Genomic DNA, 144,179 nt, shown 5'->3' with positions numbered 1-144,179 from the left:
AGAGCAATGCAAAACTTTTCAAACAGGCTCTTGAACAAGAGTTATATTAGAAAGGATATGCTCACAGCAGCAGCTGCTTGTCCCTATTTACCATGCTCTAATTCACAGTGTAGAGCAATCTGATTGCATGAAGCAGCCTCCTGAATGAAGCTGAATCAGAAGGTACAGTCTGGTTGCTATTGGACACTGGTAGGAGAGTAGAGCTAATCTGAAGAGAGCACCACCAGAAATGTGTCTAGTTCAAGTGTTGAGTCCTCAGCACCATCTGTTTGGCTTGCAGATCTGCTCCGACTGAGCCAGGCTACCTGCTAATGTTGGCACGGTCCAATTTGGTCACTGATAAATCTGTGTTATCTTCTTCTGTTTGTAGAAATCGTAGGCACCACTACAGAAATATTCTTTCTTTTTCAAAACTGGGGTGAGGAAAACGTTTGTAATGTGGTGAGATTGCTTACTGATGTAGTAGTTTATTTGCTGAAGCCTCTCCTCTCTTTATTTTTAAGTGACAATGCTGTTACCAGTGCTTTCTGACTGTTCTGGTAACTCCTGAATCCCTGTGATGGGAGAGGCACTAACCATGAAAGGCAGAAACTACAGAAAATGGGAGTTTCTTCGAACTGCCAAAGCACGGTAACTAGTGTCAAGAACAGCGAAGTGGAGGGTGTTATTAAGCTGAACTCTGGTAGCAGTAGGTCAGTTAACAGTGCTTCCTGGTGCGCTGATCCTCTCCTCATGGGAGTGGTAGAAATGTGTAATTAAACTTGATAGCACATGGAGTGCTGGGGCTCGGTTTCAGGATTGAATGCTTAACATGTGCCAACGTCGTCTTCTATGTTTAAAGCAGGGTGGGGTGGAGGGGGTGGGCATTGGGGAAGGGAAGAAGTACTAAACCAGTAGCAACATTTAGGAAGACCGATGGCATCTCCTAGAGAGCTGGAGAAGTTATTAGCTTTGATTAAGTGTACAGACTTACAGGAAGCATATGAAAACAGAATACAAATGCAGAGTTCATCCGCAGTGCTGAAAAATGGCTAAACATGTCAAGAATTAAAGGGTGAATGTACTTGATTTTTGCATTGCAGATAAGATTCTCTGATTATATGCAAGTAGGTCTTCCCAAATTGGGTGTGCATAGAACTGTCCTGATTTTTCTCTTTGACAGGTTTTTTCTGAGAGGTGGGGGTTTTCTGCAAACACAGCTTCTGGGTGTGTTGAGGGGGGTAGTATTGGTTTTACATAGATGCAGTCTTACCATAAAAACAGTTATTTAGCTACAGGAATATTTTGATAATACTAAAGCTAACCTGACATAGTACAGCTTCAACTGTTACGTACCACTAATAGGTTCTGTGTTTATAAATAATGCTTCTAAACAGTACAAGAAGTAGTAGTCTTGTCCTGTTGGCTTTGCTCTCTTCCTAGTTTTTCTTCAGTTATCAGCTCACTTAAAAGTAAAAATTGTACAGAAAACATAGAAACTTACTGCCCTTCCTTCCACATTTAGAGTAGTTTGTCAATTGGCTTTTTTTGAACGTGTATCAAAAATACTCCAGCCTCTGGATTTTAATATAGTTAAAAGAATGAATTTAGTTATCTCAGAGGAATGGGAAACACCTGGGCAGAATTCAGACCCAGCCTTGCCAGTGGCTAAATGCTACCTTTGTCAGGTATATTTATTAATCAAATGTATTGGCCAAACTTTTCTACCTGGAACTGAAAACTTAACCAGTTGTTGCGATAGGATATGAACTTCCCTAGAGTTAAAGTTCTGTCATTGCTTCTGCTGTTTCCCCTTCCTCTCCCACTCTTGCAAAATGTGGCTGGTGTTTTCACTCTTACCCTGACACTTCAGGTTTTATGAGCTGGAGAGCTTCCTAGTCAGCCTGATCTTGTCTCAAAGATCACTCAAATTTTGGCTTCTGAACAGGGACTCTTATTCCTTCTCCCCCCTCCTCAGCCCACACCCCCTTAATTTAAATAGAAAAAAACCCTCATTTTCTCCTAGTCATCTGTTTGACAGCTGCTCAGTAGCAACTTGTGAATATAAATCTTTTTTTTGCAGTGACGGGGGAGTATGCAAATCTTAATTCAGAAAAGAATTAGCTGCAAGTACACAGGGAAAAGCTCAGTTTGAGTTGCATGTTGATCTATGCTCACAGTATAATACTAGGCTTGTTCACCCTGACACATAAAACTCTCAGGGTTTATAAAGTTCATTGGGTCAAAGGAGGTAGCTGAGGTTTAGGGACTGGAGATTGGGATCTTTGATGGCAGGAGCTGTTGTAGACATACTTTCTCAATCTCTCAGGAAAATGGGAGAGATGTCTCTAGAGAGCAATTTCTTATAACAGTGTCTAGGTTCATTCTTCTGCTGTTCTTTATTGTATAGCATGCTCTTGTATTAAGTAAGGCGTGTGCCTGGAGAAGGCTGGCTGGTCAGTATCTACAGCTCTGGAGAGGTTTGTGTGTGCGTTATGCTCTCCAGCACTGCAAGGCCAGCATTAGGAGAACTGATCATGCGTAGAGTTTAAAAATCCTTGTTCTACTGAGAAGCATGTTAGCGAGTGGTCAGCAGTTCTGGGTGAAGCTCTCCACCTCTGGAGTCCTAGGTCTGTTGCAGAAACTCGACTTAAAGGAATCATAGAATGGTTTGGGTTGGAAGGGACCTTAAAGATCATGGAGTTCCAAACCCCCTGCCATGAGCAGGGACACCTTCCACTAGACTAGGTTGCTCAAAGCCCCATCCAGCCTGGCCTTGAACACTTCCAGGAATGGGGTGTCCCAACTTCTCTGGGCAACCTGTTCCAGTGTCTCACCACCCTCAATGTAAAGAATTTCTTGCTAATATCTAATCTGAATCTCCCCTCTTTCAGTTTGAAGCCATTACCCCTCATCACTCCACTCCCTGATGAAGAGTCCCTCCCCATCTCTCCTGTAGCCCCCCTTCAGGTACTGGAAGGCTGCTACAAAGTCTCCCCGGAGCCTTCTCTTCTCCAGGCTGAACAACCCCAACTCTCTTAGCCTGTCCTCATAGGAGAGGGGTTCCATCCCTCTGATCATTTTTGTGGCCCTCCTCTGGACCCATTCCAGCAGGTCCATGTCCTTCCTGTGCTGAGGGCTCCAGAGCTGGATGCAGTACTCTGGTGGTGTCTCACGAGAGCAGAGTAGGGGAATAAAATCACCTCCCTTGACCTGCTGGCCTCAGGATGCTGTTGACTTTCTGGGCTGCCAGTGCACGTTGCTGGCTCATGTGGAGCTTCTCATCCACCAGTACCCCCAAGTCCTTCTCCTCAGGACTGCTCTCTAGCCATTCTATGCCCAGCCTGTATTTGTGCGTGGGATTGCTGTGACCCAGGTGCAGGACCTTGCACTTGACCTGGTTGAACTTCATGTGATTTGCACGGGCCCACCTCTCAAGCCTGTCCAGGTCCCTCTGGATGGCATCCCTTCCCTCCAGTGTGTTAACCGCATCGCACAGCTTGGTGTGGCCAGCAAACTTGCTAAGGGTGCATTCTGTCCACTGGCCATGTCACTGACAAAGATGTTAATCCAGCCTGGCCTTGAACACTTCCAGGAATGGGGTGTCCCAACTTCTCTGGGCAACCTGTTCCAGTGTCTCACCACCCTCAATGTAAAGAATTTCTTGCTAATATCTAATCTGAATCTCCCCTCTTTCAGTTTGAAGCCATTACCCCTCATCACTCCACTCCCTGATGAAGAGTCCCTCCCCATCTCTCCTGTAGCCCCCCTTCAGGTACTGGAAGGCTGCTACAAAGTCTCCCCGGAGCCTTCTCTTCTCCAGGCTGAACAACCCCAACTCTCTTAGCCTGTCCTCATAGGAGAGGGGTTCCATCCCTCTGATCATTTTTGTGGCCCTCCTCTGGACCCATTCCAGCAGGTCCATGTCCTTCCTGTGCTGAGGGCTCCAGAGCTGGATGCAGTACTCTGGTGGTGTCTCACGAGAGCAGAGTAGGGGAATAAAATCACCTCCCTTGACCTGCTGGCCTCAGGATGCTGTTGACTTTCTGGGCTGCCAGTGCACGTTGCTGGCTCATGTGGAGCTTCTCATCCACCAGTACCCCCAAGTCCTTCTCCTCAGGACTGCTCTCTAGCCATTCTATGCCCAGCCTGTATTTGTGCGTGGGATTGCTGTGACCCAGGTGCAGGACCTTGCACTTGACCTGGTTGAACTTCATGTGATTTGCACGGGCCCACCTCTCAAGCCTGTCCAGGTCCCTCTGGATGGCATCCCTTCCCTCCAGTGTGTTAACCGCATCGCACAGCTTGGTGTGGCCAGCAAACTTGCTAAGGGTGCATTCTGTCCACTGGCCATGTCACTGACAAAGATGTTAAACAGCACTGGTCCCAGTACTGACCCCTGAGGAACGCCACTCATGTTTGCTTTATGTTACAGGGTTTGCTTTATGTTACAAGGTTTGCTTCATGCTTTTGTCACAGTAGCTGTTGGTACACTTGAGCAGTTCTTTTCCTGAAAGGTGGAATACTTACCTTGAAGGGATTTACAGTGTGTCATGTGGTCAGGGATGCTGAGACCCAAGATGTGTTAGTGTTATACTGCTAAAGTGTCTCATCCTCTGTGGTATTTGGGTACACAACAGTGTTTTCCTGACTACCTGTACTGCTGGATGTTTCTCCAGATCTCTGGAGAAACCTGTGTTCTATGTAACAAACTTGTCCACAAGTAAAAATTCTTCTCCTTATCTTTCTTGTTATATACAGTACCCACCAAACTAATGCTTTGGTATGTTATATCATAATTTGGCACAGAACTAGACTGACAAATTTGGGGAAACTTGTGAGAAGATTCTCTGGAGTGCCAGTCCACTTTTTTTAACATATCCTCAGCACCAGCTGGCAGTTCTTTTCATTCCCTAGCAACTGGCTTAATTTCAGTACTGTCTTGACAAAGATAGGGATGGATGTTTTTAATGAAAGCAAAGATCTCCTTTATGCTTCTAGATCTCACTCTCTCTAGAGAGGATGGAGACATTGTGGCACAGCCCATCCATTCATTGGGATTTTGTCCTGTTCTTGACCCTACTGTGATCTGGATGTCATAGAAAGTTCCATTATAGCTGTCTCCTTCAGCAAAGCAACATATAATTGACATGTTCTGGAGAAGCTACTGGCATCATTTTTAAAGAGAAAACAAGAAAGCTACCTGGCAATGGACAGCTGTGACTGAGATATTCTTTTGGATGGACTACTATTTCAGCGGGTTTTTTATTACTAGTTTTGAATTGGAATCAGTGTGTGAGAGAATGACTAATCTTGCAATTATTTCTATGGATATTTGAAGCCAAGAGCAGTAGCATATGCTGAAAGAAGTGCATAGCAGGAATGGTGTCTACTACAGTTTGGGTTGGCTTTTTTCAGAAGCAGAGAGGCTTGCATTAAGTTGTCTACCATCCAGTGTTGTACCTGCTTTCTGCTAAAGGGTTTCCCATATGGGATAGAAATTGGTGCATCTTTACTTGTTTTGAGCTATTCCCTTGCTTTTTGGAACTTGCAATTGGATAATCCTTTGACAATCTTGTCAGGTTTGAAAGAAAAACATGAAATAAAACTACAACCTTTCACCAGGAAACTTCCCCTTTCTGATTTGGAGAAAGAGTGTCTTTTCTCCCGAGCTGGTCAAAGCAGGTTCCGAGCCTGACCAAAACACTGGCTGGGAAATAAGGTGGTGCTGTTGGTTATGGTTTTAGATAAGATGTGGATCGTACTATTAACCTACCTTCCAGAGTACAAAGTTTATCTTATTGACTGGTGAGCTTATCCTTTAGACTTTGCTGGGACTTACGTGGCTAATGTAATTCACTGCATACAGTACCTCCTCCTGTTCTTTGATACTTGTTCAGTAAGTTGGGAAGTGGAGGTTGCTGAAGAGTACCGACTGTCTAAGAATTTACACCGAACTGAAATCTTATATAGAAGGGGGCGTCAATACTTGAATGTTGAGGTAACTGTTACTTATTTTGGTAAGATACTGGCATCTGTGTGACACTGGCACTTGTCCTAAGCAAGTTGCAGTCGCTTCAGTTCAATAAAAATGCCAGATTTTAGCTCTGATGGAGGATATTTATGGTACTGTGTTCTTGCTTGCTGTGCAATCTCTTTATGTCTAGCGGAGCTGCAGCGGTCTGTGGCAGTACTAGTTACTTACCAAATGGATGCTGTCATCAGGACACCGCAGCCGACTTAGGTTTCAGTTTTATACAAAGAGGGAAGATCTGTTGGTGACTGAAGTCTAGCTCAGGCGGTAGATTCATTAACATGCACTCGCTCTTTTGCAGATTCAGAATCTGAAAAATCATTAAGTGGGTTTGAAACAACAACAGCCTACTCGTTGGAGGACAGCATGGATTCAAAAGATACAATAACTTCAAGTGTGTCTGAAGAAAAGGTTTGTGGCAGTGGAGAGTTGCTGTCTAACGGAATCAAAAAACACAGGTAGGATGTTGCCTGTTCTTACAGTATTACAACATGTATTCATGGTGAGTAAGAGACTGCAGGAATCTCTGAAAAGCTAACTGAAAACTTTTTAAAACTTTGTTTTGGCTTGTCGATTGACACGTAGTTGATTGTGCTTATGGTTTTATAAAGAGTATTTTTCCAAGGCTAGTTTGTTCCTTTTCATCTTGCTTTTTGATGAGTGAATCTGAATAAGTAAAAGAAAGAAATAATATAATGTGCTGTGTAAAAATGGACACACTTGTTTTTTAATAGATCTTATTGAAATCTATGTGGATTTTAATTTCTTCATCTATATTTAATGACCTGTGCCTCCTCTTGCCTCTTTAATTTCCAGTCATTTGATCCTTCTATTGGTATCAGGAATGAATGAAAAATATTGCTAGCCTGGCATCAGAAACTCAAATGTGAACAAAGGGAGTCTTATTCTAAAAGTCTCATCCATGTTTTATGTGCTTATTTTGTGTTGTCAAATGATCCATTTTTGTTTGTTTCCTTGCTGATAAAGGAGGACAATAGGTCTGGAGTTAATGAGATGTAATAGACACCACTATTATCGAGTTTCAGTGAAGGGGCAATATAATGTTTGTGCTACAGATCAAGCCAGACTTCAGCGTGTTTCAAAAAGACTATTTTGGAAGTGTTTTTGCTGTGCAGAGTGATAATGATGATGGGGGGACACCAGATTTCTGTAAAAATAGGAAAATAATATTTAATTTTAGAGAAGTAAGCAAGACATGCTTTAATTACTTGGTATCTTAAATAGTTAAATGATAGTGATGTGGTAATGTCAGAGACCTGATGTTTCAAGGTTCAACCTCTGCATGTATCTCCAAAGACGAGAGCAAATGAGGGCTTGGGTGGAGTAACAGGGTGGTTTGGGAAGGTAACGTAAAACAGCTGACTAAGCATGTTGCTGTGCACTTGTGTGTTGTTAGCAAGGGTGGTATTTATGGCCTTGGCTAAGTGCCTTCCCTAATTAGAGCAGGAAGTTCAAGGGTAGGGGGGAAAGCACTAGGTGAAGGTGGACATCTGAACTGCACTCACTGCCTTGGAAACAATGAGGAGAAAGGAGGCAGTTTGTGATCAACATGAAAATTGGTGCATGTTGACATGCATTGTCTTGAAGAGCTTTAAAAGGAATTGATCTTCTGTTTACCATGAAAAAAGAAATAACTTGGCAAGTTTCCATAATGCTGCACCATGTTGTCAGAACCCTAGGGAGCAGGTGACTGGAAGAGCATTTAAGCCCTGCTGGTTTTATAAGGGGGAATGAAAAGTAATAAACAAGTACCTCTGCACCAGTTGTTTCTCCGAGTTGCATGTCAGAGAGTGTAGGATATTGGAGTAAAGCAAGCACCTAAATTGGCTGGCTAATAATTTACTGCCAAAGAAAAGCAGAAGCATCTGTTTTGCATATAGATAAGAATGTACGATCATATTCTATGTGACTAAATGGCTACAAGAGCACATTGTAGTTGGAGCTGTAATGTCAAGCTTTTTTACCTGGCACCTTGGTGACACACTGGGATTTATCTACAAATACATCGGTGCAACCTGTTTCTCCCCAGAGCTCAGCCAATTTAAATGTTACCTCCAGGAGAACCTTCTCAGGGGATGGGAGTTGTGTGGTGTTTCTAGGCTCTTGGTAGCAGTGATATTTGGCCTGGTCTGTTTGATGTCACTTCAGAACACTTACAGACCTGGAGCTGCTGGCTCCAGTTTGTGCCTCTTTTGGTTTCAGAGCGAGTTAGAGGGCGTGTGGTCAAATATACCTTGTCTGTGATGCCATCTGTGTCCTTTTTGGAGCAGAAACTTTAACTTCCTGATGCTGTGCGAAGTGAGGTGGTCAGGATGTTGTGACAGCACTTAATTCTATCCTTACATTTTTTGATTTGCCAAAGCTTTCTAGTTTAACTTCAGTTTGCGTTAGCCACGTGGAAGCAAGTCAGAACAGACCAGATTAATTTCTTTTGCGTAAAATCTTGGTATACCTTCCTGTGGTTCCTGAGGTGAAGAGAGGATCTGCAGCTGTGTTTGGTTGCATGTGAGAGTACCTAGCACTGTTTAGCAGTCAGTATAAAAGAAGACATTTTTTCATACTTTCATCTAGAAAGCCTGAGTTCTACTCCGCCTCTCTTATTTGAGTGGCAAGGGTTTTGCACAGGGAAGTGGAGGTCAAGGGTTTGGGGGGTGTTCTTGTTGTGGTGGTTTTGTTGTTGTTGGGTTGTTTTTTTTGGGGGGGAGGTGTTTTGGTTTCAGAGTTATAGGAATAAATCTGTTAGTTTCAAGGAATTAACAGTGTTGGGATGTACATGTATAGATAGGTGAAGCCAGTGTCACTTATAATGTTGTCTTGTTCTTGGTTGTTTTAACGTAGTTTGCATCCTACTGGGTGTTCATAGAGTCTTTGAAAGAATGTGGGTGATACGACTTCTTGTAGTTTAGGTTGATTTGTGGATGAACTTAATTTTTGAAAACTTCTTTGGAGAAAACTTGGGAGAGAGGAGAATAGTACATTAAATAATCTGGAAGCATTCAAACCACACTTTTCTTTTTAGAGGGACATTTTTAATCTAAGCCAAACTTAAAAAAAGAAAAAATGCACACAAAAACCCCAAACAAAACAAAAAAAAGCCCAACCAGAAACCAAAAAAAACCCCACAAACCCTTGCACAAAAATGTTTTGCGATACCTGCCAACTTTTAACATCCATTTGTCATTGCTGTTTTCCTCTTATTGCTGAGGTTTTTGCAGTCAGCTTTCCCTTTGTCCTCCCCCCCACCTTTGCCTTTCAGAATGCGAATGTCTTTGTGTCAGCTTTCTGGGAGCCAGGAGGTTATTTAGTCAGGTTTACATGACGAGGAACCTAAACATGGCTTTTTCACACCGTATGTCTCCTACAGGAGATCCCTACAAGATTCCTGTTGTAGCTGATCTACTATAGATGGTGCTTTGGACAAGCGTTTTGTTTAAGTGGATGATCTTAAATGCATCTTATCTGTTCTGCTGCACAGAAATTCCTGCAGATGTTTTTGTCACTTAGGGCTAAAATTAACTTCCTGAGTTGTTTCTAAAATTGACATCTGGAAAGAAGTTTTTGCATTCACAAGCGTTTCCCTTAATCACAGGGAGTGTGTCAAGGTTAGTAGGCCTCAAGTCTTGGCTGCCTGTCATTTTTCCACACGTCCTTACTTGTCCCTGGGATCTTTCTTGGAGGCTTAAAACTGCTTTGTTTCTTCAGCATATGGAGAAGAGAACTGACTCCCATATTAGGTTTGGCTGATACATATAAGAAATACAGATGAAAGGCTGAAACTGAACACCAGCTTTCAAGTAATTAAACAAATTGAATGGAAGGATAGGTTAAATTTAATGAAAATTTAAGTTTTAATGCGTAAGGAATGCGATCTCTCTATATACTTCAGTAAACAAGACATGTGAGCATGTTTTACGTGCAGAAGGGCTTACTTAAAAGAAAATGTACCCACTTGGCTAACTGCCTTCATTAAAGAGTACACAGAAAAAATAAATAAATACTACAAATGAATATAAGACTGAATACTTGGTGGACACTGTCCTCTCCTGGACATTTGTATCAAAGCAGCCACAGAAGTGTTTTTATACTTACTATTATCCAGGATCATCTGCTTCATGAAATATTTTTTTGTATCAGTGGAAAATCAGAATAGGGACTGAGTGATATCATGTTGGTCAAATAAAATAAATCCTCCTACCCACCCATCTGCTGCACGGGAGCTGAGCAAGCAAGTCAGTGTTAGGCTCTTAGCTACTTGCTAACAAAACATAGTTTGGTACCTTGAAGAGTTTGGGCATATGATTAGGTTTTTGGTTGGATGGGATTTGCTGGATTTTAAGGAGAATTTTTTGGTTTTGTTCTTTCTGAAAACTGAAGCATCAGCCCTGGTAAAAGTGTTTTAGTAGCAGATGAGTATCGGAGGTAACAGAGAGAGTAGGCTTACTGAAACTGACAACTTAGCCTGAATAGATTTGTTTTTTTTTAAATCTTATTTTTTCTCTTGGCAATGTTTCTGTTTATCAGAAAAGTGGGATGGAGGAGGCAGCTGTTCGCACTCTCTAAAAAAGATACTGCTTTTAGCTACTTCGAGGGCAGACAAGACCTTCTTGGTTAGGAGTGCAACATGATCATTTAGAGTTAACCAGACTTTGAAACTCAGTTCTTGCAGTTTGAGTGAGCTGTAGGTAATTCTTGTCTATTGAGAATTTTCCTCGTTGGCAGTAGTTTCATGACCCAAACACAAATTTTAGTGTTGTTGTGGACAAAGGGATCTATATTTATGCCTTTCTATAGGTGAATTGGATTAATAGTTGTCCTGATCAGTAGCAGTAAGAAAACTGAACAAAATCTGTGCCTGCTTTCTTATAAAGCTGAGGAAGTACAAGCTGCGTTTCAGAGCCTAAGTGTTGGTCTTGAAAGTAAGTTTTGCTTCAGGGTATGTCAGGCCCCTGTAGAACAGACTGCTGTGTTTTCTGTTCTTTAATAATGATGCTTTTTCTGTTGTTCCTAGGGGCTGATTTTAATACAGGCAATAAATGTCATGGCCCTTCATTGTCAGTATACAGGTGACTAGCAAAAAAACTCCACTGTTTGACCCTAAAATCTGTTCAGACATCATGAATGTACCTACTCTGAAAGAACTTTTTCTTTGAAAGGCACAAATAAATGTCTTTAACGGTGCCACTGTAAAAAGCACTGTTCTGATAACTGATGTAGAAATTCTCTTCCATTATTATACAAAGTGAAGTGAATGGTTCTGATTTTAGAGAAATTCAGGTTTCTGTGCAGGTAGAACAGTTTAAGTGCTTGAGAGTAGCATTGTTCCAGGTTGGTTTTGAGTTTAAAAATGGGAAAACTGTCACTTTCAAAAAAGAGTATTTGGGTTTCTTAGTCATGGTTAGTAATGGAAAACTTTTCTTACTTCTGCTTTTTCTTCTGTTCCTTTCTGCAGAACAAGCTTGCCATCTCCAATGTTTTCCAGAAATGACTTCAGTATCTGGAGTATCCTAAGAAAATGCATTGGAATGGTGGGTAATCAGAAAGCTACGATAAAAGATGTGAACTGATTGTTTCATTTGAGGCCCAAATGCAAACTTGTTGGGGAGAGGGATTTTTTTTTTTTTTTATTTGCTGCTTATGCTTTATTTGCTTTCACAATTAGAGAAGGTAAGACTTGGTCAGAGCAATATTCCTTCAGTAAAAGCATTTTCTCTTGATTATAACCCTTGAAGTACTTTGTGATAGCAAAGTCAAAAATGTGACTGAAAAAACAAAACCAAAAAACAAACTACTTTAATTTTGCTTTTCTCCCTTCCCCTTGGTATCTCAGTCTTCTCCCCCTGCCATGGTGTTACTGTCCAGGCGGTGGCCAGAGCAGAAGTTAGCTGGTTGGCACGTAATTTGCTTCCAGCTAAAGGCAAATTGGGAGGAGTTCTCTCCATTAGATCCTACAGTAGGCTGAAAGTACTTACAGCTGGTAAACCTCTGTCAGCCTGTTACAGTAGCCTACAGAAGGAGATGTGTGTGTTCCCTCCTCCTCCCCTCACTGTAGTTAGAAACAGCACCAGGCAATGAGATGTGGAAACGCTGGGGAATCCCCCGATCAGCAGCTCCAAGTCTGTGAGTTGTTGTGAAGCATCTGAGACTTCTCACAGTGGCTTTAGCGAAAAGGTATTATAACCTTAAAATACAGAGGGCAGATTGAAAGCCTGCCTTGCATAAGGTGTGTGCAGGAAAAAAAAATCCATAAAGGTGTTAATTCTACTTTGCTGAAATTGCTGCATGGAAGTTGTGGTTTGCAGGGGGCAGGGAGAGACTTGGAGTGGATCGTACTGAGGTGTCTGCCAAAGCTGTTAGAGCCAGATGCTTCTATTATAGTTAAGAACAGTGCTGTTTGCCACACACATTGACAGTGGTCATACTATATGCTTTTAATTTGCTACTGCAAGCATTTTAAGGCATTGCTATGTTATGCATTCAGAAGGCATGCTTTTTAAAAACCAGAAAGAGAATAAACAGCATCAAAACTGTAGGACTTCTCTTAAATTTTTATTCCCGTTATAAAAATTCCTTTTTCCTTCACAATACAGAATCCCTGTTTTTACTCCTGTGCTGCCATGTTTCCGTGACCTTTCTCATCCTCCTCCCTCTGCCTGCCCACCTGCCTCTGAAAAAGATAATATGTTTAAGTAATTAGGTGGCCTATATCTATTTTAAGAGTAATAAATAACTTAGTCTTTTAAAAGGGTCCTTAGTACTTCATTCCATTGTTTCATTTCAACTTCTTAATGCATTTGTTGATAGGAAGTTTGTTTGTTTGATGTTTGGTTTTCTTTTTATTTTAAAAGTAGCCTTAATGTCAACACAGATAGGCTTATCAAGCTCATAAGGGATCTGTAGGATTTTTTCCTTTCAGCATTAGCAGAGCCAGGTCAAGCACATTGCATTAGCCCTTAAGAGCATCATTTATTTTTGTAATAAGCCAATTACACTTGGGTTACTGCAGGTCGGTGTATCTAGTCATTTGGTTTCTAACACAAGTTTCATTTGTGCATCAGGAGTTGTCGAAGATCACAATGCCAGTTATATTCAACGAGCCACTGAGCTTCCTCCAGCGACTGACGGAGTACATGGAACACACATACCTCATCCACAAAGCCAGCTCGCTTTCCAGCACAACTGAGAGAATGCAGGTACTTGGGCGTGGTCATTTGTGGTAGCTCTTGATGAATGCATTGGGATTTCTTTCTTCATAGTCTCATTACAGGAGCAACTCCTGAAACTTGCTGTATGTTGGATTCTCTTATTCATGAACCAGTTTTGCTTATCCAGGAAAACGTTTTGCTTTTCCTAAGGCTTGCTTTCTTAGCCTTTTGATGAAAAGTGTTCATTCCCCTGCCTTGCAAACAGAACTTTGCTGAGCTATTTCAGAAGAACCATCCTGTAATACCATGATACTTGGTATTGATACTGTTGATACTCGATAAAGACTACAATTCAGGAGATTAACTGTGTGCTCTTACTCCTTTGAATAGTGTGTTGCTGCCTTTGCTGTGTCTGCTGTAGCCTCGCAGTGGGAACGTACAGGGAAGCCGTTCAACCCGTTACTCGGAGAGACATATGAATTGATCAGGTAATGAACAGAAGATGCACTGAAGAGTTCTGTGAAACATAGGTTTCTTTAGACTTGTCGGGTGGCTTGCAGACTGCTCTTTGGCTTGTAAGATTCCATCCTTTCAACTAGCAGCTGCTGGAGGTGCTTGCAATGTGTGTTGGGGTTCAGCAATGCACCTTCCAGTGAAGGGAAACCACTGAACTTTTCAACTCAGAGCAGGCAAATTAAATTTTCCGGGTTTAAAAGCAAGTTTCATTTACAAAAATGACTTTTTTTTCAAAGCCTTCTGAATGAAAAGATGCATGGTACATAAGGGAGATGCTAGAATTGTAATATACATTATATGAGTGTCCAGAATACAAATAGGCAATGGTAGTCACATAGTGTGCAGCTACACTGAAGGCAGATTTTTCTCTCAGGTGAGGTTTTGGGCTATGTTTATGTGAAAGTTTAAGAAAGGGGTCACGATTGAAAGGAAACATACTGGCTGATCAGATTTGGTAGTTCTTACCTTTTTACATCATATCCTCAGTTCTGTGTATCAATTGATCTGTCTTTTGTGTTATGCTAGGGTTTTAACTCTTTCACTGAGCACAACTATCTGTTTCAACCTGGGGAAAAGAACTGCAACTTCATTACACTTGATATGTAGATACATACTTTTTGGTTATCTTTATTTTGCAGAGATGATCTTGGATTTAGACTTCTCTCAGAGCAAGTTAGCCATCATCCACCAATCAGTGCTTTCTATGCTGAAGGCTTAAATAATGATTTTGTGTTTCATGGATCAATTTATCCTAAACTCAAATTCTGGGGCAAGAGCGTGGAAGCGGAACCAAAAGGCACAATGACTTTGGAGCTTCTTGAGTAAGTTGATAAGTGATAATTGCGTAGGCGCGGTGGCCACATCCACGATGATTAGTGTGCATCAGCATCTCATGGCTTAGCCATGGCCATGTCTAAGACCCACTTCCTAGTGTCTGATGGCAGATCACTTTGTGGGAGGAGGATATGAAGAGACAAAAGGAACTGCCATTATTTCTTCAAGTATACTGCATACTAATACTAGCAGTAGCTGCAGCTTGTGTCTGTATGTTCTGCAGATGCCTGGACATCAGTCTTACTACAGCTGGCACACCTGAGTCCTGTCAGCTTTCCTCATGTCATTCAGTGCTAACAGTGACTGAACTGTTGTGGCTGTTTTAAGGAATTGATATAATCAGTAGCAATAGGTTAATAAACTTCTTGGGTCTCCTGACTTATTGCCACATTCATTTCAAGACTTGGTGCCACTTGTATGTGGTGGCTTGTTGCAGGAGTGACATCCAGTACAAAGATTCTGTATTTTAATTTTTGTTCTCCTCCCTTAGACACAATGAAGCCTACACGTGGACAAATCCTACATGCTGTGTGCATAACATTATCGTGGGCAAACTTTGGATTGAGCAGTATGGAAATGTGGAAATAACTAATCATAAGTAAGTTAAGAGTGTGAATGCTTTCACTTGCTGCAGTTTTGAAGAGGAAAAGCACTTGGAAGTAATAATGCCCTCTTTTTGCACCTTTAGAACTGGTGAGAAATGTGTACTAAGCTTCAAGCCCTGCGGCCTCTTTGGGAAGGAGTTGCACAAAGTTGAAGGCTACATTCAGGACAAAAGGTAACAGCTTCATTCCTAATAGGAAACAAACCACTGTCCTCTGTTTGTGATGGGAGCTGTAGAACTGAATGCCTTTAACGTGGTCTGTCAAGGGCATGAACCTGCAAACAGCAAGGTTATGAACTGTGCAACATCAGTAACGGAGCTTTTAGACTTGCTCTTAAAAATTCTTCTTTCAAATATTCTTGTCTGAAATGATGAAATAAATCTCTTTAAGCTCCTTTGAAACTCAGTCCTTTTTTTTGACAGCAAAAAGAAGCTTTGTGCACTCTATGGGAAATGGACTGAGTGTTTGTACAGTGTTGACCCGGCTACATTTGAAGCTTACAAAAAAAATGACAAGAAAAATGCAGAAGAGAAGAAAAGCGGTAAACAGGTATTAGTCACATAAAGAGGTGGCATTGCAAAAGCATGATAAGACAACTAAATATTTTAGCAGCATTTAAGAGCATTAAGATTTCTTTTCACTTATTCTCTCTTCCCTAGTAGGATGCAAAACAGATTGGGTGAGTACCAGCATTAAGGGATAAAATGTTTGCTCTCACAAAGATTTGTATTCAGACTTCCCAAAACTTGGAGTGATCTAAATATTGGCTGATTCATTTCCTGCCTCTTCCTCCCAAGTCACATGGAGGAAATAGCGTGTCCTTTAGTTGGACCATGGTTCTGATCACGTCTGATAACATTTATATTCTAATAGGAGGCTTTGGACACGTAGAGCCAGGATAGACTAGTTTCTCTTCTTAATAGAAGATGGTATTTTCCTACTTTTACAAGGAGTTTTTGTATTGCTTTCTGTTGAATTTTCACAACCACAGAACTGCTTGCTTTTTTTTCCTCTATAATTGTTTGGGGGTTTTTTTGGGGGGATAAAAAATAATTCTTAATTCTTCCAGATTTGTGGCTAGCAGAATGTTTTTGTTTAAGGTGAATGGTGATGATGACAACATACAGCTTGATTAAGAACAACCACACACATGGTAGCTTAAAACAGGGGTTGTTCTCCATTAGTGACTGAAGACAGATATTTTTATTGGTTTGGTTTCTTAAGTTTTTTTTATACTTAAGAAAAAAGAAGCGGATAACTCTGAAAACTGCTGTTCCTGTGCAGGTTCAGATTGTTGCTGTATCTGAGATTGCTCCAGTGCTTGTCATCAGGAGAGTGCTAAAGCACTGGGGATTACTGCTGCTCGTTGAGTCTGACCCTGTGAGCTCTAGGGAGAAGGAGCAAAGAAAAACACACCCTGTGCCTTTGTTCAGCTGCTGCTTTGCCTATTCCAACAATGCTTAAGATGACCCTTGCTTTTCTCCTCAAAAATGAAGTTTGCTATTGCACAAAGCGCAAGCTGCAATGTTGCTCTGACTCTAGAAAAAGCAGGGGTTTTCTAGTCATTTAGCAGAACTGTTTCTGTGTAGAAAACTGCAAGCTTTAATGTGCACTGTGAATCGGGTAGTCTTGGTTGAGTGTGTATTCCCACTGCCCCCTTGTGTTTGAGGAGCTGACACGGCTTATGGTTTTTGAGCATCGAGATGAGCCAAGTCTCATGCATAATGTCTGGAGGTGGTTTGCCCCCTTCATGATAGTGAAGGATTCACTCAAGCATGAAAGTACATAGCCTGTCAAACTTCTCCTAATGAGAATTTTCAGATTTATTTAGTTACTTTACAGCTGTTCTTCATTCTGCATTGCTACTAATAAAGAATCACTTCTTCCCCCACCTTGAGGGGGGACCTGCTCGGATGAGAGTCATTCTGCAAATTGCCCCAGATTTTCGCCCTAATCCCTTTGATTTTTATAGAGATAAAACGGAAGGAAAAATAATTTTGCAGGGAGCTAGACAAACCTTCATATATGCAAAGGTCGTGTTTTACCAACATCAGAAGAGTTACAGCAGACCTGGGGTTAGGTCGGGATGATTCTGCTCTGAGTGAACTAGAGTCTTTTTCAATCAAGGTGAAGCATTTTGTGCAGAATTTTTCCGTGCAAATATATGGAAGAGCATAATACAGGGCACTTGCAACTGCTTGGTTTACAGACACCAGAGGTCTTGCTTTAGCAAAGTCTGTCACTGCCCTCCTAGCAATATACTGAGAGGCTGAGTAGCATGGAACATAAAATGCAAATCTTTGTGGCAAGAGCACACAAAAATCCACTTTTTACCTACTTCTTTCTCATGACACTTTTAAGATTATGTATCTAAGAAGGCACAAATTGCAGTGTGTGTTGTAGCCTTCCTACAAAACTTGGTTTGGAGTTTGACAGTTTGGTATTGAGATGTCTTTGTTTGGATGTAAGGATATCTTTCTGATCTCTTCTGCTTCAACTTCCCAATTTTCATGGAAAGTATGATGTTCTATCAAAATGAAAGATTGATCAGTGTCCTTTAAAGGAAAGAATGGAAGGTTGCCAGCACAGTTCAGATGTAGTCAGCTGAAAGCCCTGTTTATCTTCTTAGCAGCCGAGGGACTGAACCTGGTCTGCGTGTTTTTCTGGTGACTTTGCAACCTGTTTGTTATTAAAAGCACTGGACCCACAGTGAAAGAGAATCCTTAACACTTGCTAATTTTCTTGGAGGCCTAACACATGAGTCGTGTCAGAGGACAGCTGAGTCCAGTTTGGGTGCTGAGTTTTCTTGCAGTAAAACATCAGTCCGTATGATCTGACGCAACAATCGGAGAGCAAAGCTTATTAGCGGCAGGATTAGAGCTGTTGGTGTGTGGCCAAAGTATTTAAAGCGTTAGTTGGCTTTAAGTTCAGCTTTACTCTCCGGTGGTCTCTGAAATGTGCGGCTGTTTTTAGCTGTGACAGTGACACCGAGTTCTCTTGGGAAAGCTGTATTTGCTGTGTAGCTGGCGTTAGGGTCAGTATTGTAGGAGAGGTTTGTGTGGCAGGATTAATGTCGGCAGCATCGGACCCCGGCGGCTTTAAAGCAGTGCAAAAAAGAAAAAAAAAAGGGTGATGATTTAGAAATAGCTTAGGTCACATCTATACTGTGACCATCAGTTATTCTGTACTGCTCTAGTAACCCTGAGTGGAGTTTTTCCCTCTCTGGGAAAACCATTTCACAGAGTTGGGGCTGCAGCTGCCTCAGGCTGTGTGTGTTGGTTTTCATAGGATACCCTTCCCAGAAGGAGGAGCTTATCTAGGACATTCATTTAATGTTTGCACTATACCATTGCAGTAGTATGTAGTAGTCAATGGTCAGGGAGGTTTCTCTGAGCAAAGAGCAGTAGTGTAAGTCTTTCTGTCATGCACAAACTGAAGGCAGCATTTGCATTATGTGCTGGTGTTTCTTTGGTGTGGAAGGATGAGGAATGTGTGACTTCTATTACAGAATAGTTTCATAGAATGGTTTGGGTTGGAAGGGACCTTAAAGATCATCTCGTTCCAACCCCCAGCTATTCTTCAACTTTAATGAAGCAGTAACGGAGTTAAATATCAGAACATAGAAAATGGCTTGTGTTTGAGGAAATGAGACATCTCGGTGGTGGAAAAATTGGCATTTCTTAATGCTTGAACATCCAGATTATATCTATGAAGATGTCGATGCAAGAAACTGTTGGCAGTCTTCTCGTGGGAGGGGTTGGGAATATGTATTCCATGTAAATGCTGTTATCTTTCTTGACAAGCATCTAGAAAAGTTTCTTTGTCACTGAAATCATTTACTTTTGGCCAAGGAAATAATTTTATGTGAGTTCCAGTGTTGGACTGAATGAGTGTAAATGGTTTATGACTCCAAAGAACTCTTTTCTTTGTGTGCTGCCTTTAGGTGGGCAATACCGAGGAACCAGATGAGATGCCGTTGCCAGACTCTGAGAGCGTGTATGTTATTCCTGGAAGTGTTTTGCTATGGAAGATAACCCCACGACCTCCAAATTCAGCGCAGGTCAGCTGTGATTTTGCTTATTGCAAGTGTGTGCTATCTGTGCGTTCTGTGCGTTCAACACAAAGCAAATCCATTTGTTGTCTTTTTCATTAACTTCCCTGGAAGTGTTCAGGAACAGGTTGGATGGGGCTCTGAGCAACCTGCTCTAGTGGGAGGTGTCCCTGCCCATGGCAGGGGGGTTGGAACTGGATGATCTTTAAGGTCCCTTCCAACCCAAACCATTCTATGATTAGCAAGTCCGCATTTGCCTGTTTCTTGCAACAAACTTTCCTGCTACAATTGTAGCTCGATAATGTGGAGTTGGAGGAATAACTGCCCCAGGCATGACTCCAGAGTTAGTGGAATTTCTCTGGAAAATGGGATGTAGCTAGGAGTATGGGAGATTTCCCTGCCTCTTTTCTCCACCCTGCTCCCTACCCTGAGGCACCTACCTTGTGAGAAACCTCTTCTGAGGAGCTTTATTAGAGGACAGGCACTTCCTAGGAGACAAAGCCTCTGTAGCATGAGTTGGTGTGTGCAGGGCTGTGGAGCTGGAGAGCCAATGGGCAGAGGACAAGGGTGCAACTGGAAAGACAAAGAATTGGAACAAAGAAAAGGTGTCCTCAGTGGGTTAATCAAGGGGGGAATCTCTCTACGGAGATAGGGAAAATACCAGTAGGACTGGAAAAAGAAGATAAGACAGAAATAGCGCACTGGGTAATTGGATGCTGGCCTGGTTACACAGGAGCACCAAGGATCACCTACACTCTGCCTAACAGTGAGGTTTTGCTGGTATCTTGAGTATTCCTATCTTGAGAGGTTAAATAATGAAAAGGCACTCAGATGTTTGGTTTTAGACAGCAGTGTATCTTGTGTATTAAGACTGGCAGCCTGAGACATCGTAAAGTCACCTTTTGTCTTTGTCTCTGAATTTCAGATGTATAATTTTACTAGCTTTGCTATGGCTTTGAATGAGCTGGACAAAGAAATGGAGAGTGTCATTCCCAAAACTGACTGCCGGCTACGACCAGATATCAGAGCCATGGAAAACGGAGAAATAGGTAACTGCAGTTTTTGGCAAAGGTGTTTTTATTTATTGTTAAAACTGAGGCACTGGGAAAAATTAAATTTCACATTCAAGTTGTTAGATGAACTGTTAGAGTAAGTAGGTACCCATAAAGATATATTCCTTTATGCTGCAAAGCTGTATCTCTTTAATGCAGCCTTCTGCAGGTTGTGGTATGCTTCTGGTGAAAGGTATCTCACCCACCTGTACTAGGGCTGATTGGGGTGGAGTTAATTTTCTTCACAGCAGCCCATATATACGGTGCTGTGTTTTAGGTTGGTGACCAAAGCAGTACTGATAACACATCAGTGTGTTCAGCAATAGCTAAAAAAATTTGCACAGTGTTAAGGCCTTTTCTGTTTCTGGAGTGGACAAGAGGCTGGAAGGGGACGCAGGCAGGAGACCTGACCCAGACTGACCAAAGAGATGTTCCATACCATGTAACATCATGCTCAGTAATAAGTCGTGTGTGTCAAGGGGAAGTAGCTGTTGCTTGGAGACTGACTGGATACAGGTCTACTGGTGGAAGGTAGAAAGTAATTGCCTTTGCATCACTTTTTCCTCCTTTTTTCTTTCCCTTCGCTTATTAAACTGTCTTTACCTTAACCCATGATGATTTTTTTGCGTTTGCTCTTTGATTCCCTCCCCTAATCCACTGGGGTGGATGGGAGCGAACAAGTGGCTTGTGAGTGCTTAGATCCTGGCCAGGAACCCACCACACCACCTACTTGCTTATGTTCTTCCATATAAGCAAGAATCTGAAACTTCATGATGTGATGCTTTTTATTTAGCTTTAGGCCCTCTGCTGTGCTCCATAGTCAAGCCCTGTACTTAGAAACTAGTCTAAGGAACAAGCTCTGAGGACTAAAATGAAGTATTTGCAAACTTTTCTGTTTCCTTCAGCCGGTGCAAAAGGAATATTTTCTGAGTTCTGAGAAATGCAGTTAGAACTATTTAAGTCAAACTGCAATGCCAAAAAATGCACTTGATGCAAAATCATTCTTCACTGGGAGCTGAATGCTGCTGTTGTCCTAAAATAGTGAATTAGAAATACATTATGAGACTTTCAGTGAGTAGAAAATAGTGTGCTTTTTGGAAACCTCATAGAGATTGTTACAGTAGATGCCATAGAGTGAAAAGTGTCTTTTTGTCTGCTGACATGTGACTTGGTGTTGAATACTTTGATACGGTGTGGAACAGCTTTTCCCTGGCCTTCTTTTACTCCTTTTCTTTCCTTTGGCATTTTGTGAACTGAAGTAGGATGGCCAGGTTTGTAGACTAAAAGCATGGGGGCTCTTGCTTTCTCTGGATTGCGAGGTGATTGGGGTAAGTTGTGTAACTTCTGATTCAGTTTGACCTGCGTAACAATGCAGTGACTGTGACTAGTTCTGATAAATAGTCCGAGATCTAGGTATGAAAAACAGGCATAACACAGTGCAGTTGTGCACTTTATTTCTCAGAAGCTGATACCCACTTCTTTGAGGCTTTTAAAAAAGCAGATCAGTGAGTTCCCACAGCCAGACTTCCCTGCCTGTACCATTCTTCTGTGGCCAGCAGGATGGACACGCTTGGTTCATAGTATTTTCGGTAATTTGTCTGTCTAAACATGAAGTGCAAATAACTACGCTGTCAGCAACAGACTATATGCCTTAACTGTACTAGTTTGTCTAGCAGATAGACTGGGAATATGCAGCATGTTAGTAGCTGGCAGGGTAACTGGACAGTCTTCCAAAAATGATTTTCTCAAATTTTTCTAAGATGTTATGGAATGCTTTTAGAGGATTCAAATATGAAAGAGATCACCTTTCACCTAATCTGCTTCTTAGCCTGACTAATTCCTCAGACCTTCAGACCATCCTTTCTGCCAAACACAAGCAACTGTTCTGCTTGTTTAGGACCATGACCCGTGCTACCTTAGTGAATTAACAAAACAGTGAAGGGTTGCTGCAGAGAGACAATTCTTCGTGGTTTAGAAATGATAATTCCAAACCCTTTTTGATCAGGAGCTAAGCACTTGTAACAACTTAACCCAAACCTTAACAAGAAGCAGGTGGCCAGACTTTTGAAATAAATCCAGCATACCTTAGTTAGTTTACTTACTGAAATAAATTCTAGGTATGCCACTTCCTCTGGCTCTTATTTGCTGTCACATAAGCACATTTTTCAGGGTCCTCAGGCCATGGATAAACATGCAGTTAGCAGTCCTCAAGACTGGAATTCCATTGGCTGATCTTATGCCACAGTTGGCTTGACTTTGTGCTTAGAATAATCCCAGAAGTTCTTATGTGGAAAGCTTTTTAAGTGGACAACTTTTACTACTTTCCTTATTTATTTGCTGGTCAGATGGAGTAACGTCCCTGTCTTTTATATTACACTTTGAAGTCTTCTGTATTTTTATTTGTGTATTTTTATTCCTTCAAGATCTAGCTAGTGAAGAAAAGAAGAGGCTAGAAGAAAAACAAAGGACTGCCCGCAAAAATCGTTCAAAGTCAGAGGAAGACTGGAAGACGAGGTCAGTGTGCTTACCTCTGCGGGGGGATTTATGAAAAGGTTTTGAACATTCAGGTTAACTGCCAGTCCGTGCTGGTGATGTGCACTGTCATGTCAGCATGAAGAGCTGACATCATCATCATCATCAGGTCTGGTGGTGCCACTGTTGTATTTGCAGACCGGGTCCCTGCAGGTTGTAGCTCTTCCAGAAAGCAGCATCAGGCTTGGTCTCGGTTCCTTCCCTCTCGCTGCTCGCACATCCGTATTCAAGTACAAACCCTGTTGTCTTTTCTGAGCAGCTCTTGGTTCTGACATGAAAAAGATGTTGCCACCGATAGCTGCCTGTAGGGACTGTTGTCACTGATTAATTTATAATTGCCTCACATTTGCATGCTTGGCCAAAGGGAGGAGGAAACGCTTCCTCCAGTGAACTTGATAGCTTATTGCCCGTGCCTTCTCAGATCAGTTGCTGGGAACACTGTATTGCCACTGCATACGGCTACTCTCAAAGGTGGTGAAATGACTTAATCACCCAGATACCCAAGTCATTGTGTCCTTTCTGAGAGGCTTACTAACTACACAAGTTAGAAGAGCTAAGGAAGAAGTTAGTTCACAAGGGATCTGCCAGAATGTTTGGGGTTTTTTTGGGTGGGTTGGTTTTTTTCGGGTTTTTTTGTACTATAAGATGAGAGGGATCAGTTGGGAGCTCTTGTACCCAAGCTGAGTAGAAACTGTGAAAACATGACCAGATGAGTCTAGTTTGATCATACACAGTCTACTTGAAAGACAGTAATAAATTGGTGGTCTGTTCACAGGAAAAAAAAAAAAGGTAGGGCTAAACTCTAAAAGTAAGCAAGCTTCATCTCTTCCCTATTAAGTAGCTATTAATACACCCAGACTCTGTGGATTATGTAGCTTTCAAATGTCTGTTTGTAACTATAAATCACTTTTTTCTTTTTTTCAAATGAAGTCACCCATCATCCCAGAGTCCCAGGTTTGGACATGTCTGCCTTTGTCTTTTTCCTGTGCCTGCTCTCCTGAAGTGTTTGGGTTGGTTTGCCCTAAGACTGGTGGAAAATAACATCTTTGTGATGCTTCCAAGTAACCATGTTAAGTGCTGGACAGCCTTGCGCCTTCCTCTTCCTTTCCTGAATTCGGAGTGGTTCTAGCTCTCAAAGCAAGGGATAGTTATATTGTGTCCTTCCAGGTGTCTGAAGTAGCTTAAGTTATAGCTCCAGGCACCTCAGGTTGGTACTGGGAACTGGGGAATTCCCAGGGGGCAGCTCAGAGCAGTGGTTTTTGGGGTGCGTGGTTAGTGCAGAACCAGTCACAAGGTTCTTCAGCTGCCGTTGTGCAGGTGCTGTAGACCTTTAAGAACTCTTTGTTCTCCAGGATGTTTCTAAAGCTTTGGCAGAAAATTCCTAGTGTCTGATCTCTCTAGCAGGAATGCCAAGTGTGACATGACTGCCTCCAAATGATGAATGTAAAGTGTGTAGGAAGAGTTGTGCTTTGAGGGGAAAAAGATGCGTACTGTGCAGGGAAACTCTCTGATCTGTCCCCAGAAGGTCAACTCTAGGTCTTAATCTGCAGTGTAATATAAACTCTGATGTAAACTGCTGCAATTTCCTTGCCACAGAAAAGCAGGCTTCTTACTTTGTCTAGTAGAGTTCCTCCCGGGTAAGACAATTCTCCAAAGTGCCTAGTGATTTATTTTTTTTTTAATTATTTTGAATCCACTTTAGAAGTGGGGTCTTGGTGTTCCTGAAGAAGTGATTCATGTTGAACGCTTAATGTTTCAGAGACTGACCAGTAGGCTTGAGTAATCCTGGTTCAGTTCCAAAACACAGCAGTGGTCTGCTGCTTTTGGTGAAAATCGGTCCCTTCCTTCTGCTGTCACTTCCCTGGCAGAATTATTAGACTGCTTTGCATCTCCTGTGTCTCTCAAACTTAGTTCTTCTCATCGCCTTTTCTCTTCCTATTGAAGTAGGTGGCCCCTGGAGGAGGGGCACATTGTCCTGACTGGTGTAAGTGTGGAGGAGACTCTAGTGAGGTATTGGGTGGCAGAATTCCTCAATGTGAGAGGTGAGGTAACTGTGCTTATGGCCCTGCCTCTTGGCAAATGCTGGGCTTTGGGCTCTGAAATGAGAAAGCCTTCTGTCCTCTGCTGACTTCAGCTCACTTCCCCAGGGGAGCAGGAGAACCACTGCAGTGTCCAACTGTTCAGTTTGCCGCCGTGAAGACGGCACGAGGCGTTTCTTCCCATGGGTGTATCAAACCTTTTGAAGCCAAGCACGACCTGCCCTGTTAGCTGCCCTGCTCCGTAACGTGGCCGTGCCGTGCTGGTGGCCTTTATGCTTTTGCTTTTTGAAGAGAGCAAGTCGTATTTGGTCTGAATGGGCTTTAGTTTCTGTTGTGAAACCTTACGGTACCCTAGAGGGGAAGAGCTGAGTTGAAGCGGGCTGCCTTGCACATGCATGGGTTACTTGGGTGAGTGTGTTCCCTGCAGTGAGGCATATAAAATAAATGGCTTTTGTGGCTGTTGAGGAGGTGAAAGGAATCTGTGGAGCGTATTAACCACAGAAACAGCTTCTGGCCAGCTGACCTGAGCCACAAACGCAGCTTGGCAAAATACAAGAAGTTAAAATGCTGAGGTCTGGTGCTGTGTGTGCTGTTGAGGCAGAAAATGCAGCAGCGGGGCCCAGGGAGAAAGTGGCATTTGTAACAGGCTGGGAATGGGTTTGGGAGAGGAAGAAAGACTTCTGTGCCGTGGGGATTTGAGAGGGTTGTACTCACCACTGGAAGGTGCGTGCCAGCAGTAGGGCCTTGTAAGTGCACCTTATTTTACAGACAGGTATCTTTTTAGTGATTATCTACACAGGTGTAATGTGTGTGCGTGTGTGTGTGTATGCACAGTGCCTCCAGGTTAGGAAGGAGAGGGCAGAAAGAAGGTGCTTCTTTCAGTGATCCCATCAACACCCACCTTAGCCAAAGCCTGCAGGTAACTCCCTGCAGCCAGAACCCACTCTCTGGCTGTTCCAATTAGCTCCCCAGTGCTCCCAGCGTAACGCAACACAGTTTAGTTGTAATAAGCCAGGATTTTTCCTGTAGCCTGTGGGTGCGATGTACATCTCCACTGAGGGGAGCTGGTGCACTCGTTCTGAGTTAACAAAGCTTTAAAAAAATACAAGGGGAAATCTAGATCCTGGAGAAATAACGTTTTTCTGTTTTCAGGACTGCAGTGCTTGCGGTGTTTACGTGTCTTGCACAAACTGTTATGCCCCTGCATGCAAAAGGGACTGTTCACAACTGCTTTGAAGTAAAACTGCACCTGCCCTTTTTTTTTGCGATAGTCTTGACTATTTCAAGTGGCAAAATAGTGGTGTCAGTAATGTCACCCAGGAGACACGGAAGCGGTGTGGCAAATGGGGAGATCTGGCCACTGAAGAGGACTTTAAATTCACTTATGATTTAAAACCCAAAAGGGCTCCTTGCAATCACAGTAATTACTTTGAACAGTAAATTGCTGAAGGTGCAGCAAAGCAGTTCTGAACTTCCATCAAAGCGTTGTGTTAAATACCTTCACTGACATGCTCTGTTTCCTTGCAGATGGTTCCACCAAGGCCCCAATCCCTACACTGGTACGCAGGACTGGCTTTATTCTGGCAACTACTGGGACAGAAACTACTTTAATTTGCCTGATATTTATTAAAACGCAATAAGGAGCCTGTGACTGATGATACAAATTAAGTCTTAATCTGTTTTAATGTTTTCCCTTGTTTTACTTATCTCCTGAAACAAACTGACATGTTATCAAACAGAATATTCAGCATCTCCAGGGTAAATCTGGTGGTCCATGATCTGCGGTCCCAGAAGTAGGGGAGTAATTTCTCTGGCTGATGGTGGGTCCTGTGTGGACAAAGTTAAGTGGCCACGGTTTCCAGCTGCCCCGTTTGCTGAATACACCTATATTAGGTTGTGGTGTATGAGGAACAGAAGCCCTTCGGCTCTGCTGTGAATACTTTCTTTCGTAGAGAACATCGGCACAAGGAAAACCGGTTTTATTTATTGTGACATGGGAATGTTTAAAAGCACACACAGTAATGGCAATATTCTGTTCTTAAATGAAGAAGGGTGTGTCACTTTTGTAAAGATGTAATTTTTCATAAAGTGACTTTTACTGAAGTAACTCCCTTAAATCCTGAGCTCTGGTCGGAGATTCCAGAAGCCTTCCCATCTCTGGAGCATTAATGCAGTCGTTTAAGCTGGTGACATTACTCAGAGGTATTTATTCAATGTTTTGTGCAGTGTGTTTTGAATTTTGCTCTCCTGTTTTGCTACCAACCTTATGGTTTAAGGAATTAAGAGCCATTTAAATATCTACAGATTCGATTTGAACTGCACACTAGTAACAGGTTTTAAAAGAATCTGTCTCATGCACTAGAAGTTCTGGTGCCCAGCACCACTGTAAAAAGGCAAGAACCTGATCAGTCCGGGACCTGGTGGGACGTGGTGGGGTGGGGTGGGACAGGACCTGTGTCTGTACTGTGCAAACTCCCTGGGAGGAAGTCTTGTGCATTTCAAAGGTAGTAGAGCACCTCAGTGAGGCCTCCTGTGCACAGCTGCGTTACCCCTTTTCGGTGGGGTGCATTCAATCTTAGAGTGTAAGTTTATATTGAACTGTGTACAGAGCTTCTAGAGGGCAAGCTGCTCTTTGTACAATATTTTAACTGCTGTCTGGAGGTTAGTGTTAATCGGATAATTTAATTGCTACTAAATAAAGGCTTCAAAACTTCTTGCATCTAGTCTAAAGTGAGTGGTGTTCGATAGTGCTGACCCCCTTGGAGCAAACCTACTCCAAAAGCTGCTGCCGTGAGGTTGCGTGGTGGGCTTCCATCTGCGCCAGGGACCTCCCGTCCCCACTGCAGGAACAGGGTGTGGGTGGCTGGGGAGCCAAGAGCTTTCTCCTGCAGGGAGGCTGCTGCTCTGGCCTCGAGGGTGGACTACTGAAACTGTGAGGAAGGCAATGAGACGCCTTCCGTTTTTATTCTGGGCACTACTAGAGTTACCCAGGGAGCGATGCTGAGGCATAGATAAGGGACAAGCCTTTTCTTGGGCAGCCTTTCATGCGAGGGCCCCATTCTCACAGTGAGCAGGAGATGCAGCAGAAGACCCGCGCTATCTCTTGGAAGCCTCAAGCCTCTGCCCCGGCCAGCGTTTCTTCCAGCCAGTCTGAATTCCCATGCAACTTCAAGTGGCTTCTGGAACAGGTAGGAGCAGTCTGTCCTCCTTGAGGAGGTCACACAGCACTGAACACTCAGTGCCACACAAAACAAAGCATTTGGTTCCTGCCCGCCCGGGTTCAAGAGGTGGGAAAGCCTACACAGCAGCAACATTTCTTCTTTTGTTCTTCTGTTTCATAAGAACAGATGTATTATTTTTTTCTAGACCTATACTTCAAGAGCCTGGCGTATTTAAGTGACCCTACCTGTAGTTGTGAAACCTCTAAAGCAAAGGAAAGGTACTTTTTCTTAACCCCCTCCTTGATGCGTATCCTCAGCTGCCCTCCTCAAGGAACCTGTGGTTTGAAGGAATGGCCCATCCGTGAGAAGAGCTCCTTCCTCTAGTTGAACACATGACTGTCCTCTTGCTCCTGAGGTTTGTGTGCAGTTCATTCCTAAAGCATAACCCCAGCGGTACCGACTACGCCTGGTCCCACTGACTTCACTGGGGTCACCTGTCACCACCGTTGGGACTTACACCTATTCCATGTCAGCACCCAGAAGAACCTGGCCACTCTTCAGCGAAGCAGCTGCAGCAGATGTGTCTCAGCCCTCATAATTCACAGAGAGGTAAGGGTGAGGGTGCTGCGCTGTCCCAGGGAAGTGTAAAACCCATGGGGATGCAGTGCTAATTAATGGCCTTTTTGGGAACACTTACATTAAGTTATTTGATTTATTACAATGTAAACTCCATTCCTCCTGAACTCTTCCTGAAGCCCATACAGCATCTCTTCTCAACCTGTTTAAAAAAAAAAAATAACATGAGCTCAGTAGAAAGTGTGCAGCGAGGACTACTTTAATTGCTACCTAAATGCACTCTAAGGAGGGCATTTTGCTCCATCCTGAGTGTTACACAAATGCTGGAAGTTCAGGCTCCAGCCATAAAGCTGTGTATAAATGTGAGAGTAAAAACTTGGTTAGACTAAAACCAGAGCAAGATTAGTACTACTAATTGCAAAGTGTAAATGAGCGGAGATATTGGGTCTCTTACGTATGACAAGTAGCTTAACCACTGGTCTTAAACCTTATTTTATTTTGAAAAGAGTTAAATTAAGCTTTTAGAGGCATCTCCCTGTGCAAGATCCATGCAAGAAGCAAACTTCTTCATGACCCTGCCCTGGGAATAGGGCCTAATTCTCTAGTTCCCTGTCCTGTGGGTAACTTTCATAGAATGGGGTGGAAGGGACCTTAAAGATCATTGAGTTCTACCCCATCTGCCATGGGCAGGGACACCTCCCACCAGACCAGGTTGCTCAAAGCCCCATCCAGCCTGGCCTGGAACACTTCCAGGGATGGGGCATCCACAGCTTCTCTGGGCAACCTCAAAGTAAATAATTTCTTCCTAATATCTAGTCTAAATCTGCCTTCTTTCAGTTTAAAACCTTCACTCTTTTTATCAGAGTGTGGAGCAATAGGACAGAGTCCTTCTCCACCTCTCCTGTAGGCCCCCTTCAGGTACTGGAAGGCTGCTATTGCTTTACGTCTCCCTGGAGCCTTCTCTTCTCCAGGCTGAACCACCCCAGCTCTCTCAGCCTGTCCTCACAGCAGAGGTGCTCCATCCCTCTGATCATCTTTGTGGCCCTCTGCTGGACCTGTTCCAACAGGTCCATGCCCTTCCTGTGCTGAGGACTCCAGAGCTGGACACAGTACTCCAGGTGGGGTCTCACCAGAGCACTTATACCTGTGTGGTTATCAGCAGCTGGTGAGCCTTGTCTTTGCAGACATCACATCATCCAGAGGGATGGCAACCAAGCAAACATCGGGTAGGCAGGGCTCAGCCCTGGTTTCCTCTGCGGGGTTAGGACTGGGGCCTGCCATATCCGTCTCCTCAGCAGCTGGCCTGGCGACTGGGACTGGCACCGTAACGTATCTCCTCCTGGCGCCTGCACCTTGCTGTTCAAAGACAGCCTGGCCAGGAGTGGGTTCCCAGTCCTGCGCGTTCAGGATGTTAGAGCCCACTAAAATGAAAGGTGGAGCATTTTCCCTCTTGCTGTCTTCTTGCAGCACATAAACAGGAGCGGATACTTGTGACAGCTGACCACACTGTTGACTTCCCCCCCTGGACAGACGGGGGGTTCCCTGGCAATAAGAAACACCAGCTCCAGCAGGAAGGGATGGTTGTGATTTTTGACCTTGTCTCAAGTCAGTTAGGCAATAGAGGGTCCACACATTAGAAAGTGGTGGTGGCTGTCCTGCTTCTCCGGATGTCGTGGCTACAAAGATAAAAGTAAGAGTGCTGGTATCAGGAGCACTGAATTCCAAGTCGCACTGTAAATCCTTACCTCTAACACAAACATACCCAGCCTGGAGAAAGCAAGCACCTTGGAGAAGGGAGCCGGGGCAGCAAACACCCTTTGGTATGTGGCTGACAAACACCTGCAGCCTAGAAAAAGTTAAGCAGTTTATGGCCAGTGCTCTGGCTTTGCTTATGGCCAGGCTCTTCTGGGGAACCACGTGTCCGGTATTTCTGAAACTGAAGTTTGTCAAACTCCCCTAAAAGTATAAGGTTCCGGTATTTCTGAAACTGAAGTTTGTCAAAGTCCCCTAAAAGTATAAGTTTTTGTTGTTTTTTGCGGGTTTTTTTGTTTGTTTTTTTTTTTTTTTTAAAGAGCCAATCTGAATGTACACATCTGCCAAACCTGAGCTCTCCTCTACAAAAGGCTTTGCTGAGACCTCACAGCTGCACACACTTCTAGGGCCTGGGACAGGGCTGGGACAGATTCTGTAGTACCAAGGAGGCTCGGGGCAGGGACCTCCACCCTGGAGGGTTTGTCCAGCTGGGCAAGGGAGGAGCTGGGCACAGGTCACCAGAGGGGAGAGGTGCTGGTGAGGGCCTCACCAAGAAAGATGAGCACCAGCTCCCATGCTGCTGGTGGAACTGATGACCAGTGCTCAGCCCGCTCAGCCCAGCTGCAGAAACTCACCAAGCTCACGACAGCACAGGCAACCACCACCATTTTTTTTTCCTAAATGGAAAATCTCCTAGGTCAGTGCTGGAATATGAGACCTTTCAGGGGAGGAGAGTTAAAACTAGGGCTCCGACTAGTCACCTCTTCAGCCACAGGGCACGTGTGTGACATCTTAGGTCCCTAGCACCTGCTTCAGAAAAACATGGCTTGTTTTGAGCAAGACCATTTGGCATCAATGGGCACCTTCCCATCACTTTTATCTGCACATTTGCCCCCAGGATTCCTGCCCAAAGCCAGCCACATCTCTTGGAACAGACGGCAGGGAGGTCCAACACGTGCACTGGGGCCAAGCAGACAGCATTGGTACAGCAGTAGTTTAGAAATCATCTCTCCCCCTGTGTGGCACTGACATAGGTGCTTTTCCATTTAGGGACCACCCCTGAAGCTGTAGAGCTGGAAGCTGAAACAGGAAGATGGCAGAGACCCAGGCTTTCTTACCTGACCAGACATAAACTTGCTCAGTTGATTCCACTTGTGCTGGAGATCCTGCTCTCTCAGGATGGCACACTGAGGCATCTGCGTGAAGACCTATGGCTGTAGCACTTGAGCCCTGGCCTGCAGCTAAAGGCTGCTTGGTCTTTAACAGACAAGCTGTTTGGCCTACAAAGGGAATGATGATTTTCTGTGGAAACTGCTCTACATATGATGCAACCTCTGTACCCTTGTAAGGTAGAAACTCTGCACTCATAATTGGCTCACCATCCCACTGCAGTTTTACAGCCTTAATGGCTGAGGTGGCCTCAGCTTCGTTGCAGAAAGGCACAGCCTGCAGTGGATCTTTAAGAGCAGGTGATGGTGGTCCTGATGGTGCTGGTTCTTTCCACAAGGTGACCATGGAACCTTGATCTAGGTCATTTGTTGAAACATCAGCCTGGCTGTCTGAGGGCCCTAGTTCTCCAGCAATGGAGGACTGACTCCACGCTCCTGGTTGTGACCTAACAGCCTCTACAGAAGCCTCAGCTGCTGGGACAGCAGAAGCATCTTCGGCAGCACCTTCTCCTGGTGCCAATTCATTCTCTGAGGTCTGAGAGTCTTCTTGAAGAGTCTGCACGCTGGTTGCCACATCCCTCACAGAATAAAAAGAGCCAGTGTTACCTAGCACGTGGGCAGCAAGCTGGGTAGCCTCAGCGGGGACGTACACCAGTTCAGGTCCCTCAGGGGATGCAGATCTAGCAGATCCAGGGGGGAAATTGCTTTCTGCAATGAAACTGGCGTTTGATGGGTGTTGAGTTACTTTGGAGCTATACTGAATTTCAGGTTCTTTAAGGAGCTGGTCTTCCTCTGTGTCGGTACACTTGTCCTTTCGCTTGTGCTCCTCAGAAAACAAAGTATCTGTGTGCTCTGTTGTCTTCTCTTCCAGTCCCTCACTCGCATTTTCTGCAAGGTAAAAAAAACACATAATGGCAATACAAGAGCAACTGTTTCCATTTAAATAAAATTAAGAGTGATTTCAGCACCAACTCAATTAGATGCTCTACAGCACGTTTATGAGGCTTGCAGAGATGGGATAATTTCAGGAGGGGGTTTGCTGCTTGCCTATCAATAAGGGAAAAAAAAAATATCAGAGAGCACTGGTACCACTTCACAACCCAGGAAGCTTTAACTGTGTTCCTGATCCTGCAGTGATGGCTACGTTCTTATCTGCTGCCCACAAACATTGCTAAACTTAAGGGTTAAACTTAAGGGTTAAACTTAAGGGTTTTAACTTAAGGGTTAAAAGATTAAAGCTTTTACATTAAGCACATCTCCAGCTAGAAGACTCCTCTTCTACAGCTCCTCTTTACAACATATCAGAACTCTTTGGATCCATACAAGTTATTTTAGATGCATAGATGGTGACATTTTAGCTTCCTCAAGAATCTTGATTAGTTGAACTAAAAGGTATCCAAGTGAAGAACATGGTAAGACATAAACAAGTTTTAGACAGAGTGAAAAGTGGCTTCTAGATTACTAATAAAGGAACACAAAAGACTATGTGTGGGATCAAAACAGTGTTCCACCACATGGTTAATAAAACCCTCGGCATTGGAAAAAAATGAACAAACCAAGAGGTCTGGTTTCTATCATGATCAGCAAGCGCTGGCCAATATTGTAAAACCAGCACAGGAGCAGAAAAGAAGGCGAGTCTTTGATACATCATCACAGCTCAGCACTGAGCTGTTTTCTCAAGTCACGAACAGATGAGATCAGAAATTACGAGAGAAGCACAACTCAAAGGATGCCAGAGCTAAATCCCCTCTGAAAAAGACATCCCAAGCCAACACAGACCCATTTACAATCCGATGTCAGTACCGGGCAATGCCGCAGAAAAGCAAGGCTCCCTTGCAGCTACGCAGACGAGGCAGCCACCTACGGGTGCACAACCAGTCTCAAAGCCCACAGTGGGGGGGAGACTCCAGAGGAAACCAGAGGGTCAGTTCACAGCCAGGTAAGCAAACCACGGACAGGAATTCAGACAGAAAATTCCTGTCTTTTGCAGCCACTCTCCATCATACTTGAAAAACGGCAGTCAAGCAAAGTCCCCAGTGACCAGACAAAAGGGAATATCGCACACATTTTTAGAAAAGGTAATAAGGAGGACTCCCAGAACTACAGTCCCAGCAGCCTCACCTCTGTGCTTGGTAAGATCATGGTACAGATCCTTCTGGAAGACACGTCAAAACATACAGTACACAGGGAAGTGATTAAAGACAACCAGTGTGGCTTCACCAAGGGCAAATCGTGCCTGACTATTCTAGTGGCCTTCTACAATGGTGTGACAGCATCAATAGACACAGTAAGAGCTACGGATGCCATCTACCTGGACTTCTGTAAGGCCTTTGATACAGTCCCCCACAACATTCTGGCTGCGGAATTGGAGAGAGATGGGTTTGATGGATGGACCATCTGATGGGTAAGGACTTGGCTGGATGGCTGCATCCAAAGGGTTACAGTCAACAGCTCAATGCCCAAGTGGAAACCAATAATGAGTGGTATATCCCTCAAGGGCATGTACTGGGACCAATACTATTTAATACCTTCATCAATGACAGAGTTGAATCAAGTGCTCCCTCAGCAATTCTGTGGATGACACCAAGCTGAGTGGTGCAGTCAATTCACTAGAGGGACAGGATGCCATCCAGAGGGACCTTGACAAGCTCGAGAAGTGGGCTTGTGTAAACCTCATGAAGTTCAATAAGGCCAAGAGAAGTTCAATAAGGCCAGTGCACCTGGGTTGGGGCAATCTCCAGTATCAGAATGGACTGGAGGTAGAACAGATTGAGAGCAGCCTTGCGGGAAAGGACTTGGGGGTACTGGTGGATGAAAAACTGGACACGAGACAGTAACGTGTACTTGCAGCCCACACGGCCAACCATATTCTGGGCTACATCAAAAGAAGTGTGGCCAGCAAGTCAAGGGAGATGGTTGTGCCCCTGTACTCCACTTTGGTGAGACCCCACCTGAAGTACTGCATCCAGCTCTGGGGTCCTCAGCACAGGAAAGGCATAGAACTGTTGAAGTGAGTCCAGAAGGGCCACAGAAATGATCAGAGGGCTGGAGCACCTCTGCTGTAAGGACAGGCTACAAGAGTTGGGGCTGTTCAGCTTAGAGAAGAGAAGGCTCCCTGCAGACCATATTGTGGCCTTTCAGTACTTAAAGGGGGCTTATAAGAAAGATGGAGAAAGACTTTTTACCAATGGCTGCATTGGCAGGATATGGGGAAACAGTTTTAAACTGAAAGAAGATAAATTTAGATTAAATATCAGGATATTTTTATTATTTTTTTTTTTTACAATGAGGGTGGTGAGGCACTGGAACAGGTTGCCCAGGGAAGCTGTGGATGCCCCATCGCTGGAAGTGTTCAAGGTCAGGTTGGACAAGGCTCTGAGCAATCTGATCTAGTGAAAGATGTTCCTGCTCAGGGCAAGGGGGTTGGACTAGATGATTTTTAAAGGTTCCTCCCAACCCAAACCATTCTGTGATTCCACAATTATGCAGAAAATTGCTGTGTGGTATCATTAATGCAACATTTGCAAACGCACCAAAATTCAGCCTTCAGTGACACTTTAAGTAAGTCACACTGCAGCACCCACCAGTCATTTTCACAAAACTGTTTTGAAGTGGTGAAATCTGTAGTAGTTAGCTTTTTTAGAGGAGACCCTAAGCTAGGAATAAGATAGTAGCCCTTTCTGCTCATAGCTGGGGCTTCTCTTCGTTGCTGTGATTACCTTAGTGGACAGCTTTCAATCTATAGACCAAGGCTGTCTTAAGTGCTGGCTGGTTCCAGGGCTACCTGAAACCCACCTTAAGTGGCCTTTTTGACTAAAGGGCATATTCGAAGCTACTGACACTTACAGTGACCAGACAATGGAGACCCAAACCAGTGGGGGAGACGCAAACAGGCTGTGGGCTAGGCCATGCACCCCTATCACTGCTCCCACACATCCTTCAGGTGGCATCATGTATTCCAGCCCTTACATCCAAACCTAGGGAGGGCACTTCCCAAAGGAATCAGCGTCCCACAGAACTAAACTGCCTTTTTAGAAACAAAGAGACACAATATCTATTTGCAAAGAATAGGCGTGAAGTCGCTGTCTGCTTAGCAGGCGATAAATTGCACTACAGTATCTTAAAATTAAAATGATCAAAGGCATCCAGGCTCTCCTCTATACTCAAGGAGAAAGTGCAGCATCCCAGGGGACTAATTCTTCCCACATTAAATAGAAGCAAGTACTTTCTGAAAACGCCCACCTTTTCAACAGCCCAGAACCTCCCGCCCTCTTTCACGTGACCAGATACGGATGGGACGCAGCTCATAAAAAGTGAAAACTATCCACATCCATTCAGGTTGGAACATTGTCTCAAAATATGTTAAAGGAACAAACAGTGACTATCTTACCGCTAACGAACTCAAACTTATGAACCAGTTCTCTTATATCCAGATCTGGATGCCCTGCAAACAGAAGAAGGAACTGAGCTGGAGCAGGACAGCACTCTCCAATAGCTCAGCTCTTCAGATGAAGCACCGGGTAGGAACAAACCTTTTCGAAAGCTGATGAGCTCTTGGAAATAGAGAGCAAAAAACTCAGTAATGTCATTCGGGTTGTTTTCCATGACAGCCTGGCTCACCCCCTCAAGCAGGATCTTGAGGCCACGTGGAACCAGCGTGATCTTCGAAGACTGCATATTGGCCCACTCGAGCTGGCTTATGGTTTCTTGTCTGTGCAAACAGAACCCCTGGGCTGAGCACGTACCCTTCCCCAGCGTGAAGTGTCCAACACCAACTGCAGGATCGCAGCTGCCCATCCCCTGCCAAGCCATCATAACCCTCCTCCATCCCCTCCCCATCACTCCTCTAACTTAGAGGGGGCATTTACCATTTGCAGTGACCAAATCCTTTACTCTCCACTCTGCACCTTTAGGCAGCAGGAGACACGGCCAGGGCAGGCAGCCAACCAGGGAACTGAGATGTGAATTCAAACCCACACCCTGAATCCCTTGTTTTTAAAGATAAAACCCACCAAAGGACCCCCGATGAGCCAGAAAAGCCATTTGCATCCAAGCAAAAAGTTTACCAGATGCTTCTTTGTCCATCCCCCCTCCCTCCTCCTCTTCCATCCCCTCCGGTACTTGCTTGCTCTTGGTCCTGGCCTCCTGCTGTGGCCCCTGATGTCCTCACCCAGCACCCCGGGGCTGTTGACACCCAGTTGGGAAGGCATGATGTCACAGTGCCCATGTGTCATCAGCGTGGCACAGCAGCGCTGAGGTTTGGAGCCAACATTACTGTGCTCCGGTATTACTGTTAATTGGTCAAAAACCATGGGGGGGGAAAGGAGTGGGAGGCAAAACACACAATTACAATTCACACTGAGCAGAGCGCTCTGCAGCCGGGTGATGCTGCCACTTATAGAATGGTTTGGGTTGGAAGGGACCTTAAAGACCAATCGAGTTTCAACCCCCCCTGCCCTGGGGAGGGACACCCCCACCAGACTGGGTTGCTCAAAGCCCCATCAGCAGGGGCTTTCCTCCTGCAATAAACACCTTCTCGGTATCCCACAAGAATCAGTGCATGTAACGGACATGCCCGTCTGAGCACAGCTCTATTTATAATCCTTTTAGTAATATGCTTTAAGATCCAAGTACAGTGCCAGGGCTGCAATTGCTCAGGGCATGCAGCAGAAGGCTGAGCACCCATGGGTGCTGCCTGCCACAGGAAGCGTGAGCACCCCATGAGCTGCTGCGTGTCCCCCCTTCCCGCCCTGCTGTCAAACTCATTCCCACCTTCTGCCACCGTGGACTTGCCTTCAACCAGCTGCACCCACAGCGCAGGCAGAACCCCTCTCAGGACGTGTTTCACCTTTGCCGAAAACACCCGTTTTCCTCCCCAGGAGCAGGCAGCCCAACCAGACGTTTCTTCCCGGCAGAGGAGGAGCGTAACTCTGTGCCCAGTCTCAGGTGAAGGGGATTTCACACCATCCAAGGCTGCAACCTGTGGAAAGCAGAAAGAGGGCAGCCATGTCTCTGCCAGCCCTGGTGGAGCTGGTGGGCGCACAGACCACCCCCGCGGTCACAGCCTGGCCTTTTAAGGGAGGTGACATCCAACACCCAAGGGACTTAAAACCACGTAACAGACTGCAAAATACGGCCCCCGAGAAGCCAGGTTCTGTGGTGACCTCTGGCAGGAGCTCCGAGCGAACGGCTGGGGACTGTAACCTCCTACACCCAAAGAGGAACGAGATCATTCCCGAGTACGGCTCTGTCCATACGGCAGAACCTTACAGCTGCAAGGCCAAAACTGGAAACAAACCCCAACAGCCCCATTAGTAGCATCTGCTTTCCAGTACGTATTTCCAGTGGATACACACAAGATCATTTTCAGTTCAAACAAAACAAGCACAAAAAAAGGTAACTGTATAGTGCTGTATTTTCAAGGTTACCACTGACTGGGTTTCTGAGGATCACATTTCCAGTGGATACACACAAGATCATTTTCTGTTCAAACAAAACAAGCACAAAGAAAGGTAACTGTATAGTGCCGTATTTTCAAGGTTACCACTGACCAGGTTTCTGAGGATCACGAAGGCAGGAAGATCATGGGGGAAGCCACGATCAGGAGTCTGCTGTGGGATAAAAGCTTTTACTCGCCAACAAGGCTACAGATCAATCTTCATCAAAGTTGGAAAGCCATCATCTGCCTACCTGCCCTTGCATTCCTGGATGTCTGCACCTCTGCAGAAACCCGAGGGGAATTCCAGCAGCACTGAAGATTTAAGACTCAAGTATCATTGCTGCTAAAGCGTTTAGACTATCTACAATAGCTTCCTTTAATAAGTAACATATTATTAATAGGTCATTCAAAATTAATAGATTATTATATCACTTTCAAGTTAGTTGAAACATACTGGAAAGTATATTAATGGTAACTCACCACAAAATGCTTCTTCCATTAAAGAATACTTAAAAAGTAATTTCTCATCAAGAAAACTTCTCACAATAGCTCATCAGTCCTGGAGAGTGGCAACACAGACTAGAATATTAAAAAAGTTAAATATGAATATGTTATGACTTACAACATTAGGAAAAATAGCTTTGCTATAGAAAGAATAAGATACACTTCAAGAATATAAATAAAGACTAGAAGATGCATTATTTCTGGAGACAGGATTGTACTCTGAAGTCCAGAGTTCTGCACGGAGAGCATATGGAAGCAACAGGACTTCATGGAGGCATTAAACATACCTGGGTGCAGAGACAGCCACGTGGGTACTTTGAAACCGTCCTCAATGAGCACAGATCAGAAGAGAACTTGTAAACTTGCTCCTTTTGAAAACTTTCAAAATTCTAGGTCTGTAAAACTCTGCACAGCAAAGGCTTCAAATACATTTAAGTACAGACATCATAAACCACAGAAAAATTTATTATCAAAGGTAACAGAACAGAAGCATAAACCTCCTTAAATACCTAAAAAAGCTTCAGGCCCCAACATAAAAGTGTGTCTGTCTGAAACTTAAAAAGAGCTGTAGGAGAAAATATGTCTGGAAACTAATTCACCCTGCTGGAACTCAAATGTTGTTTTTGGAAGCCATCTAGAGTAAATCCATCATCTGAAGCGTACCGGCTGCTCCACTAAAAGCTCTTGCCCTTTGGACCCAGACTGAAGAGCCCGTCAGCCCAAGAGCAGTTTGCCCAACTGGAGGTTGCCCCATCTCCAGAAGTCACAGCTTCCAGACAACGTTAAAATCTTAGAAGACAGAGATTGGACAGTTCAGCAAATCAAGCTCCCAGACAAGTCATATTTTTCAGCCAAAAAAAATAATAAAATCAAGCCATTCAATTAGGTATTTCACAACAGGTTAATTAATCACACTGGTTGGGGGCTTGTGCAGACAAGTCATATTTTTCAGCCAAAAAAAAATAATCAAGCCATTCAATTATGTATTTCACAACAGGTTAATGAATCACACTGGTTGGGGGCTTGTAGGGTGTGTTCAGTTTTGTTTGGGTTTTGTTTTGTTTTTTTATAATTGCAACCACTTTCAAAATTTCAGCTAAACAGGCAGGAGAAGAGGACTTGCATTTATTGCAAGCATCATCTCTGTGTTTCTACCTGCCAGAGACTCCAGTGGAATTCTAAGTGGGGGGTTGTATCCATATGCAAAAATCTCCATGAAAATCTTCCTGCTTTTCCTACCAAAGGTACTCAATTTCCTTAAAGTGTCTTTATGGGCATCTCTCTGACTCTCTTTGTCTTACCCCTTCCTGGGGGCCTTTGCTACAAGTGAGAAGTATCTGTCCCAGCAGTACAATTATCAATTATCTTTTCTCAATACAGTAAACATATTGCTTTTAGTGAAATACTGGAAGGCATTTGTTACATAAATAGTTTTGCTCAGCAAAGTCTGACAACATTCTCTCCCTCTCTTCCCCTCTCAAATATTCGGCTCAAATGAATTTTAGTTTTCATTTTTTGGGTTGTTTTGGTTTTGTTGGTTTTTTTTTTTTCCCCTCTGTAAACCTCTTCCCCTGGGAGCCCCTCTGGGCATCTCCCACCGACAAGCACAGCTTGCCAAAAAATGACCAAAAACTACTGAGGACCAGCCAGTCCTGCTGAGCTTAACAGCCCACTTGGAACACCAGATTGAAGAGGTCACATTAAAAGGTAAACAGCATTTTGGAAAAAAGCAGCACTGACAAAAGTAGAGGTAACAGTAAGAAAACTGAACATGAACTCCCCATGCCTAAAACACACTGGAGGTTAAAACAAGGGGCTAAACAGGTCATGAAAATCTCAGGTAATTAAGTAAAAAGATTCCAAGCAGAAGCAGGGAGGCCATATGCAACTCTGATATACACCTACCCTGGTAACCTATGGCAGGTCCAGTTTTGGTGTCCAAATGTACATTAAAAAGTGGTGAAAAATAGAAATAATTCAGTATTTAAGTTTGGAAAGGCTGCTTCAAGTTGAATTTTTTACTCTTGCAAGAAACTCAGTGTAGAAACAGCAAGTGCTCATGCTTTATGAATCCCTGTATAGAATACCAAGTTTTAACTGTTCTTCAGTCAAAATAACTAGAACTGGAACTTGTCTGTATATTTCCATCTTTTGTAAGTCAACTTTGCCAGAAAAAAAGTACTTTCTGAAGCAGTTTTTCTAGCTCACCTCAAAATGCTAGAATGCAATACAATATTGTATATGCATCTACTCAAATTGTAATTAGCAGAGAAACAATTCCCTCTCCTGCCTTTTTTTCTGAACTCCTAATTTATATAAAATAATTTGTTTTACAGTTCCCTCCAGATGAAGGATCAGAGTCAATATAGCCATACTTCTTACTCCTAAATTTCAGTGGAGCCTACCATTTCTGTTCCAGGCTGCCCGCAAAGCCCCAGTGGAGCCAAGGACTGGAGAGCTGGTCAGATGCCACTGGCCGCCCAACTGCCTTAAAGGAAAGCTAAGTATAAATTTACTTCTTAACGTTAGCTTTAATAATACTTGCTTGGGATTGCATCATTTTTCATGCAAGAGATTTTCACGATTGCTACCACTGTTGGTATTTTGTAATGATGACTGGAGTTCTCCATCCTAAGTGACACCACGTACGGCCCGATGCCAACCTAACGCTTGCTCCTGGTCAAACCTCAAACAGTCCCAGAGCAGTTTTTAAACATGAGTACACTGGAAAGACAATCAGATCATTGTGAATTGAAAAGCAATTCAATACGACATTTGGGGAATTTTATTTAAGAATAAAGCATAACTAGAATATGAAACAAGCATTCAAAGTCAGAGAGAGAGGAAATTAAAGTGCTTGCTTTAGAGTAAATCGGAAACATTTTTTTCAAAGGTGTAGGAATACAGCAAATACAATTATGTGTGGTTCCTTAATGAAGAACAAGTAAATGTGATGTCTTAAAAAACTGGAGGTTGCCCCATCTCCAGAAGTCACAGCTTCCAGACAACGTTAAAATCTTAGAAGACAGAGATTGGACAGTTCAGCAAATCAAGCTCCCAGACAAGTCATATTTTTCAGCCAAAAAAAATAATAAAATCAAGCCATTCAATTAGGTATTTCACAACAGGTTAATTAATCACACTGGTTGGGGGCTTGTGGGGTGTGTTCAGTTTTGTTTGGGTTTTGTTTTGTTTTTTTATAATTGCAACCACTTTCAAAATTTCAGCTAAACAGGCAGGAGAAGAGGACTTGCATTTATTGCAAGCACCATCTCTGTGTTTCTACCTGCCAGAGACTCCAGTGGAATTCTAAGAGGGGGTTTGTATCCATATACAAAAATCTCCATGAAAATCTTCCTGCTTTTCCTACCAAAGGTACTCAATTTCCTTAAAGTGTCTTTATGGGCATCTCTCTGACTCTCTTTGTCTTACCCCTTCCTGGGGGCCTTTGCTACAAGTGAGAAGTATCTGTCCCAGCAGTACAATTATCAATTATCTTTTCTCAATACAGTAAACATATTGCTTTTAGTGAAATACTGGAAGGCATTTGTTACATAAATGGTTTTGCTCAGCAAAGTCTGACAACATTCTCTCCCTCTCTTCCCCTCTCAAATATTCGGCTCAAATGAGTTTTAGTTTTCATTTTTTGGGTTGTTTTGGTTTTGGGTTTGTTTTTTTTTTTTTCCCCTCTGTAAACCTCTTCCCCTGGGAGCCCCTCTGGGCATCTCCCACCGACAAGCACAGCTTGCCAAAAAATGACCAAAAACTACTGAGGACCAGCCAGTCCTGCTGAGCTTAACAGCCCACTTGGAACACCAGATTGAAGAGGTCACATTAAAAGGTAAACAGCATTTTGGAAAAAAGCAGCACTGACAAAAGTAGAGGTAACAGTAAGAAAACTGAACATGAACTCCCCATGCCTAAAACACACTGGAGGTTAAAACAAGGGGCTAAACAGGTCATGAAAATCTCAGGTAATTAAGTAAAAAGATTCCAAGCAGAAGCAGGGAGGCCATATGCAACTCTGATATACACCTACCCTGGTAACCTATGGCAGGTCCAGTTTTGGTGTCCAAATGTACATTAAAAAGTGGTGAAAAATAGAAATAATTCAGTATTTAAGTTTGGAAAGGCTGCTTCAAGTTGAATTTTTTACTCTTGCAAGAAACTCAGTGTAGAAACAGCAAGTGCTCATGCTTTATGAATCCCTGTATAGAATACCAAGTTTTAACTGTTCTTCAGTCAAAATAACTAGAACTGGAACTTGTCTGTATATTTCCATCTTTTGTAAGTCAACTTTGCCAGAAAAAAAGTACTTTCTGAAGCAGTTTTTCTAGCTCACCTCAAAATGCTAGAATGCAATACAATATTGTATATGCATCTACTCAAATTGTAATTAGCAGAGAAACAATTCCCTCTCCTGCCTTTTTTTCTGAACTCCTAATTTATATAAAATAATTTGTTTTACAGTTCCCTCCAGATGAAGGATCAGAGTCAATATAGCCATACTTCTTACTCCTAAATTTCAGTGGAGCCTACCATTTCTGTTCCAGGCTGCCCGCAAAGCCCCAGTGGAGCCAAGGACTGGAGAGCTGGTCAGATGCCACTGGCCGCCCAACTGCCTTAAAGGAAAGCTAAGTATAAATTTACTTCTTAACGTTAGCTTTAATAATACTTGCTTGGGATTGCATCATTTTTCATGCAAGAGATTTTCACGATTGCTACCACTGTTGGTATTTTGTAATGATGACTGGAGTTCTCCATCCTAAGTGACACCACGTACGGCCCGATGCCAACCTAACGCTTGCTCCTGGTCGAACCTCAAACAGTCCCAGAGCAGTTTTTAAACATGAGTACACTGGAAAGACAATCAGATCATTGTGAATTGAAAAGCAATTCAATACGACATTTGGGGAATTTTATTTAAGAATAAAGCATAACTAGAATATGAAACAAGCATTCAAAGTCAGAGAGAGAGGAAATTAAAGTGCTTGCTTTAGAGTAAATCGGAAACTTTTTTTTCAAAGGTGTAGGAATACAGCAAATACAATTATGTGTGGTTCCTTAATGAAGAACAAGTAAATGTGATGTCTTAAAAACGCATCTTAAACCTCGTTCACTTTATGGTTGATCTCAACATGACACACGTAACTCACTTTCTAAACCAGGAGACTAGAATTCTACTGGAAGAACAGAGGCTGAGGTAATTGCTGACCAGGAAACTTTGTTACAGAGTCACTTGACATCCCAGAAGTTATCCCAATACTCGGTATCATCTTGTTCAGGAGGCCACCAATTAAAAGACAAATTCGAGGAGCAAGGGAACAAAACTCATGTTCACATTTCTTTTAATTTTACTCAGAAATATAAAAGTGCAAGTTCTGTAAATTAACACCATTTACAGTACGTCACAATAAATATGCCACCTTGTGACATCTAAAAATTCTAGTTATTTATTTGAAATGAGTCATATTGAGATAAAAACTGCATCAACATCAACAAAAATACCTGACCCAGTAAAGATAGTCTTAACATATTAACTAGCAAGATGCATATTCCATTATTGCTATTAGATTATGCCTCCGAGTTCCAAAGTATAAAACCTGATCAGTTTACACAAAATACAGTTGAAATTTCTCTCATCACAGGCACAATCTAACATAAAAAATAATTTTGACATTTACAATGTAGGAGATTCTCCTACAAGGGGAGGAGGGAAAAAAAAAATAATATAGAAACAGATCGTTCTATTTCAGTGATGATTCGCTAAATTCACAGAAAAGCTGCAATTTGCACAGAGTTAAACTGTTATATGAATATATAGTGTCTTTCCATACCCACTCCTGGCCTGGTGAGAACAGCAGGCCCTTTAGTAAATTTACTACAGTTTGCTACCTACCTCCAAGTATGTAGATCTCAGATATCCCAACACAAATCGCATGCAGGTGCTTTGTGTCCTGAACAGCCCAATCTCACATTATATTTAAGCAGTGTATTTAAAAGGAATTTTGTCAGTAACTGTACCGTTTCTAGCTATTTAACCAGAATGGACTGTGTCGCTGATTGCAAAACATTAAAAGTCAGATAGGACAAAATAAGATTTCAAGTACATTAAAGCCCATTTTTAAAATCATTATTTGAATTCTAAGTAGTCACTATATATATACAATATATTGTTTTCTAGTCAATACTTATTTGGATTGACCAAAAAAGGTTGAACACTCATTTATGACTCAATATTACTGTCGAAGTCGAATAAAAAAACCAACCAGTGTACTATAAGTAACACATCTAGATTATAGAAAAATAAAACCGCTTTTTTTTTTTTTTAAGTGTTAAGAGTCTCTCCTCTTCTTCAGGAACTGCAACAGAAGTGTTTAACTGCTCTAGGAATGCCTTTCATAGCAGGAACTGTGTATTTCTAGAGAGAAACAGAAGTGTCTCAACCATTTCATTCGGCCTCCCAAATAGGATATTACTTTTCTCCTCCATATCAGTCTTGCTTTAGATGCAACCTCAAAAGCAAATCAATGAAGGTTAGGTGTGGGCAAGGTTCTAAAACTTTGGCAACATATTCTATAAAAAAGTAAGAAGAAGAAGAAAAAAAAAAAAAAGCTTAAGCTAAGGAACTGTTTAAGGCAACCTGACCAAAGTAAAGATAAGGCTTTTGGATAACTTATTTCCAAGGATATCCGGTTTTCTTAGCTTTGCAAAGTAACGTAATTCAACTAACTTTCTGGTCAGATTTCCATTCATAAGCTTCTTTAAAAAAATATTTACCTTCCTAGAATAAGGTATTAACTGAATATAAAACATAATGAGATACTGCATATTACGGACAAAAGTAAAAAAAAAAGCTACAGATGGCCAAGTAGTAAAAATTATATGGTCATGATAAAGTTTTAAGCTCTCTGAGGTATTTCAATATCTAAACATCACAGGTTTGCAATACCATATAGAGACGTAGGGTATTGTGGTATTGGCATAACTACCAAAGTGGATTTTTGATTTTGCATTTTGGTTGGTTCCATGTTTTAATACCTTTAAAGGTATCACTGCTATAAAGATTCAACAGCTTGAATGAAAAATATGTAAAATTACTGTATCTGGCCTAAGTATTTTAACATAATATGCAGAACATTAAGAGCAGAAGTAAGACCTGCCCACACTGTAATTGCATGTCAAACAACCTAAGTATTTGGTTGGAATGTACCAGAAGCACAGATCCTAAATATTGACATAATTTACATCACAAGTATGAGCTGGGTTGGGAGGGAAGGAATGAAAAACGGACAGGGATGTGAGTTTAAAATTCACACATTAGTCATTATGAAGTCACTGACATAAGCCACTAAAATTTAGTAAGATCTGCTTTTTGTGACTGAACAGTTTTCCTTCTCCTGTGTACTGGCTAATGCTTGAAGAAGAAAAAAGTGTTCTGATCATTCCCACCTTCAACATTTACACCAATTACTTCTATTGTATTATTCTAATCAAACCAGAAGTGCTCCCCTGGGCATATTTTAGATCTAGATCTATTCTGAAAGGCAAAAATCACACCTGCCAATATTGTTGAAGTAAATCATGTGTGCTTATTTAGGCTCACCCATAAAGTTACACGCAATTGTGTTCAGCTTGGTCTGAACAAAATAAAAACTGAAGAGTTAAAAACACAAGGTCACTTAACCTTCTTCCTGGTTGATTTACTTTTAGTTAAAATTGTAACGTTTTACTAAGCCATACCAACTCTGACCATTCTAGGAAAGTGTCTCTGGCACAAGTGGTTTTCAGAAGAAAAGCTGGTCTTCCCAACAGCTTTTTCTTCTGCTTCATCTTAAAGTGCAGAAACTGTGGGAAAGGTTAACAAGACCTTCTGTCCGTCACTGTGGAACTACTTCCCTTAGAGAGGCTAAGGCTGCGTGTATGCGGACGTGCAATCTGTTCTCAAAGTCATAGCCACTAAATTCCTCCTGGGGAAGGAAAAAAAAAAAAAGCATATAACTATTAGCCTCTTTCACTTTATGATATGAAGATAATTTTACTACTAACGCTTAAGAAGTCATGTTACAAAACAGACCACAGAAAAGAGGTGACCTGGAGACTGCATGTTGCAATATCCCCCCATTACCCACAGCAACAGAATTATAGAAATTCCAAGACAGTGAAGAGAGCAGAAAGCTTCCATTTCCAACATGCTGTTTGGATCCCATGTAGTTGAACAGCACCTGGAAAGTTCTGCAAGTCCAAAAGCTCTAGAAAATCCCAATATGCCCAAGGCAGGAACCAGTTGGAACAGACAAGGAAAGCTTCAATTTTGAAACATTCTGTAGCCAAATTTTACTTGAAAAACTTGGCAAGTTTCTAACACTCCAGGAGAGGTCACTAACATGGGTTCTGTGCTATGACTGACCTAGAAATACACATCTAGGTAACATACATAAATGTGTATCATTAATGTATATCTAAATGATGGTGGTGTAGATTATAGGTGAGGGACACCAACACCTCCCATCCACTCCCCCAATCCCCCCCAAAACGCAACCTCCCAAATGCCCACATCTCAGAAAGATAAATTTGAAAGTGTCTTAGTTTTTACCTTGGCTTGGAGAAGTAAGGTTTTGCCTCTTGGCACAGTCTACAAAAGGACAAACATTGCATTAGAAATGTGTTGCAAGTGTTAACAGCAAATATCTTAAGTATATGGCCTGGACAGTCTGGAATAGCATCTCCATCTTGAAAACAGGGTACCGAGCAAACAAAATCCTCTCAAATTACGAAACTAGAAATACTAATGAGGCACCCAAAAATTGCAGTATTAAGTATTTCTAGTCTTCCACGGAGAAGGAGAAATTACAGGTTTAAATGCAAGTTGCTACTGATGATGGTGAGCTACCACAATGCACAGGGAAGCAGATGAAGCTACAGATAAATGACTAACTGAACAATAAGAGTAATTCTTGTTTCTTAACCAAAGTTTAACCTATTTATTTACAAAACAAGTTACTGGATTTTATGTGTTAATAGTTGTTTCAGAAATCTCAATTTCAAATTCTTAAGGAGAAATATATGTATTTGCAGATTAGTATTTACTACTGAAAAAGCTCATGTTGTATTTCTTATCACACATTTTTATTTTAAGCCTTACAAATAAATAATCAACTGCCTGATAAGAGACAGAAAAATTGTTCTCTTATTCAAATATATCTGAATATGAACATATGTTGAATTACATTCAGTGTCTAAGACATCTACAAAAAATCTGTAAACTTGATGTAATCATATTAAAATATTAAAGAACTTGATTATAACAAAGTTTAAGATAACCAGATGATTCAGATGACATGGTAAGTCAATGTAATTATGAGTAATTTAAAAGCAAAGTAAATTTAATATGCTTTTCATACTAAAATGCATATACTTATCTATATCTGTTGCTCAGGTCTTGAATATGCTCAGCTTCTCAGGTAAACATGATTTACAAAGCAAAGTAAATTTAATATGCTTTTCATATTAAAATGCATATACTTATAATATTTGTTGCTCAGGTCTTGAATATGCTCAGCCTCTCAGGTAAATATGATTTAGAAAATCCTATTCCTTTCTCTTTCTTAACCATTATAGAGCTCTCGCACGACACCTCAGCTAGTAAATGTTTTCTATAAACAGCATCCACTCGCCTCTAATTCTAGCTCTTGCTTTTCCAATTTATTCAAATCAAGCATCGTTTACCATCTCAGTGTCTGAGTGCCACGAGAGGGAGTTTCCTGCATGTGCTTCACATCCTAAACGCTACCACAGCTACAATCCGAGGTTTGTGCCATTCTCAAACACCCAACACGAAGCATATTCAGTTACTGTGTGCACATACTACAAATTTTTATAACTTAACATACGTTATCACCTATAAATTTTATTTAATTGTCTGTATAGTGGTATGTTGACTCCCCACCCTAATTTAAAAGAAACTGAAAATAGTTTATGCTATTACCTCTGGATTGTCTAACAGAAGACAGCCAAGTTCATAGCAAGCATATGGCTGGACATATAAGTTGTTTTGACGGCACACTTCATCTTTAGCAGCTCGCTGAAAGAACTATAAAAATTAAAGGAAAAAGAAAAGATAAAAAAAGATTGCAGTAATACATGAAAATTGACTTGATACTTAAAAAAATCCAGAAGTACTGTTCAACTTTAAACACTAGAAATTAGATCAAAGCTAAAATGAGAATACATTAAAAATTACCAATGGTAGAGATTCTTTAAGCAAGGATGTAGAGCTTTTCACTGACACTATTGTATCAAGGCAAAACTATCTGTTTGGATTTTTACCAAGTAATATATTGACTGTTTCAAGTGTTTTCCAACTTCATACTGAAAAAATACTAGATCCAACAAGAAACTTTAGCATCAGAGATTAAGTACCCGGATTATTTAAGATATGCTTGCAAGAAGCAGGGGAAAAAAATTTAAAAAATTAAAAGCCAGCATCAGGTCCCTTGTTGCTTATGTGAATTGCATTCTATTTTGGGGAGGAAAAAAAAAGTTGTGCCCACAGATCAAAGCCTGGAGCAGTGGCAAAATTACTCTTTGATATGTGCTAATAATCCTACCTCTCAGTGTCTAATAGGTCTGGAGGAGAAACGGCAAACCTGTGCTTTTGAAAAGATATTTTTTTTTTTAAAATTGAATTTTCTTTGTTGAACAAAGTAAATCCAGCAGAGCCATTCTTCTTTCCAGCTTCCCTTTAACTCTTGCTCCTACAAGCCACTCTAGCTACCATGTTCATTCAACTTTTACGACACAGAATATAATGAAGACATGCTAAACAGAAGGTTTGAAAAGAACCTAACACGCTCTGTTGGAATTCACAAAGCAGTATGATCAAGAGCACTTAAAACTAATGGCTTGCTTAACACTCTTACTCAACAATATTTACTGTTTAACTGAATAGCTCATAAAACAGGATTAATGGTGTAAATTAGCATTTAACAACTTACCTGAACAGCATCTTCAGAATTTCCTAAGCATTTGTGTATGGCACCAAGAAGCAAATTCCTCAAACCAACAGCCGATGAATCATCCACATCCTGACAAGCTTAATGAAAAGATTCCAGTAAACAAACAAGATGGATTGAAATCCTTCCTTAGACAACAGTTGCGGCCTATGGCGACTTTTAGTCTGATGATTAAATTTAACCAGAAAAAGGAGATGCTAGTAACATTAATATAAATCAAAATAATTTGGTTTCTTTTAAATACAACCCATTTTGTATGAACCTCATCAAGTAATCTGTCACTCATAAGAACAATTTCTAACAGGAATGAATGGGCTGAAGACAAAGGCAGTTGGTGTGCTCTTACAAAAAGAGAAGAAACCATTTCTCTACTGGTCTTTGAAATATCCACTAAAAGCTGAAGCTAAGAAACAATCACCACCTCCTGGTGTTATGGGAGACTGGGCTGTCTCAGATACTGAAAGAAAAATACACAGTCCAAGTTACAAGGAGCACAGGGCAAGCAGTTCAGACAAAGCTGATTTGTTCTGAACTGAAGCAAAGTGACAGACGCACAAAAATCTGTACTGGACTTAAAAACCCAAACTAGGGTATTTTGGCGTCACACTTCTCAACACTGATGAGAGGATAAGGCTTATTTGCCAGACCTTAGCTGGTCCATAATCCAAGGACAGACTGTGCCTCGGCTGAGTAGTGCTCTGTTCCCAGAAAGAACTGAATCATGATGCACGTAACCGTCTCTAGATGAATCAGGGTCCATTTTGATCAAGCTTATTAGCGCCAGCTCTGCTAAATAAGGGCTAGTTCCATGACGAGCTGTTTGTACTTGTCTGCACCGTTGCCTCGAGAAAGGCCAAAGTCCGGGGAGACCTCCAGGGCTTTTCATCCCTTCAGAAGCAGCTGAACTTCTGTGCCTGGAGCAGTAGAGCTCCTTTAACTTCATATTCTGCTTCATCTCATAAACCCTGTCAGGTCTTAACTAGCTCTGCATTCACAACACTGTTAATCCACAACCCAAATAATCCACCTGCGAATAACTAGGAGCTGGCCACACAAAGTATTTGGATGCTACAAAATAGACAAGGCTGTCAACTCCTGCTTGCATTGCAAGTCTCAAGTTACTTGGTATTTTACTTAGAGAGATACATGTGGATACAAATTAATTCCTTTATTTTTAAATCTGCTTCTTGCCCTGAGGAAAAGCTGGAAACTTGTCCCAGCAAATTACACACCAATTATTCAAGAGAAGAGGAAGCAAATAAAAAAATAAATCCCCTATTGTCTCGTCATTCTGAGATACACATAAGGCGCAGCAGTAACACCGTGACTGTGCAGAATATCTCCAACCAGGGGTCACTGCTGCAGACACATCTGTCAGTGACATACTTTACAAGAAGAGCAGAAGAGTTTTAATCTGTACTGCTGTTTCACGTGAAAATGTGCACCACCAGCTAGAAGCTTATACGAGGCAGATCTACGCTGCTTCTGAGCATGCAGGAGAAAGTTCATACTCTTTACAACCTCTAAAGCTGATTGTTCCGAAGGCAAATGACAGACAAAAAAATCTTGACATTTAATTTTATGGAAGTAAATCTAATTTTAAAGCCTTCACCATTATCTTTGGTACTAGAAAACCGGGGACTGAATGCAACCCACTGTCATCACACAATTTAAATGGAAAAATTATCTTAAATTAAAAACAGAACAAAACTAGTCCTGACTCCTGAATTAAAGCCTGGTAGTTTTCTTGCTTAACATAAAAATCACATACAATCCCCAAAAGCTCACAATTGCAGAAAAAGAGGAAGCACCTCTGTGGCAGACAGCTTTTGTTTTATTTTCTAAATGAGCAGTAATAACCTGAAACTGTTTGCAGAATGCAAACAAGACTGACAGCTGGATGGAGGAGTACTGAAAACTTCATGATAAAACACTGTCACCGTAAGCTTCATGTGACAGACATCCACAGACATCTGGAGACTAAGAAAGAGGCAACCATAAAATGATCCTTTCACCACTAAGACGGTCCCAGCAGCTAAGATAACAGAACTCTTATCATGTCATAGATGACCTCACAAGCTATGTATTTCCTCTTAGAAGAAAACTGACATGCAGAAATTAACTGTTTTTTTTATTTTGTAGCTAGGTTTAAACGAGTTAAATTTTGCTCAGTGACTTTGAACAATAGCTATCACACTATTGTATCATTTTAAACAATGGGCAAACACAACTGATTAAAAAGGGAACTACACACATGAAGGCAGTTAAACTTCTCCCAAAACCCTAGAGAAATTGTAAAAAAAAAGCATTAAGCTGAATCTTAATGGGTCATTATTCTACTGTTACTCAAACTGTTTCGTTATCACACATGCACAGAGGTTTAAATTTTTATGATACAATAAGCTACTCCACACAACAGGAGAAAACTATGCACCTCATTTTAAAAAGTAAATAAATAAATCAAGGAACCATATTATACCTTGGCTCATGTGCTGTAAGTTCGAGAGGGAACAGTTTGGAAGGGCTTTCCATAAGTACAATACTTCAATAGATGCCAGGACACAGAGCTCTTTGGTCGGCATTTGTTTTCTAAATCTATCTGCCTGCAAAGCGGGGAGAAAGAGGGAAGAGAGATCTGTCATCTGTCCTTTTACACAGAATACAATATTCACAAACATGTATCACAAACAGTAATTCTGTTTCATGAAAGCATCCAATAATTTTACGAAAGTAAAGTTGGGTGTAACTCAGCTTAAAGGCTTTAAGCCTAAAAAGCAAGATCTTTCCATTAATTTACGGGTTTACATACTGATCAAGATTCAAGCTTCCTTGTATGCAGCCTAGGTTTGTTTTATTGTATTTCACAATCCCAAGTACACACTGACTGGATGCTGAAACAGTAACATCTGCAAGATCATCAGTTGGGAGACGTCTCCTAGACGACTCCCAGCTTTCAAAAACAACTAAGACATTGACAAACAAGACAAGACAAAAAGGAGTAAGAAAAGCAAAGCTAGAAGGAAAATTACCAAAGCAACTACAGTATCATGTATTTTTATCTTTAATAATTACTTTAGTATTAAAGTGAATAGCTAATTCACATTTCTTTTGCTAGATCCTTAAAATACATGACACTATTATTTTTCCACCTGAATCCTTCCCACTAATTCTACAGAAGAAACAGAGAAGAAAACAGATACATCCTTCAAAATAAATGCTGGCAAATAATCCAACAGAATTACCAAGTGTAATTACTGTACTGAACCAAGTCAGCCTATGCTAAACCAAACCTTTTTCACAGAAAACTGTTCAATCTGGTTGTTTTTTCTTTTGAAAAGCTTCTGAACTTCCTTAAACACATTCTGAGCACCATTGACATCACCAGTGGCTCCTTGACACACTGTAAGAACACAGAAACAAAAATGTGTTAACACCACCAGTATAAGAAACCAGAAAAATTAAGATTAGATATCATAGAGTCACAGGAAACAAAAACAACCACCACACTCACTTCCAGAAAGGATCTAGACTGGAGATTTGATAAACATGCACATCTCAACTCTTTCTGGTACCCTCTGTGATCACTAACAAGTCAGTACTTGTTTTTCATACCTTTAAGGATTTACTTATAAAATCTTTGCAATACACTGTTATATGACCTGTCACTACACCAACAATCATAACTGTATCTACATCCAGGAGGAGAGGGAATGTGGGTTGAGGGTGTGGAGAAAGTAGTCATGCATATCCACGTGTGTGCATCCAAGTGTACGTTACATAAACAAATGAAATTATACAAGCCAAGCCTGGCATAAAACTGCATCAGCAGCAGGCAGCGTGGAAGGCACTATGTGCACTAATAAGTTTCCCACAACAAAACAGTGCCAAAACCTTATCAACATCACTGATTTCTCACCTATCCAACACAGCGAATATACTCACCTGCTGTTAAATAAGCATAGTAGCACTGCGACCACCTGGATTCATTCTTAAGTCTTTCAAAGGACTCAAACGCATCTTTGAAATTCATCTCTATCATGCTGCACCAACCTAAAAACAAGGCTAATTTAACTTCAGAGAAAGCACAGTAATTCAAATCTGGTGTCAAGAGTACCCAAACACACAGTCTGTTATGACAGCTGGAGTTAGTTTAACAATTATACCAATAACTGGAAAAGTTTAAAACAAAACAAATCAATGACATACATTTAAAGTCTGACTTAAATTTCCCGGGAAACATTGAACTATAAGGTTCCATACAAAACAATGAATCCACTTCAGAGCAACAACAAATCTACACAGACACCAAAAGCTCTTTTTAAAATTTTTTATATTTAATACTATATTTTGTAGGATGCTGAAATTTAGAGCTACTGCTTGGTCCCTTATTCTTCCCCACTGTGACAAGATCCCTTAATAAGACACATTTAAAGCTTGAAGCAACATACCTTCTCCACTCTAAAGACTTGTATGCAAATTAAGAACATATTGCTACTGACAGAAGGAAATGGACATGAAATACAGGTCCTGCAAACTGTGAAGCTTCACTAAACAATTAGTTTTTGGCACAGAAATGCTGACTCCACAGACAAATCAAAATAATTGATTTCTCTTTTTAAATAATATTCTGCAGGTGAACAGTTTGTTCCTTGATTCTATAGTCTACTCTCTGATTTTGCATCACCTTGCATTTGCAGAAAACTTTAAAATTATGAAAAGTTGTTGAATTCTACTTGCCCAAACAAGAGGACAGGTTTATTACTACAGTCCATCCAAGACAAAGGTCAGTATTCTAAAATCTCTTTTTAAATCCTAATAAAAGTAATCCAGTTTGTTTATTGAAGTTGCTAGTCTAAACTTGAAAAGTGAGCTATTAATAATATAAACATATCCAACATACCTATTTCATATAAGCAGACATGTTGAATCTCCCTTTGGTCTGTTGCAAGTTCCAAAGCAGTATGAAATGAGGTCAAGGCACTATTGATTTGACACTAACAAAAGTCAAAGAAGAAAAAAAAAAATTCAGATGTCTGAAATTTAAAATTTAGATAATTTGATTTTGATAAAGAAAATATTCACATTTCTGCTAATAAATATTTTAAAATAACTATAGGGTTAAAAAAAACCATGAAGTGTCTTACAAATTGCAGCTCTGTCTGGTGTGATTAGATGAAAGAGGCACAATATCCCATTGAGAGGAAAACCTCAAAATTCATTTCAGACTCTAGATTATTTTTAATGAGCTAAAACCCACTACAGAGCTAACAGTTTGAAGAAGGGCTAATAGTAATTCAATATACCAGGTCCATATTGCAATTCCTTTGGCCAGTTTCCCTCCTCCCAGCGCTCTCAACCTTATCACTTGAATGAAAGTATGGGTAAATTATGACAAAGCCTTTGTTTACAAAGATAAACAAACATCTTAAAGAGGTCCCATAGTGAACAGATTTTTCCATATATTTCATATTCATGATATGAAACATAATACCAAAGTCAAATCATAAGAGACAAGGGAAGTAAGAATCACTAATACGAAACAACTCAGATTTAGATTTAAATGAAACTTTAGACAAGAATGCAAAGTGTTTCCTTGCAAGGTACAATCAGTTCCACCATGTGTAACAGTAAAAATTAAAACATACAGTAAGGAACTTGCACTCTGAAAGTCATAAGAGAAATGTAGAACACTACAGAGCCAAAAAATGCGGGGAACAGGGAATAGTAGGAGTTCAATAATGTAATAACAATCACCAATAACATACAGCCAGTTCAGATCATCTCTCAACCTTAACAGTCAGTGGCTGTATTCTTTCTCTTTGCTATTAAGTTCGAAATCCATTGGTTTTGTGCATTAAGATTTGAGTAATCTCATTTCTACTCTTATTAGTCATTCAACCTTTAAAAGTCATGTATTTTTAGCAACTGCCAATCAAGTTTAGCTTTCTGCACAATAATGATATCTTTAATGTTTGATTTTATTTATTTTTAACTATTTCACCTTTTTCCACATGCCTCATAATCACTTCTAAGCAGCAGTTAATAGAGAATTTGTAAATGCAGCATAACTTCTAAGAAGATAAAAAGGCATATGAGATAAAAAAAACATTTTGATAACATCATTAGTTAGCAACAGCTTAGCAAAAAGAGGCTGACAGTTTTGTGAGAATCAGAATGATAGCTCCTTGGGCCACCCTGATTTCGCAGTCTAGATGGGAAAGAAGATGGGACTTCTCCGTAACAATCATAAAGGGGGGGGTGATGCAAAGCAATGTTTAATTAGTTTTATATGCAGACACATTATATATCAGAACATGGCCTATACCTGCTGTAATAGCGTTCCTATATTTATTCTCACAGACAATAATAATTTATATAGCAGAATAATATTTAAGCCACTCTGCTGGCTAAGCACGCAAATGAAAGAAACCCTTGAAAAAGGAAATCTGTCACCTACACAAGTATAACAATTCAAAAAAAGCACTATTATCTTAAGACCAGACACATATACAGAGCTCTAAAGTGATTTTTATTAGCTTTTCTTTTTTGTCTCATAAGAGAAAACTGTTTAAGTTGCTAAAGAACAATTTAATCCTAAATCATATATATTGCATCAAGACAGTACAACTAACTGCCAGCAAAGGCAGACAGTGGTACCAATGTAAACACTGTACACCTAGAAAATAAAACAGTCATTAGACTAAAATGCTTGTTGGCATGACAGAAGAACGCACTACACAGAAAGACAGGTGAGTGATATGTGCCCTCAAAGTTTCCAGGGAGCCTGAGCAATGTGCACCTTGTTTACTTATGTAGCAGCACATTCTCTCCACTACACATTACTCCACTGATGCTGCATCACCCCAACTTGACTTCCTGGAAAATAAGTGCTATTAGCCCAGTCTTACAGAAAAAAATAAAATAAAATAGGCTTAAAACTTTGATTTTGTGCTCAGAAGTTCAGTAAATCTATGTTTTGAATGCTTCTGAGGAAAATGCAAAAAACCCCAACCCTACAATCAAATATTTAGTCCTCTGTGAAGATACTTTGCCTTCTAAAAACCCTAAACATTTGAAAATATAATTCATTTATTTGTAGAACACATTATTCCATACAATGACTAACAGCAATTACATCACTCTCTGTGATGCCATACACCAGCCTGGGGCAGCACATGAAATACTGACCACCCAGAATTATACAATTCCAGTTAGTTAAATAGTCAATCTATAATCCATTCCTCTGTCTAACTCTCTCAAGTGTTTTGACATCTGCCTAAATTTTCCTTAAGCATTAAGCTCAGTAAGTATGTTTCAGAAACATTCCCTAATTATTAAAGTTCCAGTCATCTCCAGGGATTGTGACAACACACTGGACTATGAATTTCTACTCCTAATGTTAATTCTTAAAATAAATTAAGTGCTAGCCGTTTACTGTTTCAGAGAATAAACAGAAAGCATTATAAAGTCCCAAGACTCTGCAAATGTAACATCATGGCTGACACTTGAAATCGATTGTTCTTGAGATTTAAAAATATATATATACACACTTATAATTCCTTCAACAGGCATCACTCATGCCTCTCTTGAACACAATAAAAAGACAAGAAGAGTTCAGTCCACAAAATGTGTAATACAGAGAACTACATAATCACAAAGAGGATTATTAAAGATAATAGGAGAACCATAACCTTACATTTCTTGACTTCAGATTAAAACTAAAACTACTCCAACCCATCAATAAGCATCTACAGATCTTATGGAGGCAAAGCAGCTTCCCAAGCCAACACACATTTCCCCCAGAGCTGTTTTGAAATCTTAGGACACTTTCCTTCTCCCAGGACTTCTCCATTGTCAATCAGCACTATGAATCTGTACAGCTTTTAAGAAGTCACACTCATCATTAAGGGGAAGTCAGCAAACAATATCTAAAAGGGGACAACTTACGCTGGAGGACACTATATGGAAATTTCAAAGCCTGTATCTTCTACTCCTTAACACCCCCCATTTTTTCCAGACATGCCACAAAATCAAAATACGTAGAACTAGGATTCTGCATTTTACAGCCCAGAAAATATAAGTAGAGAGGTCAGCACAATTCCGGAAAATAAACCTTGACGTTACACAAGCTCTGAAAATTTCTTTACTTAAGACTTCATTGTGACTTCATTCCAGACAATTCATTTAAGACTTTTCAATGCTTATTATCATGCCACACCCTCCCACCTCTAAATAAGAACGATACCACTGATACCAAGATGTCTACAAAAGGGAACTTGCCACACCCTCCCACCTCTAAATAAGAACGATACCACTGATACCAAGATGCCTACAAAAGGTAACTAAAAAAAGAGTACTTGTCGGCAGTGTTAGAAGCCCACAATACCACTGCACATTTTCACTAGCCTGCACATCAAACACACTTCAGCACATCTGACTACATCTGGTGCTTTGCCTGTCAGCTGGAGTATTGCATGCTTTTTCATTCTGACTCTTCACATGTACCACATACCAACTGAACTCTACAGATAAAAATCTCAGGACGCAAGTATTTGTCCCAGCCCACAGAAATTTCTTCTTGTTTATATATACACACCAGGAGTCTGTTCCTAATCAAAGAGAAGCAATCTTGCCCAGCTCACAATTTTGACAAACACCTAATTTTTGCTTTTATTCCCTTACCACTCTCCACATGAAGCTATCAATATATTTAACTATTTCTGATTGGAGAGATTTGTACTGTTTAAAAAAGTAGACAGATTTTTTTTTAAAGTGTTTTTTTTTTTTTTTCCTAATCAGCAAAAGAAAAATCGCAAGCTAAAAAGCAGAAATACATAAGATTCAGAACACCTCATTTTACTCTGCCCTCTCTCAGGCTACCAACCATGCACATCTTTCACTACTGGCCACAATACCACTCTTGAATAGTCTAAGTCACATTTTTAAAAGTAAATTGGTATTTATTAATATAATTATAATGTTAGACAAGACACATTTAGCAAATGAATGGCAGTATTTTTATTTTCACAGTAATAAGAAAGGTCCAAGGGTACAGCTGGAAATTCTGGATTTCAGACTAGTGGGTTTCAGCAGCTAATATGCTCAAAATTTTAAGCATTTTTGGAGATAGAAATAGTCAGACACTTACAAAGAAATACTTGTGAGGCTGGAATACATGCCATACAATCACATGTCAGCCACAGCAATAGTTACACCCATCAAAAAAGTTTAAGTGAATTATGTAAAAGTCAGGAAAAACACTACTTTTAATAGACAGTCTCTTAACCTGCTCTTTGAAAAAGAGGCAGCCTACCAGTGCAACCTTTAACTTTCTGGTGCACTTTCATTCCAGCCTTCCCGATCATCATCCTCTCCTTTCCCTCAACTCATTCATTTCAGTAGCTTTCAGACTTCATTTCTCAAAAACACGAATCCGGGAGAAAAATTGAAAGATAATTTGGTCCACATTTATAGTACCTTTAAGGCTAGGTTGTAGAAAACTGAAGTCTGTTAAGGCTTTTATTGACTAGGATTCATACATGCTTTTTGGAGCACAAAGCATTATACCGTCCCATGCTCTTCAGCCCTGTCACTGTGAAATCTTCCTTCCTCCTCAATTGCCTTCCTTGGTGGCTTTCTCCTTTGTCAGATTTGTGTCTCACTGTCCAGTCTTGCACTACTGCTTCTGCCTTTAGATCAGTTTCCTTTCCAGGTGCCCGTGGCTGAACTGTGCTCTTTACTGTTTCTCTTTTCCATAGAAAAGAAAAAACACACGTACACATATATACCCGTGCATGTATATGTACATTAGCATACGTACACACACACTTACTTGCTAACAGTAGCCGAATATACCATCAACTGAAAGTTACACAGAATACGTCTGTAGAATGAAAGGCTATGAAAAAAGCCTGATGGACTGAGTGTTAGTAGGCTCTAATACAAAGCCTACAATAACCATTATTGATTCCTATTGCAGAACACACAAGCTCTTCTGTATAACAACATATAAGCTGCCTTTCATCTGTGCGCAACTAGATTTTATCAGAGAACGGTTAAAAGACTACAGATGTTGAAAGACAATAAAATATCCAAGCTTCAGATGAAGGTCTGATTTAAGTGCTTACAGGTTAAAGCAGAGACTTACCAATTTCACTAAGGCATCTCAAAATAATATTCCCGTGCCTGGCAGAAAAAATTTAAGCCTACCTGTGTATTAACAATATCAAGGAAAGCCATATAAGCCCTTCATAGCTTTGCAGGAGCTCCATTCAGGCCCCTTGGAGATGAGGTGGAAATTACTACTCAGCATATTAGTTTGCAATCTAAGTGTATATGTGCACTTCTCGTTCAGAATGTACAATACGGCCAAAGCCCCAGACCTGGGACATGTGTAACTACCAGTGTACTGTGCAGAAACCCAGTGCAGCTCCCTGGGCAACTGCCACCAGTCAACACACCAAAACTAACAAACAAACAAAAAGCCAACCAGCAAAACAAAAAAAATCCAAACCCCCCAAATAAACAAAAAACAGGCTCCTGAATGGAAAAGCTCTCATGCAAACAAATACCTGCATATGGACATTTAATTCATGTTGGCATCCAATAAGCTTTCTGCTGACTAAGGGTATGGCTACATAGCCTAATGCACAGCATTCGGCCAGCCTCAGCTAACTAACTTCATTAACATGGCCGCACAGTCTGGCACGAACTTTAGCTTGGAGCTAAATTTTGGTGTTTATACACAGCATCTTTTAATGCACAGATACTCTATGATAACAGGTAAAGAAACACATGCTTTGAAACATAACAGTATGCCAGAAAGGGACAGACGATACAAAACCGATGCTCACCCCAAACCTACCCTCTGTATTTACACGTAGAAACAGATACTCAGTTTATTGACAGCTATGTTTACAATTTTGCTCTAGCTTCCCTTTTAAGTCAGAACATTCAATAATAGTTGAATTTACAATAAACAGTAAACATGATAAAAAGTTCCAAATATGAAGTCATACTCTGGCAATCAATGTATTTACATTTTTTTACTGTACTTAAATTCACTTTGTAGCTTTTTCCTAACAAATTTGTTTTTTTACCACAAGAATGGAAGATGCATATAACTGAACAATGACCAGTAAAATCTTTTCCACTCAGAAAACAGCAATACTTCCTAAAGACTTCCCCATCTTGCCTGTCACAGTGCAATTTCCCAAATGCACTTGTTTTCAGAAAGACAGCAAAAGAAGAAAACCAACATCCGAACCCCATGCAAGAATATGCCTGCAAAGTATGACAGGCCACAAAAGTGTGCCCCGCTATTCTGCTCCTGTTGCTACCTCCCTCAAAATATTACATTGCATTTGAGAGAGTTAACTGCAAACCCCAGCAAAGAATGGCCACTGATGTTAAGATCTGGATTAGCTCTTGTAATTGTGATGTTGAGATGAAGGGTTTGAACGTTCTGGGTTGGTGCTTTTGCGTTGGGTTTTCTTGTTAATGTAATTGCTCTGGAAATATTCTGATAAGAGCAGCAGCCGGGAGCTGAGCAGTTTGAAGTGCTCATCACCATCTTGTGTTATCACAGATTCTTAAAGAGTAACTCAGCCATAAACCACGAGGCTGCTGCAGTGTTGGAATTAACGCTCTGCGGCAGCACTCACAAACACATCTTTGGTGAATACATTTCTGCTTGGGTCAGAGCTCACCCTTGGCAACAGAAAACGTCCTGGTTTGACATCTTAAAAGCAAAAGCAGTTATTTGAGGAAAAACTGGTGCAGAGAATTAGCTGTATATGAACAATGCATAAAATGAAAAGGGGAAGATAAATGCTATGTACTCAGCAGATAATACTCAGATTTTAGCTTGACAAGCAGAACTGAAATAGCTATTTATACCACAAGAAATTCATGAGTGACCAAAAGCACTTCCTTTTAGCATAGAGCTCCAAATGTACCAAGTAGCTGAAAAAGAATCTTAAAGCGCCAGTAATTCAGATTGAAGTAGTGGCAGAGCAGGTTTGGCATGTGAACTTGAAAATAGGAAGGAATTAATCCTTTCTTCTTATTTATATTTCCATGTATCTATATCTTTAGGCATAATTTGCTGAAGCTTGCACAGTTCATTCACATCAGAAAAACATAAAATAAGAAAGGCTGCAGGGCGGGGGAAGAGGGGGAGAAATCAGTCAAAAGGAAGAAAATATGTAGTACCTCTAATCGCTGTATCCTTCCCTTGAAGAACATGAACAGAGAGGAATTTGGATAAGCAGATTCTTTTTTTGCAAGAATTTCTTTTGCCTCTTTCAACCCTGCCTTATTATCGCTGCCATCAAGGGCAAAAAAGGGACGAACAACTGTGTGGTACCACAACAGAGCTAATCTGAAAGAAATATGAGTAAAAAGGATTACAGCTCGTAAACAGAAATTTAAGGATAACATTCTACACAGGCAAATTTTTTAAACGATTCAGAAAGACAAAGAAAGATACGAATCTTTTCTTATACAGCCTAGCTTTAAAACAAACACAATACTACTGCCATACATCAATGTACTCATAAACTGCACCTGGGCATACAGTTCAGTACACATTACCCAGAGGCAATGTAACAATCAAGTTCACAGCATCAAAGCAGTTGAGCCTTTAGAACTTTGTAGATTTTAAAAAGAAAAGCCCACAGGAAAACTTTGAAAACAAAATGTTCTTCAGAGGGGGAAAAAACTCCAATCCAACAAACAAAACCAGCAACAAAATTTGAAATCACACTTGAAATCGATGTCACAAAGAAATACATCCGGTGTTCAGAAGGGCAGACACCAACATGACCTACATTGCTGCTGGAAACAAGGGCAGAGCACCAAGATTGCCAAGACCATCTGAAGGAGGAAACACCCCCCAAAATACCACCTTCCTTCCCCAGAAAGGAGAAAGAACAAGTAAACAGAAACATTTAATCTTAAATTCTCTTAACCAATCATAAATACAATTCTTTTCCTCAAGCAGAAGAGGCTTTAGCTCTGCTGTCAGTCTTTCAAACATGAAATCTGATGGTACCTGCAGAAGGTCCAGCAAGAGAAGCATTAATTTGGAGATAATGGAATAATAAACCCATTTATGAGGGCAGTTTAAATTAGGTCTGGCTAACCCTTCAGCTGATAAATAGACCTGAATGCAATACGAAGGCTTGGGACAAAGAGTACACAAAAAATACTCCTCTAAAAAGATTGCACGGAACAACCCATTTTACTCAGATGCTAAAATTAAACTGGAAAATATCTTTGGCTAATAGTAAGATATATAGCTAAGTGATATCAATGACTCATACAAAATAGTATGCTTTCCATAGTGGAGAATATACTCAGGTAAATTTACTCAGCCTTCAGGGAGTGCTTTTATTTACTCTGCTGGCATATAAATTACTAGACATTAGAGGTACTGAAGAATACAGCAAAATACTGACACAAACCCCAAATACATATAAATAACTAACAGCAGAGAGATCTCATACACTAGTTAGCGACAAATTTACTAAATCATGGCATGTTAAACAACAATCTACAAGTTTATTTTACCTGCTGTTGTTTCCTTTAAAGCAACATGACTTTTTGGTTTTGACTTTTTTTCCAGTTACTTACTTTTAGTACTAAGTTATCTACCAAAGCATTTCAATATAGCTACTCACGTAGCTAAAGGGGCCTTCATGTCCTTACTTTCACTTGCATACATCAGTGAGGAAAGCCCCTGTAGGCGGTCTCCAGGAAAACCCAGCAGGTTGATGATTTTGAGCAGGTTTGGGGGCACCATGGATATGCAAAGATGAAAAAGTCCATATCCAAAGCTAACAGCACCTTTCAGTCTGTTTAGCGAATCCTCCGTTACACCTTCTGCAGCAATATGATTATCATTTGCAGCATCAGAAGTCAAGGATTCCTGAGTTGTTTTCTTCTGATATATTTCCTGAAGTGTATTAATGTCCGTATAGCACTTATTGTAAATTTTCCAGGCTTTTCGGAGTATCCACCCACCTTTTATGTATGCTAAAAATCAAGAAAAAAATATATTTCGATGACATATTTCAGAAGTGTAACATAGTAAGTAGTAAGTGCTATTTTGCAAATCCTAGCATGCTTTCTTTATTTGCATTAACTTATTGTATAAAGGATTTTGTAATAGCTACTGTCGTCTCAAAGAGGTCTTTCATAATGAGCACTACAAACTTAAGTGCTTTTTAACCAGAGACTTTAAAACAGGATGCAACACAAAAGGACTTCCCTACAGCTATACAGCAACACAACTGTCAGGAAGAAATACAGAAATTAAATAACTTTATGCTGGATTCTGCTCCACTGTAGAGTGGAGATGAAATGGCTGCCTAGCAAACAGAGAGAATCAAAATTCAAAGAAGAGATTACACTTCTTAACTCCAAATGATGTTAAAAGATAGTTGAGGCAAAAATACTAACAAAACCCCTTCCTTTGGGTTAGATAATAAGATTTCCAACACCATTATTTCCCTGCCCTTCATATGAGCACAGCACCTTATAAGTAGGAAAAAAAATCCTAGGAAAAAAGCAGCATACATTTTATGGTTCTACAACATTTTTCAGTTGCCTAACTTTTTAAAGGCAAGACGGGTACCCAAGTTTCCCTAAAAATCTGGTCTTGAGCTTTCTCAGTTGAGAATGAGAGAATTCGCAGTCTCATTACACTCTTCACAGGAGGGGACAGGAATGCATGACACCAAAAGATGAAGATGTCCAATTTGCCTATTTACACAGTCCTTGTCTTGGTTACAGCACATCCTTGGATAATGACAAGTGGTAAACAGAAAAAAAACCACCAAACCCCACAGAATACATTTGTACACGTTAATTGTAAAAGCAGATATCAGCATTTTGTCAGGGAGTTAGGAACTGCAGTGACAAAGGATTTAACTAAAAATGAAAGAAAATAAAAGCATGGTTATAACAGCAGTGTTCTTAACAGATTTTACCAAGTTTTCCAGAGATCAGTGTTGTAACTGATGCCAGAATTAGATCATAACAGGTGGGGTGTGTCAAAGAAAATGAAAACACTATTTATACCAAACCACAAAGAAGGGATGAAGCTAATTTGATAGTCATAAGAAATCTCACTGAGAGAGACTGCAAAATTCGCATTCTCAGTTGCGACAGAAGGATTCTGTCAAAATGAACTTTAAGTATTAAAAAAATTAATCCTCTACCTTGAGTTCCGTACTAAAGCGTTATAATAAAAAATGCAAACCCCTGCCGTGATTCAGCTGCATTACAAGACTAACATTACTTCAATTCTAAGCAATTAGGTCACTTTTTGGCTGCACAGAATATTTTAAAAGTTTTGTGGTTCACCACAAGATGAACGCTCATACAACTATGCATAGCAATACAGCAGACAAATAAGGAAGAACCCACATTTTACTTAGCCTACAGATAATGTTTCTGCTAATAGCTAACTCCTGTGTTCTGATGCATGAATCAAATGGAAAGGATATGGTGTGGAAAATAAAAGTATAGTTTTAGGTTTTACTTCCTTAAGTGTGCAGTCATTAACAGTTCACTAACACAGCATAACCCTACTAGATTTGATATACTAAGATAAAACTACCTAACGAATTAAAATAATGAATTTCTGACTTTTTAAACATAAAAATTAAACCAAGCCCCATCACTGAGCTGTTTTCCAGCATGAACTTCTGAAAGTAGTCAGACCCATGAAAACAGTGGCAAATATCAAGAAAAGGTAGCTCAATATTGCTGTGGGAAGCTAATATAAGTTGCTGTGTTACTAACTTTATGATGAAACTATTTGCAATACATCCATGAGGGTGGAAAAGAAAAATCTAAAATGTGTTAGGCATATGAGAAAGCAGCTTGCGTGTCATCATATGCTTCTTGTCAAACTGTTCCAGGAACAAAAACAGAAGAAATTTTTCACCCATCCACTGATCAGAAATATTTGTCTGCCTCTGAAGGTTTGTTTTTTTTTAAATTGTACTCATTTCAATAATCTGGTTGCTACTTCTCTACAGAAACACAATAAAAACAAAAGATGTTTATACATCATCAGAAAGATAATATACTGAAAAAACTGAAATAATTAATCCAACAGTTCAGCAATATCAGCAACTTGCATTAGGTGGCATTTAACTGCTTGAAATTTTAAGTAAAGATTTCAGGTATATGTTTTACTCAGAAGAGTAACCCAAACATACTGCGTGTTCTGCAGTACTCCACTACCCACTTCAGGTCTCTGAGCAGCAGACAAGAGAGAAAAAGAACAGACACCACCCTCAGTTACAGCATCCAACCCAGTTACGCAGCTGCAGAATACATACTGAAATAAGAAAAAAAACTTCAGGAGGAAAAAAAACCCCACAAATGAAAACCCAGAACTGCATCAGAAACAGTAAAAAAGAAAAAACAACTTTTCTGCAGCACTTACATACACAACAGACAGAAATACCCCCTGAATTTCTGCTGCCTAGAACTCAAGGCTTTCTTATGTCATGGCTTGGAACAAACCAAGTCTGCACATCACAGAAAACATTATGGCCTTGACTGAAGATCTTAGCCTTATTTTAAGTAATCTGAACGTTATTTCCCTGATTCCTTTCATTTGATCAGCACAGTTTTCATGGATAATCTGGTCTGACTGTCATCTCTTGGTCTTTATTGATTTGGTAAGAACTTGGGAACACGTGCACTTTGTATATGACCTTGACCACATTTTCTATAGACTCATGGATGAAGGCATGTTTTAAGATTATGCAAGAGACCCAGGAATGCAAGAGAGCATTAGAAACAGCTTTGCAGCTGAGACGGGGATGTTTGTATTCAACATGACAGGATTAACCTCTTTGGCATGCAAGGACACACTTTGGTGACCGGATAATAAGAACTGATTCAGCAGTTCCATCTTCAACACAGTTCATTTAAAATTACTTTCACTGGCAGCTTGTTGTCTCCCTGAGTTGTCATGAACATAATACATATGGGATGTTAGATTTTCCCAGTGGCTTGGATTTAGAGCCTCTTTTATCTTGCAGGCCATACAAAGCACACAGATGCTACCCATCTTAATACCAATTCCCCAAATGTCTCTATGGGAACACGCGAAGTATTCCAAACTACCTAAGGAGAATCAGTTTAATACGATTACTGGTATGAGAAAAGTGGAAAGCTGTAATCTCTAGCAATCCATTTTATGATACTCCTACCTACGCAGAAGTAGAACAATATGTCTGCAAGTGTACCAATCTTGAAATGTTTCAAATGGAACTGTACTCTTCCTTACAAAACAATCATCTTTACTGACAGTCATATAGACACTTTATGATCATGCTTTATTAAAAAGATATCATGCAAAAAATATATCTAAACATTAAAGCCACAGCACACCTGATAACTCTTGTTTTACAAACGAGAGCACAGCCAAGTAGACTTGACAGTCTGCTACAATTATTTGTCTTTGTAGACGATCTATCATGGATAGAGTGGATTTTCGTCCATCAACCTGCTTGGAATATACAAACACAGAGCACAGAAAAACATTAACAAAGATAATACAGAATACTGGTCTAAACATGATAAATAAAAAATCCAAAATTAACTACAAGTGGTAGCATTGCTACTAAATTACCTCAGCATTTTGAAGCACAAAACTATGCTAAAAGTCTTTGATAGCTCATTAAGCAAGCTCCTACCTAATAAACAGGGAAACCTTACATACATGCTATCAAATATTTTTCTTAAGATTCTACAAATAATTATTAAAAAATACATCAGACATGTAACTAAAAGACGTTAGATGAAAGAGCACAGAAAGGGGGCAGGGATCTTAAGATTCTACAAATAATTATTAAAAAATACATCAGACATGTAACTAAAAGACGTTAGATGAAAGAGCACAGAAAGGGGTATATGACCCTTACATACATGCTATCAAATATTTTTCTTAAGATTCTACAAATAATTATTAAAAAATACATCAGACATGTAACTAAAAGACGTTAGATGAAAGAGCACAGAAAGGGGGCAGGGAAAGTGGCAGGGAAAATAATGCCTCAAGAGCAGAGAGTTAAGTACGTCCGGTTCAACAATTTTTATCAAGTAAACTAAATATTGAAGAAAAATGGCTTCTTTTTCTGTTGTAGATCTGCTATGTCACACTAGGCAGGGCACTTGATGTTTCTACACTACTACTTTAACTAGTTCTCAATCTGCATGTTTTATTCTTCCTTCATTATATAGAATTAAAAATCTAAAAATGGAAGGAAAATTCCCTAGGAATACGCCTGGCACACAGCACTATGCAGCCTCAATCTCACAACTTTTGAACATTACTAGAGCACATATGAACTAAAGTTAGCCTGAATTAGGCAGACAAGCTTCCTAGAATAATTTTAGTAGGTCACCGATTTGAGGTGCTCAGAAAGTAATTCTAACATCAACATGGCCTGCTGCTTTAGAAGATGAATTACCTGACACTGAGTATTTCATGATATTTAGGAAAGCTAAGCAAAATATTTGACCAATTTTCTAAATTATTAATCTTAACTGCTCTTCACATATCAAAAATAATTTTTTCAAATTGCAAAGAGGATAGAAAGGAAGTTTCCAGAAATATTTGTCCAATACATAATTCTGTATTTTATAAATAATGTTCTTACATTCTTTTTAATTTTATTCTTGATTGTTTCTATAACCCCAGCTTCTTCACTTTCACAAAGTTTCTCTGTAGCCTTTAAGTCATCACACGCCAGCTGCATTTTCTCTTCTTCAAATGTCATCATGGCATTCTAGCAAAAAACAGATTTGCATGATAAAAATCACAAATATTTTTATATCTACAAAAACTACAGGAGAAACAGTTTTCATTAAAACTTGACAATAAAACTTAATTTTTTTCTTCAAACTTATTAATACACACAGGATCAGTACACATACTTCTATATGGAAACATCAAGCTAGAGGCTTGAGAGTACTTAACCAAAATTTCAAGACAAATAGAAACATACTAAGTCTTACCCCCTTGTCTTAACAACCAAATGCACTGTCACGTTACATTAGTGGAAGAAAAATTTATAAAAATTAATTTTCAATTACTGTTATGTAAGGCACAATTTGCATCTGTGCAGATAATGCTTTTTGTTTAATTCATCCACATAAATAACAGGCCTCCAAAGTCAGTAATAACTACGAGCTATTGCATTTGTCAAATAATAACCACAATTCCTACATATGTAGGAAGGAAAAAAAAATGCACCCAACTTCAACTACCGCTGAACCAATTTAGAAAGAATTCCAGGACAAGTAACTTCTTTTCTTGATGCTTTATTAAACGAAAGGTCTGAATGACACAGGCACACAAAGTGCTGCTGCTATGTTTAGAACAGTAGCTAAGCAAGATATTTTCAAGATCCACTGATGCTGCACTGTGATGTTATACTGGTTCAGTGCATCAATTGAGATAAGCAAGCCCGAGAGATTCTGCCTCTTTTCTTCCTCCTCTCCAGTGACTTAAAAGCAAGCATATGCCCCAGGAGTTTTCCTAACCAATATATTTTTCCATATTGCATAGTCTACAGGCCCTAGACAATTCAAATTAATTTAATTTACAACTTTGCTATTTCTGGCATATTATAATAAATTTTATCTTTAAGAAGAGTATTAGCATAGATAATTTTTGGTGCACTCTAAGATTAGGCAGTGAAGTTAGAATAAGGATAGTCTAAAAAACAAGATCCAAACATTTTCTAATACACCTGCTCAGTTTTTATACAAGATATTCTCATTTTAATATATAAAAAAGAAGAGCAGCATTTACCAGACCTAACTTGCTCATTATGGCACTTTTGTCAGTCAATATTCTCAGTTTTCATATATTCAAAAAGGAAGCAATGTGAATGGATAGAATTAACAACTTTCACCCAGCCGTATGAAGAAATTTTCAGTAGCAAAAACTATCAGGAAAACAGCATTTATGAGTATTATTTTAATAATACCTCTACTGCTTATTTAAGAGAGGGCTTTATTATGGCTCTTGTAATGGAACACATAAATATTTCATACATTTGAGAAACTGTATCAGGGCCTTCACTTTCTACTTAAACCACATGAGTAAACAAAGTTTTATATAACATAATGACTTGTCTTCTAGCTACATTTAACCTAAAACTTTGAAAAAATTAAGTCTCGTAAAAAGAAACAAATTTAAGTATCCACTGCTATGAACACACACGTGCACATACAAACACTAACCACAAGAGAAGAGATGTATACTCTCTACTCTCATCTACTCACCAAAAAACTGACAAAACTGGCTCCAAAGCTCATTAATGGGCTGTGGTTTCTGTAAAGAAAACAAAATACAGTTACTTTATTTGCACTGGTTTCCTACCTGCAAACAAATACTGCATTTCTTGATTTTAGCTTATATAACTGTAAATAAATATAGGGGGTTTTGTATCACATTACAAACAAATGTTATATCATTCTACAAGATATAACAGAAATAGAAAGCTAAAAAATGTATCATCTTTACTTGAATGCATATTTTTTAAAAAAATGTTTTTTCAAGCATTAAGCTGCAGATATTTTGTAGTAGAAAGCACTGCCATCAAAATATATTCAGTGAAGGTAAAAAAACCAACAAACTTAAGAGCTTCAGAAAACTAAAAACCACCACTACTCTTTATGATCTATCACTACAATTTTGACCTAGCAGATAAGCGTTAACTGGTTCCATTAAGAGATTCCCACTTCTCCCTGTTCCTACGAATTTAAATTAATCTACCCAGATTTTAGAAGAATGCATATGCCACATAACATAAGTTGTTGGAAATAAAGAGTTGTAACAAGGTCTATGATTTTATAGCCGCTTTGTATCAAGACCAATATCCGTATCTTACTACACTACACGGAACAGTTTTAAGATGTTTCACCTATTCTGTTTGTAGGGATATTCCAATAGGGTGAAATCAACTGCTAGATCAAAAAATGTAGGCAGCCAAAATCCTGGTAATATATGGGACAGGCTTCAAGCTTCTGGACTATTGTAGTCACACAGACCACAAGGCTCCAATAATGGCACATAGAAGGCATTTAAAAAAAGAAAAAAAAAAATTCAGCATGTCAGCAGTACCACGGATCCACACTGTTCAGCTGTCAGCTGACAGGTTATATGTCCCTGTAAAAATATCACTACTGGAGTAAGGATAAAATATATATAGCACTTAAAAAAAAAAAATACACAAACACTGACTTTCAGGATTTAAGAAGAGGTAACATTTATGCTACAGGTACCTACATTGCTGTAGCACAGTACTTATGCTGTTTCCAACTTAATTTGGCAAGCATCAGCTTGAAGCAGTTTTAAAATAGAGACGCACTTGAAAAACACCGAGACAATAATATATTATTACAACACAAATTTCCAGTAGTAAAATTGTATTATAATACAAGAGATGTAAAAAAAAAAAAAAAAAAAAAAAGGTAGTCATCTATTTCCCCCCTCTCACTTTCAGATTTAGCATAAATATCTAAAAGCAAGGACATAAATAAGAAACAAAGAAAAAAAACAGGGAAGACAAACAAAGCAAGTTAGAACAGAAAAACCTTCCCATTTTATTTACATTGCTCAATTCTGGATACACATATGAACGTAAGATTGACATAACTTGCTACATTTTATCAGTATTTTTTAAAATGAAAAACAGGTCAGGTATTTCCCCCTCTGTCAGCAGTTGCCAGTAAATGCCTCTGCTATTCAGTACCTGGACTGTTCCGTACCAACAGCTGCGTTACCCAGAGCAGCAGCAATCAGCTACATGGGTTATACTTGCTGCAGCTGGCACTTCCAGCAGTACCTCTTGCTGCAGAGGGCACAGCGCTTCCTCATCATCCACTTCTCAACCCACGAGGCACACGGGACCCATTCAGCAGCCAGTCTTATCACCCTGCTCTACAGCACGTAACCTCCACCATACATTTCAAGGTCACACCTACTGCATCATCAAAAACTGCAGAACAGATCAGCACAAGCAATTTTTACATTTATGCCTTTTTGTACAAAGTTGTACTTATATCATACTTTCAAGAAAGCTGAAAAATAAATAAAATGCTTCATTTTTCAGCTTTCCTAGATCTACCTACACAGAGAAAAAGCAGTTCCAGGGAGGCAAAGCCAGTAGGCAACTCTAAATAATCTATCTTTCATACTGAAGTCAATTCAGAACAGAGAATTGTCAGAGAAAGATTGTTTATCAGAATGAATTAAAAGAACTCACAGAATCATGGAATGATACAGGGTTGGAAGGGACCTCTGGGGATCATCTAGTCCAACTCTCCTGCCAAAGCAGGTCCACCTAGAGCAGGTTACACAGGAACATGTCCAGCAGGTTTTGAATGTCTCCAGAGAAGGAGAGTCCACCACCTCTCTGGGCAGCCTGTTCCAGGGCTCTGTCACCCTCAAAGTAAAGAAGTTCCTTCTCATGTTTAGGTGGAACTTTTTATGTTCAAGTTTGTGGCCATTTCTTCTTGTCCTGTCACTGGGCACCACTGAAAAAAGACTGGCCCCATCCTCCTGACACCCATCCTTTAAGTATTTACAGGTGTTGATCAGATCCCCCACTAAGCCTTCTCTTCTCCAGACTAAAAAGACCCAAGTCCCTCAGCCTTTCCCCGTAAGAGAGATGTTCTAGGCCCCTAATCATCTTTGTAGCCCCATCACAACAAATGTAGCCAACAACAGTCTTTGAATATAACCAGAAAAACAGAAATGCATGACATAAGAAATAGTTAATAGGATTGCACTTTTCAGTAAGATTTTTAAAATGCACTTATTGAATATTCAAAGTTTTCATCTACACTGAAAATTTAATTCACTACCAGGAATGGATTCAAACAAATTATTTTAATGGAATAACTAAAATTTCACCATCTGGACAGCTGTAAAAAAATTTACTTGTAAAACTGATTAAGTATTACACTCTTATTGAAACTTTGGACAACAAGACCAAGATTTTGAGGTGTTTCTTTCCCTTTGAAACACGCGTAAGCAAATCAAATAAGCTCAGTGACATATGCAGTTAGCTCTCAGAAGAAAGCGGCGTCCAGGCATTTCCTAGGAATTGGCAAGAAAGATACGAGTTTTATCAGCAAAAAAAATACAAATTAAGTATTGTAGAATTTTAGAATATATAGTAAAAGTGTTGCATATGAAAACATTTAAAGTTCTAGACTATTTTTAATTTTCTATGAATTTATAAAAAAGATCCTCCTGTTGCAGAAATAGTTACTGAAGCTTTAAATAAATAAATGAAATAAAGAAAAGGAAATACATCAGCTTTAGAGGTAAACTGATTCCTTCTCTATGGGAACAGTATTTTCAAACAAAGCAACTTGAATAACAGCCACGTTTAGGAATCAAGGGAGTCAAACCTCTAAAACTGAATAAACAGGAATGTAGTTGAGAATCGAACAGCATGCATATATATATATATGCGCTAACTTGTGCATAGTATTTGAACATTCAACAGTTGAGAGCCAACAGCTCTTCAAGATCACAAAGGATATTGAAGCGCTTATGACAAGTGATGAAAATTTGTCTAAGAATTTTAACATACATTTGTCCAAGTAAAACTGAGTTTCTTCCCCACATAAATACTCATCTTTCAAAACTGCTTCCCCACTTGCACTCTGACACTCGCAGCTCACCGTTCTTCCACCATGATTAAAGATGAGACAAAAACTGAAGAACCATACCATCCTACTCCGAGATTATAACTGCTGGAATACATGAGTTCAAATGTTGCAGATTAGTCCTTTTTAAGCTTCAGTCACTCAGTCTATAAAAAGCATTGTCATTACAGCACATATGGGCTGTAGCACATAAGGACCCCGAAGCAAGAAAACACGATGCATAATATTATACTACGTCTGGGAGATGCTTCTGGTGAGACCATGGGGTTTGGCAATCAAAACATGAAAATTTTACTGCAGGAGCTCCTCGCACAGAGTTTGTGTCATCACTAAGCAAAATAAGGAACACTACCACATTCCTGCGTGGTCAATGGGTAGAGACTATAGTTGCAGCTTTATGGAAGATCATTTGTTAAAGTAATTTCAGTGTTTAAAATCCATTTTATACAACCATCCTGCTTAGTGCTCAATCTTTGCGAATATTATGTTGACTGATAAATTCTTTAACTGCTTAGGTTTATCTTTTCCTCAAGACATACAAAAAAAGTTTGCAATGACACAGTACTATCCCAGTAAACACTAAGGCATGACAAATGATGACAGTAAGTTTCTGAGAAAAGCACAATTCCATGAAAACAACCCCCGGCTCAAGCTCCTTATAAGTGACCTTCAGCATCAGACATCATTTTACATCTTTTGACAGATTCCAAAAAGTTGTTAAGATACAAAAAAAAATAAGGAGGCACTTGAGAAAATACTAACAGCAAACCAGTGGCCACATTGATGTTGACAGCAGTTACGGAACTGAACACAAATGAATGTTGGGACACTGCTCTACCCAAGTTGTCCTCGCTACTTTGAAGCAATACCCACCATTAAGTAAATAAAGGGTGGAGTGTGGCCAGTAGGTCGAGGGAAGTCATTCTCCCCCTCTACTCTGCACTGGTGAGGCCACAACCGGAATACTGCATCTAGTTCTGGGCTCCTCAATTCAAGAGGGACAGGGAACTACTAGAAAGAGTCCAACAAAGATGATTCAAGGATTGGAGCATCTTCCTTACGAAGAAAGGCTGAGAGAGCTGGGACTCTTTAGTCTGGAGAAGAGAAGGCTGAGGGGAGACCTTATCAATGCTTGTAAGTATCTAAAGGGTGGGTTGAAGGAGGAGGGAGCCAGACTCTTTTCAGTGGTTGCCAGTGAGAGGATGAGGGGCAACGGGCACAAGTTGGAACATAAGAGGTTCCACTCAAATAAGAGAAAAAAATTCTTCACGGTGAGGGTGACAGAGCCCTGGAACAGGCTGCCCAGGGAGGTTGTGGAGTCCCCTTCTTTGGAGATTCTCAAGACCCGCCTGGATACAGTCCTGAGTAACATGCTCTAGGTAATCCTGCTTCAGCAGGGGAGTTGGACTAGATGATCTCTATGGTCCCTTCCAACTCTAAAAGTTCAGTGAAATTCAGTGAAAAAATCTCAAGACTTTTAATTAGGTCAAAGATGAAGAAAAATTCAGTCTCCAGACATATTTTCTAAAATACTGTTTGCTCCTCACCTATCAAACTAGGACTCAGAAGATACCCTTATTACCAGAAACTGTGCTATTAACACCATTTCTACAAGATACCATAGTAAAAGCTTGTACACATCAGTAAAGCAAGTATGCATAACTAAACTTAAGTCATAAACTTAAGAGCACTGAAGACGACCTTTTTTCCAGGTACAGAAACTAGTGTTATGAGACATTGCTCCTCTCAATAAACCTTGACTAATTAATCTCATTTCATGGTATATCTTTAAGATGTTAATTCACTTTCAGAAGAAAGGTGCCCCATTTTCACACATGATGACACCATTCAGGAGTTTTAAGCCTTAGCTTAATAAAACTGCAATAATACAGCCCAATTTTACCATTAAAAAAAAAAAAAAATCAGAACTGAAGCACCCCCCAAAAAAAGAAAATACTGAAAAGTAATTGATATTTTTTCTTCAGCCATTTCCATGATAGTACATCAGCTTCTAAAGCTACAACAGCCTAGCTCATGTTTAAATTTAAGTAATGTAATTAAACCACCAACATTTCCTCTTGCTTTTCTAGGCACTGCTTCTTTAACTACAGTCCACTAAGAATTCCAGCCATCATACTGACAGTGACGCTCAAGTCGAAACAAAAGAATTTTCCTCCAAAGTGAGAAAATAAAGCATAATGAAAAATTAAGAATTGATATAAGTTCACAGATAAATATGAAGCAGCTACTGAATATTTTAAAACAAGCAGAAATATGTATAACCTACATATAAAGGTAAGGAATTTACTCCAACTGCATACAAATCCTTTGGTCATTATTCCATCACAGATTATTGTAAAAATTGTGAGACTACAAACATAAGGCAGATCTTTACACAAATACACATTTCATCCAATATTGGCATATGGTCACGAAAGCATTACAGTATTCAGACATACTGAAAAATGCAAATGCACATCTAGGTTTAGTTTATGTTTCAGAATCAGCCCAAATTTGTTTTAATTGTTAAATGAGCTCTTAGCATACACTTCTCTTTTCACTAGAAATACAAAACCAAAAGAGAAACTCAGGAATATAAAAAAAATAATTCTGTGGCCCTGCCCCATGCAGTTTTTACCTGATTTGTTTTGTCCTTCTGCAAATTAACTGGGGATCGCTTCGCTCTAGCTTCAGGCTGCTCAATTTAGATGCACAAGAATATCAAAATATTGGGAATTATAAGAAGCATTTAAAATTTCATCTTTACTTTGAAAAGTAGCTACAAAACTGAGAGACAAGCTAGTTATAATGTATCAACTGATTTGTACTAATTGTCCACACTCTTAATCCACAAGAATTATGGACATCTACAAAATCTTTTTCCACTGTAGGTTCAACTAACCTGACCAAGATTACTTTCTAGGACAAACTACAACAGCTTAAGTGACAAACATCATTTAACTTTTTAACATTTCTGAGCTCCTGAAGTATATCAAAACAAACACATAGAATATATAGTAAATCACAGAATGAGTGCACTAGCAGGCATCAAAAGTCCTCACAATATCTGGATCTTTCACAGAGTTTATTTCTTCAGTGTTAAAATAAGATCTGCTTTCTATTACACACTCTATTACACCTCTTCTGCCACCTCCACCAAATCTTACTTCTAATTTCTGAGTTATAAACTCAGGGATTTTTGTTAAGCTTTCTGCCCCCTTCCCTCGGACTTCTAGCCACCAGATTTTGCTCCATATGACAAATGGATCTTTTAACCTCCCTCTACCCTTTTTACCACTTCTTTTGGCAACAGCACCTGTCTCTGTCATGAAGGCCACAAAACCATGTGTGAAACTCAATGTGATCATCTATCTCTATGTACCCAGGTCTTGAAAATTTAAATTTAAACTGAAGAACACTTAAAATGTTTCTAATCTATCCGCATAACTGGAAAACTGATGCTGGTTTTACGTGCATTGCTATTACCATAATGTGCTCTGCCTAGCCTTAAGCAATGAAATCTTACCTCACTAAGGTACATATTTATTACACACTTAGATTATTGCTGCTAAAAATCACTTTCCTTGTACATAACTCTCTATATATCCATTTGGCAGTTGCTCGTCTGCATATCACTGCAATAAACAAAAACACACAGGGTTGCTACCAGGGCACTCATAACCTATTCTCACACTGTCAATCAAGATGCCATCATCCTTCTCCCAACTGACTTGCGTCAGTTCCCACCCTGCTGTCCTTATCTTTAGAGAAGTTACTGAAACATCTACTAAATCACTTAATTTTTGTTCTTAAGGTTACTTTGCTGAGCTCCATAAACAAGAATTTCAACAGCAGTTATACTGCCCATAATCTACCTGCTGATCAGTGCAGGCTAAATGTCACCTTGTCTCAACTTGTGTGCAGGACAAAAGTATTTTGAGCCATAGAAACTATTTAAAATTGGTAATATTAGATTCAAACACTTATCCACAATGGAACTTCTGGTCCATTATTAAAGTCTGTATGTCTGTTAATACTTATACTGTCATAACCTCAAATTTTTAAAGTTCCTAAAGTAAACATACAAAGCTTTACATCCTCACTTTCCCATTCGCACCAAGTTTCCATTCTTCTCCATGTTCTGCTTTACCCTTGCAGGTTGTACAGCATGTTTTACTATAACGACGCCATTCTTTAAATCATAGAATGGTTTGGATTGGAAGGGACCTTAAAGATCTTCGAGTTCCAACTCCTCCCTGCCATGGGCAGGGACACCTCCCACTAGAGCAGGTTGCTCAAAGTCCCATCCAGCCTGGCCTTGAACACTTCCAGGGATGGGGCATCCACAACTTCTCTGGGCAACCTGTTCCAGAACCTTACCACCCTTACAGTAAATTCTTCCTAATATCTAATCTAAATCTCCCCTCTTTCAGTTTAAAACCATTACCCCTCACCCTATCACTCCACTCCCTGATAAAAGTCGCTCCCCATCTTTCCTGTAGACCCCATTTACTGGAAGGCCATAATAAGCTCTCCCCGGAGCCTTCTCCTCTCCAGGCTGAACAACCCCAACTCTCTCAGCCTGTCCTCATAGGAGAAGTGCTCCATTCCTCTGATCATCTCCGTGGACTGGACTCACTCCAACAGGTCGATGCCCTTCTTATGTTGGGGGCTCCAGAGCTGGACATAGTACTCCAGGTGGAGTTGCATGAGAGCAGCGTAGCAGGGCAGAATCACGTCCCTCGACCTGCTGGCCACGCTTATTTTCATGCAGCTCAGGATGCTGTTGGCTTTCTAGGCTGCAAGTGCACACTGCCAGCTCATGTTGAGCTTCTCATCAACCAACACCCCTAAGTCCTTCTCCTCAGGGCTTCTCTCAATCCATTCTCCACCCAACCTGTATTTGTGCTTGGAATTGCCCCAGTCAATCGGCAGGACCTTATACTTGGCTTTATCATGAACATCATGAGGTTGGCACAGGCCCACCTTTCAAGCCTGTCCAGGAAGAGATGGCATCTCCTCCCTCCAGCATGTCAACCACACCACACAGCTTGGTATGATCAGCAATCCCACTTGTCCATGTCACTGATAGAGACGTTAAGCAGCGCCACACATTCTGTCTTAGAATCGCATTTCCTCTATATCATCTTCATTTTCTTCCTTAGAGGCGACCTTATTATATACATTTTACTTATACATCTTGTACCATTTGTCTTTTCATTCAAGTGCAAGTTGAAAACATAATCAAGTCTTCTTAGAAGTTAAGAGTCATTGACGCAAAGAGTCAAACGTTTCCCTCACCGGAAACAGAAGATTGTTGGATTTCTTGCAAGATAATATCCATGGTCTTATGGTTTATGTTGTGAGTCAACAGTCGGCTAAAAAGCTCCTGTTTTTATTTGACGCTGTCTTCTCTCCTCTTAGCTGGAGGAAGTTTTTAAATTATACTGAATTGCAAATGCTCTCAAGAAGGGAAGAATCAGCAAAAAAAAAAAAAAAAAAAAAGAATTCCCTGCGAGCTGGCACCACAGGCGGCTCCGGAGGCACCGGCGGAGAAGGCTGGGGAGGAGAAAAGCCTCTGAAGAAGGGAAGAAAAAAAAAAAAAAAAAAAAAAAAAAAGGTATTTTGACAGTTTCCTCTTTTCTTAAATGTCCACAAAGCTAGAAGAAGAAAATGAACACTCCAATTCCAGCTTTCTTGCTAGTGTCAGGTCAGGGTGTTTCACCAAAAGGACGCCATCCCACGGGCTGACTGTGGGCTCCATCTCCAACGCCTATGTCCTTGGTTAACTTCTACATCTCTTGCAGTTTTCACAGGTACTCAAAAGCCTGAACTGATGAGAACTGGGATGGTGTCAACACTGTTCAAGCTAAATAGAAAGATTGATACCTGACAGTTTCAAATATGAGTTAGCACTGTGGGGATCTGAAACAGCTGCAAGCAGTAAAGACAGTGGTGCCGTCTGTTGCAGATTTATGAAAATATTACACCCATTTGGATCACGTTCACCACTAGCACATGGAAGATCTGGACTGCTTTAAAAAAAATAAACTCACAAAAAAGCATATGCAGATGTTGATGCTACTTGCAGATGATTTTTCAAACCCTACTATCTACCCTCAAGTAGAATTTAAAATAAAACAAGGCACAAACTACACCTGACAAATCATTAACTGCTTTACAGTGACAGTCAATTCAGTTCCAACTATATCTTGTATCACAACAGACACATTCATCTGACCTCTTTGGGTTCTAAATAGACATGTATGAGCTCTAAACACCAAAAGACAAAATACTATTCTCCCATTCCCAGCACAGAAACAATGGGTCTACAGCCAATAACTTCAAAGTACTACCACTCTTCAAAGACAAGACTTTACTGTTGTGATTATACATATGAAACACAGCTGCCATTTCTACCCTTGTTTCCTCAAGAACTGCATTATGACCACCTTTCAAATTTTACTCATTTTGGATTCATCAGCCAGCCTTCTGGAAGATGCAAAAATGCAGAACAGCCAAGAAAGAAACAGACCCAGCTTGCTTTGGAATGACAGCTGTCCTTAGGCTCACCAAGGCTGTTTACTGACCCATAAAGATACCAGCATTGATTTGAATTAATTTTTCACATGGTCCTTCAGGTGACAAATGAAATAAAGCTTAAGAGTAATAAAAAGCAGAAGCAAAACCAGTGGTTTCTAAGAAAGATTTTTAACTAGTTTAAATGACGTGGCTAATGAAACCGAAGTTTTGCTGAATAACTGAGTTTCCAAATAGTCTTGTAGGTTCCTGAACAGTTTGCATATGAAAAAAATCTTCCATACCTCCCTTCATTTCTAGGATTCATCTGATAACTGTTAAGCTTCTGAAACAGAGCTAAACTACCTGCATAGGCAGGAGTCTAGAATTAACACTTTCTATAAGAAAGGTCACTTGAAATACAGACAACAAACACATCAAGTTCAGAAAGCTGCATTTCATCAGGCGTCTTTGAGCTCTAATACAGCAAATTACAAACATCCATATTAAATTATAGAGAGCTCCCAAGAGCTGCTCCTTTGGCTTACCATTTAGGATGGGTTCTATTTCATAATTTCAAGCATGCTCCAACAAAAATATACTTATCTAAGGCTGTAGGCAAAGAAGCATATAAGAGCATTACTTAAGTCCTTGTAGGAAGAACATATCCAAGACAAGTTTAGAACCAAAAGAGAAGAAAAACAGTAGACATCACCAAATGTGTCTCCAAAATCCAAATTTATATAAAGTTAAGCATACTTTGCTGTATCTTCTCTCCTATGCCTAAAGAGAAGCTTCAACACACAGCTAATCTGCAATTCAACAAAGGTCTACCAGTTCACAGCAAGAGGAACCCTGCTACAAATTTTGGGATGAAGTAGACAGGGCTGGAGATTTTCACAGTCATTTGGAAACTAAGACACCGATTATCAATTTATGAATCAAAAACCCACTTAATCTAATGAAGGAATTCCTTGCAGGTAGTGTTTAAAGGCCAAGATCAAACAGTACACTGAACTTAAAGGCACTTCTTGATAAAAATCAAACACAGAAATGCCCACACCTGGAAAAAAGGTAGATAAGTATCTGCATTTAATAAATCCTTTGTAATAAAACTTCTAAATAACCAAGAGAACAATTTGAAGAAGATATCATTATTCACTCTTTCAAGGGAAGATTAAACCGTATTTTGAAAATACAAGTCTTAACAATTTTACTCCCTAGCATTACTATACAATATAAGAAGCATCTCACACTTAGAATCCCTAGACTGCTTCCAGATTTACACTACTGAGAGAAAGGAATGGCACAACACCACAAAACGTGGAGAGGAAACCTCATCAAGCGTTTCTTAACTGGCACCTTAAAAAAAATACACAACACAAACAACCCAACAGGTTCCTTAGATACCCTGAACAATCAACAACTCCAACACACTCAAGAGACAAATAACTCATAGGGTGCAACTTCACATGAATGTGAACTGCATGTTATACATGTGAGGAATGCAGAATGTGACATTAATTGTCACCTGAAATATTCCAGTTAGTTGAACACAACGGTACTGTGTATGTTACATGGCAGTATGTGCTAAAGACAGAACGATATCTTTAATATTAGTCTGTGGCAAGTACACAGTGAAGTTATTATTCCATTATTACTAAGGGGAGTTTTCTTAATTTGCCTCCCTCCCCACACTCCACTTCCAAGCACCCTTTTTCTAAATAAGATTTAAGTACATAAGTACACCATCTCTATGAAGCGCTATTTTAAGTCGATCAAAGTCTTTTTTCAATCGTACAGACAACAGCAGTATAGTGCATATCAATTATTTAGAATGTATGCGGAATTACAGCAGCTCGAGCTCGTGCGGAACGCACTACTCCTCAGACAAAAAGCAAGGACAGGTACGAGCGATCTTTTCTTTAAGACTGACTGATACAGCTGTGTTAATGCCGTTCCTACCGGATGACTACTTAACGCACAAACCCAGACATGATGCACGCAGGGATTATGAACATAATCTTGCAGCCCGAAGATGATCACAGCAGCAGCATTCAAGGACCTTTCATCACTCTCCTTTTTGCGGGCTGAAAACAGCATCAAGACCACATACGAGCGCGGGAGCTAAACCCCCCCAGGGAAACGCCTTGGGGCGCACGCCTGTGTTTACTCACCCACGTTCGCGACACGCACCCCACAGTAGGAAGGGCACCCGCCGACCCCCGCCCGGCCCTTCCCCAGGGCCCAGCCCCGCGGAGACCCCGCGAGATCCGCACCCGCGGCCAGGAGGGAGAATCACGCGTGGCACCCCCTCCCCGCCAGAGCGCAGACTGAGGCGGCAATAGGAGCGCCGCCCCCCACCCAGCTCCAAGCAGCAGGGCAGGGCCAGGCTACCCACCTCAAGATCCCCCTGCCCAGGGCGCCGGGCCCTGCGCCGCCGCTGCCAGGGCGGCAGCCTGAGGGGAGAGCGGGACAGGCGCGGCCGCGCAGGTGTGTGACAGGGGCAGGTGCGCGGAGGCCGGGCGGGAAGGCAGCCGGCGGAGGGGCAGCGGGGTGGAGGGGTGGGCTACCTGTATTTCTTGAAGAGCTGGTCGGACTCGCGGAAGCCGTTGTTGAGCAGCATATTGATGCCGGCCAGCGCCAGCTCCGCGTCCTCGATGGGCAGCGGCGCTTCCCCGTCCTCCCGCCGCGGCGGCGGCTGCTCGGAGCCGGCCATGACGCTGAGGAGGGCGGCAAGACCCCCCGCCGGCTCTCCCCTGCCCTGCCTTGCCTTACCCGCCTATCTTATCTAATCTACCCGCTGACTGCCTACGGCGTGCCCGCAGACGAGGTACCCGGTGCCCGCCGCCGGGCCGTGCTCCCCTCACCCAACACCTGCCCGCCCAGCGCTGCGGCGACGCGGCAGCCGCCTCCCGCCCGCAAACCCTCCAAAAGCGGCGGCGCCCGCCTCGCTCCTCAGGGCGCAGGCGCTGAGGGGGCTGCGCATGCGCGCGCGGGGAGCGGCTGTGTGTGTGGCGCGGCGCGGCCGGCGGCTGAGGCGGTTAACGGCTGCTTGTAACGGTCACCTGTAACGGCCGCGGGGCGGCTTCTCTGGTGGCGGTGTTTGGGGGGGAGGATGGCCTTGGGTTCCCTTCCCCGCAGAGGAGCCCCTAAGCCGCCCTTGTGCGTCCTCTACCCGGGGACGTTATCGTGGTTGGTCACGGTGGGCCCCGGTGGCCGGGAGGTGGGTGCCGGTGGCCTGCTTTGGAGGGGAATCTCCGTGGAGCTTTCCCCTCGGTGTGGGCTCTCTGGCCTCTTCGTGGGCGCGGGTGGGTGTCTCGCTGGCTGCTGGGCGGCCTCTACTCCCCACAGCCCTGAGGCTTCTTGCAAAACCCACGGGGGGTTTTCACGTGTGGAATGCAGGAGCAGGGGCTGCAGGTGTGAGGTAATGAAGCCCTCCTCTGATACTGTGGCTTTCCCTTTTCAGAGAAGTGTGGGGTTTTGGGTTGGTTTGTTTTGATTTTAATTGATTTTTGTCAGTGGCTGAGGTCACTACTACAGAGGTTGGAGTTCCTGGTTTGTACAGCGGAAACGTCACCTCCCCAGTGCAAGTCTGGGAAACTAGGGGTTTCAAAGAATTTACTGCCCAGCTCTTGACACCTACATCCATTAGCAGCAATGTGAGCGTGCCCATGAAGCTTAAAGAAAAAATAAGTATTTTGCAAGCTTGGCTCAGATACAGGCTAGTCTGGCAGGTGTTTCCAAGCACAGGATGGGTGAGAAAGTACACTTGCATAAATGTATCTATTCTAACCCAAAATGGCCAAGTACCTGGATACTGAAAATACACTTGCATTGTTCTCACTCCCTTGCAGGAAAAAGTTTTCTTTGCTGCACTTAAATTTAGGTGAGGACAAAGGCTCCTACCTACAACCTGGTCTTGCTTCCTGTCACCTGGGATGGTGCTACAGCTGCTCTTGTGAAAATTTAAGGATCAAACTTCCACTACCACCATCCCCTCTTCCCACTAGCAAACAAAAGAATGGGACCATACTCTACTTTTAGTAACAACACCTCTTCCCTGTCAAGAAAAACATCTGTCTTCCTGCGAATCAAGTAGTGGTATTTCTGTACATGTCTTAGGGGAATTGCTACCGCCGCCTCGGGAAATAGTCTGTACCAAAAACCTCTGGTGACAACACCCTTTGAAAGGCAAGGATTGTCTAATGCTTGGAGGCTTCTGAAATCTGTCAGGTGTGTATTGGGCCCTTTGGCTGATTCCCAGTCCCTCCGCCTTACTGTTAGTGAGCAGAGCTGGGTACTCAGAGGGGTGTTTAAAGAGAACATGCCTTCTGTTACAATGCACGTCTCCAAAACAGCATGATCTACGCAGCCTAGAAATCCTCCAGGGCTTGTAGGAAGTCAGCACAGCATGAATTGGGAATGACGTGCTCTCCCATGTATTTGCAGGTTGTTTGTGAAATTTGGACTCGGGAAATTCAAGCAGCCTTGCTAAAAGGGAGTTGCGGGTTGCAATTTCACCACATTTGTTCTCTGCAAAGACAGACACTGCATTCCAGATAAAAAAAAAAATAATTACTTCTCTGAGATTATCTCCCATGCAAGATTCTCTGGGTAGGGATTCATGGTGGAGTGGTTTACAATATCCTTTCCCTTGGTCACGTGTAATCAATTGGATCAAGAAGCAATGAATCTTCTTATGGATTACTTGAGAATTCTTCATAGAGGAAGCTAACTCCTACCTCCAAGTACCATTTCTGAGGAGGAGCAAAGAGCCAAGTCCTTTGGGAAACACCTATGCCATTTCTCCAAAGCTAGACTCCCATTTCCTGCCTTCTGGGTTTGAATAATAGCATAGCAGGGCTATGTGCTCTCTGCAGGTTTTTGGCCCCATGCACATGGAGCTGGAATTCTTTTGAGGTCTTCTTTCTAGCACCCAGTTGCTCCAGACCTTGCTTAGGGCTGGCACTGATAATGTGTTTTCCGTAATAAATGCTTTTCTAGCTGTCTGGTAGCTAGCTATTAATTTTGAAACTCAAGACATGAATAGCTAAATCAACTCTCCAGAAACACGGCTATAAATCTATGGGGAAAAAAAACGGCAGAATGAAGCTGCATTTCAACTGCTCAAGTAGAGAAGTAAGGTATTTGAACACCAGTAATGAAGCAGCAGGACATCTGTGGTTTGACTCCCAACAGCTGAGCAGCAGCAGCTCTATAGTGCCCGTGCCGTTGTGAACTGCACTGGAACCACATTTTTCTGCAGAATTGGATTTGAAATCAGCAGGGCTGTAATTCTCCCTGGCTGCTGTGTAACGACAGATGAGGTCTTGTGGTGGGTTACAGTTAGTTTGATTCACACGGAGGATGTGGTACTGCTGATTCAGCTTGCTGAAAGTGGTCAGGGGAGCGAGGAAACCACAGTGAACAGAGCTGCATGGATGACTTGTACTTGCTAATCAAAGCTTGTATTTACTTCCCAGTCTACCAATGCTCTAAGTGTCTTTCTCGTTTGTTTTTGTTTTGGTTGTTTTTTTTTTTTAATTCTTGGTAGCACAGTAACATGATAGGCAGTCATCAGACAGTCATTTCAGCAGAAGGGCCAGTCAGTTGCCACTTGCCCCCACAGCTCACTGCAATGCAGTATTGAATGACCCATGCTACTGTGGCCTGGTACCTCTGTCTTAATGAAAAGAGATTGAGGCGACTAATTTGCAAGTACTCAAGGACAATAAAGTTACTGATGGTGAGCAAGAATTGTACTTTTAATAAATTAATTGGCCTAAAATTTCCAAGACCATTGCTCTCGTTTCCCAGAACTTGTTAGACACTTAAAGTGGCTACAATATTCACATCCTGTAAGAGACAGAATTGTGGTGGTATTACAGCCCCTTTACAGGACACTGATGCTGTAGTTCAAGGTAGCCTGTAGCTCTGAATATTCAATTCCTCTGCCCTTTGATGAGCTTTCCAAGTTTTTGCCCTGTCTTTGTGCTTCTGACAAGGAGAAGTCCTGCAAGTCATTGTTTTCACACACTGGTCCGTGAGTCAAAAATTGTTTTTCCTCTGTAAGTCTAATTGGAATTTTCATGGAATCACGGAATTGTCAGAGTTGGAAGGGACCTCTAGAGATCATCTAGTCCAACTCTCCTGCTAAAGCAGGATTACCCAGAGCACATCACTCAGGACTACATCCAGGTGGGTCTTGAAAATCTCCAGAGAAGGGGACTCCACAACCTCCCTGGGCAGCCTGTTCCAGGGCTCTGTCACCCTCACTGTAAAGAAGTTCTTCCTCATATTTGAGTGGAACTTCCTATGTTCCAGCTTATGCCTGTTGCTCCTCATCCTATCGCTGGAAACCACTGAAAAGAGTCCAGCTCCATCATCCTTCAACCTTATCTACGTACCTAAAAGGTGGGTTGAAGGACCTTACTGAGGAGAGACCCCTGCTCCCTGCCCTACTACAAACTCCACAAGCTACAGAGAATGGCAAAAGTAGAAGTAGCAGGGAATAAATTATTACAGAAAAGTATATTGATTTATCCAAAGCATCAGAGAAAAAAAGTGTAATACAAGAATAGACCTATATTCATATTTTCTTTAATATCATTTTCATATTCTGTAAATTAGGTCCCAGTTGTCCCAAGGCCCTTCTCCACTGTGTCTGGATGAGGCAATCTAACCCCTTGCTTCTGTCTCAGGGTGCCCTAAATCTGATTTTGCTGGGTTTCTTTTTACCTATCTTGTTCCAAAACTCTACCTCTGTCCTGGAACACCTCAATAATCCTAGTACAATTTACAGTTTTTAAGATGGAGATGAAATTTCAGCAGTGGATGTAGAATATTTGATCGTGAGCAATTAAGTTAAGAGTCACTGCTCGTTTAAGTAGAGAGAAGGAAAATGCTTCAGAATGGAAATAACTTTTTTTCTCTTTGTTGCAGAAAGTGTGACTGTGTGTATAGGAGTGTTGAAAATAATAGTTAAAGTCATAAAGACATCATCTTCCACACTTCTTCAATTTCAGACACAAACCTGCAGAATCCTCCTGTAATTTTTAATTCCTTTTGAGGATTTGCTCTTCTAGTTAAATGTCAGTCAGGTGTGGTCCCACTGTTGGTTAAGAAGAGGTGTTGCAATCCAGGGCATAGCCATCTTTCCACACCAGCCATCAGAGGGGTCTTTTGGGTGTCAGCGACTGCCAGTAACAGCTAGTGAACACAGAAATGTGAGTATCTTCCCTTTTTTAATATACTGTATTTGGTAAGAGAAAAATTATTAAGTTCCCAAGTACGTTTCTAAGGAAATCTACTTTTTATGTAGCTAAAGGCACTTGTTCTTGGGCTTTATGCCTCACACTGTACCTCTGAGGTTTGCAGCAATGAAGGTGCCTGCCTATTGTGTCTTATCACTTAAATATTTATGAGTGGTGAGCTCTACATCTGTTATCATCATGCATTTTCCATCCTGCACAGCAACTAAGCACTACTACAAAGCCAAGCTGATCTTCAGAGCTGGCTCTCCGCATTTTCCTATTAATATGCATTGTCATTTTAAGGGCTAAATCCTGTCTAAGGACACACACATGAAATGACTATTGAAATTACTTGTCTATTCTGTCAATAGGCAAGGAGTAGGCATACATATCCTGGTAAAGCAAAACAGGCTCAATGAGCGTCTTCATATTCTGGAATACTTCATCCAAAGTATTCTAAGGACACTGACACTGAGTCTTTTGACCCTTTCCTCTGATTAAAGAGCATTAGAGTAATAACAGAAGAATAACAACTGTTTGTTGCAGTGGACTTTACTCCAGAATCTACTACTCCTCCTCCCTCTTGCAAACTTTCTGTTTTCCCTGCCTATTTTTACAGGCAGCCTTTCATGTATGGAGAGAGAACAGATGGAAAGTGACTGGTCTCTCAGTCTCTCTTTGGAAAGGCAAAAAGGAAAGTGAAAGATGAGACAGAGCAAGTAAGAGCAATTTCATATGTTTTTTCATATTTTGATTATATTTTAAAATGTTTATTTTTAATCCACACTTATTGTTGCTCTGGACCCAATATATAATCAGTCATATAAAGGAATAAATTCATGTGCAGTCACACAGTTATTTTTACTGAAGCATATGAAGGTGTGTAATTTTTGCTATATAAAGGATGCTAAATGACAGAGCTTTTTAGTGTTGGAGTTTTTTTCCCAGAATGTGCTAATGGCCAAACATATGCACACAGTTCCGGAGAAAACAAAGGAATACACAAGTATTAAATACTAACAGCTGCTCTGTTCAGGCGGCAGCCACATGCTGGCCTGTTTTATGAAAATTAATTGGAAAAACTTCCACACAAAATAATAATCCTGCTTGAATTTTTAAGAGCCAATTTAAAATATTTTATTTTCAAAGGAATGAATTCCTACACAGTTAAGATCTACATTTAGTTGTAAATGTAGGTAAAAACCTACCCTGTGTTGCCAGAGAGCATGAAATATAGAGCCCGAAGTGATTGTCAGAAATCTGCTAGTTCTAGCCCAGTCCTTTCTGGGGAGTCAAAACAAATTCATCTTTGTCTAAATGTCCTTAAAATCTTTTCAGTATGGAGAGCCTGCAAATTAGTTTTTCCTCTTTTTGCTCCAGTGACCAATGAAAACAATTGATTGCATCTTTGTTGCAGAAGCAGGGGGATAATAACAAATTAAAACAGGTGACCTTAATGGTTTTGTGTGTGGAGAGTGAGGTAGGCTGTCTTGCCCAAGATGGAAAATATAAACATTTTTTGTCCCATGCCATACCCTTTTTTCTACATTATGGGATCTTGATTGATGCCCTATTACTTTTCACTTTCTAGAACAGATAAGAACCTATCCACTTTGACCTTTCACAAGCAGGCCATAAATTTTAATGCTCTGATCATTTTTGCTCGTCTGCTTTGGAGCGTCTGTCCAGTTTTTCTGCATTTTTCAGTTGTGTGTGAAGCCATTTCACAGAACATATGCATTTGTGGAGGATTTTCCTCTATATACTCCTTTATCTACATGTATCTAACTATATCATAGAATCATAGAATTGTCTAGGTTGAAAGGGACCTTTAAGATCATCTAGTCCAACCATCAACCTAACTCAGATAAAAAACATCACTAAACCATGTCACTAAGCACTATATAGCATTCATCAACAAGTTATTTACCCAGTTACTGAAATATGCATTTGTACTTTCACGCTTATGATGAAAAACGAGTAGTCAGCAAGGCCATAGATACCCTGTGACAAACGTATCAGTCTTGATAGCACCCTGCATGCAGTGCTGCACCGCAATCCTTGTAATTTAAAATAACCAAAATCCTTTTAGGATGCATTTTGAAATGTTTGGAACGTAATAAAAACATAGTATCTTGCTAAGGCTTATTTTCCTTTTACTAATTTAGCAGTAAATATTTTCTCACAGGTGTCAAGCAGCTTGATGCATAATGTGATTTGAAATGAGATTATTTAAAGATTACTTGTCAGCAACATTTGTACTTTTCTACTTCAGTTTGGAACTTTTGGCATTATATATGTTTATATTTAGCATCTTAACATTTTTCACTAGCTTATTCCTCAGTCCACTACAAAAATAGAATGGCCTCTATTGGGCTACACAGGTTTTATTTTGACCATGTTAGACGTAATGTTTGTTTTTCAGTTTTGAAATCTGCACTTCCCCCCCCCCCCCCCTCTTGTTTTAATTGAACCTAGGTGTCCTGAGGAAAACTGCAAATCTTTGCATTGCTTGATCTCCTATGCAAATGGCAAGCAAAGAAACATCTTCTTCATACACGCCCCCGCCCCCCCCCCCCCCCCCCCCCCCCGCCTTGTTTTTCCTAGCCTGAGAGCAGGGAATATTTTGTTAAAAATTCTAGGGACAAAAAAGTCAGTAGACCCCATTGACAGCAGTTTTTTTGTGACACCAGTCACAAGTTTACATAGACAGGTTGTCCAGGTAATCATCTAGAGGAGACTGGGTGAGGCTGTGTGACCCAGGTTCACACTCTTCTCTTTGAAAGATATTCACAACTACGAAGACCAGTAGTTGAGGTAAACAGAAAGGAAGGCATGAGAGAAAGACCTAGTGGGCTTATAGTTGGGTACTGAAGGCCGCCAAGAGCTCAGCTTGGGGGAGGTTATGAAGCAGCTATGGGAGAGCTGTGAATCTCTCTTAGCTGATATTAGTAAAACTGCAAAGAGAGGATTCTTGTGCAGATGTCCCTTTGTCCTGTTTTCACATTTTCTTGTTGCTGTAGGCTTGTAGATGGGACCTTAGACCACTTCAAGGTCTAAAAAAGCACCACCACCTGATAGTCGTATGTCACTGATAAATGAGGAATCCTTGCCTCACCTGTGTCTTTCAGCAAGCCAGTTAAATTCTTCATGCATTGGTTCTCTTACCTACTGATGGGGTTGCAATGGACAATAACTTTGTGCGTTAATGTTGGTGGCTTATATTACATCGAGGCATGCAGTAGTCTACAGCTGCCTTAAACTAAAACATCTTGACTTGGTGTAACCACACATAATACGTTCATTTGAGCAGCTCTATCAGCAGTGTATGTGCCTACAAAGATGGTGAGCTTCTTCCCTTGCATATACACCGTGTTAGCCACTGATATCTTTGTCCCTGATTATTTCAGTTCCTTATGTTTTGGGAGTCTAATCATGTCTCCAGGAACATAGTGCTCTGTTCTTTACAAAACTCTTCTCTGAGGCTTGCACACACAGACTTGGCAACTGGCTTTTAAAAGAAGCAGTATGATCTGCAGTATATATCATAAGACAGAGAAAAGCCTAAAAACCATATTGAGAGACAGATGCTACCCCAGATATCAAAGTTTTTATTTCTGGATACTAGCTTTTCATTTGTGAAACTTGTGCTTTGCTCTGAACACTTTTGCTGCTCACTCAAGAAAATAACTGGGTTTACCATTTAATTTTGAGAATCCTTTAATTTGTGAGAAAAGTTGTGGTATCTATTTGTATAAACCTAAAGTGAAGGAATCATCATTAAGGGTGTTTTCAGACAGTATGTATATTTATAAAAACTCATGTTACAGCATTGTTTAGAGGTAGCAGCTAAATAGAGCCACATGCTAAAATAATTTTCTATTCTTCTTTGCCTTAATTTGTTGTTCAATAGTCATAAACCTTAGATTATGTGAGTGGACTGTCAGTTCATATGAACAGAAGATTCTTCGCATTTTGATGCTTAAAACTATAAAACAGACATAAAAAATGTACGTTTGTCATTTGATGAGATCATTCTGTATCTGACAATTTAAAAAGGATTTTAAGAGACCGGAAGTTGATGCTTGACCAACTAGGTTTTGAGTTGACATAATGAAATTAAGCAAAACCAGGAATGTATGTGTTATCTCCTGGTACTTAATGAAATAAGCAGCGTGTAGTTGACTGAGGTTCCTATTCTCTAAACTATTAAATGGTTTCTCTTTTTGCTTACCATTAGGTTTTCCCATTCTTCCACTTACTTCTGGAAATTTAGGCCATTTATTTGGAATATGTACTCTGTCCAAATAGGTTTATAAAATGTTCCTGTTTGGGCACTTGTTAATCAAGGTATGTGAATTGGGAAACACTCTGGAGAATTAAAAGACTCCTCCAAGAATCTTACTACCAGAACTGGTTCCCACTATGGGAAGTGGCAGCGTTTGCTCTCAAGGGAAATGCTGCATTGCAGATAAAGGGGGATGGCAAAGTCAAGAGTCTGTGTGCGTGTAATGGTAACCACAGAAGTGACTTACAAATCTGAACATGGAACAACATTTTTATTAAAGTAACAGCAGAATAACAAATGTAATAACCCTCCTCTTTTTTGAAAGTATATTTGTACTCTGAAAGAACTCTTGTCTTTAAACAGTACAGTGCCTTTTAAAGCCATGTATTGGGTGACTTATTCTGTACTGACTCACTATTTATTGTTCTACCAACAGCGTTTTGTGAGGCTGAGAGCTACATACCAGGCAAGCATCTTAAATTGAGTTGTGTAATTTTAGCCATTATGAGTTACGCACAGCAATAACAGGGATAATACAGGGAGAAAAGCTATGCTTTTACTGCAGGCCATTTTTTCAGAGTTCCTCTTCCAGACATAGCACAAGGAGAAATCATCTTTTATTTTCTCAGTGCACTTTCCCATTTTTCTTTGCATTAGCATTTTTCTCAAATGCTTTTTTCTATGGCAGTCCATCCAGCAAGGCTTCCTCTCTTTTTCCTTCCATTCCTTTCATTTTAATAGCTCTTGCACTTACCTATTTTTAGAGGGATTATAAGTACACAAGCACATGTAAATACATGTTCTGTCTTACATCTCTTTATTTTATATGCCTTTCACTTGGGGTTCAGCCTACATTTTCTTCTTAGGTTCTCAACCTTCAGATCATACAAAGCACGGAGAAAATAGTTCAATGTGTGTTAGTTTTCTTGGCATAAGGTAGAAACTAAGAAGAAATATATGTGTCCAATGTGTCCAGCTTATCAAAAAAGCAATGAGTTCAATAGAGATTTCTTCCAGTGGTGGCACCAAGACACTAAAAAGTAAAAAGGTGAAGAAATGACGGCAAACCTAGTGTCATAGATCCACAGATGGTGAGTCACAGCATCATAATATGGACATGCCAGGAGCTAACCACACTGTGTCTGGGTAACTCAATACTGAAAAGAAGTGACAAAAGCATGTATAATGACACATTTTCCCTGTAATTGGAAGCAGGAGATAATTTCCTGTGGCTTATTCCTTTCTCCTCTGAGGCCTGCTGACAGCACTACACAATGGTATTTCTGTAGCTAGGCTGTAAGGCAGTCTAATTATTCCAGAGGACCAAAGTGTAATCAGGCGCTGCATCCATCTTCAGGGAATTAGGTTTCTTGCTCGAGCCTGAAGCTGGGTTGGCTGCTGCCATGTTCCTCTTAAGGCATATGTTTCAGATGGTGTGTGGGTGTGGTTTTCTTTGGGGATAACTAACCCCCCTCCATTGATTGTAGGAGAGCCTAGAGTAGATACCCAAATTTTATACAACTGAAGTTGTGAGAGGAGTAACAACACTGCTCCACAAATGCTGGGGGTCTTACTGAAGTCAGGTAGGTGTGACAGACCAAGTACCAGTGCTACTGGCTGGTTCCATATGGACATGAGTCTGTATAGCCATTTTGTTTGCTTAAAATCAAGTAGGTCCACATATTTTTTAATTTTCTGTGGGCCCCAGATGAAAAATAATGAGCTCATCTACCCTAATAGTAAAAGCTTTGACATTTTTGTGTGGATTTGGTGGTGGAATGTGCTCCCATAAGCGCAGCTATGCCTGAAATGCAGGTGCATGTGACAGTGTTACAGTGCTTGTTGGTGCCAGTCAGGGTTGGTTTGTGCCTTGCTGTTACAGGACATTCACAAGAAACCTACACTAGTACTCCCCACTGAAACACAGGAGACTTCCTTTTACCTATACAGAAAGCAAACTTTTGTTTTCAAACAGGTCTCTGGGCCTTAATAAGTTTCTGAAAGTGGCAATTATATTTTCAAACAACTACTCAATGCAAATGCTTTCTGCAGTTTGTATGAATTTGTTATAGCTGGGAATGGCAACATGCTATTAACACACACAAGTAAATCCAATGGAAATGTCACAAATTATACCCAAGAACGCTATTTCAGACATGCACAGGAATTCTCCAGCAGGGATCATTATGTAGATATGAGACTTTTAGCTCAACAAAAGCCTTGATCAGGCAGCTCAGTTATACAGAGAGCAAATGCAAAGGGCCACATGCAGCAATCACTGCTGTCCAGATTGTGAAGCCATTCCATTGATTCTAATCCCTGCTCGAGGCACGGTGGGCCCTTTGATCACTCTCCAGCCCTTTCTTCTTCAACTTGCACCTGCCCTTGCTGAAGCTTGCCCTATTACTACACTCCCTATCAACATACAGATAAATTAAAAGATAAGATGCTAGAGGCTGAAATTTAGGAATAGGCAAAGCAGTCTTTAGATTTCATCAAACTAGAAGTTTGTTGTGCTTTATAAATGACTCTAAACTGCGACTCTTGGTTGCAGCCCTGAGCAACTTCTGTTTTACCTGTCTAGAAAATTTGACTCCGTAACAGGAGAAATGAGGATACCTGTTGTAGGCAACAAAACGCTACCTATGGCTTCATTGCCAGGGGACTCTCTACAGCTGAAAAGACAGGCATAGGCTATATGTCTTTACTTGACACGGTAAGATTTTATAATATACTCTTCATAGGCCAGGGGTGGAAACTGTAGGGCACCTTCTTTATGTAACTTCTTTATGTAAACTTTATGTAAACTTCTTTATGGCTGCAAGGAGTAGAGAAGCCAGAATTTGCTTTGGGCAACTGCAGAGAGGCAAAGGTCAGCAGTCAGAAATGAATCTCCAGTTTCCTTAGATCTGAGGAAGGATCTGAGAGGAAGAACTAGGAACAAAACCTGCTTATAGCCCCCAGCTAAGCTGGGATGCAGACATGGGTATTTGGATTTGGGTCACTGGCATCATGTCTGATGCAAAAAGCATCAGCAGTTTCTACTAGAAATCAATGTATGGGAGGAAGTTCATCCCAGTCAAAGTTATATGAGAGGGTTTAAGCTCATCTGTACAACTGTCTTCACAATGCTCAGTGCCTCTCAGAGATGCCTGTGTGAGAGGGCTTTCTGAGGGGAACAGAAGAATAGGCAGGAAGGGGCGTGGAAAGCTATCTATCTCATGACTAATTGCTGTTTGCAGCTGCAGATAGACACGTGCTTAATTATCTGCTATATGCATGCAAATTTGCTTTGCTGTCACTAGAGTCCAGATGTTCCCTTCCACTATACAAAGTACAACAAACAAAAGGAAAAGGGTCAGAGAGCAAAATAAAAGGGGCCAGGAGTGGCAGCTTGGTGCTATTTTTCTTCCTGTCATATGCTAGGCCTGGCCCACCATGTTCCTGACCTCCCCAGTGCAGGCAGAGATTTGTGAGTTCACAGGCTGGGAATCCTGTCAGCCAGAAGCTGTTCCCCCCAGCTCCCCTTCCCGGGGAAATGGAGGGGAAAAGGTGCAGGCAGACACCCAGACCCACAGCGGGCAGAGTTTGGATGCCTGGGATGACATGCCATGAAGGCAGGCAGGAGCTGCCCAGGAGCTCTGACCACTGGGTCTTGGGTCAGAGGGGAGCAGTGGCTGGTCTCCTTGACACCACCATGTAGCTTCTCTCCTATAGACATTTCCCTTGGCAGGAGAAAATCCTCTCAGAGCAGTCTTATGGCTTACTTTTCCTTAGGTACCTCTCCTTCTACAACTATAAAGCCTCTTTTTTTCCTATCCATCCTTTAAGCTCACATCTGTTCTTTAGGTAATTTTTTGTACTGATAAAAATATACAGTATTCAGTATTACAAAGTGAATTGAAACATTCTTCATTTTAACTCTTTGTTGCGAAGTCCTTTTCATAGGATTTATACATTGTGTTCCCAACATTTAAAAACATTAAGATACACAAACACAACTAGATCCTTTTCTCCGATCAGCCCAAATCCGGGAACAACAGAGCTATGTTGATTTATAGGGATCATGCACCTGGCCTTCAGTCTGATGGCATTCAGTGTCTCTTTGGAAGATTTAACCTATTCATTCCATTTTAATTAAATAACAGTGATGATCATTAGTGGCTTTGTGGTGTCTGTTTTGAATTAAATTTGTTCTGAATACATCATGTCGATTCATTTTATCTGTTGTGCCCAACGCAATATACATAGATTTGGTGATCGCATGTCCTTTTTAAGTGGCTCAGCAGCAGTAACATTTCCTTCTGTTAGCGTGGCAATATCAAGTTACAAGAATCTGACTAAATACAACTTATCAGTTCAAAATTTGGTCCTACTCTTCCGTATGCAGAAATGATGAAATTCCAAGAATTCTCTCAGTAAACTCTCTGGTAAAGGCATAGTGGGCTGACTGCAGTTAGTTCTGATTTCGAGGGGCATGAGAAAGAGCTGAGCCTGGGTGGGCTCTTCAGCTGTTCAGGCTGGCTGGCTCATGGATGGTGGGCTGAGACCACCCCCTGGCACTGCCTTAACTGCTGACACTCGTCAGGCAGAACACTTCATCAGGTTTAGCTGCGTGGTCTCTTTGCTTCCACCCCTATTGCTCATGCAAATACCCTTTGCATTCGCATAAAGTTTCCATTTGTGTATATTTGTATAAAAAGAGCTATCTTAGGTTTTCTGGAGACTGTGTCCTGTCCTTTATTCCATAACAAACAGATTTAATCTGCAATAACAATTCTCTATAAGCCTTGGCAATATCTCAGAATACATTTTTTTATAAAGTGCATGTAAGATTTTCTGCATGTTCTAATAAGGTGTGTGAGCCAAAGTCCTGTGAAGTGGTTCAATCTTTCCACTGAGACACTGAGCTTTGGATCATGCCTACGCATTTTCTTGGAGAATTGCCCAGAGTACCTTTAGCTTCTTTACTACTTAGGTTACTGTCCCCAGGGGTATGTCATTACCTTTGATTTAACTGAGAACAGCAAAGGGAAAGTTAGAAATTTATTACTGATTTGACACCATGTTCTAAGGTAAATGTTATTAGTTGAAACCCTTGCCTTAGCCAGAGGAATCGGTATCCAGGTATATTACTGACTCTCTAGGTTTGTAGCAGACAGTAATTCTGATCAGAAAGTAATAAGAAGGACCTAGAAGTAAGATTTATGGCAGGTGCTGTTACCTAACAATAGAATTCCTCTGTTAAGTAATATCTCGCACTGACAGATTTTAACTCGTTATGTTATTAACACATTGTTAATTAAAACTCTGTCTGCAAGAGCTGGACACAGAGCCATTTATTTCTGTATCCTTTAAAATACTTTCTTCATTATGTCTTCAGGCTTCAAAAAACATCTGAACAGTTCTTTCTGGATTTAAATTCTAACACTCTTGTTTCCATATTAATTTATAAATTACTGACATTCCTATGAATGTAATTATTCATTCTTACCAGTGCATAGTCCTCCTGTGACAGGAATCTTAGACACAGGCTCTCACACAATAGAGAAATCTGTTGCTGTTCCCAGTTTAAATATAACTGAACAGAGACAAAAGATGATGATGCTAACTATCTGTCTTTTTATTCTGTGTAATAATGCAGCAGTGCTCAATCTTTATCAATGAGCAGGTGACATCTTATCAAAGCAAATGCGTCTCATGGAACGTTTCACATATGCTTTACATTCAGAACAACCTGTAGGAAACACAGTAATTGGCTGAGGTGCAATGTAATGATAGGACTGTGTTTAAAAAAAAAATCTTATATATTTTGAATGCTATCAGCTGCAAGCCAGGAGACACAGTATGGTGTGAACAACAGGTCATAGTTCGGTTTCGTTGCTACAGAGGATCCCCAAAATTGATAAAGAGAACATAAAGACTCATTGGTTATTTTGCATGCAATTCTTTATACTCCGAGAATGCTTCATTGAAGCTCTGGCAACTCCCAGCCTCTTGCAGTTTTGAGATGTCTGGGCCAGCTGCACAAAGGAAGTCTATGCTTATGCCTTGCAGTCCTAATGGCCTCAAGAAGCTATAACATTGGGTTATGGCACTATCCCCGTAAATGTAAAGTAGTTCCTTCTGCCAGGGACATCCATTTAATGTATTTTTAGAAAATACAGAGAGATTTACAGGAGACTGGACCATTGTGCCCTAAATTTCTTTACATCATTAGAGAAAGATGCAGAAGTTTTTTTAAATGAGGAAACCACAAAGAGAGTGGTAAGAGACAAAAAGCATGGCAAGAGTTGATTACAAAGCCATAATGCATTTATAGCATTTTCAGTAAGACAGCATTTTCCAGGCTATTTTATGAGGGGCAGAAAAGAAGCAGAGCAGAGAAAAAACCCCAAATAATTCACAGAGGACTCCAGAAGAAGCAAAGCTGCTAGCAGGAGTGGCAGCTAAAATGAAATGGTTCACAGGTGACTCCAAAGAAGTGGTTACAAACCCAGAGAAAGTTAACTCACCCAATTTGCTGCCAACAGAAAGAAAGGTCAATGCCTCTGTGTTTTACATGAAAGCTCCACAGTAACAAAAGCACAGACCTTCAAGCTCAGATACAAGAAAACTGTTAAGAATTTTCATTGGAAGCTTTTGTTATTAGAAACTTAAGTTACACTCATTAATAAGCAGTGAAAAGGAAGAACGTTTTCCTTATATATATATATATGCTTTTTTTCTGTGGTGAATGTGTATTTCCTTCTACAGTGCCCTGTAATCCATTTCATTTTATTTGCCTGCTGTGCTCAGTGTTAGGCTTCCTAACTGGCTTTCAGCTCTCATTAATCTGGCTGAGTTTTGTAGTTATAATAAATGGGAACTTACAGGCCTTGGTGTCATCCACCTCAGATAACATGATCCTGTTAAATCTAATCCAAATTAACTGGAGGAGAACCTTCTGCCCTTGATACTTATATGGATAAGAGAGCCATTTGGCACCAGCAATACCAATGTGGTTTAGCCTGGAGAGGAGATTTTCTGCTCTCCTTGTGTAATTGATTTGGGATTCAAATGAGCCATTATGGCAATCTAAACACACAGTTACAGATCATGGGCTTTTTTTTTAGCCATGCACTCTCAGTGTATTGAAAACAACATTTGATCCTTTTTCATTAAACTTTTTTCAAAACTTTCCTCAGGAGCTTCAATTTCAAGAGGTACAAACCATATAGCAAAATCTTGCCAGCAGACATAAGCATATGTATTTCTTCGGTTATTACTTCTAATTTTAAGGTCAGTGAAGCAAAATGCAAGCTGTAATACATTTGCACCCTTGAACACAGGCAATGAGTAATAATGCAGGCTCAGAAAGGATGACTGGAATTGAGTTTTTTACCATTGAAAATACTAGTATTACTTCAAGGCTTGAATAGCAAATAGTAAAGACAATAAAAAATTACAATATCCCTCTCCTGTGGGAATTACTTACTTCTATTCTAACATGGCAACTGAGAGATTTGGGGATCCACCTGAAATGCTATAGCCAAAGGAGGCAAATAATCCATGGAAGTTACTGTCAAATGGCAACACTCGGATGATGAAAGACTTGGAATTACTAGTTACAACAATAAAAACCACCATGACGCAGTGCTTACCCAAGGCTAACATTCCTATTTAATCTCATAACTTTTCATCTTACTACAAGATTTACCACTACTGGTCTACTATAAAATGCATTGGGGGGAATTGTTTATTTTGACTTTAACAATGATCTTTCCCGGTAAACCTGAAGGAAAGGAGTCTTTAGAATTGAAATGATGTCTACCATTCATGACTTGACATACTTGAAAAATCATGCTCTTGTTTTCCAGAAGCTGTTTCCCATGTGAGAAAATTCAGAATAATCTAAGCACAGAACAAAGAGTGCATGAAATACAGTTCAGTGTCCACGTGGTTTTTATCAATAATAAGAATTCTTCATCACTAATCTTAATCTAATCTAATCTAAGACTAATCTAAACAGGACAACTTCTTTCCTCATGTAAATATTATCCACTGGCTCTTCAAGAGCAAAAGGCTTTTTGCTAAGTGTTCATCAGAGATTGGTAGAGATTTATCTATGTAAAAGTACAAAACCTGGAACTCTAGTTGGCTTATATTGATTGTCCCAACAATGTGTGACATCCTGACTCTATGGAAGCAATACACCTGAAGAAACTGGGGGGAGAGGGAGAAACAACCACCAAGAACCTTAAAACCAGAAAGACTTTTCTACTTTTTCATTATGCATTAGGATTGTACTGGAATTAATACTTGCTAGTCATTATAACTTACATTTATGCAAATCTTTATACATTTTTCATTTCTTCTTGTCAGCGTTAAAATTACTTCTGATAAAATAAAATCAGATGGAAGGGAATTGAAGTTCAGGACTGGCTCCAGGTTGTGATACAAAAATCTTTGCCATGTTTGCTTTTTTGGAGGGGAGAAGTGGAGAAGGAAGAGACTTTTTTGTGACTAGGAAAATCTGCTTCAGGGAGCAGTCTGGTGGGCATGAGGTATGAAACGTTACTAGAGAATTGCTTGATAAACTAACTGTTCTTTGTGTCTCCTTGTAGAAATCTTCAGTGCCAGCTGGGGCCAGTAAATCAATTGAGTATTTCCAGAGTTTTGCTCACCTGAACACTTGACAATCTACTTCAAAGGCTTTATGCGTAGAAAGGGTTCAGTTGTTGCTATCTGAAAAGATGATTTTGGAACCCCATCACCTCTAGGCTGATGGGTGTATCTTCCCATGTGTCAGGCAGCCATACAGGAGAAGCTGTTCCTGCAGAGCATCTCCAGAGAGAGGGCTCTGCCATTACAGGCCAATCTTCTGCTCCCTCAGAGGCCTCAATCCCATCAGGCCTTCACTGCATCCCATTCCCTCCAAAACTAGCTCTACAGCCCAGCAACTCCTGCACGGATATAGATTTGCATGTAATAGAGTTGCCATAAAAGAAAAAGCAACACAAGGTTGGGTGTGAGCAGTTTTCTGCCACCCTGGAAAGCTGCAAAATTTTGATAAGGGATTAATGACCAAAGCAGTAAGGACTATTGGTCTGGCATCTTTTTCTATTCATCAGGCAGGACCTCATTCCAAACACACCGGGGACATGCTGCACCACCTTGAGCAAGAAGGCAGTGGAAGGTGGGAGCAAACACGGCATTAGGTGGGAAGGAGGGTTTGTTTGCATCTTCTCCTGCCTAGGACCAGCCTTAGAAAATGTTTTAATTTTGCAAAAGAGGGTTGGCATCAGGGAATTATAAAAAAAGAAAAAAAAAAAAAAAGTAACTATCGAAATGCTGCTCCTGTATGACAGGGGAAGAAGCAGCCATGTCAAGGCTATTCAGCCCAGCCCTGTATTCTGAAGAATAAAGCAAAACTGGGTCCCCCGTTCTCCACCATGGATGATAGTCGGGTAGAAAGTAAAGATTTGAATGCCAAAGAAAACAGCTTTGCTGGTTTAGTCCTACAATTCATGCTACAGACTGTAGCAGGTGCAACTGCTGTTCCTAATATAACTTGACTTCATTTAATCAGAAAAAAAAAGTGCCTTTGGAGTAGACTTTCTGGCTCTGAAGATTACAAGAAAAATTACTCTCTTTCTGAGATTTTTATATAACCAATTTCTAATAAGCAAAGATGATGGACTCCTGCTTATTCAGGCAAATCAGCTTCTTAAAGCTACAGCTATATTTGCAAAAAGCAAAGAGGATTTAGCAGCCTGTAAAAAGCACACAAAAGGAACACCAGGTTAAAATAACCAAACAAGAAAACAAATGGTTTTAAGAACATACTGCATTTATTTGGCCCCAGAATTCCTAGCATTGTAACAAACTCCCAGAGTTTCATGCCTTAAAGTGCTTCAAACTCCATTTATATTATTATTATTACTTTTAACATTAATGTACATTTCTGTATAAACATCAATCCAAAGAAATTTATATTTTTATAAAATTCTTTATATTAGTGGATCAAATTTGCTCTCAAGATGACCAGCATTAAGGCAAATTTCCAAAGTTACGACACTGGAGTTATGCAAGTCTACGCTGTTGTGGGTGAGAGCAGAATTTGGCCCAGCAAGGTCTATACAATTATATTTTTTCTGCATATATTTCAAAAGGCACAAGGGATTACCTTGGAAATCAATAACGTTTCAAAGGGAGTTTATCAAAGCAAATACTTTTAATTTGCTTTGGCACAGTCCACACCCAGAGGGTGCATTTCCTCACCAGGTGTTCTGCACAAGCAGCCTGATGGCAGGGAGTGGGGGATCAGCAAGAGGGGAACCCCCGTTGTGTGATTGGCACAGTGCTTGGGCAGACCCACCCGCGGGGTGTGTACAGGTACCCTAACAGCAGCGCTACTTCGCCGGGCACCCCTGCAAACTCACTGCACCATGAACCTCTGCAATCCTCCTGGTGGAGACACGTCTGTCATTGATGTTAATATTCCGAAGACAGCCAAAAAAGGGGTCTGTAACTGGATGCCACTCTGTGTCCAAATTTGCTACAAAAAAACAAGGTAGAAAAATCAAATTCGTAAAATGAGAATGATTTTAAAGAACATAAATTACTGCAAGGCTTTCAAAAGACGGGGAATGATGTAAAACTACGTGCATGAATTGGACTTTTGTTTTGGAAAGAAAGAAAAAGACACGCAGATATATGAAAAAATAAGCAGCAATAATTTTACCTGGAATTTTGCCAAAATAGACCGGCTGAGGCATCTGTCTAGGAGGAGAGGGTGGAAGTCCAGTGGTATAGTTACTCTGTGTGCCCAGCTCTAGCTGCACCACGTTGTCCTTCTGAGAGACTGCAAAGAAGCAGGTAAATGAGTACTCCTTCTCAGCCCTATTAAAGAATTAACTAGATATGGCACTATTTTAAAATAGCATCTGTCTTGAAATTTAAGTCATAGGAAAAATGGATTTTATTTAATTTAAAGTCAGATTGACACATCTAAGTACTCTGAGGGTATAAAGAGCCCCAAAATCCCTCTTACATAAAGCCTTAAATTAACACGAGACACATACGTTGTTCTAAAGAGTATTCTCAGAATAAAGAGAAGTGAAATGATTAATAGAAATCTGGATCTGCAGTGCTCTGTGCCCACCATCCTTTCAGAGTTTCAGAAGAACTGGTAGGATGAAACATACCTGCAATAGTGTGCCACTGTCCATCAGACAGAGGTTGCTCTGGTGTGACCCATGTCTGGAATTCTCCTGCACCACTATTTCCAGCAGCAATCACCTGCAAAAAAGTTATCCTTTAAGTTACCATGGCAAGGAAAAGAGCAACAGAAAAATACAGTACTTTAAGCAATTTACTGATCTTGTGATGGCTGTGTTTTACCTAGTTTTAAGAGTCACAGTCATTGTGTACATATTTCAGAAATTATCCTCTCCAAGAGGAAAGTAAATTTTCCTAATAGATTTTACAAGAATAAATACATACCTTTGTCTCTCCCTCACAGTCTTACAAAAGTATGTTAATTCTTTTGACATAATCTGAGGTAAGGTCATTCCAATTAGGTTTTCCTTTCCCAAAGCAGTCATCTACACACTTGGCATCTCCAGAGAAAATATCTACAATACCTTTTTCTGGCCTTTCACACAATTTTGGACAACTCACAATTCGCCCATGAAGCTTGGAGCCTGACTATTTACGATGACCTTTTCAACAAGCACCTGCTTCTGCCTTCTCACATCTTGCTTCTCATTCCTTGTGAGTGCATTAGTTTTTTTTCAACATCTTCCTTTCAAACTCTCTTTTGGAGTGATGGTTACAACAAACTTGGTAATGGTCAGGTAACTGAGTCCACTTCCTACCAGGCTGATTGATGGTGACCCATTGACCTTTTATTCCTTCGTGTTGCATCCTATCCACACTGACAGCCAAGATTAATCTAAATTATTGCTGAAAAAAGCAGTCAGGCTTGCCCTTAAGAAGTCCCCAGCTGCTGATGCCCCTGCTTCCATGTGCTAGATGTGTCTTGAATCCGATCAGTGATCTGAAGGAAACTAACTGATGACAAAAAGATAAATAATAAAAAAGTCCCTAATCTGGGAAGAGAAGAGCAAAGCTGAGCCGTCTGAAGTTAGGTAGAATCATGCTGGTTTAAACCATGCCATGAGACAGCAGGTTCTGTGGAGCACTGACATTTTTCTATTTGATGTCTCTCCAGCAGCAACCACAAGAGTTTTGTAGTCCAAGACTCCCATTCTGAAGCTGTTACGTTATGAAAAAGCAACAGTGATAATGATCACCACCATGACACACCGTCAACTAGAGCAGAAGATGCTAACACAAAGCAAGACTGCTCAAGTTCTATAATAGACGTGGTTAGAGAGAGAGCTGCATCACTAGAGCCACATGATGACCAAGGCAGGAGTGGGAATAAGCCATGAAATTCTGTAGCCTCTGGCCAGAACCCCAGTGGGTTTTTGCAAAGGTTCAGAAGCCTGAGAAAATTAAGACTGTGCCCTGCTGCTGACTACTGTGAAGAAAGCATGTGCAAGCTACTGGTAATAGAAACAGTTAAACACTCAATTTTCCATGAGATGGTTTTAAACAACTCTGAGGAAGTTGTTTAACCTGTAGACAAGTGTTGCAACACGTAAGTCCAGAGTTCAAGGTCAGAATTGCCCCTGCGACTAAGGGCTGTACATCTTAAATGGAGAAACAGCCTGTACTTGCCTTTCCTCCTTCCATGTAAATAGTCAGGTAGTTGTCTCGCTTGGTTCCAGCGTGGAGGAGTGCACCTCTTGGACTCCTTGGTCGAATGGTAAATACAATCCTGAAATCAGAGCCTATCAGCAAATCACCTGTGGAGAATTAAACAGTGGGTTGAGAAATGATCAAAGGAGAAGATAATTGGAAAACCACATAATTGATTAAGTAAATTAAGTAAATAAATCCTTGTACATATACATTTAAGACATAATTCCATATACTGTAATCTCCACACATCTTACCAATGGTGATATATCCTCCTTCATTAAAGAAATAAATCCCCGTCTCCATGGGCACATCCGGACATGGCAGTACGCCCTTTTTTTGCTGAGGTGCAGTCATGACTTTTCCGTTCATCTTAAAATTCCTCAGGCAACCCTTGAAACTTTTCCTTGGTATATTCTGAAAGCGTATTTCAAAATATGAATACTAAAGCATGATGGCAATATTTTCAGTAAGAATACCCAACTTTTGTATCGTTGGACTGTAGAAAGCCAACTGGCGCTAAACTCACCTAAAACCCATCTCTGATGCAGAGAAAAGGTATTCCAAAATTTAAAAAAAAAGAGCTGAAAACATGAAAGTAACGGTTGATTTTGGGTTAGCATACCTCCTGCTTGCAGAACAGAAACTTCCCAACAACGTGCCAAAAAGACAATGCAACAGGAGTTGTGAAGTCTCAGACACACCCTTCCCTTCTAAGAGGCTGTTCATTTAAATCTGATTTTATAAAAGGCCCTGCCTCATTAATTGTCCAATTTTTAAAGTAAGAGGAACCACACATATTTCTGATTATATCCACTTCTACATTCATAATTCCTTAATGAGAAGGATTCCTTTGCTTCTCTACAGATTATTGCTTAGTCCACTGACGTAAATATTTTGTGGGAAGAGGGTATCCCTGGAATTACAAATGTGACTTTGGGTTTTTCTATTTTTTTAAATAATAGAAATGAAAACAGTACATGGTTGTCATCAGTGTCTCAGCAACAAACATTGAAAATGTGTGCCCAGCTGACAGCTGTGTCAACAGGTGAGGAACAAGATATTTAATGAACAACTGCAAACACTGCAAGTGGTGCTCAGTCAATGCTGGGAAATACCCCCCAAACCTTTTCAAGGTGGCAATCCTGCATATTAACACTTTCACGTGTAATTAGTGCAGCATGGGGAGTGTGTGTGGGTGGATGTGTCAATTATTTACCTTTCTTTTCAGTGATGGCAGCCCTCCCACGTAGACCGGTGGCTTAATGCTGATGGCAGGATTTGTTGCTAATCTTCCGTGCTGGGCCCTCAGACCATCAACAACGAGGCGGACGTTCTCCCCATCTGTGTTGAAGCCCACCTTTGCAGGGCACAAATTTAACACAGTGAGAATGGCTAATGAAAGCCACTGGAGGTTTTTTGTTTTTCTTTTAACTTAAACACTATATTGTTGAAATATTTAAACTGAAAATAACATGCTGGGACATCAGTCTCTATAAGCTCTCTCATAACAGAGACCTGTCAACCCCCTGAACTTTCAGGCATAGGAATTAACTTCAAATTTCTAATAACTTAAAAATTCAATAGGCTGGGCCTGCTGAATGCTGGTTGTGGTTTCACCGTGGTTCCTGCACCATACTACTTACAGTGTGCCACTGCCCATCATTGTATTTAGCACTGCTTTTGATTTTGGTTCGCTGTCCTCCAGAGCCAAGTGAAAAGACAAAACGTCCTTTTGAAATGTGGAGAGCCATATAAAAGTCCTCAGACCTCTCCTCCATGAAAACTATTAATCCTCTTGATGATCTAGTCCGTACATCTACAGAGAAATGTAACCTGTCGTGGAAAGTAAGCATATTGAAATACAGGTCTGGTTTGTTAGTTGTATTCTTTCTGTTCTGCAGAAAAATGCCAGTGAAACCCCATTTGTGAAATGCAGAGTAGCTTTTGAGTGGAATCACAGTGTTCTACGTTGCCTGCATTTCTGAACTGTAATGAAAGTTGACATATTCAGGCTTAGGATTTGGCATCAATATGCACTGTAATTGTACACCACATCCAGGTCAATCTACTCAGTTTGGGTAAATGTTGGGAAAGAAAAAAAAAGACTGAACTTTTAGAACCACTCTTGTGTTATACCCCAAAACATAAGCAAGAAGAAAATCCCAACTCTTAGCACCCAAAGATTCAAGCAGTTGACAACTCAGGTATTAGGAGGACAACTGAGAACACTTGTATTACCTGTCTGTAGATGATGGTGGAGAAAATGTGTAGGACATGAAACTGTTGGGGGTGTTTCCAAGGAGATATGCTTCACTGCTGGCATTTAACTGAGTTGCTAAAGTGTGTTTATTCTGGTTTTGCACATTTGCAGCTTTCAAATAATCAGGGTATTTTTCATTCTGTAAGACAGAATTGAAACATTCACTATGCATGAACATGAAAAAAATAATTCAATCTACACACTTAAGAATTCCCATCTGAGGCAGTCAACAGCATTGTCTAACTGACAGAGAAGCTGTTGTCATTCTGGACAGGTGTGGGTTTACCAGAGAGCTTCAACACTGAAAGAATTTGCTTCATATGTGAGATGGAAGGAAAATAAAAACATCTGAATCTCAGCTCTAGAAGGCATAGCTATGCAGACAAAGCCTTGCATCAATATGGAGCAAAGATGGCAGTAAAAACAAGCATACCTTGAGCATCTTAAACCTGAGAGGATTTTTAAATTCTTGCAGCAGCAGTGGTTGGAGGTTCTCATATTTGCGGCAAGCTCCAAGGGAAACACCAGTCTTTGCAGTATAATTAACGAGATTCTGAACCCCAGGGAGCTGGTCTGCCCTAGAGTGATGAAAGCAGCAAGTGGGGTGACACAGCATTCTTTTCCTTCAGCGTAATCAACAACGTATTGTAAAACTGTTCAAAATATATTTCCCAGTGACTTGATGTCGAAAGTACCAATTTTTATTTTTCAATGAAAAATGTAGGTTCAATGCTGTAAAAAGTATTCATATTTGTCATGGTTCTGACCATTTGCTTGTGGCTATGGAAAAACCTCTGATGTTTTGTTCTCATCTCAACAAAATATTTTTTGCTAAAAGCTATCTATTTTGAAAACCTAATAAATATTGCCATTGAAAAAAGGAGAAAAAAATGACAGCAGCCTTGACTGAGCAAGGTTTCTGGATCAGACTATAAGAGTTTTCTGGTTCATTATGCCTAACCAGTGGCAGATCAATAAAAGAAGGCAACATCAAGTCCTTCTAATTTAATGATTCACTCTCTCCTTAAGTAATATGTTTTAATGAGACTTGTCAAGGGGTAAAGCCCATCGCAACTTAGTATGTAGCTTTAGTATTACAGCCAATTTATCAGAAAGACTGTCAAAACCAATTTCTTGTGTGCATAAAGAATAATATTAAGTAATACTATAATTTTGTAAGTTGTACACAGCATCTCTTATCAGTAAATTACAAAATACTTTACAGCTAGTAAAAGTCATGATGCTCCTTGCCCATGATTTTTTTATAAGGAGAGTGGTGAAGTTGGGAGCAGAACCTGTAACTTCTTCAATTCTGGTCCAGTTCTTCATTCACCGGATCAAACTAGCTACATCTATTTTTGTACCAAAAGAAATCTTCCACATTTGTTTCTGATGTGGAGGCTAATATACAGGTTACCTCATTGTCTTGCAGTACTTTAAATGAAGATATAATTTGAGCAGTCTGAATTAGTAATGGCAGGGGGGGTGGACTAGATGATCTTCAGAGGTCCCTTCCAACACAAACCATTTTGTGTTTCTATGATAATCAAATCAAAGTACACTATTTTCTTAAACTCTATGCATATATAAATATTTAGCAAAACTTGGCTAAAACAAAGCCCCACAGGGACATCACTCATGACTCAGGGAATGCTTTTCTTTAAAGAACATGCTTATGCATAATTTTGCTCCTAAATTTTGCCTGTAAGATGTCTCTAATAACCAGACAAGCACATGTGAAAAAAGAGACAACATAAATCAGGCACCTGATTTCTATACATACGCTTTTATTTGTTTGTGTAACTGTTTTGATTCTGCTGGTAATCTTCACTCCTTTCATTCCCTGGCTCCCTGTGTCGCTATAATAACACAACCTGGCAGATCTTTTTTGGATGCCTTGTTGGGACACTTCCAATTCACTACGTTAAGTTCATTCTTTGATTAAAAGACTATTAAACAGGTATGATTCCATTACAACCAAACAGTAGATTTAATTACAACTTGATACCATGTATAATTTGCCTGAATGAAAGAATATTTGGAGGCAGTAAAGTTACACATTCATAAAGGCTTCACGCATATAGAAGGGAAAACAATTTAGCAAAAAAGTGATTTTAATATGATTAAAGAAGGGAAACAGGCTGAAATGCATGAAGCAAAATTCTTTCTAAGCCAAATACCTTTTTATAAAGATGTTTGAGATGCAACCTTCAAAATCATCTCCACCAAATATTATAGGTTGGGTTAATGCCTGTCCTGGTGGAAAGGAAACTGATTTTGATGTGAAGTCATCATCAACCAGCAGATGTATTCTGAAACAAAGTGAATAAAAATAAGCATGAAATCTAAAGAAATAGTTATGAACCTAAATTAAATATAGATATATATGTTAAAAAAGAACTCTTTGAGAGATGTGTTTTCTTATTACATTGTAATTATGCTAGAGCTTCATTAGCTTAGTTCTGGGACTTTCTCAGTATGTGCTCATTTCCTGCCATGAAACTGCTCTGTTTTTCCACAGTAGGTATTGAGCATGAGCTGAAGCTGGTACTTCAGTCCTACAGTGAAATCCTGGTCCAATTAAAATCCGTGAAGAACTCTCATTCACAACTATAGGACAGGATTTCATCCGTTGTGTCCAAGTGGTGCACTCAACATGTTAGCAACAGGTAGTACAGGTAATATTAGGTTATAAATACCAGAAGTTATAAGCAATCATTCAAAATGTTCCACTTTAACTAACACTTATGTCATTTTTTGTGCTTCACAGAAATCAATATGATTTAGGAGTTTTTCAGTAAATTGACTCTTCTGATATCTACATTGACAGATGATTATTGGAAAAAAAGACACAATATTAGCTTCTTCCCTGGGCCTTTAAGTTAGATAGTTATACATAACTTTCAGCAACATATGTAAAGGCTATGGGAAGGGGAAGAGCTCTAAAGCTCCAGCTTGACAAGCAGTCAAAACGCACACAATCTATAAAAGACACACGTAGTGATGTACAGCTGAAACATCACAGGTACTGACATGCACATTCATAGACCAAAAATCTGCTTTTGCTTCATTATTTCAGTATATTTTGCTAGCAGAGGCCATTCTTAGCTGTGTACCCAAAGAAGAAGTCAAACAAAATTTTAATCTTATTTCTCCAACCACAACACAAAAGAATCAGATAAAGAACTGGACTCACAACTTGTCTTTTTTTATTACTGTCACATAATGCATTGACCCATCTTCGTATTTCTTTTCCAGTTCGATTTCATATTCTCCCATCCTTGCACTTACAAAGCCAGGTCTCAGAAAGATGGTAAGAACAGGCTATAAAAGAATCACAAAAATGGTCAGGTAATTTCAGTGGTGTCTTGTGGGAAAGAAATTTTCTTACACTAAAACTGCATTTCTCAGTCATCTAGCACCAGATATTACACCCAGTTCTGCACAATTAGCATAGCTCCTGTTCTAAAATGCCTCTGCACTCTGAATACCAAACAGTCATTTTAAATACTTGTTTAAATTATTTTTACAAAAAAGCAGAGGATTCAGTTCTCCACGTTTCAAATGCCCTGTGTGCACTCATATCTTAACTTCTCCAGCCAGCAAGAATGAGGTTCTTCTTGAACCTCCCTGCTTTCTGAGGGAACATAGCCAAAATCAACCCCTTTCCTCTGCATATTTGATCATGGTAACATTTCTGCATGGCCAGAATACCAGTTTTTCCTGAGTAAATTTCCAGCCCACTTTATTAGGCAACAGTTATCTTACTGGGATGGTAGTGTCCTGGTTCATGAGCTACTCTGCAGAAGGCTCAGGCTCAAAGCTCAGTTACTCCTCAAGCTATGTTTTGGTTGAGTGAAGAAATTGCCAGGATGAGTTTTCTCTGGCCTATGACATGTAAGATGTCATGCTCCAAAGAGCAATAGAATAGCCATGTCTTGCCTTAAAATACAGGAATCTACATGAGACTTCAGACACAAACCGATGCCAAACTGACAGAGTCACAAAGAGACATGAATGATCAGAAAACAAAACCAATCACATAGTCTAAGCTGAACATGTTTCATACCCATGGATTGTAATTTAAGAGGGTTCCAGTCGATGCCATGGTCTGAAAGCCAAAGCCAACTTGGAAATCATTGGGAAATGGGAAATGCGCTGCGCTTAGTCCCAGCGTTCCCTTCTTGGAGAAAGCTGCAGATCTGATGAGCTGAAAGAGAGATAATAATGCTTTCAGTGATTTTCCTTTTAATCAGAAGAAATGGCAACAACTGCCCTACTCAACATAATTGTGACCGACTCAGGTCAAAACCAAGCACAAGGCAAACTGCAAGTACAACTATTTCATCATGGAACAGACCAATGCAACTGGTTCCACCAGCACTAACTATGATCTGAGAAATTTTAGAGGGAGATGAGGCTCCGTGGTATAACGAGCTGTTTGTCTCTAGCTACTCTTTGCAGCGACATGATGGCTTTGAAATTTTTCATATTTGGGGACACAAAAGTGAGCAGCTGGAGGAATGGCTCCTCAGTACGGAGCTGTGCAGATGAGCTGCATAACTGAAACAGTGAGTCATAGGACACAATATACCTGGGCCTTTTTGAACAAAAGACACTTTAATACAGCACAAGTTATACAGATACAGACAGAGAATGAAGGTCAGTTCCTCTGCATAGGCAAATGGCCTGCAAAGAAATTGCTCTGTGAAAGGTTTAGGTGCCACAAAGGGAAGGCAAATGAGCACAAACTGTCAGTACAATGCTGCAGTAAAAAGGGCAAATGGGATCATGCACCATTTAAGTAGCAGCAAGTAGAAGCAGAAGGGTGGTTTTCATCTCTCCACGCAGCATTGGTTAAGCCAACACTGAAATGTCACATTGTCCCATTTTAAAAAGAACGTGGCAAAACTCAAGAGTTCTCAGAAAATAATTATAAAATGATCAGGTGAGTGGAGCAATAGCCTCACAAGCAGAGACTTCCGTGGAAGTAAAGTCTGCTTAGGTCTTTTAAGAAAAAGTGGTGAGGTCATTTAATTAGGAAGCATAAGCACCTTGGCAAGAGGAAAGATCATGAGTAGTATTCGGGCCTAATCAATAACAGCAACTGGAAGCCAACAAGTTTACATGGTAAATACGTATTCTTAATTGTACACAGTATTAATTAAGAGGGTGGACTATGTGCTGGACCAAGCTATCACAGTAGGGGGGCAATCTCTTCTCTTCCATATCTTCACACCAAGCCCAGGTTCTTTTATTATCATCACACGTTAACCAAATATAACTTTTGACCTAAGCAAAACATAATGGTCCAGGATTTATAGACAAACCAGACTCTGTGAACTCCAGCATAAGTTTTTAAGGAACTTAGTTACCTTCCAGTCCTCTGAACATTTCTTGCTGACGCCAACAGTCTCGTCAAAGGTAACAGATGCTGTGTTAGGGTTTTTCACATTCTTCATACAGCCCCGGAATGGAGGTGTGGATATATTAAAGCTGGTTTCAGGGAGTGGAAGAAAAAAAGAGTTCAGTAGGCTAGTATTTCAAAGCACATACCAATATAGTAGCCTGTAAATGCTGACAAGGTAAGAAACAGAAAAAGAGAACAAGAGCAACCTTTCTTGCACACACATACTTCATGCTGATCAAACCCAATCTTCAGGATACACTCCAACAAAGATCCCACCATTAGACAAAAATCAAATATTACGAACAAGTATTATACACTGGTTATTTTCATATCACATAAGATACCCGATGCAGAGTGTGAAAGAAATTGCCTAAAGGAAGAGTTTAGATGGAGTTTCCTTTCAAAGCCTGGGTATTAAGTCTTTTTAAAGTTACTCACTGTTCCCGTAGAGAAGGTGGAATTCCACCTAGATAGTACTTGGTGAAAGGGAAGACATTTATGTTGGCTTTAATATCAGGACTGACATGAACAGTATTCCTACTTCGGATAATCAGCAAATGAATCTGAAATAAGTCAATAATAAGAATTACTTCACTCAGCAAAACCAGAAGTAATTTAGCAGATTAAAGGTACTTCCACAGAGCAGGACACATGGGTGTTTTTTCTCCCCTCCTCTTGTTTACTAGTGACTTAAAACCAGAATAACTGCAGCAGTTCAACGGTACTTTGCAAAATTTGGGCATTTAGCTAAAGCAAATGCCAAAAAAGCAAAAGCAAAAGCTAAAGAAAAATGCTCTACTCTCCAAATACAAAGTGAGGTTTCGTTTTCCTCAGGAAGATTGCCCTAAAAATACACCTTACCTAAGATTCAGATATTGCTTTCTGTTTGCAGTTGAAGATACAAAGACTGGATCAGTCAGCTGGCTGGAAGGAACTTGACCCAGTATGGCATAAAGATTCCTCCCACCCGGCCCAGCGACCTACACTGTTTAGTTGGAGATGTAGTAAGGGAAAAAGGGAGAAGGAACCAACATGGCAGTCAAAGGTTTTAACAATGACTTCACGATTTCCCTCTGGTAGCACTACAAAATAGGCAGACTGAAGCTAAGTAGACAAGCAACAATAAAAAGACTACAAAAGAGCAGTCTCTCCGAAGATCAGCCTGGTCTGAAGAAATAAACCCTTAGGTGGTAAAAACACTAATCTAAGTATTGAATTGATGTTCATAATTGCAATATACACAGCTTTCTTTAAATAAAGCATTGCTCTGTCAAAGTTTTTTTCCATTGGTGGTTTTTCTGTTAAAACTGAACTTCTCCATATGGACAGGAAAGCACGACACTAGAAAGATCGATTGTCACCTGTCCAAACATCCCCAGCAGCCCCATCTCCTCAACACAAAAGGAAAACTTCACAACTAAGATTTACAACAGGATGTTTAGTTTCAGCTAATGTGTATTTTTACAGATAATGATCACTTGATTGTTTAAAATGACATACTTGTCTATATGTTCCATCGTTTACAGTTGCAGTGGTTTCTATTTCTTTTGGAGGCTCAGAGCCAACTTTGTATCTAAACACGGTATGACCATCTTTAATGAGCACACTGATGAACTGATCCTGCAACTGAAAAAAAAAAACAACAACACAATTGAACTACCAACATTTCATATATATTTCACTAAAGTGAATAATTTTAATGAAACTATCTAGTTGGTTCAATCAAGCTTCTGGAGGAAAAGATAACACAAAGCAGACTAAAGCTTATAATAATCAACCGTAATTACTTTAAACTGTTATAAACAGATCTATGTTCCCCCAGATGTATTCTCCAAATCTCTAGAGAACTTTTTGTCATTTAAAGATGTTTACTGACTTTTTACAGCATTCAGAAATTACCCAGAACATGTCACAGTGATTGTAAATGTGCCTGAAATGTTAGATAAGTAGCATCACTGCTATTTTGAGCATCTTTACAGGGAGAAGTCACCACATCACTTTCTACGTTCTTCCTTACTCTGTTGCCATCCATATCCAGATTTGGAAAGACTGTCTTCCACTTTTGGAGGATCTCAGTATTTCAAAATTGGTTTGATTCAAATTACAGCCTCCCTGCCTGCCTCCAGTTTGGAATTCTCTGCATGGCCTAATGGAGGAGCTATTTGGAATGATTTTTTTCTCAGCTTTGACAAAGGGAATATTTGGCAGCCATTTTGGAATCACAGAATATCTCAAGTTGACCCATAAGGATAATAGTGTCCCACTCCCTGCAGGACTACCTAAAACATTAAACATACAGCAGAATCTACTAATCTGCCACATGGACAAAAAGCGGCTTTTAAGAAATTTCCTTACAGCTATTACTAAATCTAACATGTTCTTGAGTAAGTGAAGCTTTAAACTATGTTCTTGGACCACAAAACAGACAGCAGCATTCCATGAATTACCTCGTCTGCTGCAAAAAACACAATGCCTTCATCTGCAGTAGTCTCAATGGTCTGCTCGTAGCGTACTTGATTGTGGGAAACTGTTTCTTTCAATGTGACAATGGCATAACCAGTGCCTTCAAAATAGCTTTGGTCAGTCTCTTCTTTATACCTGTAATAATTCAGGGTCACAGATGTGAATAAATGAGAGCAAAAACTATTACCACATGGACTTACTGTCATAATTTTGAAAAAACTTAAAGCATTTGGTACAGGGCCACTAATAGGGCTAAATTCTGATCTAGCCCAAGAGAAAACCTTCCACTGGCTTCTACGGGATTTGCATATGGTCTTTAGAGAGGAAATCATTAGTGACGGACTTCTCAGCGCTTAATGTAATATGTACTTATAAAGGACATGAATACATTAGTCCATGAATTGTGTCTGGGTATTCTAACATTTAAATTGTTGGCCAGTGGACTGAGGTTGCCATAGATGTGAATCATGCCAACACTGAGGATTGTCTCTATGAAATGTAGTCATGACCAAGAGTTAGAAATCACCAGTTTAGCCACAGAGGCTGCTCTTCTGGATGTGAAAAGACAAGGATTCAAAATGATAAAATCACAGAACTATGAAACGCTTCTGTGTTTATATCATACCTTCTGCAGGGTTGCACTTCGGTGGTATTGAGATTAAATGTCCTCTTGAAGTTGTAAAGGCTGATAATATGCTCATTTAGATTGTCTAATTCAATGCAGCCTTCATAACGAGGATGGTCTAGCAGACGTGGAGGCTGCAAAATAGTGTCATCAGAAACATTCCATCAATATCAGCTGATGAAATTTTACATTGACGTGTAGCTGCTGAGACTTACTGCAAATGTTAGTATGACACAGAATATGACATTCTAAATATCATAAAATTAATATATCTTTGTATATAATATCCAAACTGTCTGATACCACCCCAGAAGCACTGCAACACAATTTAAAGCAGAGTCATCTGGGTGAATTGGGAATAGTACTTAGCAGGACTGGCCAGGTTTTCTGCTGTCCTCAGCAGATGAAATTCCACCATGCTCCCTTCTTTGAGTTCTAGCATACTAAAAGCCAGGCAGCTTCTGTAGGTAGTAACTTCTCCTTGTATCCCATCTATTCCTACTGACATGGAGAAACTTTTACACAGCCTTTGAAAGACTGCTAGTTCCAATCTTTACTTGTAAGAAGAACAGAATAATGAAAATGGAAATCTTTTTAAAAGACTAAGCAACTCTTTGTACCCTAAAATCTGGTGGGTATCCTCCAACATAAAAGACAACAGTGCTGGGATCGAGATTTAGGAGAGTGTCATTGCCTTCACTGCTTGGAGACAAAGGGCTTCCATAGTCTGGAGAAGTTGATGTTGCTGCTCTGATGTAATTCAGCTTTGCATACTGGTAAATCCTAAAACCAAAAGAGACGGGCAAAATATCACATCACACTAAGATGTTCTTAACAGGTTTTGGAAAAGACTATTGCACACTGTGGATCTTATACCTTTCAAACTTAACTTGATCCATAACAGCTTCTTCAGTTTCGCTTTGAGTCACAAGTGGCTGCACATTTATTTCCACATCGCGGTCTCCCAGGTTATAGACACAAGTGAGCCTACCATTTCTCACAGCCATACCAATATAGTCCTTGGAAGACTAAGAATAGCAAAGCAAATAATCATTAATAAATGATTAATGTTGATGAAGGTAAAATACAGCAGCACTTCCTCAGAGACATCATCACGCTGTGCATGAGTCATAAGAAATATACCTAATTGTGAGAATGGTTAAGTTTGTCAGTTTTGGGAAGAAAAAATGGTAATCATATATGCTGCACATATTATTCATTGCACGGATTCAACAAATTATGTGTTGCACTTGTAACATCTCTCAGCTAAAGACATAAAACCATGACACCTTTACTAAAAATTAGAGTCAATGTTTATGAAATAAAAAAGATGTTTGGAATAACACTCAGTAAAGGACAACGGTTCCTACTGAGGTGACTGGAAGCAGTTATTGTCCCAGACAATTCACATTGTGTTTCTCCAACATACTATACTTCACAAGTAACAATTAAAATGCTGTCAACAGATATTCTGGCCAGATATTCAGGGGATTAAAAGGTGAAATCCAGTGTAGAACAACTACCTTTAAACAGCTTTCTGTGTATGTAAAAGACTGACTACAGATACCGCTGCTGTCAGATAACAAGACTTAAAAATATATAATTAGGAACTGCATGCAGGAAATTTTAAAAATGTTTGATGGTGCTTGAGGAAGCCTGAATGCACAGGAAAGTCAGTGCTATTCTACATATTCAGAAGATAAAAAATTAAGAGCTGAGGGACTGAATTTTAAAACTGAAATGATCGCTTTTTTTTAACCAACAGGGAAACTCACAGTGACTTGTATTGTGAAAAGAGTTAAAGCTCTGAGGCAGCAGTTGGGCAGAGTTTGTGCTGACTGCTGCAGAACCTGACACTTCTGACAAACTCTGTGATGGTATCCATGACTGGGAAGTAACTTCCAAAGGAGCAAAACAGCAAAGCATCAAAGGGCAAAGCAGTCACTCACCCAACAAGTCACCTTTGCCAGGGGAGGAACGAACTAGTCTTCACAGAACACTTCTGCCACCAAATAATGGCAATTACAAAGACATTGACTTCAGTCAAAATAAATCATCTCCCATCTGTTTCTCAAAGTGTGTTCTAAAAATCACATTAAATCTCAAAATATACCTACATTTTTATTACCCAGGTACAGAACAAACATATCTGATTGTCTCTGGAGGTCTGATCTTGTCTTAGGTCTTTGGAGAAAGAGAGAAAGCGAAGTATAGCCTTTCAGATCTTCAAGGTTGCTTGGAGGTCGAACCTCTACACCAGAGCTGCCATTGAACCTCATAGGAATAGCAACCTGTTAAGACAAAAAAAAATCAGTACGTTATAATTATCTATTGCTGCTACTCCAACTTATTTCACTGCTGTGTTTAATTGGAAAGTAACCTATTACATATCCTAGTCATGTTACAGCCATCAATTACTACAGATTTGGACTCCGATCCTACCAAACAATGTAATTAGGAAAGCGACTGGATAATACAGAATACTGTATTATCAATACTTATCACTTAACACAGCACATTTTACTCCAGACATCAATTAATCAATCCTTACCGTGCCTCTGACAAGTAACCGTTACCTTCAATACACGGAGAGGGGCAGATGTGCCCTGCAGCTCTAAAGAGCAAGCCTGTGAATTATTTAGATGACTACATACCTACCCTGATGCTTCACTGAGCTGGACTTGACTGTCTGTTGGAAATTATAACACACTTCTGATGTTAATAAAGACATGTCCTATTACAGCTGTTTATACCACGGTCACAGATTCCTCTTATTCATCGGAACTGTAGGTTATTTGTGATGACCTCAGGGCTGCTTCTCTGGGACATGATTTGGAAGTGCCAGTGTTCCACTGGCCATGTGTGGGTGGAGAGCCCTGCCTCTGAGCTGCAGAACTGACTCTACTCCTGCTGCCAAAGCCAACACAACGCACCTTGGAAGGAAAGAGGCTATTGTACAAATAAGTATTACAGAGATGACCTGGGAAAAAAACCCTTGGGAGGAGGATGAAGCAGGATGCTACTCCACCCACTCATTTTTATGTACAAATTATTATGTTTCCCACCATCACAGTTACTTTAAGTGCTGGGTGGTACTGTTCAATTAAATTTATGTCTGGTCCTTCAAACACATTTTGACAAACAGGAACAAAAAGTACCACTGTGTCCAAACCACTGAGGTTAAGCATGATTGCAATGTTCAGGACAGACCTTATTTGCAGCATCCCTTGCCTGCTGAATCAGCTCTCTTATGCGATTTACGTTCTCAGAGATGTTGCTTAGTGGCATCAGCTGTTGGTTGATACTCTCAATCTTGCTGAACAGATCTGGAAGTTTGTTTGTCAATTTTTCCACTGCAATGAAAGAAAAAAAAATCATGGATGACAGAAAGGAGAAGGAGAGCAGCTGCAAAGATATGACAACACGATTATCAGAAAAGCAGTCAGTAGGGTCATGACAGAACTGTTTTCATTAGTCCTGCAATATCAGGAAGATCTCAGTTTAGACAGAAGATATATACTGGAAGATACCAGTTTATGCAGAGGTTATTGTACTCCTGAAATTCGTGGCCAAAGGTATTTGTGGGAGCAAATAGAATCAGTGCTTCCAAAACCATATTAGATAAATTCAGGCCCAAAAAAAAAAATATTAAATAGAATAGACAGGGATGTGCTCTCTAACATTATTATCCAGTGAGTGTGGATGCTAGGGGAGGATGAAGATAATGGACAGCAGACAGGGCTTATGTTCATTCCTGGAGTAGCATCTCCTGCTGCTGCTGTTGGAGAGTGAATACTGGGGTAGGCAGGCTGCTGGCCTGAGCGAGTAGGGCATGGCTTGTGTCAGGGTTGCTGGTCGTCACAATTCAGTAGTGAGCCTTACAGTGTCTGGGCAGGTTTATTCAGGAGAAAATGAGATACTATGAAAATTTCAGCTTTGATTAAAACAAGAAATAATTTCATCTCCTGTGATTGCAAAAAAAAAAAAAAAGCTTGAAAGTATTAACAGACTGCAACCCTATGGTGCAGAAGGCAAATTAAAAGAAATCCACAACTGTTAGAACTATTATTTTTCTAAATATGACTTCTAAGCCAGTCTTGTAGCTGCAAAGATGACATGACTCTGCAATAATATGCAGGGCTTGCTCTTGTATTCATCTTATTTAAAATGTTTTCTCTCACTTGACTTTATCTGAAAAAGTTCCTGGAAAGGTAAAAAAAGATGCTGCTTGGGATTGTGATTGCCCCTTATTTTGTATTCCACACAGGCTCTAATCAATCCATTTCATTTAATTTCAGCTAACAGACATCTATCCTAAGCTAATTGTCGAGGTCCCTTCTCTAGTCAGTGCAGTAGAAAATCACACAGTCACAGTGTGGCTGAGGTTGGAAGGGACCTCTGGAGGTCCAACCCCTGTGCACAAGCATGGCTACCTAGAGCCAGCTGCCCAGAATTGTGTCTAGACAGCTTCCAAGGATGGAGACTCCACAACCTCTCCAGGCAACCTGTGCCAGTGCTTGGTCGCTCTCGTAGTAAAAGTGCTTCCTGAAGTTCAGAGGGAACTTCCTGTGTTTCAGCCTTTGCCACAAGGGCACACTGCTGGGTCATGTTCAACTTGGTGCCCACCAGGACCCCCAGGTCCTTTTGTGCAAAGCTGCTTTCCAGCTTGGCCACCTCCTAGCACATACTGGTGCATGGGGTTGTTTTTCCCCAGGTGCGGGACTTCTCCTTGTTGAACTTCATGAGGTTCCTGTCAGCCCATTTCTGCAGCCTGTTGAGGTCAATCTGGATGGCAGTATGACCTTCTGGTGTATCAGCCACTCCTCCCAGTTTTGTGTCATCAGCAGACTTGCGGAGGATACACTCTTCTCATCATCCAGATCATTAATGAAGATGTTAAAGAGGATCAGACCCAGTCCTAAACCCTGAGGCACCCTGCTAGTCACTGGCCTGCAACTCTTCAGAGACCAGTCATGGTATCGGCTTTTAACACGTACCACAGGATGGCCTGAATCACCATCTGCAGTACCTGTCCCTTTCCACTGGCAATAAAGGAAGTTCAGAACACTAGCTTAGGCTGGGTGCCTAACTTCTGGATGACTAAAGTTTCTGCTGCAAAACTGACCATGCTCACCCAACAGCGACTTGGCAGGTCTCAGATAGAACCAGCAATACCTGAACTGTTTGCCTCCATCAAGGCTTTATTGAAGCCAGCGCTCTGTGCGCTTCCATAGGTGCTCTTCATTTTATCCACGTCTACTTGAATTGGGGACAGTTCATTCAATACATTAGTTGTGACATCCTCGGCACTTTTTACCATGTTCTGCGCGTCGGTGATGATGCTTTTGGTGTCATCTGAAACACACACAAATGCATGTGCAGATTCTTACAGTAATATATGGAAGAGGCGAGGCAGAAGTGATCAGTAACAAACCTCTGTTTATCCCATTGAGATTATTTTGAAAAGTGACAAGATCAATCTGCAACGTATTCTTCTTCCCATCAGTGACATCCAGTCTTTGCTTTATGTCTTCAAGGGTTGGACCAAGACCTGTAAAACAACAAATGCCCTGTATGAATTTTAAACAGAAATACCACCTCTGTGTTGGACGGGGCACCGGTCCGCACTCTCACACAGCTCCTGTTGCCAGTGAGCAACAAGCATTTGCAATGCAAAACAAGTACAAGGATTTGCTGGACAGGAGCACAGCAAAGGTGTATAGCATAGCAGAGGTAGGAAATCCACTTTCTCACATTTTTTGCCATTGGAAATAACGATCACCAGGTATCCCATTGCAATAGAACTAGCCTCTTCTGGTTAAGTATGTGCTGCAGACCTTTGCTGAACTGTGAAAATTCATGGTTCAATGAAAGTTTGTTGTGCTGTGCCAACATTTATACTATCATTTTCTTTCTCGGTACCTTGCAATGTCCTTTCAGTCTCCTGTGCTTGATTCAAGAGTGCAGTGCTCTCAGTTTTTAACTTTGTAGCTTTTCCTGATAAGTCTTCTCTCTTCACAGTCTGGTAACAGAAGCACAGTACAGTAAGACTGCTTTAATAATTATACTAAAATTTAAAGAGTAAGGAGATAGCCCAATCCAGTAAAAAAACCCCACAGTTATACAAGGGCAGAGATTTCATGTGAAGAACACTACCTTAAAAAAAATTATCAAGACTAATTTAAGCATAATACAACCTTGGTCTTCAGCAAACTCTGATTGATGTATTTTGGGGCATTTGGAATAAATTACTAGCCCATAGCTGTGAGATACTACTCTTCTGCTGAAGAGCTTGTGGGTATTACTAGTGCAAGTTACAAGGGCAGAGATTTCATGTGAAGAACACCACCTTAAATAACAATTACCAAGACTAATTTAAGCATAATACAATCTTGGTCTTCAGCAAACTTCTGATTGATAGATTTTGGGGCATTCAGAATAAATAACTAGCCCACAGCTGTTAGATACTACTCTTCTGCCGAAGAAGTGGGTATTCCTAGTGCAAGGTAAAAGAGAATACCTGAAATCACCTTCAGTGATTACCAGGCTTGCCTTATGTAGATCTCTTTATTTTGCACTGAAAAGAACAGTTAGCATTCACAGGGACAGCCTCATCAGAAAGGCAGTAACGAGCCTCTTGGTGCCAAACCAAGACTAATTCATGCGTGTGCAGAATAGCAGCTCATACAATAACCACAGACAAATTAGGCATGTCAAGACACATGGGTCTTTTTTCAGTACCATTCTGATAGTTAAAAAAAAGCATCTAGTTGTACAAGTTCACCATCGTTTGGCCACTTACAGGTACTTACAGATAAAGCTGAGTCAGCCGCATTCCCAGCTTTGTTGGCTGCTTCCTCTGCTGCTTTGATGGCATTAATAATATTGTCATAGGCAGTTGAAGCTTCCACAGCACAGCCTACCAACTCATCCTTCCTGGCACTGTTCTTTATTCTGCAGGGAAAGGGTGAGATATGCAGCCTTCTGCAAAGACTACAGACTTTGAGAAGTATTCTGAATCCACCTGAACTCAGTATTTTCCAATTAATGCCAATACAGAAAAGGTTTTTTGGTTAGATCCATAATTTCATTCTGCAAAAAATATCAAACTTCGAGGCAGACCAATATGAAAAGATTCTTCAGAAGATGGGATGAGTTCAGGTGCTTGGACAAGCACAACTGTGGGCCTCCAAAGCAGTCATTAAATGATTAAGATTGTGAGAACTCACTAAGGTCTATAAGCCACCTCTATCAAAGCCCCTCGACAAGATTTCAGTTCAGAGGACTGCAGCTTCTAGATGATTTCTAGCTGGCCCAGCATCCTACAGGAGCAGAAGATGGAGCACAAGATGGAGGAACTACACGACCTTTGAGCTTTTCCCCAAGAACCAGCGCAGCAGCTCTGGCATCAGAAACATCAGACAAAATCTATTCTACCCACCTCTCATGAACTACACAACTGCCCAATATTAGGTGCCTCGTACTTGTGAGAACACTGCCATCTTAGTTGAAAAAAATCATACAGAAAACTAACAAAAAGTTTTGTTTTTTTTTAAACCAAGCATTTTCCAGTTGAATTAGGTATTTTAGAATTAAACTTTTTGAAAGTTTGTAGTTGGCGTAATGACAAAATGCAATCAGTTTGCACAGTAAAATAAAATAACCAGGGTTTCACTTTTTTTCCATTTTGTTCTAATGTACCATAGGAGGCCTCCAAAACCTCACTCATCATTCCAAGTTAAAGTACAAGTAATGGAGAGAGAAACAGTTGATTCATATCAAGTTTCTCATAGTTCTGCCTGCCTAGAAGATTCCTCAAAAAACAAGAAAACTATAGGAATTCTTTTCCTCACTGATGCTAAACAGGTATGTCTGAAGACTCTGCCAAGACATTTCTTCCAATTACTTGCCCCAATTCATTCACATCATAAAGGTATTCCTGAGTATGAGTATACAGAAAATAACGATACAAAAAAGATATTCTAAATATCTTCCCACTCTGTACATGAGGATTTTCTCCCATTAGTAAGAAGTTAATGAAGTGTTAATGCACTAATATAAAGCCATATTATGGGAGTCCCCACTTCTGGGGGAAAAAAAAAAAAAAGATCAGGAAAAATAAAAGATCACCTGATTTAGGGGAAAAAAAGAGAAGAAAACATCTGTACATCATGAAGAAGCAGAAGACTGACTTTCTAATTTTGCAAACGGTCATTAAAGCAAGTGAAGTTATAGACAGAGCACTGCAACCATGGATGTTATATATGAAAATTGCTCATTTACAGGAATAGCAACGTACTCTTCCAGTTGTTTTGCCAAGTCTTGCAAAGACTTGGCATGTTCCTCAGCCCTCACCACCAACGGTTCTTTGCTTGCTGATAAGGAGCTATTTGTCAGCTTTTCATTCATATCCTTCCTTGCTCCATCCAGCTGAGCAGCCAGGCTTTCATATTCCTAGGGGTTTATAAAGGTAAAATTTTATTTGTATTCATACATGTATGATATTGTCCTCATCTCCTTCAGTGATAGCTACACCTTGCACTTGAGGAGACCATAGGGAAAAACATTTCCTTCCAACTTACTCTACAAGTTACTGCATACAACCACTAGTCATTACGGTATGCTTCTAGACCCATTATGTAAAAACAAACCCTCCTGCATTGAGTCAAAGGCCCTTCTAGCCCAGTATCCTGTGTCTGACAGTGGTTAAAAGCAATTGCCTAGAAAGAAATACAAGAATATACAATCATTTACAATATTTTTCACAGATATTCTCCCAAACTCAGATATCTGCAGTTCAGAGTCTTCCTCAGACACATCACAATCTTCAACAAGCTTCTGTTACAGAAACCTGTGCAAGCTGGCTCCTCCTGCACCCGGGATGGGCTGTGAGATCCTTCCCTGTTTGGGAGGCTCAGGTGAGCCGTGTGTCCTAGCCACTGAGCTACGCTACCCATTACAGTGACAGCAAGATAATGGTTTTTTTTAACCTTAAGAAGACTAACTATACGGTTAACTATACCTCTTTGCTCTTCTGCAGTAATCCAAGTGCACTGTTAGCTTGTGTCAGGGAAGATCGGGCAGAGCTCAGAATATCCAAGATACTGTTCTGTTGTACATTTGTCTCCTCAATCCGTTTCTATGGAAAAAGGTTAAAAAACATGTGATTGGGTTAAAAATGAGAGGCAGGGAAAACCATAGCTTGCAGTACGATTTACCAAAGGTACTATTGCTGTGTTAATCAGATGCCTATAGTGTTTAGGGACTAATGCTATCCTACTGATTTGAAGAGTGAGAAAACTCAGGAGTCTGCAGTAGTAGAGTACACAGCTGGGAAGCAGGCCACAGCAGTTCAGTTATTAGAATTCAGACAAAGTAAAAGTAGTACAGGTCAGCTGAGATGAACTGTCAGGACAGACCATCTAAGTGTCTGATCTCTCAAACCTGGAAACTTTAAAAACAGCTTCCTGCTGAGTACCCTGATCTTTTCTGTTCTCTCAAAGGCAGAAATAAAATTATTACGCACCAAAAAGGGGGTGTGAAGTCTACCCACCTTATCCTCTTGAAAGCTCTGAGGGTAAAACAAATGAAGCACCTTGGTCTAGAGCAGCCCTGTGACAATCCACAGCATAGCTCTAGAATAATGGCACAGCAGCTGTCTTCAGTTGGTTTCTGTCATTGTAACATGTCAAATCTCTCTCCTTCCAGATATGTGTATCAGGAGATTTATGACTGGTACAGATGCATCCATCTTTTAACACAACTGTACATACTTATGTACTATACTTATGTACTATACAGTCCATGCACATAAAGGTACAATTAAATATTGAAAGGGACAGTTGAATGTAGAAATTCTTTTGTTCCAGCAGTGTTAGCAAACAGGATGGACATCAGTGTACTAAAACAGTGATATATTTCTGAAAAACCACAATTAATTTAAAAGAATGGGTCCTGCAGCACACCCTTATTCCTGGTACTATTTCACCACCTCCAAAAATCAAGCACTGCAAAGGAATGACAGATGTTTCTTGTCACCTTTCTGATGACAACTCTGAAGCAGTTCTGTAGAATAATGTTCCCAAAGAATTTAACAGTATTGCACACATTATTGCTCCCATCTTTCATGGCTGTTAAAGCCAAATACCTGAAGGAACTTAGGAGGAAAAGTACATCCGCATCAGGAATTTGATCTTGAACAGGAAAGAAAAAGGCCAGTGGCAGCTGAAAAGAAGGGTTAGGTGGAGACTCTCCCTCCCCGCGCTCATCAGAGCTATGTCTTGGTCACGATGTCCTGATCACATAAAGAGGCCACAAGCGGGAGCAGACTACATTTATACCTATCCATACATACATCAGAAGATGGAAAGAGGCCTCAGAGAAAGTCTACAGAATTAGTGCTATTTCGCTTTGCGAGGTCAAAAACAGTAATCAAAAGCACTTCTTGTCTTCTGAGGTTTAACTTTCTTCACCCAAATCCCCACATTACCTTTATGTCTTCCAACAGAACTCCATTATCTCTGTTTAAGTTCTCAGCCTGCTTGATTTGTCCTGTTGCTTCATTCAGAGCTTCACGAAGGTCAGTGATTTTTGATTCATAGTCATTCAATGAATCTCTCACAATTTTAATAAGCCCGTGATTTTCTTGGTGGTACTTTTGTAGTTCGTTCTTAATACGTGCCAGTACTGCAGGATCAAGACCAGAAAGAAAAGTTTTGTTCAGAAAAGAAGGGAACCAGGACAAACTTCCTTCAAAAGGACTTGACATTTAGGACTAGAAACCTGTGGTTGTGTGAAATACTGAGCATCCTTTGCAGCACTAATTTTAGTGTTACTATAGCAGAGATGCTATTCAGCATGTCACCGGATCAAATGCGCTCACAAGTTTGCTGCTGCAGACACAGCACAGATAAACGTTTATTTGGGTATTTCTAAATTAAGTAAGGATGAAGATAATCTGCAAATACTGAATAATTTTCATTTTTTTATATGGAACTAACACAATTTCATCAACGATTTCACCTGCAGTGTAGACATCTATGTCTGTGCTAGTCATTACAGTCTCCTCTGTAATTACTGGAGAGACACGGGCACATTTCATTTCAAAGAAAGTAGAAACATCAAAGAGGTCAAATGAATCTACTCTTAAGAATGCCCATTTCACTGTCTAGAAGATAGGATATGGAAGAGTTACTCAGAGGTAGGTATCAAAGTCCAAAGTTAGGGGAAATTACTATCACTCATAAGGTCTTTCACATTTCTCAACTATGCCCCTGGTTAGGAGATAAGGCTGTGACTTTGCTGTTCTTGCTATCTCTAATGTTCAGAATCAGGTTTCTGAATATCCCAGCCAAACACATGCAGAGAATACACAAGGGAGTACAGCTAGAACTCCTGAACTTCTTTATCCTTGTATGATCTGGCCCCGGGGCTACTCTAGAACTACCACTTTCCTGTTGATTAATGTCCACTACAGATCCCAGGGATACATTGCAAAATGTCCCTCCCTGCACTCCATCCCAAACAACCAATAATGCTCTAGATTTAAGATTGATCTTTCTGGAGAGTAAGAAGCCAAGAGAACAAGTCCTTACGCAGCTGAGCTTCTTTTCGCTCCTTCTCTGCCTCTGCTTGAAGTTGGCCAAAGTTGCGGTTTCGCATCTCCGTCATCATGCGTTGAGCTTCAGCCAGTTCTTTGGCAGCATCTCCCAAGGGCAAGTTGTTACCTTCTGCATCTGTACCAGCTATTTGTTCCAAGAGAACTGGGAAAAAAAAAAAAGTATTGTCAAAGTGAGGATGTGCTTAAGCCTAAGCAAAAGACACAAATGAGAGGAACGGTCTCTTTTCTGAAAAGGCATGCCTATTCCTGGATTCCTTAACGGCACAGATCCATTTTGCATTAATTGCCTTAAGTTGAAAAGTATCCCATGTCACACAGAGTTAGTAAGATGGCACCGAGCTTGAAATTTGTCCCAAATGACCAAGTCCACAGCAATAATTTTCAGCTTCTGACTAAAAAGAGCGTATGATAGTAACCCAGACTAAAGTCAGGATAGTCAATTTGTTGCTCTAAATGTCCCCACAGAAAAGCTTCCCAGTCTCTATTCACTACATAGGGAAGGCAGGCTCCTAAATTAACATTACATATTAGATTTCTAGTAGGAAGAGTAAGTTCCACATCTATGTCTAAATTCTGACTTATGAAGTAATTTTCTAGGAAAACCTCTCATGCTTAATTAAGAATATTGCAAATAAACTGAAGATTCCATAAAACAGAACATTATGGTCTTAGAAACTGTCTTTACCTTGTATATTGTTGACAACTATTTGTATTCGTGAAACCAAGTCCTTTCCTTTCTGATGAGTTTGGCCAAAACTATTAATTAATATCTCAGCTGCTTTGTAGTTCATTTCAGCCTAGCAAGGGAAAAAAACTGATCAGATTAAAAGTATCTGGATACAGTATGCTAGCATGTAGTCAAGAGATGTGTATTTCGAAATTGATTTGATAAGTCACCTTTTCCTGGAGAGCATTTACATCGTGATTTAGGTTAATTAATTCTGTCTCCAACTCATCTACCTTTGAATCCTGATTACGGACAACGGAGCGGTAATTGTTCAATAAGACCTGAAAAGAAAGAAGAAAAAAAATTCAAATAAACTACCCATACACAGGAGACAAAAAGCAAAAATTCAGTGGGTTAGGTCTTTACTCAAGGTAAAGAAAAGCAGCATTACTGACATGAAGGCTGACCCGTTGCTGCTCAAAACCTGTGCTTTTTTTATCTGCGAGTATAGAAATTTCTATTCCAATGAAAAAAATTTTGGATGCATTTTGGTATTGGCAATTGGAATGTTGGGGTTTTTCAGTAATGCAGAGACATGAATTGCTGGAAGAAGACAGAGCTATAGGGAAACCTCAGAGATATAGCTTTCAAGGTGAGCAGGCCTCAGAAAAAAGCAGAGATACTGATTCTCTTTCAGAGCATGACATGGAAACAATAGCTGTCTTCTAGCAGGTGAAGCCTAGTGCTGTCAGCATCTGGTATTTGAAATCAAAAGTTGATGTATGTTTCCTTGCAAGCTGAGAAAAAGATGGCATAAATTCCTCAGTTTGGCTCTTAATCGCTTAATCCAAAAATCCACTTTTCTGTTTATGTGTGCCTACCTTTAAGTCCTTGATTCGTGTTTCCAAACGTCTCATCTGCTCCAGTGTGTGGGTACTCGCATGGACGTTTTGCAGCTGAGACTTAATTAGCTGAAGCTCATCACCTATTGTGCTCAAATCCTTCAGCAGTGTCATTACACAGCTATCACAAGCTGGAGGGAGCGTGCGCAAAGGAAAACAATACAGATTATTGATGTTTGGTGCAGAGAACACTTCACTGAGCACATTCACAAATGAGATGCAATGGAAACACTTTGGCACTTGTCACCTGGTGCTGCCTGAAGAACAAAGGCTACAACAAAGCCCACAGTATTAACAAGAGTGACCAAAGCCAGAAAAAAAGGAGGAAGCCCCATTTACAGCTGGCTAGCTGATCACCTCTTTTATCATCTTTTCAAGTGTTTGGCTGAACGTTTGCTTTTTAAAGATTCATTTCAGGATACCCCCACTCCTTTTTAGACTCTACCACCCGTAAAAGAGTTATCAGTACGTATCTGAAGCCAGCAGAAGGCAATTTAAGGGCAGTTCTATTTTATTACTTACGGTCACAATCATCGTTGGGATCCACATCTTTTGGTTCGTTATTGAAACATTCTGAAACCACAAGAATGCCATTAGTAACCAAAGTCTTCTTATGGAAATACTACTATCCCATTTTTGCCCTCACTTTTCATGGCGGGCAGCCATTAAACATGGTGCTGCCCTTTAATAAATCCATACTCACTGTGTATGACCTGAAATGCCCAGAAGGCTTGAGCCCACCCAAACATTCTCCAAAAGCTCCCACTTATGCCTTGCTGAGATCAGCACCTGATTTATCCCTCAAACCAAACTGAGTGTTACCCATCACAAATATACACTACTTGGGGAGCAGCAGGAGGCTCTCTCACACCAAGGGTATTGAGTGTATCGATAGAATTCGCCTAAAATAACACCAGGGCTACTGGAGCCAAGTCTAAATTGTTAAAGCATTTTACCCAGGACATGGGTTCAAACCCCTTCTTCTGCTTTAGCATTCACCTTCAAACCACATATTCTGATTCCCCAAAGGATGCCTTACTCACAAGGAACTGAGAAATGCTTATGGCCTTCCTTTATACCTGTCACAGCTTGCAAGATTAAGGGATTAATCAAGCTTGAGAGAAATCCACGGTGTACGCATGGAAGGAGGCACTGCGTGTAACCCAAGGCACGGAGGGTGGGCCACAGGTGGTACACAACAAACATTGCCCTCAGACTTCCTAACAAGCCAGCACAAGTGACTGCCTGTTCAGTGTACTGTTCTATTTGTTCATTTTACAAACCCCATTATAAGAAGCTTAATACTCTCCAGGTGCACGTGGGACTGTAGCATCCTGGGATCTTAACTTCTAGGGGGCAGGAGAGCAACTTGCTCCTAAAAATGCCATCATATAGGACAGGAATTTACCCATCTTGATGCCCACATCCCTTTTACAGGCTTGGTCCTACTGCCAAATTCTCATCTCCTCCTGAAAATGAAAAGGGCTGTGCGTGTCTTTGAAGGAAAAGGAAGCACTGGGGGTATAGGCTGCTGCTCTCAAGAGTCAACAACAGCTTGCAACTGTGAGAGGTTACAGTGATAAAATTGGACCTGAACTTTAACAGCAGCATGAAACAGCCTGGAACAAACTGCCTCGCTGTGCCATTTCCTTTGGCACTTGCACATTAAGTCATCAGGAAGTTAAATGGGATTGGTAGTGAGGGCCGCTGCCAAAAGGAGCCAAGTCACAAAGAATATATTTGTAAGAAAACGAGGGAACTTATTCCGAAATTCAAATACCCATGCTGTTCTGCAGTTGTGTAACTCAGCTACCACCAGACACATTTCAGCTGTCGCTGTGAAGTACCAATTAAATAAAACTATTATTACAGCTTATGCACAAGCAACATCAGCCAAGAAATGGTGAAATGAAAAAGTCTGGCCAAGTGCCGAACATCACACACAAGAAACCTGCTAGAACATGCTGTGCTGATGATCACAGAGGGTTTTATTCCTAATGTGGAGAAAGAGATGGCTGATCAGAATATATAGTTGGAGACAAAACAAACTGGATTGTTGAATTTTGCCCTACGGATTAGTTTGTCCTAGCAAATTCTTGTTTCAAGAAGAAAGGAATGACAAAACATCAAACGCTGCTTGGATCTGTTCCACACAAGGTATAAATATAATAAAGATATGTTACTTCAATGATGAAACATGAAACAAGAACATGCTATTGAAAAAATTTCCCAGCTACAACAGCAGTTCACAACACTTGCTGCTTTTCTAATTTCTCAAGTCATTTGAATGCAGTATGAAGAGCAGTGCAGAGAAACGAAGAGCATGGAAAAATTAAGAGTTTTTAGTTTGACACTTCACTAGCATCTGAGGGTGAAAAGCTGCCTACAGGGAAAGAAAAGCATAATTCTGTTGGAGAGTGAAAATACGGGAGAATAAAGGTCCTTTTCAGGAGTACTGGCCTATATGTTTCTGAATAAAAATGAGTATCCCAAGGCTTTGAAGTGAATTGAGGTAAAGACAATCTGAGGAATGTAGGCTCAGGCCCTTCACTTCACAATTGCAACAGATAAAGCAAACATATGCCAGTGGCATAATATTCTTATAAGATCTTACTAGTTGTACAGTCCATGTGTGACTGACACTGGGAAAATCATGGAAGTCTTAGGTGGCAGAATGGTGTATATCAGGATTTATAGAACAGCCTCCCGAGTCAGGCCCTAACTTCCACTGGAAACACAGGTAGCTTGGGATACCCAACATGGAAGTGCCTGATGCAGACTCTGAAGATGTCACTGAACTGTCCGAAACACATCTTAAAAAGGCACATTGACACAGCTCGGTGTCATAAGCCCGTAACACACACTGGCAAGACATGACTTAAGCATGTCAGAAGATGAACCATAATGTGTTTAAAAACACACCCATGAAACAGAAAAACAAAATAAAATTGGTAGTATTTATGAAGGGAAATACATGGTAAAAAGGTTTACAAGTGCAAACTTGATTACTCGGGAAAGACCTTGTTTTACCATGGTGTTATGATTTAGGAAACCATGGTTTGTGTTAAAGATGATCTGCATTTCCTATAAGTCTATGTCATTCCTTCAATTCAGCTGATCTAAGTACCTTCCTTCCCTGCTTCCCAGAGAGAAAACAATGCTCCCCTCCATGTCCATAGGCCCCACGTACCTCCAGTCAGGCGGTCACAGCTAGCCAGCTGTCCATTATTATTGCAATTACATTTCTGACAGTAGCCTCCATATTTTTGTGGATTTCCAAAATATCCTGGAGCACAGCTAGATAAAGACATAGAAATAATTTTTATTAAATATCTGAAGCTACTTTCATGAAATATACTTTCCCTTGAAAAAAACCGCAGTTATTCTCCTGAAGAAACTTTTAAGAACTTTTGATTTCATGTCTTGATAGACACAAAGGGTATATTTTTGGTTTACAGTATCCTCTGCGCTACGCTAAAAATATCTTTCCAAGTACTGCAGATTTTTTTTCTAAAAATAAAAGAACTCCCACAATGCTCGTATAGGAATAATTCACTTAATCTGAAAAAATACACTGCACACACATTCATATATACATAGAGAATCTGACAAGGTTTAACTCAGCAAACCACACCATTCTGGTGTGCGATCCCACCAGAAAACATATTAAGGAGGATCATACTGCAAGCGCAGATTGAGATTTCAAACAGCAATGGCACTAAATGACATTATCATCCTTCAGCTGCGAGATACCTCCTCTTGCCATCTGCCAGCAAAACAGTCTCTCTGAGTGACCTCTACATATTTAATAGGTAAAATGTATTGTCCAGACTGGCTAGCTAATATTCCTAGAAGTCACTCTGTTGTAAGAGCTATAGGGGTGATAATGCGTGATCAAAGGGCCGTGATGAGCAGCTGAGGTACAGCCAGGTGTGGAAGAGAGAATCCCTCTATAACCCGCAGCTTAGATGTAACAGTCTTGAAGCACAAAGCAATGTGCTACTGGAGGCACTGTCGCCAGGTGAGATATCATGGTTTATTGGCCTCAAGTTTCCAAACCAGACACCACCACTCCAAATTCTCCCTGGATTTGAAACTCAGTGAAATTGCTTCCTCTGCCTGCCTGGAAGTGCCGTGCTGTTCCTCTAGCACTTTGCCAAACCGCTGCAATGTTCCAGCAAAAGAGCTGGCTTCAGCCTTGTGTTTGTACACTCCACCTGTGGAGCACATCAGAGTGATGTGGGACGAAGGGAATGATGTTAAACATTACATGGTTGCCGTCTGATAACTAAGAACACTGAAGCAATATAAGGTACGTTGGAGGAAACAGGAAAGTGTTTTTCACTTGAAAAGGGATGAAGTAAGTGGGAGTCATTGCCACCAGAAAGAGTGCAGGATAAGGCAAGGCCCAGGGCACTCAGGCAAAAAGGCTGACACTTTTTGGTAAACACTATGTAGTCACGGAATAGTCTGTGAAGAATTGTTTACATTTCTTCAGGGAGTGTTGGGTTTAAATCCAGAATTACACTATATGAGCTGTTCATGTAAATAGATTCTCCTTAAGCATGTGCATATGATGCATATGTATATGTCTACATATTACCCAATACAGACATACCTCCTTTTATGGTGTCTCTCAAACCCTTGGTCTTGACAAACAAGTCACTTACCGTTCACAACGAACTCCAGTATAGCCTTCTTTGCAGAGACACTGAATCTCTTCACCATTTGCCACACAGCCAGTTGCAAATCTTTGAGAAGAAGCAAAAATATTACTCTGAGCACATCATCAAATAGGTTTTACACTCTAGAGGGTAAACTCAGTTAAATGACTTTGAGATTAAAAGTTTTTATACCACCAAATTACTTTTCAGCTAATTTAATTGCCTCTAAATAAATTGCTGTGACTAATTCTTTGAAGTTTCATGTTTTTCATCTAAATTCTTTCCTTAGACTAAAAAATAATCATTTCCTGACCCTCTGGACTGAGTATAATTGTTCACTACCCAAAGGAATGCCTAAAATAAACCTTAACAGGGATGTTGTAACAGAAAACAATCTGGGTAGCTATTTTATCTTACTAGGCAAGAATCAATAGTCTGTGCTAGACAGCATTTCCTCCTATGTGGATAGCTTTTTTCTCTTTTAGAGATAGAGGATATTTTTATGGAGCTAATATTGTTTGGCTGGGTTTTTTTTAACCAAGGCAGAATAGAGTTGTGCACCATTTTGGGAAACTCTAGAGTATATCTGGTTAACGCAATCAATATTTTTGTCTGCTCTTTTTACCAGACTTGTCTAGATTCAAATTTCTCTGGGAGAAAAAAAGCATTTTTTGGCCAATGTTTAGAAAGGAGAAGGCAGGAGGTGAAGCACGGATAGGCCGTGTTTGCTATTTCCATTTCTTCATCTATGAACAGCTGGATAAAGCAAGCCTGTGTATCAAAGACAGATGTCTGCACGAAGAATTAACATATAATTTGACTGGGTGGAAATCTGTCAACTCAAATAATGCCAGGTGGGGTGCATTTCCTGTGTCAGGAATGGTATTTACCACCCTAATGTGCAGCTATGCAACTGCACAGGTTTATGGTCTCCCTAGGTATTTCAGCACTCTTAAAGCAAAAGATGACTAAAAATATGTTCAGTCGGCCTCAGGCAAGCACCTGCAGAAGGGGCCAATGCTGTCAAAAACAGATCTATCAGGGAGTTCTCTGATGAATGAAAAACCTGTCTATAGTCTGCAAGTGTAAACCTCTTACTTAAGGCTACCTGGTGTTTGCTAATGCACCTGGCAAATACTGTGTGGTGCCTTTAGCAATTCATAGCTTAGTTTTTCTTAAAAATATATGTGTTTTTATTTAACACATTTCATATTTCAGAACTGACCAATGATGACAATGTAGTTAAACATACCATGCATTTAAAAATGCAATTTACTGCCCAATTTTAAAAGCCTGGCTACCTTTTTAGACCCAAGGAAATTAAATTTTTTCTAGCTTAGTATGTTTGCACATCAAACAGAGCTTCCACCTGAAGAGCAACCACACTCTTTCAAAAACCTAGGTACATGCTTAAGTGCTTTAAAGTTTTTATATTACTTTTGCATGTTAATAAATTTTCTGAATTCATATAAAAGGTTTGTTTCATCGTTCTCGCTTATCTCCTAGCCAGAGTGTTAATGGTGTTAAACGTCAGACTAAAGATAACTTACATCTTGCACTTCAGTAAACAGGAAAGATTCTGGATATACCCAGTAAGGGAAAAGACCTCCACCCTGTATTTCTCACTACAAAGGAGTTACTGCTGGTTTTGTACGTAAGCCCATTGCAACTGCCTGGGGCTCCCCCATGCGATGAGCAGTGTGCCTTTGTGGCTCAGGAACTGAGTGAGAATTGGAATACTCAGCTTACTAAAAAAGGCAACGCTGTGCGACAGAGCACCGAGTTACTGCTGGTCTACAGTGCCTCAAATGGGTCTGATGCCCCAGTACACTGGGCAAAATGAAAATACACAAAAAGATCATTATCTTCTCTGCTAGCAGGGTTTGGGTTTTTCTCTCTTTTTTCCTTTTTCCCCTCCCCTGCTTGACTTATGATCTTTTACTGTACCTGTTTGTATAGGGGCAAGGACACACCCGGCAGGAACCTTGAGTGGCATCTCCAAAATAACCATCTTTACAGCGCTCACATTTGTCCCCAGCAGTATTATACTGACAGTTCTTCAGAAGGAAACAAGCAAGACAGTTAACAGTGCTTTACCACTCAATATGGCTTTACTATTATTTTAAAAACACGTACAGCTAATTTACACAGAGGATATGTTGTTTCCGTTCCACATAATCAAGCATTTATTGCCAAACTGCCCTCACAACCAGGACAGATTGATTCCAGTCATTCACTAATTGTAGAAAGTACAATTTGCTCACTATTGTGGAAAGGCAACAGGTATATAGGCAGCATTAAACATATTTTTAAAGTCATTCAATCAGACACGTAGCTTCCTGTAAAGGAACATTCTATTAATGCACTCTCTGTCTTGATATTTCAATTACAATTCACTGTGTTTAAATGGAACTTTAGATATTGCATTTTAACACTAATTAGAAGAGAGATATCATTTGAAAGCATGCAATTAATTGAGCCCAAGTACATTCTTTAACAAACCCCATGAAATTAATATAAAAAGTATTTCTCTTAGTAGATTCAGATCAGAATTTAATTTAATGTACTTCCTCCAATGTATGTTTAAATTTGCATTTATGTGGGGTAACTGGAATAAATAATGAAAATCAAAGGCTAGGAAAACAATTGAAACTGATACAATGGAGCCACTTTTTCCATGATAAATCATTGGGAATTATATCTTATTTTAGAAACATATTTCTGGTGCTCTCTAATTGTCCCACACATTTGGTTGGACTCAATGATCTTTTCCAACCTTAGTGATTCTATAATTCTACATTTATACATTATGGGGAGAGGATGAGCGAGTTGCTTTCGCATTACCTAAAGCAATGCTAATTTAAAATAGAAGTTGTTCAAATACATTTTTGAGCAGCCATAAAAATTCCATGTGACCAACACTCAAGAGGCATTAAAGCTCCCAAGTTCTAAAACTGTTTTGGTTTTTTTTTTCCAATGTGCAACCGACTGATCCAGTGTCCCACAGAGCTGAGGGTGTACTAAATAAAGTGAAAGATGGAAAAAGAAAGTGGGGAAATTGGCTGCAAGCAGTCACTGAGTAGACTGCACTCCCATTTCATGAGCTTTGATGGCTTAGGGCTATGTTTGAAGGCCCTACTACCATGTCCTGCAGCAGAGGGGCATTTTTCCCTACAAATGAGAAACAGTTCTGTCTCTCTCACCCCTACAAATGAGAAACTCCAGTCTCCTCTTGCGCTTCATGCTCCTCCACGTTTCTTCCCACCAAGATTCCCTCAGCCACATCAACAGTCCCCTCCCCGGCCTCAGCCGCTGCACGTAGTAATCCCTAGTTTGTTTTCATTTTGGTTAAAGAACTAAATTTGTGGCTCACTTGAGAAAGGTTCTGGGAAAGAACACGAAAAACTCCGGTTCACATATGTGCCATTTAACTAGCAAAAGCTGAAGAAATACGAAGACACTATGTTTGTAAAAGGAACCATTTTAAAATGCAGCCTCTATAAAAGCTGGTGTATTTACTCCTGCAGAAAGCTCATGGAAAATTCAGACTGTTTTGGAATAATTACTGTGAATTTTAATAATCTTGAAGATAAATTAAACCACAAAAAAAGTAAAAGAAAGGAATTTAAAAATATTTCTATTGGTTTCATCTTGGAGCAACCTCCCTCCTTATCCCCCAGGTTTATCTTCTGGCTTTTATTTTGCTCATTCTGTCTATAGAAAATGAAGCAATTCCATAACTGCTGAAGAAAGTTTAAGGTATTTTACATATAAGCAACTCTGAATGTGCCATGCTCTTCCTCTAGCTACATGGCATAGAAGGACTGAAGAACATAATCCAGTGTTCCCCAAGGCACGGCAGAAGGAAGCCAGAGGAGCAGCAACTCCCTCATGGGTCTTCCTTCAAGTTTCACAGGGCCAGAGACACCCCTGGGAATCACAGCATCTCCAAACCATCAGGTATTGCAAACTCTGAAGGGAAAACTCTCAGCTGACTCCATGTGCACCCATATGGCACAAGGAAGCCAGAGTAGAACGTGTCATGGCCTCAACAGAAACACCCAGGCACATGGGGTTACGTGACATGAAACAACATGTCATGGGATGAGCAAGTCTCAGCACCATGCTGCTGCTGAGGGTATGTGCCTTTCAGGAGGAAGGGCAGGGACCACAAGGGAACAAAGCCTGATTAATGGTACAGGGTGAGTTTATCCCTTCACATGAGAACCAGTTCTTCTGTCTTCTCCATCTCTTCCTGCACTCCTTTCTCCTCCAGCTTCAGCAGCACACCTCTCCTTCCACCAGCAGGCAGCAGGATAGCTACTGCCTGAGCTGGGGAGGATTGCACTGCTGCCACAGAGGAGAGGCCACAGCCTGAGCTCAGCCTCACAAAGCCTTCTCTGGAGGCTATCACTGGTCTCTTCTCCAGAGGCTATCACTGGTCTCTTCTCCCAAGCACAAGTGATAGGACAAGAGGAAATGCCCTCCAGTTGCACCAGGGGAGGTTTAGGATGGATATTGAGAAAAATTTCTTCACTGAAAGGGCTATCAAGTATTAGGCTGCCAAGGGAAGTGGTTGGGTCACCATCCCTTGAGGTATTTAAAAGATGGGTAGATGTGGTGCTCAGGCACATGGTTTAGTGGTGGTTTTGGCAGTGTTAGGTTGATGGTTAGACTCGATGATCTTAAAGGTCCCTTCTAACCTATATGATTCTATGATTCCCTGTGAAGGTATTGGTGTCCAGTGCTCCAGGTGAGCAGCAGGAAGAAGGAGGCCAAGTGCACTTGCATCCAAGCTTTGCACTTCGGATACAAAACTTGGTGACTCTGCATTGGGAAGCTTCCTTGTCTTCTCTGCAGCGCTGCAGGTCTTTGTCCCACAACTCCTCTACAGACAGACAAAATCACTCCTTATTAGGTGGAGGCTCATGATGGAAATACAGGCCCTCTGGGCTTTCATTTTTCAGCGCATTATCCTGGATGAATTTGCTTGCCCTAAGTTTTGTCCCAGGGCCAAGTGTTGATTTAGCTCTATCTATCTGAAACTTAATCCAGATGTGAGAAGGAGGGAAAATAGAGAAACCTAAATCACATACTTCATGAGGTAAAAGTGAAATTTGCTTTTTTTTTTTTTTTTCCCCTTTATAATTTTCATCCGAAGTGAAAGTTCCTCATCTTTATAGCTCTGCTGCAGCACTTTCCTGTCATGGCCTGCCCTGCCTCTCCAAAGCAGCAGCCCGTAAGTCATCCCCCAGAATGTGCTGAATTGGTTTATAGTTTCCATTAAAGCGAGAGGGTTGGTTGAGACGAAGTCGGAGGGAATGACATAACGTGCAGGAATGCACCGCAGGCAGAACGGATGCAGCACGAACAAGGAAGAAATAGCAGAGAAGACAGACCGTGAAAGAGGTTGGCAAGGTTCTTGTTTACACAGGGAGCAAAAAATTAGTGAAAAGTTCTTAAGCGGGGGTATTTCAGAACAAACTGTTCCAAGAAACGTCAGGGATATAGAAGATGGAGAAGCACAGTCGGGCAAATGTCACACTTTGCGTTGCTACAAGGGCTGATCCACCCCTGTGAGGTTACTTTGGGTCTAATACAGTGTGCCAGGGAGCAGAATCTGCCCCGCTGTATCTGCTGTAACAGAATTCATCTATTTTCTATCCCCTTTATCTCATCTTATTTACTGCAGTATTTTTTAATCCATCTAGTTGTAAACTAAGATCAGTGGAGATTTACTGATGCTGATGAAACAAGTGATTCTGCAAAGGCTGTGCTATGCATGAACGTGCCATTTGCCAGCATTGGCAAACCCGAGTATATATGTACAGAACTAAAGACTCCATATGTCAGGATAAGACCCCATATTTATTATAAATAACTGCAAACACTTACATATCTGCTAATTTGGTGACTTCTTGTACCATGTGCTAACAAAAATTATAGGGGAGAGATGAAAACAAAAACAAGGACACAAATTATTCTTATCACCCACAGTTATGTTAAATGTACATGTAAGTGTCTGCAACTTACGCTCATTAAATGTACATGATATAGAGAATGAGGCAGGCAAGGATTATTTCCAGTTGTTTGGAATTTAACGATAGTAAATGTTTTTTTCTCCTTTTTCTCCAACTAATTTCTTGAATGTTAGTATTTACTTACAATACATCTTCCAGTACCATCTTGACACCTATTTGAATTTCCATTGCAGTTGCAGGGGACACATCGTCCAGTAAAAAATCCTTTATTCTCACGATAAAATCCAAGGCCACATTCCTAGACAGCAAGCAGAGATTAAAAAAAACATAGTGAGTTTTGCTGGAAAGATAATTTTACAGGTTATGAGAAGGGTATTTTGAAATTGTTTGCCATTTAGTAGCAGAGGTATACATTTCCTGACAAGCTCTTCTAAGCCCATATTATAGTTTAAATTTATTTTTAAAGTATTTTAATACAGCAAATGACACTGAAGAATGGCTGAAGAAGTTTCAGCCTAAGCATCTGAACCCTGTGCTCTAAACTTTGTGGTGATGGGGATTTCATCATTTTGACTCTAAGCTCTGAGCAAAACACATTTCCTATGGCTATGTACAAGGGTGTAGAGTATGAATTTTAAACCACAGAAAAAGATTTCAATATAGATTCATTCTACAGTCTTCTCAAAGAAGAACATATGAAAATCTCACATATTGGCTACTGGTTATGTGAAATCTTGCTATTAATTTAACTATGGTGTAATCCTTGGAAATAATTCTAATGAGATATCTTTTACATGAATTCATCATGACTTCCAAGCCTACCTGGAGCTATACAAAGCCACGCTTAGACAGAGTGAGATGATCTTACAAAACACACAGCGCTCTTATCTCTAAGTACAGGCCTGTCCCAGAGACCAGGGAAGCATGAGAAGAATGTTCAGCTATTGAAGGCACAGGAGCAGAAACACAGCCTGTCAGATCAAAGTCAGGTTTAAACGGGGAGCTGAACCAGAGGAAGACTATGAATGAAGCAAGAGACATGAAGTTTGTTAGCCTACACCAGGAGGAAGGTGGTAACTCATATGTTAAAACCAGGTTCTTGCTCAGCATAAGAAGGGAAAGCACAAAGGTAGGGAAAGTACAAGGAATTCTTCCTGGCAATGGAGTCTTCCCGTATACAGACCAATTAAATATTCATGCCCATCTTCTCTGCTCAGCATCCTTCTGGCACACCAACCACACCAAAAATGACCAAACATAAGTCTATCCCTTCTGTTCCCTAGCTCCTTGTCACTAGTAAGCAAGCTGGTGTGGTGCAAGGAAGATCAGAGGCTGGATGGAAGTGTGGAGAAAGCTGTGCTCCCCACAAAAGCAACACCTCCCAGGTTCCAGCCTCCAGTGATGTACATCTGCAGTGTACCTATACCTCACCCGTACCTTGCTATGGGGGGCTGGCCCCAGTGACATTCAGAAGACAAGTGACAGTTGAACTTTAAAGCCATAAAACTTTTCTCATGGCAATTGCACCACCAAGACTAATGGGACTAATCTGAAGAGCAAAAGGTCTGCAGTACAATGTCTCAAATCATGTTCCAGTGGTCTGAGGTGTAAGCATTTATGCAGGGGTAGAATTAACCACTGAATTTATCAACCATGTAACAACCTTGGGGAAAAAAAACCTCATCTCTCCCAAAGCAGATCGCAAATAGAATATTGAGTTATTGCTGTTGAAACAACAGTTGCCAGTAGCACCTTTGCCTTCTTTACATATTGGATAAATTAAAAAAAAACAAACCAAAAGAAACAAACAAAAAAACCAACTCAGAATACTATATCAACAGCTTTCAGTACTGACTTCAGTGTGAATAGGCACTTGAAATTTTTCAGATACATTTTTAAAAGAGTGAATTATGTTCCCTGAACAACAGGGAGCCAATATACACAGCTTCTGAATAAACCAGGGCCTGAAATACATTAAACAGCACGACTAAGTAAAATATAGGCTCTAATGCATAAAAATTTTATTTACTGAAAGTCTCTTTTGGAGAGCAAAATGAATCACACATTTTAGAAATGCATCCAAATGCATTTGGCAAAAATCTATACAGCTTTTTGTTTTTCTATTTATGCTGTCTTTAAAACAACAGATTTGGAGTGTGTGGGAACTTTTGTTTTTGAAGCAGCATTCATGATACTGAGAAATTGGTTCCACACAGAGATAAGCTCCAAGCACTTTCAAGTGCTCAGGAGTTCAGGCTTATTGCTTTCAAGCACACAGCAATTTAAAAGAAACTTCTTCCACACGCTTTTGTTAGCAAAGTACTTTGAGACATAAGAAGATTAGCCACCTTATTATTTTTATATTAAGTAATGTAGAAGCTGTTATCAAATTAGGTTATTTTAAAACAAGGAGAAAGAAGGAAGCAAGCAAGGAAGGGAAAATAAAAAAATTACCTGTCTCTGGTAAAAATCGCTTTGAACTTGTTGCTGCTGACTCCTCTCCTGAAGGCGAGGATATGATAGCCTCTGTTGCATGCCTTGTGCTAAACCAAGCCCCAGGGCTACTAACGTGACAACCAGCCATCCTACATTCCTCAGCCTCCCAGCTTGGGCCATCATTTTACTTCAGCTCCACTGAGAACATACGCTCCTATCCTTTCGGCGCTCGCCCCGTTCTCTTATACTCTTCCCTTCTTCTCCAGCTTCTGACTCAGATTAATGAGGCTCTGCGCTGTGATGGGCCCCACCTTTAAACTTTATATAGGTGAGTCAAGCTGTACAGCAGGCACCACCGTTCCCCAGGTTAACAAGTAACCCCGTGGTTCCTGTAGCTCCATATATACCTCAGCCGGGGTGGGGCAGGCATCACCTCCTCCCCACCTCAGGCAGCCAGACAGGGCTAGGTGATTACAGCAGTAAATCACTGCCTGACTAATGCTGCATAAACATACGGGGATTACGAACTACCCAGGTGAGTGTCTTGATCACTTCCTCTGGCTATGCATTTCCACTTATATACAGGTTGTATAAAAAAAAAACCAACCCAAGGCCTTCGTTTAAGGCGGCAGAATGGGGGATGGCAGTAGGAGCTTCAGTCAACGCTCACCAATTTGCCTGTGGCACAGAACACCAAATGTGTGAAAAAGAATAAGTTTTTAGAAATATTTCCCTAATGGTATTCAAGAGATGATGAAGAGCTGCCCTGAGCAGTGGATGCACACACGAGACATAAGCCAACCCTAAATGTTGCCTTGTTCAGTCTCTCCGCAGCTGCTCTGGTCTAGATATTATTCTTTCATTCTCATTTCAAAAATGTTTGCAAGGTTAGTACAGCAATTGCTGCTTTTTGGTAACCCTCGCCCATTTTCTGAGATTCTGAGAATTCCTCATATTTTGTGTACTTTGTACACCACTTACCTCTCCTGTACTTCATGCTGCCGCCTTGGGTGCATACACATGGGAACAGCCAAGCTCTAAGCTAAGCAAAGTGACAGCCAAAAGAACTACAGCTACAGGAACAGCAGCAGGGACAGGATATACAGCTAGAATTTCACCATTCTGAAGAATGGTAACAGTATTACTTTGCAATTCTTACATTATCTTTCATAAGAATATCTCCAAGGTTGTTTGTTTGTTTGTTTTATTCAAATATTTTAACTTCAGCTTTCAAATATTTTCCTATAAAAGCAGGAAAAGAGTTAGTCACTCGTGAAAATAGGGAAGTAACCAGAATTACCTAGGTTCAGGTTTCTTCCTTTAGACTTTGTCATGCATTTCCCTGAGAAGATAAGGGAACTTGTCCACATGTAGGGTCTCACAGACTGTGACCGAATCAACTCTGACCTTCTCTCCATTAAAGTAAGTACTGACTGAGATTATTCAGCCTCTTGTAGGGCGCCACAGAAGAAGCCCTCATTACAGTACCTTACACATGTAAAACGACATTCACAGTTCCGCCAAAGCAATCATGAGTTGAATAACCCTACGGTGCTTCTTAGACAGTGAAAGTATTTGAGCCATTGAAAAGTGCACGTGCTTACAAGAAGCGCGTTTAATTACCTTAATAAGTAGCCTGTTCCTCTGACTAAACCAGTATGTATCGCTGTAGGCAAGACAGAAGATAATGGCACAGCATGGAGGCGAAGGCTTCCTACCTGACATGAGTGACCCGCGTACTCCGGAGGGCAGGAGCAGGTCTCCACGCTGTGTGCGACGCTGCCGCTGCCTGCGCTGGTGGCTTCTTCCAGCCCAACCTCACCAAGGGTTAGTCGCTGAGTCTCCGTGAAGTAAAGGCCTCTGATGTGTAAGCCATCCAGTCTAGACAGCACTATCATCAGTTCTTCCCTGGATACAGGGCTGTTGCTGCTGGCGTGCCTGAAGTTTCCCTGCACACGAAGGGTACGAAATGAGCACAGCCCTGCAGCTTCTTAAAAAAACAAAGAGTACCTGCAAAGAAGACAGGATGACAGAAGAAGGGAGGATAACCCCATGGAACAGACCCCAAATGCTGTGGGGTGAAATAGAAGTCAGGAAAATAAATATAATGAGTGTAAACACGGGATAGGTGGAAAAAGGAATAATGAGCATTGGAAGGGATGTACCCTTTACTTTTCAAGGTACATATGGCTTTGAGGTATTGAAAAGTGAAGAAGCATATAGGCTCTTCTTCAGTCATCGAAATTTCTTTGAGGTGTATCACCCACCAAACCATGAAAGGGTAGAGGAAAATGCTGTTATTTTTAAGAGTAAGCAAAGTCCTAGAAATCCAGTCTTTGAGGACTGCCTTCACACGCTTTCTTGCTGCTCGTAGACACAGCACTACTGAAAATGGACTCTAGCTTGAAGAAACATCTTTTTTGCCTATATACGAGACAGAAATAAACAACCCAGTTTAACCTTCTGAGCACAGATTTAAGATAGGAATAATCCCTGTTAAGTCCACCTGCCTGAATGTTGGATGTGCATTCTAAGCAAGGTAGGTAGACACCAAGGAACACAGAAAACATTTTGTTCCACCCCCATTAAGTACAGTTTGGGGCTGTGATGAGTCATCTTCCATTGATGCCTGATTCAGTATTACTCCACCAGCCCTGGAGGGAGTGCTAAGGGCTAGATTGGACAAGATGCCTAACCTAAAGGTACTAAAATTAGGTGGCATGAACTAGAACCTAGGTTCAATGTGGCAGTAAAGAGAGAAAAAAGGTTGTTTAAAGTCTACAGTATTTAAGCTTATATAAATTAACATTACCAAGTATTTGGTATTTCTGCACATATTACCTGCATATTTTTTGTGTGTCACTGGGAAGAGAAGGGAAGGCCATTCCATTTTCATTTCTTACCTCCACGAGCTGCACACGGCCATAATATTGACGGTCAGGCAGTGGGTTGTTGGGATCCATATAAACCACTTTCATTTGCTGGCCCTACATGAGAATGAGGACATAACATTGGCGTTTCACTAGTTTTGATGGTAAAGTGTTCAGAAGCAGTAAAGTTTGCTGAAGCACATTAATCCTGTTCTTTGGGATATAAAAACTAAGTAATGCTAGGAAAATTACATGTTATTTTGTCAGTGAAGTGGTACAGCAAGCACTGTGTTCTAGCATCAGCAGGGTTTTCACTGCTTTTG

General features: G+C 40.5%; 4 protein-coding genes across 11 annotated transcripts in view; 1 reads left to right on the top strand and 3 right to left on the bottom strand.

Moving 5' to 3' along the window:
- OSBPL1A (oxysterol binding protein like 1A) overlaps window positions 1–27,524 on the top strand; it is a 79,653-nt gene extending 52,129 nt beyond the window's left edge. For all 5 annotated transcript variants that reach the window (XM_014936920.1, XM_014936921.1, XM_014936924.1 and 2 more), the window contains 12 exons: window positions 6,315–6,471; window positions 11,484–11,559; window positions 13,090–13,224; window positions 13,567–13,664; window positions 14,331–14,513; window positions 15,017–15,124; window positions 15,215–15,304; window positions 15,554–15,680; window positions 19,075–19,191; window positions 20,108–20,231; window positions 22,658–22,748; window positions 26,333–27,524. In XM_014936920.1, the coding sequence (XP_014792406.1) occupies window positions 6,315–6,471; window positions 11,484–11,559; window positions 13,090–13,224; window positions 13,567–13,664; window positions 14,331–14,513; window positions 15,017–15,124; window positions 15,215–15,304; window positions 15,554–15,680; window positions 19,075–19,191; window positions 20,108–20,231; window positions 22,658–22,748; window positions 26,333–26,435 (1,409 nt within the window). In that variant the 3' untranslated portion in view covers window positions 26,436–27,524. The remainder of the gene's footprint in view (window positions 1–6,314; window positions 6,472–11,483; window positions 11,560–13,089; window positions 13,225–13,566; window positions 13,665–14,330; window positions 14,514–15,016; window positions 15,125–15,214; window positions 15,305–15,553; window positions 15,681–19,074; window positions 19,192–20,107; window positions 20,232–22,657; window positions 22,749–26,332) is intronic.
- A 1,179-nt stretch (window positions 27,525–28,703) lies between these two features.
- On the bottom strand, window positions 28,704–36,617 carry CABYR (calcium binding tyrosine-(Y)-phosphorylation regulated). Of its 3 annotated transcripts, XM_014936929.1 has the most exons (7): window positions 36,585–36,617; window positions 35,996–36,174; window positions 35,854–35,907; window positions 31,674–32,351; window positions 31,413–31,574; window positions 29,687–30,218; window positions 28,704–28,744 (listed from the first exon to the last, which is right to left on the bottom strand). In XM_014936929.1, exons 2-6 carry the CDS (start codon window positions 36,138–36,140, stop codon window positions 29,698–29,700), a joined length of 1,560 nt encoding a protein of 519 aa, XP_014792415.1. In that variant the 5' UTR covers window positions 36,141–36,174; window positions 36,585–36,617; the 3' UTR covers window positions 28,704–28,744; window positions 29,687–29,697. The 3 variants fall into 3 exon arrangements, with proteins under 3 accessions (XP_014792415.1, XP_014792413.1, XP_014792416.1); XM_014936927.1 differs by having other exon boundaries at window positions 31,413–32,351; XM_014936930.1 differs by lacking the exon at window positions 29,687–30,218 and having other exon boundaries at window positions 28,705–28,744; window positions 31,413–32,351.
- Window positions 36,618–43,737: 7,120 nt separating this feature from the next.
- Window positions 43,738–82,588, bottom strand: TTC39C (tetratricopeptide repeat domain 39C). 2 transcript variants are annotated; one of them, XM_014936925.1, is made up of 14 exons: window positions 82,235–82,588; window positions 69,744–69,792; window positions 68,111–68,239; window positions 66,840–66,957; window positions 63,104–63,458; window positions 61,635–61,803; window positions 54,322–54,415; window positions 53,364–53,471; window positions 52,712–52,821; window positions 51,901–52,024; window positions 49,404–49,501; window positions 48,395–48,499; window positions 47,003–47,041; window positions 43,738–46,376 (listed from the first exon to the last, which is right to left on the bottom strand). In XM_014936925.1, the coding sequence occupies exons 1-14, from the start codon at window positions 82,378–82,380 to the stop codon at window positions 46,287–46,289; spliced, it is 1,734 nt and encodes a 577-aa protein (XP_014792411.1). In that variant the 5' UTR covers window positions 82,381–82,588; the 3' UTR covers window positions 43,738–46,286. The 2 variants fall into 2 exon arrangements, with proteins under 2 accessions (XP_014792411.1, XP_014792412.1); XM_014936926.1 differs by having other exon boundaries at window positions 66,840–66,954.
- An 18,451-nt stretch (window positions 82,589–101,039) lies between these two features.
- On the bottom strand, window positions 101,040–141,225 carry LOC106885055 (laminin subunit alpha-3-like). The gene is made up of 38 exons (XM_014936882.1): window positions 141,005–141,225; window positions 138,735–138,848; window positions 134,517–134,626; window positions 132,576–132,656; window positions 131,096–131,202; window positions 128,428–128,478; window positions 127,885–128,036; window positions 127,234–127,344; window positions 127,022–127,133; window positions 126,311–126,478; window positions 125,206–125,402; window positions 123,739–123,855; window positions 123,016–123,170; window positions 121,529–121,670; window positions 120,639–120,738; window positions 120,151–120,267; window positions 119,892–120,071; window positions 117,927–118,069; window positions 116,834–117,007; window positions 115,593–115,744; window positions 115,337–115,499; window positions 114,717–114,850; window positions 114,076–114,226; window positions 113,129–113,254; window positions 112,067–112,191; window positions 111,594–111,714; window positions 110,288–110,428; window positions 109,415–109,542; window positions 108,399–108,530; window positions 106,652–106,796; window positions 106,197–106,357; window positions 105,602–105,791; window positions 105,175–105,315; window positions 104,213–104,372; window positions 103,935–104,062; window positions 102,395–102,488; window positions 101,932–102,051; window positions 101,040–101,745 (listed from the first exon to the last, which is right to left on the bottom strand). Exons 1-38 carry the CDS (start codon window positions 141,167–141,169, stop codon window positions 101,600–101,602), a joined length of 5,154 nt encoding a protein of 1,717 aa, XP_014792368.1. The 5' UTR covers window positions 141,170–141,225; the 3' UTR covers window positions 101,040–101,599.
- Window positions 141,226–144,179: the final 2,954 nt, after the last annotated feature.

Source organism: Calidris pugnax, unplaced genomic scaffold, assembly GCF_001431845.1.
Source record: "Calidris pugnax isolate Ruff unplaced genomic scaffold, ASM143184v1 scaffold51, whole genome shotgun sequence".
Taxonomy (NCBI): domain Eukaryota; kingdom Metazoa; phylum Chordata; class Aves; order Charadriiformes; family Scolopacidae; genus Calidris; species Calidris pugnax.
This window is presented reverse-complemented; position numbering and strand designations above follow the sequence as displayed.

Coding starts and splice junctions, on each gene's coding strand:
- CABYR (XM_014936927.1), bottom strand. CDS start 36,140: ATGCAGTCTTCGAAGATCACGCTGGTTCCACGTGGCCTCAAGATCCTG. Junction 35,908..35,995: donor GCTCATCAGCTTTCGAAAAG/GTTTGTTCCTAC, acceptor TTCTGTTTGCAG/GGCATCCAGATCTGGATATA. Junction 32,352..35,853: donor TAAGTTTGAGTTCGTTAGCG/GTAAGATAGTCA, acceptor TTTACCTTGCAG/AAAATGCGAGTGAGGGACTG.
- TTC39C (XM_014936925.1), bottom strand. CDS start 82,380: ATGGCCGGCTCCGAGCAGCCGCCGCCGCGGCGGGAGGACGGGGAAGCG. Junction 63,459..66,839: donor TGTAAAACAAGAGTTATCAG/GTGTGCTGTGGC, acceptor CTTGATTTTTAG/CATACATAAAAGGTGGGTGG. Junction 46,377..47,002: donor CCTTACTTCTCCAAGCCAAG/GTAAAAACTAAG, acceptor TTCCTTCCCCAG/GAGGAATTTAGTGGCTATGA.
- LOC106885055 (XM_014936882.1), bottom strand. CDS start 141,169: ATGATGGCCCAAGCTGGGAGGCTGAGGAATGTAGGATGGCTGGTTGTC. Junction 115,500..115,592: donor GATCAAGTTAAGTTTGAAAG/GTATAAGATCCA, acceptor TTTTGGTTTTAG/GATTTACCAGTATGCAAAGC. Junction 110,429..111,593: donor AATGTTCAGAGGACTGGAAG/GTAACTAAGTTC, acceptor TCTCTCTTTCAG/CTCATCAGATCTGCAGCTTT.